This window comes from Ambystoma mexicanum, chromosome 14 (assembly GCF_040938575.1).
Source record: "Ambystoma mexicanum isolate Mex_15411 chromosome 14, UKY_AmexF1_1, whole genome shotgun sequence".
NCBI lineage: Eukaryota > Metazoa > Chordata > Amphibia > Caudata > Ambystomatidae > Ambystoma > Ambystoma mexicanum.
In genome coordinates, this window is record NC_090940.1 from 537,579,270 (window position 1) to 537,723,448 (window position 144,179).

General features: G+C 44.1%; 1 long non-coding RNA gene across 1 annotated transcript; it reads right to left on the reverse strand.

Moving 5' to 3' along the window:
• Positions 1-19,545: 19,545 nt before the first annotated feature.
• On the reverse strand, positions 19,546-95,761 carry LOC138527322 (uncharacterized). The gene is made up of 3 exons (XR_011283893.1): positions 95,610-95,761; positions 38,558-38,605; positions 19,546-19,598 (listed from the first exon to the last, which is right to left on the reverse strand). It is a non-coding gene; the product is annotated as an uncharacterized lncRNA (long non-coding RNA).
• Between the last annotated feature and the right edge of the window lie 48,418 nt (positions 95,762-144,179).

Here is a 144,179-nt window from a genome sequence, read left to right on the forward strand (position 1 = left end):
TTACATTACCCTATAAGTGGAGAGCAACATTGCAATATCATTTACTTTGCCTACAAGGGATAATGGTTATGGACTATGCCTGGGATTACTCATCCATAGTATCAGGGCACCGGATATTCAGATAGGAGAATGCTTTTCACACAGTCTGCCTCATTTCCAAGTGTTCAGAGTTCCTTTGGGCATAGATCTTCACACATTATATGGTAACTCGCTGATATGCAAAAACAGTTTCACTGAGCACTGTGTAATCCTACACAATGATATAAGGGTGTGGTATGTTGCAAACATTCTTGTATGCACTGCAAAAGAATGGCATACATGCAGAGTCATGACATTCTTAAAATGCTCATATGTTGAGGCATTAAAAATGCATTGCTTGCAAAGTATTGTGGGTCTGCAAATATCACAGTGAGTGTTTACTGCTAAAATCCCTCACTTTTTACAGTGCTCTATCAATTAGTATTGATGGCTAGCGTAGGGGCTGGGGAAGGGTATGGGCGGAAGAGCACAGGTCATGAACAAAGCAGCAAATTTCAAAAACCAAGTAAGACATTTCGACAGTACATTGAAGGAAATGTGTTGCTCTTTTGCTAAAGGATAGGAAATTCTAGTACCCATCTAGACAACACCACCTTCTTTTTCTTTCTATGCTCAACTGCTGAGGGCTTTTCAATATAATCATGTGCTCTGTATCGTCTCTTGCATCTCCTTAACTCATAACAAAGAATTACAGAGAGGGATCCATAGTTACAGAAGAAGGGACTCAATCTGTTGTATCTCTTGAGATTTCATGCCATTAAATTAAAAGGCATATATATGTGATTGTCTTACCCAGGGATCCATAATAAACATCAATAAAGCTCTTGTTTAATTTGTCTAGGCTCTGGCGTGGAAGAGTGGGCAAAACTATAGACTACATTATGTTCCCTGTCATTTCACTTTCTATGTCAGGGTTACAAACAAGGCTCTAATCAGATTGTGCTGCCTACTTGGAGTCAAATGATTTTTCAGGGAGTAAAAAAGTACTTAGCTTTGCCAATAGGGATACTTTCTGCTTATTAGAAGATGTTCTTCCCCTTAGAATTCCTGTTGAGATCAGGCATTAATATTATTAGAGTTCCTTCCGATGCCACTGCTCTGAACAGGTCACTAATTCAAAGAAATATCAGTGGAGCTTTGTGGGTTAAACAACAAAATGGTGTTTCTTGTTTTTGGGCACATTTTCATTTTTTAGGGAGTAAAGATTGATCGTGTATATGTCTTTCAGCTGTAAGGCTGGTGTTATCACTACACAAAGGACAACGTAATGTGGATAGTAAGCAGAGGCACAGGAATATTTGATCATAATATACTAAGGTGCAGTTATTCTGATGCAATTATCATCCTTACACAAAGTATTAGAAGCATGTTCTCCTGGCCCTAGAAATGACTAAATAAATAAATAAAAGTGGCACTTGAACTCCTATCAGCATGTTCTTTGACACATTGCTTTTAATTGCCATTAATCTATCAGCAAATGTTGTATTCTGTCTGAATTTCTTGACAGCCACATCAGTTTATGACAAGAGAGATTTGTATGTTGTAGTACACAAGTGATTTTCCAGTGGCGTAAAACGTTTGCAAGGTACTATGGCAGATGTTGAAGCCTTGGACTGGTTGATGAGTTTTCTGCATAATCACATATGGCATATTCTATTTTAGCCTATGTGTTTGATAAAGTCTTGTAAGATTTGTCAAGAATTGAAGTGGCTGGGAAGAGGAAATTCCTTTCCAAACTCTCTTCTGTGATGATAGTTCATTAAATATGCATGCTCACAAAGTGCCTTACCTCATTAGTCAGTTGTGCACATGGAAAATATTGTGCGCACAACAGCAAACCATTTCCGCACATAGAGAACAATAATTCGAGGGAACATTGCTTGTTTGTAGTGGGTATTGTGGTTTGGGTCATCACTCCCAGACCTATTTTTCTACTGTCGTCCGGTTTCAGCGGTTATCGCTATTTTTCCGCTTTCTTCAGGACATCACATACATTACATGTGTCTTGTAACATTATCAGACAAATTAATCATTAATGTCTCATTGCCCAACTATTGGACTAGGGGGGGGGGTTCCGGGTTGTTGTCGGCATTGGAGGTAGGATTTTGTGTGCCCTGTCTTCCACTGGCAGTGAGGTCCACTTCTTTCCATGGCCAATTGCACCAAATGTCACCTGTTTAACACATGACACACCCTAAAGACTCTGAAAGCGACACTGCCCCGCCCCTCAGGGTGCTTCAGGGAGTACCACATTGATTTTGACAACATGATTAACAGGTGTTTTACCGTTCGTTATTTTATTGTTGTGGTTTTCCCATTTTCTCAATGGGTTGAGGCTGACCCATGTATCCATTCTGACAGGTACGAGAAGCATTTCCCATATGGGGCTTCTGTGATGTGCTGGGGTTTGACAACAACCTGAATTTTGCTAATGAACATATTAGAGAAACTACTACTTACTGGACATAACGCACTAGCTCTGCTCAGCTTACCGCCCAAAAGTCAACGGAATAGTGGAAAGGTTCAACGAACTGCGTAGCATATGACATTGTTCATCTTATGCAACCAGCCCAGCAAGGACCACCGCTTGACAGCGCACAATGTGGTTGCAGGTCAGCGGATGCATACATCAGCGGTCCCTGCTCAAACCATCTCAGTTGCTTATAAAAGTGCAGAGGTTTTGGTGGAGGAGTTTCAGGGGTACCTTAGGGATTTAACTACATGTGCAAACATTATTTCCACTAAATCGCTCCTAATCTGGATCATTCGGCTGCACCACACCCAAGCAACCCTACATTTCTTCAAAAGCCACAACTGTATTCGGGGGACAGGATATTTATATGAATGTTCAACATGAAATGGTATAACAGAAATTTTGTGGTCCCCATGAAGTAGTGTACCTAACCCCCACCACAGTGAAGGTAAAATGCTGTAGAAGCTGGATCTACCTCACTGACGTCCATAGAAACACCAGCAGCAACCCCTCCCACCAACAACTGGAGCACACTGGGGACATCACGCAAGCATAAAAAGATGAGTAACAAAGGAACTACATTGACTTTCCTGAAATCCCTCCGCCCCTTTGGGTGGCATCATGTTACATTTTTTTCACAACTTGCAGGAGTAGCATTGGAGTATCGCACAAGAATACAGAAAATACTGTTGTTTATATTTTGTCTATTTTTCTCTCTCTTTCCCACTTGTTCTCTTTACTGAATATTATGGGGACTTTGGATTAGTGTTTTAGGAATAATGGGACTAATGTAGCTACTAGCTTAGCAACTGACGTTGAGGCAGTGACCAGCGTAAGAAGGGATACTTTTGGCCAGGAAGACATATATTACAGTCTTATAAAGAGCATTTTTCTGAAGCTAATGACCTGTGGTATGAAAGCATGAGGTAGGTGGGTAGAGACAAATATAATAGCTTGTGCTATGTATGTTCTATCATACTGCATGCTGTTGGCACCCCCGATTATTCTTTCCTATGGAAGTGTCACCCTCAGTGGCAGTCTTTAGCACATCTAGTTCTTTGCAAGGCATGAGGGCAGTTCCAGTGACACACAGTTCAAGCAGTATTAGAAGAGATTGATAGAAATATGTGTGCAGGGAAGAGTCTGAATGAATATACACGGTGCACTCTCCGACTGCAGTTACACATTATGAGAAACCTGAAGTTGTCTCACCCGCTATTCCTTGGGGATCTGTCATCCAGGTGGCCAGGGCACAGCCATCGCTTTTGGATCCAGCTCCTGGGGGTTGACCAGGGCAGGAGGATCACCTGGGTGGGGGGGGTCTTTGGGGAGTGGGAGTGGGACAGCGGAGGGCAAGACATGGTATCCCCTTCCCTGTCACACCTCTACCTCCTCTTACCCTGTGGGATACTTGGGAACTCCCCCCTTTCATGCATGAACACTTTCTCACAGACAGTTCAACATGAGCAAAAACGGACTAGCACCAGAGCTGTATACCTGACATGTACCATTACAATGGCTAGGCAACATCAGGCAATTATGGATCATTAGACACACCTAACTTCTATCACACTTCCCCACACGGATAAAAGGCAGACACTCTGAGCAAGGCACAGCACACGAGGAAGCAGCAGTTCCAAGATGGCAGTTTAATACAAGGTGTAAGACAACAAGACCAAAGAGGATTGCAAGGAGGGAAATACCCTAGACCTTTTCACCAGCAAAGTGCATCTTCCATGAGCCTTCAAAAGTAGAAAGCGTAAGAACCGGAATAGAAGCTAAATAATCCTGCATTGTGTGTTGGAGGTACCCAGGGTTCTCCGACATGGTTAGTCAAGGCCAGGAGAGGCGATTGCCGCCATGGGACTGTCCTGGGCTCCTAAAACAAAGCAGCACAGCCGGTGAGTTGGGGAGACGGATACCAGACCGGCCTGTGTGGAAATCAAGGTTGCAAACTGCAACATTGAATGAAGAAGATTATTAAGACAACAGACGAGTGAATGAATTTTGAAGCTAACATATGATACCGTAGACAGAGTGGTCCGGCATCACATGGGTGCTCAATAGAAGGTCTCTGTTGGGTATCCATCCGGAAGGGTGCAAACGTTAAAAGAAAGTGAATTGTGAAATCGAAGTGGTCCCATTAGAAGTCTCTGTTGGGTATCCATCCGGAAGGGTGCAAACGTTAAAACAAAGTGAATTGTGAAATCGAAGTGGTCCTGTAACTGGTCAAGACAAACCCTGTGCACATTCAAAAGTCTTTGATATTTGATGTAAAATAGACATTGGTCCAACCCCGGCTGAGGTAGACTAATGGTGTAGAAGGGATCTGAGTCCAGCAGAGGGGGATCTGGGGTGAACCATGAGTCACCTGAAAAACGGAAGAACCTACGAACATTGTGAGCAAAGTGAAAAGTGAAAGGCAGGCTCGAGCCCGGCAGAGGGAAGCCTGTGCAGAACGTTGTGCAAAAAAAAGGATCTGAGGCCACTTGAGGGGGGTCTGGGATGGATATTGAATCACCCGATGTGAATACTTGTGAAAATCTGAAAGAGGGAAAGAAACTGGTTGTATATCTGATTGCATAAGGTCCTTTGAGTGAAGAGACTTTGAGAAGCAAGGAGACTTACGCTCAGGAGGCCCTGATGCTGCTGAGTGAACTGTAACTTCATGCTAAAGAAGCCAGAGACTGTTCTATGCTCGAGTGAACCGCCTTATCCCATGCTAAAAACATGGGAAAGGGAGGCCCATGGCCTGAAAACCTGACATATAATTTTTGAACACTTCTTTCTTTTTCATAAAATTATTTCCCACCCTATTTTGTATTTAGAGGTAAGGATTGGTAATAGGTGTTTTTATTATAGGACCTATTATTTCACAAGACACCACTATGACTGCTTTATTATTATTTGATGGTCGTAGCTTGCTCCCATCTGTAGATTTAGGGTTAGATAGGTGTTTCTCATACCCTGTTTGAAGTTCAATAAATACCATTGAACTGTGGTCACGTGTGTCTGTCTTACTGTTGATGCCTTCCTTACAACATCCAAGGAGCACACTTTTGGCATAATAAGTGGGCGAAAGGGCGAGCTGAGTTCAGATCTGAGGATCTGGTGGGCTTTACAGAAGACGTAATGAATGGTGGCTAAAAATGAAAGTTGCAAACCTGTGAGGAGCACTTATGTTAGCCGACTAACATGCCTACAACAACATGATCAACCTGTTAAAGCACATAAACGTACACAATCTTCTTTATGTTTCAGGGGTGAAGGGATTGTGCCCGTTGTAAGGAATTTGAACTGCTCAAATACATTTTATATGCCAGCCCTCCGTGATGGAACTCTGAAACTTAATGGATATTTTTTGGCTGTGCTTTCATCTCCGGTCACATTGGGATGGGGTCTGCTCTCTGGTTACCTTGCACACACCTGTGATGCTGATACCCAAACATCACCTCTCGGTAGCCACTCCACCTCCCCATTACATTCCTGCACCTCCCACCCACTGACACAACTGATGGTCATTAACGTTGCCCTGCAGGAAGAAATCTAATTATTTTTCACATGAATTCACTGATATGTTGGATAAAATACTTGCCTGGTAGACGCTTTTCTCTGAACTGAATTTGTTTTGCCTCATTGTTAGGCCCTGGGCAGCAAAAATCCTCAAATGCCAAGTGGCTGCAAATTGTAAGATGGGACGTGGTGCCGCTCACCAACCAGACCGAGCACAGCCTCAATGCCATGAAGGAGGGGCTTAGGGCATCTAGAGTGATGGCACTCCAGAACAGGTTCATCCTGGACCTCCTCCCTGCTATAGAGGGTGGGGTCTGTAAGGAAATTGGCCCACGTTTTGCATCTACATGCCATCTCACGATCTTCATAATGGTTCCCTAATTATTGCAATAAAAGCATTCCATAACCTGCAAACTAGCATGGAGAAGGAGGGGGGGTTGCTGAGGAACCAGACTGGCTAAAAGAGATATTGGGCCTCATTACAAGTTTGGCAGCCTGGAAACCAGGGTGCTGGTAAGCTCACTGGCACCCTTGTTTGCGGACCGGCAAACAACGTGTCTGCCTGCCGGAGCCGCTGTGCCTGACAAGTCTGACCCTGATGGGTGCAGCAGCCACAGTAGGCAGACCGGTCCCAGAAGCACTGGCACCATTAGCAACAGTGCCAGTGCTTCCGTGTCCCCACTCGCATAGAGTACATTCTGACTCTATTGGAATGGGGTCTTACATTTTACCGGTGCCTGACTTCCCAGGCTGCCGCAGTTGTAATCTCCCTATGGCACTGGGAAGTCAGGCGGTGGTAAAATATTATGGGTCTAGCGTCAACCCGCCGGTAGCACCGGCAGGGTTACTGCCAGAACCGTGATGAGGCCCATTGTCATGGATTCCTAATTGGTTGACGGTTTACTGCAAAATTACTATTCCTGTACTTGTTCTTCTACTTATAATATGTTGTTCTGACAGCTAATAGTCTCCTGATGCATAAAATGAGTGTCCCATGGAATAATGACCCTTGTGGTAAGGACAGGAAATGCCACTCTCCTTTACAAACATGTGCAAACACAGACCGACCCTTGGGATAGTAAGGTTGAGCATAGGATGGTGCAGGTTGAGCATCCCACTGGTCCCCCAGGAACCCTTTAGTCCCTCCCTCCAGACCCTAATAATTATCGAGAGTGTTATGTTGATCTGAAAGTAGTGAGTGAGTGTAGCTTATTTGGGATGTACTCCCTGGGAATATGCAAGATATGGAGACTTACGCAAGGTGTGCAAAATATGGGTGCCAAAGGACGAATATGATTTTGCGAGAGAACAGGAACAGGCAGAGAAGAAAGCAGGTAGGAGATTGGTTAGTGAACTAACAAAAGGGGGAATGTTGGGATTCAAGCCCAACACCCCAAACCGGAGGCAAAGTACAGGCTGGGGATGTTCCTATAGTATGAGGAATTGGTCCTTCTAGTGCCAGAACCTTTGTAATTTCTTGCGACATACTGTGCCACATGTAAGCTGCATTCAGCTCAGGCACACACTGGAAAGTATTCTATGAAGGACAGCAACACATAACATGTATCACGTTTAGAGGATAGGCCCATGTGGTGTTAGTGGCCATTTTGTTAGTGAGCAGTATTTGTGGTAAGGTAGTGTCACATCAACAGGTAGGGTAGGGAAAACTATAGGGAACACTTTAGGCATTTGAAAAGCTTTTCATTTAGTTCATAAGGCTGTGGTTGAAGGCTATTTAGTATATGTGGTAGGGAACATACAGGCATGTTTTATTAGAAGGTAGTTAGAACAGGCCAGAGGTTGTGTTAGCTGGAGATTTGCCATTTTGAATTAGGCTATAGTGCTCCTGACGTGATCCAGGATTTTAGTGATTTAATCTCTACTTTTTTTATCTCTACCTTTAGAAGGAGAGCTTCCAGGAATAAGAGACTTACTGCTTTTCCGCGTATACACCAACATTTCTACAATGGTATTGTAGTCTCTAGGAGGAGGGGTTTGCGCAGGGATTACACACTATAGTGGACATGCAACTTGTACCTAGCGTACGTGCACTGCGCCTTATCAAAGTCAAACTTCTATATCGGAAATGGCTAAAACAGCACTGGTATGTTCTGGAGTGCTCTTGCTGGCGTTGTCTGGTGGCTGCAGCTCTCTCTAAGGATTCACATAAATTCTGGAAGTTGGCTACTGTTGACCATCCCGAGCATGATCTCTTGGGTGCCCCTGAATCTTCTTGGGTTGAAAATGTGGCAACAATGTTGGGAGGAGTGGATGAAACAACTAATGCGGGTGGCCTTCTGTTGGACAGATGGTATTACAATCATTCCCCAGTAGACATGAGGAACCAGCCCCCAGTCCAGATGGCATTTGCAGTGATTTAGTCGAAAAAGATACTGACAGGTTGGCCTCTGAACTAGACTGTTTATTCTGGTGGATTGGTGATTCCCAATGTATTCCCTCCTCGTGGAGAGACAGCATCATTGTACCCATTTGAAATAGGGGTGACCGTTCTGTTCCTGGTAACTATCGCCTCCTTGCAATGCTCAACGTCTCTTATAAAATATTTGCCTGCATGCTTCTTGATGATCTATGGAGGGGGGCCATTGAGGCTAAACTTATTCCACTTAGTCACACTCTGGTGGATTGGTGATTCCCAATGTATTCCCTCCTCGTGGAGAGACAGCATCATTGTACCCATTTGAAAGAGGGGTGACCGTTCTGTTCCTGGTAACTATCGCCTCCTTGCAATGCTCAACGTCTCTTATAAAATATTTGCCTGCATGCTTCTTGATGATCTATGGAGGGGGGCCATTGAGGCTAAACTTATTCCACTTAGTCACACTCTGGTGGATTGGTGATTCCCAATGTATTCCCTCCTCGTGGAGAGACAGCATCATTGTACCCATTTGAAAGAGGGGTGACCGTTCTGTTCCTGGTAACTATCGCCTCCTTGCAATGCTCAACGTCTCTTATAAAATATTTGCCTGCATGCTTCTTGATGATCTATGGAGGGGGGCCATTGAGGCTAAACTTATTCCACTTAGTCACACTGTTTTCCAACGTGGTCTAAGTACGACCACTAATTGCCTTGAACTCCATAAGGTCATCCAGCAGGCGTGGCTGATTTGCAAGTGTCCTGTATTCACTGCCTTTATAGATTACAGTGCAGTATTCAATACTGTCAACCGTAATAAGCTTTGGCAGAAACTATCTGTTTGGAATGTCCCTGCTGAACTTTTGTCCATGATTATCCTTTCACACTCTGTGACCAGGGTCAAGGTCAGATTGGACCAATCTGGATCGACCTCCACTTGGATCCCGATCATACAGGGCCTAAAACAGGGTTGGATTCTTGCTCCCCTTCTGTTTATTTTATATCTTGCGCATTTGGATCCCGCCCTGGTAAACCCTACCTCGATTCCCCCTAAATTGGGTGATTTCCCCCTTCAATGGCTGGGATGATATCTTCCTGCTTGATCTCACTCCTGCAGGTTTACAAGCATCCCTTGGCTCCCTGAAAAGATTCTCTGACTCTTTGGATCTCGTAGTTAACATCCAGAAAACTAAGGTTATGGTATTCCATCCACCCGGATGCTGCAGGATTACAGTGCCTTGGCATTTGGAGGGGGTTTACCTTGAGGTTGTTAGGGAATATAAATACTTGGGGATCCATTTTGATGAAGGCCTGCGTGGCATTTCTCACCATGCTTATGTCAAGCTTAGAAGTTCACAGGTCATGGGGTCTGTTGGAAAATTGGCTTGCACTGGAGTAGGCTATTCCAGCGGAATCTTGGTTCAGCTATTTCTGGCTAAGATTAGCCCCATTCTCATGCATGGGGCTGAAGGCTGGCACTTTGGCAAGGAGTCGTGAGTGGCAGAACATGAATCCTTCCTGCTATTTTTCTTGATTTTGGCATTTTGTCTTGCAAGGCAATGTTAATGTTAAAGGACATTTGTACTGCGCACTATCACCACCAAAGTGTTCCCCAGGCGCTCTGGCGGCTCTGAAAAGGGAGGAGAGGGGGGGTGGGTTAGTGGGAATAAGCTGGAAAAATGCAAGAGAGCGGTGATGTGCTGTTGGCAGCCTCAGCCCGGTGGGTCCGTTGGCTGGGCTTGGGGTGTTTTACGGTCCGTAGTCGGCGTGTGCTGTTGTGCAAGTCTGTGTGTGGTTTGTTTTGTTGTTGCGTTGTTGTGAAGTTTGTGCGGATTGCTGCGTTTTAGGCTTGTGGTTGTGTTTGATTAGAGTTTGAGAGGTGTATGCAGAGGGATGGAATTGTTAGTTGGTTGGTTAGTTGGCGTTGCTGTCCTTGCAATTGTGGGATTCCATCTGGGTGTGATACATGCTGACATTCACATTTCTATCTGGATGCGATGCAAGCTAAAGTCAAGAACTCCATACGAGTGTGGCACATTCTAACCATTATATTTGTATCTAGATGCGGCGGAAGCCAGAGTTCAGAATTCTAAGTGTGGTGCATGTTAAGAATAACATATCTATCTAGATGCGATGCAAGCTAAAGTTAAGAATCCTGAGTGAGGCACATGCTAACAATCACATTTCTATCTAGATGCGATGAAACTGATCAGCAGATCCCTTTCAGAGATGCAATAACTTGCATAATGTTTAATCCAGGGCTTTCACACCCACACTAGATGGCAATTCCCCAAATCTAGTAACTTCAGGGCGAAGTGAGATATAATAGACAAGCCAGCCTGCTGCAGTCTTTCGGCTCACCAGCAACCGCCAATGAAGCTCAGGGGTTGGTGGTCCTTTCAACCTCCCGCCTCACCAGTTTCCTTGTGCCTCCCGAGCCACCCTGTACATGAGGCTCTGGGAGTGACACTCCACACCACTGATGATGTGCAGCTAGATGGAAAATACTGGACGCTCCCAGTAGGACTGGTCCCTGCACTCTCACATACTTCCCACCGGTTTCTCTGTTAAACCTCATTTAAAATGCATTCAGCACAACAGACAAATGGTGCGACAAAATAATTGCAGTGGACGAGTTCCAAGCAAGATACCCTTAGAGACCACAATATTAAATGGATCAAATGAGCGTGTAATCACCTCCCCCATCTCACCGACTGGTGGGTGAGGATGACGGGGATTTGGTGGCAGCCAGGGCATTGCCAACCACCCCATTTTGCACCCATGGAGCCCACCTCACGCATAAGGGCAAGGGTGCTGCTGTCTTCCGATGGGTGGGAGTGTGGACAAGAAACAGGGTGTTACTGAAGGGGTAAAGAGATGCTTGCAATTTGTGGCAAAGTGCCCACCGACAGCATCCCTATCCAAATATCCCCATGTAAGTCATTGTGAGGCACCACAACCAGCAAAAAGAAAAAAGAAATGGACCCGTCAGAATCACGCCCCAGTCATGTGAGCTACAAGGGTGCCAAGAACGCGAACAGCTGACCCGTGCGCAAAATGAAAGCAGCGAACAGAGGAGAGGACAATGCGGCCCTGAACATCACTAAGATGGAGAGGTAAAACCGAAGAGGCCTGAGAATACAGTAGGGACAGGTGCTGGCAGAAGTGAGAACAAGGAGAAAGCTTGGCACGCAAGCACAGTAGTTGGGAAGCAGAATTGGTGAGACGCACAGGGAAAAGAAGCAGGTACCCAAGATGAAACTAGGCAAAGACACATCCAGATGGGGTGATGGGAATCTAAGAATGCAAACTATTGTTCGTTGTCAATAACAATACACACTGTGTGTAGGTCCTTGGCACCTTCTCAATAACTCCACACCGGCTGAGCTATTCACAAGGCATAAGCAGGGTTGCGTAGCAATTTGCTATGCCATTCAATAGGTTTGTTTTTCAATTGGGAACGTGTGTAGCAAAGTTAGCTATTTAAGTTGCCCTCTTCAATTAAAGCACAGCTCACCCTACATTCCTCTCCACCCTCTTTTCTCTGTTCACTTCAAGTGATAATGGAGAGAAAGTGCAGCAGTAATCACCCCTCCACTCTTAGTGCCAAAGGCATGCTTGGGAGTGCAAGTCAAGAATTTATTTTGCAAATAATTGCAACCAGAAGTAACCCAGAGTAGATTTTATGAAGGGCAAGTGGCATTTGCAAGAGAGGGTTGAAACTTTTAATTTAAAATTTACTTTGCATTAAATGTCAAATACAAGTTTTACTGTGCATGGCTGGCCTCTCGGTGGCAGCAGAGTTGCAAACAAAGTGGGTTGGTAGTGACATGCACCATTTTACAGAAATCACCTTTTAAAGTTGTGGTCCATTTCTCCAAGGTTGAATATGTAAACTAAGCTACCCGACCTGCAGGTTTAGCTGAAGTTTAAAGAATTTGCAAGGGCTGACTCATCTCGCCAATGTCTTATTTCAGCAGTATGCAAAACTGCTTTATTGTTCATTTCATGCATTGGGTACACATGGTGACTAACAATATTAGCACAAAATTCCTAATCAAATGGGTCTGTTTGCTAATCAAAAAAGAATGAAACTCTGCTAATCAATTTGTGAAAACTAATTTATGCCTTGTATTCACATCAGACACCTACAGTCAAAATAAATTCTTTATTTTACACATTGCCTGTGCTCCTCTGGTAGAAGCGGTGTCCCTTCAAATGAGTGCCCAAAACATGCAGAGGGGAGTGCAGGCATGTTCTTGAGGGGCAGAGGGCAGACAATCAACCTAAACACGGGCCACTGCAAAGGCGTCGCCAGCCCGCCTCACTATGAACATGACCCCTACAGCTGAAAAGTCCTCACTTTTAGCCGCACATTCCCCATGAACACGTGACAACTAACTTGGCTTCATTGGCTTAACCCACTGGCTTCATTTTGTACCCACTTAACCATGCGGTGCAGAACAGTTGTCTTTGTTGAATACCTTTTGGCACCTGGCCAATGCAGAGCTTGGCACTTTCAATTGGATCACTTACAGGGCAGAACGCTTCACTGCATCGTCCTTATGGCATATCGATGGCTGGCGATGGCTCCTGGAGCGTCTTTCCATTGGTGCTATTCTCGGTTTAAGGGAGCCCTGCGAGAGGCGGTTTATGCGCACTTTCATGAGCAGTATATTGTGCATCTGTCAACCAAGACGAATAGTAGACTATTCACTGAGTATATTCCTATTTGGGATTGTCTCCTGAAGTACATCGGACAATTGTTTGGTAATTCCCTGGTATGGGATTACCTCAAATTAAAAAACAACTCTGTTAAAACTCTGGAGGTGACGGGTGCGTTGGTGAACATTCCTAGACCCTATCGTCTGTGTCGGCTGTGTGGCTCCGGCTCACTTGAGACTGTGAAGCACTTGTTGACTCTTTGTGAGTCATTGAATGCCCAATAGGGCATGACTCTACTTGATGCTGGTTTAAGTTACCTGTATTCAGATGAGGTACTATGGGAGCTAATTATGGGGGAAGCATGAACCATGTATTATATTTTTTACTTTATTTTGGAAAAAGATTGTTTGTTTGTTGGGAACTCTTACTCATTCTGCTGGACATTTCTAGTGATTTCTCATTTTGCTTGGTGCTATTGGATGATGTTCTTTTTTGTATGTTGTTCTCTGTTTCTGTGTGTTAAAAAGCTGTTATTTACACTGCTACGTAACACAGGTAAAATAAAGAAATAAACATTAGACTGCAGTAGCAGTTGCAGCATTTGCTAGTTAGATGACTAGGATACAGTTGGTACTTTGGATTCCTTGAGCGAGTCACACTTCATATCTGCTACCCTCAACCAGTTCACAGATTTTTCCAACGTCCTTGGCGGTAGCGTAAAATGCTGTGCAGTGATTGGTTCATGTTGCAGGACATGGCAGTATACCAGGCCTCAAACAAAGGACATTATAACAAGTTGTGTTCCAGACATTAGCTCAGCCCCTTCATGGAGAAGGACATATTTTTGCGAGAACACAATAGTGTTGAGCTGTAGCCAGGAGGATTTGATCAGGTTGTGGGTCAAAGGTATGGCACTAGTGGAGGAGTGGAGTGAAATGTGAGGCGGACAACTTTGTTTAGGTTTTTCATAATATGCCATTTTATTAACTCAACATGTGGTTTGATAAATGCCTCAAAATCTCTTCCCTGACAAGGATTTCCCTCCCTATCAAAATAAACTGAAGGAAAAACTCTAACAAAAGGAATCTGTCCCTCACACTCATACAACAACGTAACAAGGTAATATATGAAATATTGCAATTAAAATAAACAGAAATAACAGCTATGTTCAAAACCTGATAACTGTTTCTCCTTGTAACCTGGATGAATTCCCCTTCCCCAGATTTCAACCAAATATTCAATCAACAGTTCAAAATATGAAGATACATCTTGCAATAATATTCTAGTAAAGTTCTTCTTGCTCCAACAAGTCTCTCAATTGGACTTGACCTACAGTTCAAAATGTTCAACACGTCTTTATCCCTCCACTTGTGGTAGGTAAAGAGTTCCACACAACTTCTTCTTGAAAACCAATACATTTCCACAGTCTGTATCAACAAAAGGGCTCTTGTCAGGATGATTCCACAACAGTTCACCAAATACTTGCGCCAGCAATAATGATTTGTCAGGATGATTCCACAACAGTTCACAATATACTTAGTGGTCTTGGCACGTCTTCTTCACAGTCTTTACCACAGCACCGTACTTCAATAATGTCTACCTGGTCCACTTCCCTGCCAGGTCTATTACTACAAAGTATCTTTCCCTGGTATACTCACCTGCCAGGACTCAGTGAAACTGCTAAATACTGCAAGTACTTCTGTAGTAATGTTTTACTTCAAACACCATAGCAAAGTCTCTTGACTTTCCACAACATCAGTTTTGACTACTTCTTCTGAGAAGATGTGAAACACATTGGTGCTGTTGGTTCCACACTTTTGATTGCCTCATGCAATGCAGGATATGCTCCTCTCCTCCTGAACACTTTCTTTCAGGAGGGCAGCTTTCCAGCCACTCTTATCTCCCCCTCTTAATTTACCCAAATGCTGATAATGTCTGCTTCTCACATTTGCTCTTCCTTGGTTTAGACAAAGCGTGTTTAGGTCAGTTAACATGATGGTTTCTTTAACACTGTGGCAACAAGGTTTATACACAACCTTTCTCTTAATGGCCTTCTCTTGGCTTTGGCAATGTTGGTTCTTATGGACCTGTTTTAATATTACCCTCTCTTGACATTGGCAATTATTCTGACCTTGAAAGTACAATGATAACTTTCTTGCCTGTTCCAAAGGGTCTTATTATTCTGCCACCTTAGCTTCCTAGTACTAGTTTGATATTAAAAGTGATTATACTTCTCCCTCTTAACTTGCTTTCAATCGGGTCAGTATTCAAAAGGCTTAAACCAGGTCAGCGGGCAATCACGGAGCGTTCCGGGGTCACATAACACTAGTGAACTCAACAGGTACGGCAAATGCCTTTGCTCGGTCCACTGCCTCTTAGTCTTCTGCTTCCTCTGCTTCGCTCAATCAGGTAAACTACTTTCTGCGGCTCATGCCGGTCACAAAAGGAGCATTCCTCACTCCCAGGACACTCTGATGCTCGTCTGCCACCAGAGTTCCACTTGAAATGGGGAAAACTTTGCAACTTAACGCTCCCTGCTACGCAACCTCTGCATTCACAGTCGTCAAGGAGAAAGCTTGTAAACACACTGCTTCCCACTGCGCAACCTCTGTATCAAAGTCTTTCAAAGAAGAGACCGTCTCAGAGCCGGCATCCGCTTGACAAACACCAGTGGCTCTGGCGTCTCTGCTCTCCTTCACCTACTTCTGCAACTGCAATGTGGAGTGCCTGCAATCGCTCCACCTCCCACTACTGCTCTCCATGGCCTGCACCCGAGGTGGCTTTTTATACCTCCCAGTCTCCCTCGGGTGTGGGCCATAAGCACTATTAGGCTGCAACTTGCAGTCCAGTGCCTCGGCGTCCCTCTTCTTCGTCCCAGTACTTTGGGCATTGTGGGACTTAAAGACCCCTTCTTTCAAATTACTCCTTTCAATGGGAAATTAATTTCTTAACTGAACAACTTCATCTCTATACTTCATTATATCTTCTAAAGGAGGATTATAAGGATTTAATGAGTGGTTCTGATTTAAATTAGAATTTTCAGCATCTAAGATGTTAATGTTCTGATTTTCATATTTCACAATCCCCTGTAAATCAAAAGAGCCTTTATCATCATAAATGTGGGTGACTTTGTTGGGGGTTAACTCACAATAAATGATAGATTATGTCAGCTTTCACCACCGTCAGCATAATTAGCTTTGTAACGAAAACCTCCCCCTGACAGCAAGCAATTACATATTTTGGCATCATTGACATTTCTACTTCTGAGGAAGACAAATACGCTGTCCCTCCCAATGAAGTACTCCTGCCCCCCTTGGGCCCTTGTCCTCCCAGGTGCTCCTCTCGCATGGTACCATCCCCAGGGTCAGGATCAGGTAGAGGCTGCCTCCCCATGGCCACCTTTGCAGAGACTTTAGGAAGGGTCTTTGTGAGGACTCCACAGGATTAATCGCAGTGGTCACTCAATTGGAACTAGAGCTGACAGGGTAAATGGAGCTCATTAATTCCAGAAATTAGTCTTTTTTTAATGAGGACAACTGTTCTCATTGGAGGTAGGGAAGGATGTGTTCCAGAGAGGCACCATGTTTCCAAAGAAGAGTCTCAGTAAGAGCTGCCACTTGTACAGCCACAAAGGTGGGAACCATCAGGGGGTGCCACACTTTATGGGTGCATGGGAATATGATGAGGTATCAATTTTTTGTTGCCACACTGTCTACACCTCACAGGCATTTGGTCAATTCCGAAGGGTGAACACACCATGAGACATTCGAAGGCGGTCTTACCAATGAGGAGAGGGCTTCACTGCAACAAATGTACGAAAAGCAACCAGCCAATGGCAGTGGAGAATTCTTGCTGGCTAAGACATTGGGGCAGTGATACAGGGGTGGTACTTATTTGGTCACGGGGGTGGGTTTTGGCCAATTAGGCCAACTAATGTATGGGCTTCTTCAGGGTACTAATGTCATTAGCCAATGGGGTTGTAGGGATTTACACGGCTAAAATTGCATGTAATAAACCTTGTTTTTCTTGCAAGTTGTGCACTCTTTATTGCACCTTGGATTGTTTTTGCTTGTTTGGGTTTTGGGTTTGCCTTACAATGGTCAACCCAACAACTTTAGTCCGTCACTCCTTCTTAATTCAGCACTTTCTCCACCATTCCATTCATGTTATTCTGTCCTGTCCTCAACACTGGTTTATGCTTCTACCTTCGCCTGCAACATCTGGTCTTCAAGTCACATTCTCTCATCCCATTGTCAAGGGCCCATGTCCTCCGCTCTGTTATCAATGGTAAATTCTGTAAGCGTTTTTGTGCCAGAAAGGCATTGCTTTCTCTGTGACTTTTATAAATGAAGATATTATGCAGGTCACAATGCGCTCCCTATCTACTAAACACCCTCACATCAAAGGTTTAAATAAGGAAAGGTCTAGCAATCATTGTTATGAGTGCTATGTGTGACCCTCCCGAGTGTATTGCCCTTTTAAGGAGACGTGTTATGTGTGACCCTTCCCAGTGCATTGCCCTTTTAAGATGAGCCATAACTGCGTCATGGGCCAACCTAATAAAAGGAGCACCTGCATGCACGTGCTTCCGAACGGCTGCAGACTCCAACAATGGATCTGCTGACACTGTCTCTCATTTCGGACCTGCAGGCCCACACTGTGTTACGACAGTCCTGCAGCGCTGGCCTGCAGGCCCACACTGTGTGATCACGGTCCTGCAAGTCCCTGCTGGTCTAGCCCCCCTAGATCAGTCTGGTGCCCTGGGTCCATCCCAGGCACCCTCCATCTAGGATGCTCCTGGCACCCAGGCCTTGTCCCATGGCCTAACCGGGTCCTGTCCTGCAATCACCAAGTCTGGGTGATCCCGACAAACCCACAAAGGTAGTGCCACCCCTAGCTCCTGTGAGGCCGGCTGTGTGCCCACCGCAGGCCCCACAATAATCATGATATCGGGGTACAGAAGCAAATCTCTGCTAGATGTCCATTCAGATGAAGCTATCGAATGGGAAAGCATTTGCTGCTTTTAAGAAGCATCAGTCTTGTTGTATTTGCTGGAAACAAAACACACCCTTGTGGCATCCAAGGGAAAATGTGACATTAGCCTTTGAACACACAGAAAACATGTGTACAAAACCCCTACTTTCAGCTCACATGCCTGGCAAGTCATCACTGCCCCATGCTAGACATTGAAACAAACTTTCTGATCTGGCTGAAATACCCACTTGTCAAAAGCCCAGGTATGCACCCGTTGACTCTATGATTCTTCTGTTACTTTATTTTTCTGTGTCAAGAGATTTCAGTGCCCATTAATACCACACTCCACTTTACTGACCAAACCATTAATGAGGTTTACACACAATTCTTACTATAAAGCTTAATTAACTCATTAGAAACCCATTCTAACCTGCTTACTTGGTTAAATGATGTGCAACTTAAGGAAAAACACATGAACATTTTGTTTTTGCACCCTTCAATATTTAAAAATATAGTTCATAAATGGGTAATTAAATGTGTATTTTAACTAACAGTTTTATATCACTTATTTTTAAAGTGGCCATTTTCAGAAAACATATTTCACATGCAGAATAAAACTGTGTTCAGCATATGTTTGCTACTTCTCACATTAATGGCAATGTCCTACCATATGAGAGTCAGACTTAACTCATTTTCAATTCTCCACCTCCCTCATTTCCACTTCCCACCACCTCCAAAGCATAAGCTACTGCAATGGTGAACGCTGGTTACCAGGTTAGATTCTGGTGACTATGGTGGATGCTGGTTACTATAGTGGTTGCTGGTTGCTATGCTGAATGCAAGTTACCATGGTACATTATGGTTGCCCTAGCGAATGCTGGAATCCATTACAGTAGAAACGTAGTACAAAATATATCAATCTAGGAAAGTAGCATCAAGTGGAATATCAGCCCTTTCACTGATTGAATTGTTTAGCAAATTATAGAAACAGATGTAAGCAATTAATGACATGCAGGGAGAAGGTTTAAAAGTCCATAGAAGAAACTCTGAGGAACAAATACAAAATGCAGGTGCCACAAGATGTGCGTTTTTAGTACAAGGTGTCTGAACTCTGCGATATTCAATAAGGCATGTTATAAACTTGATTACATGGAGAATTGATTGCATAGTGTCAAGGACATTTGTATGATCAGTGGGGGTTTCTAGTACGTGCCAATAGGTTTGGAGACTTCAGCAAATGCATGGGCAGAAAGGCTGGGAGCAGCTAAACAGACTGTACAAGCAGAACACGCGTTGCCCCTATTCATGTGGTAGACATTTTGGAGACCATGAGCCCTGCTGAGCACAGAGAGCCATCAGATGCCAGACTCTGCTTTATATGGAGGCACCTTGGAATTATAACTAATGCCTATCTTTAAAAGGAATTGTAGAGGAAACGCAATGGAATCTGGGAAACATGTAACAAGTAAACATTTGTAAAGAAAAAGTCTTCTGTAGACCGTGTTTACTTACGACTCTATCAGCGCGCTCATCCGGTGGCGGGGCAGCGTGCGATCCTTCCTAGAAGAAAACAGAAACGTAAGAAACGTTTTCTAGACTCCAATGATTGAGACAGAAGGATCTTTTCATCACTATCTCCTTACAGTTCATAAACACTTTTTCATTCAGTGTAGCTCCCTCATGACAATAAGGGTATGTTTAACTTAGGACCTGTCTGAAAAGTGGAGTGTTGCAGTGCCATCCTGAGTGCATTAACTGAGCTCGCTTCCATAGATGCCACGAAAATGCTGCAGGTCTGCAGCCAGCTGTGAGAAGTGATCTAAAGTGCAAAGCATGTCTGGAACGTGCTTCAACCTATTGCTTATTCTATGTAAGGGCCTGGTAGGTGCTCTGCAATTCCATCAAGATAGAGTGATATTAAAGCGATTAAGATGAACACCACCGGGTTTCAACACTTCAAGTCATTAATTTAAGAACAGCACAACTCAGGGGTGTATAACAAATGTAAGTACACCTTCTTAAATATATAAATAAATATTGAAAATGCAAGAAATGTGGATGATAAAGGGAGTAGTGATGGATATTGCAATGGCTGTCTAAGGTCTTTAAAGCCCACTTTACTAATATATCTCGATGACAATAATTTCATCTGCTCTTGCAATATCAGAAGGTTTGGACATTTGTCTGCTAATGATGGCTTGTTAGCAAATATAAATTTGTTTAGTTTGGTGGCACTCCAGGAAACTTGGATGACTGATAAATATGTGAGATTAACGGAAGAAGTACATCACAGGTCTCAGCTCAGAATGGGCCCATTGGTACTCTAAGGGTGGACTCTTAGTCTCTGTGGTGCACCCATGGCAAATTATTGAACCTTGTAGGCTTTCCGCGATCGTCCAAATGGTTAGGATTAGATGTGACATCTCGAGAATCACAGAGATGGCTATCATTAATGTATTTGACCCACCGAAGGCAGTGACAAATAAGAATAACATAGCAGTGGTAAAATGAACATTGGGCACTCCGCACAATTCCTTACCGGATTGGGTGGTTAAGGACTTCAATGCTAAGATTGGAACAGAATTAGAGGCGTTCCCTGATCCAAGAGAGTCTGCTTCGTATGATGCCACAGCTTTCAACATTCAGGGAAAAGCCTGGGGAGAGATGCTATACACACATAAACTTGGAATGTTGAATGGACATTGCACAGGAGATGCCCATAAGTCATACACTTGCATAAGCGGAAAGAGTGCATCCACCCTTGATTATGTTTTTGTCAATCAGGTGGCATTGGGTCTTAGCTAGAATATGGCCATATTAATAAGAGAGGAAAGCGATCACATGCCGATCAGCGTGATGTTAACCACCAGAGAAAATGGTGCACGCTATGATTTAAATGTCGACATCTTTCTGAACCATGGGGCAAACTGCGTGCAGTGGCATAAAACTAACTTAAATAAGGGCAAGCTGGTGGCTAAAAGGGTATTGCCATAGTATATAGAGAGATGGATGCGGAACCATGATTCCATTGGCCCACATCCAATACAAAACTTCTCAGCCCTAATCTTGAAGATTAAGGAGGTTACGATCAATAAAAGGAAGACCAAGAGTCCCAGTGAAAGGTGGAATAGAGGAGACCATGATCTGGGAAGATAGGATCTTAAGATACATATGACTAAAAGGAAACTTTGTCATGACATTGCCCTTGTATACTCTACAACCGTGACGGAAAGGACAGTCCCTGAGATAGCTAACCAAATAGAAATGTTAAAAACTGTTTACCGGGGCTGGTTGAGGGTGCATCACACAAGTTGTGAAAGAGAGGTGTGGATGCAGTTGGCCAGCCTTGCCAGAAATAATAACAACATGGGAATCTGGTTAATGCTTAGGGTTTCTAATCACGGACCCGGGGCTTGAACCTCTGTGTCGCTCCGTGTCGTCTTGCTTTCAAGGGGAGCACGTTGCCCCTGAGCTATCCTCCTGGGCTGCTTAGGGTCTGCTGACCCAAAAGACTGTGATGTTTAATTATTAGAGAACCTTGGATCTGTAAATCCTCAGTAGCAGTTATCACGAAGATCATTGTTAAGCTGAACACATCTCGGGCTGCTGGGCCAGATGGGACACGTAATGGTCTAATTAAATTTCCCCCGGGTATCTGGGACTAAGCTCTGCATGTCTTATTTGTAAATATTGGCAAATATTCGGAGGTCCCAAGCTCATGGAAGGAAAGTAATATTCTACCTGTCCACAAGAAAGGCAGCTGGAAAAACCAATGTAACTATCAAATTCTCGCAATATTGGATATTCCAGCCAATATATTTGCTAGAGTCTTGTTAAATGAGGTTAACCAATGGATTGCAGTTGCAAAAATACTGCCAGCTAACCAGATTGGCTTCAGATGTCAATAGAGTACCATACCTACACAGGCACCAATATGAGCGAGTACCATACCTATCTGGATCATATTGGTGCCTGCGTTGGAATATGCACAGGACAGACGTCAATTGCTGTGAATGAGGTCTATATCAATTTCATGGCAGCCTTTGATATGGTGATGAGGAACCGTTTATGGACTAAATTGGTGGTGTGGTACATACCCCAAGGCTTCTTAACGATGATCATGCAGCTGCATTGTGACACCAGTGTTAGAGTGCGCCTAAATGGGGCGTGCCGAGTTTCTCAGGTCTTCCCCACATCCAGGGGGGTTAAGCAGGGTTGTATTCTGGCCTCAACACTGTTTAATCTCTATCTGTCTGATTTGGTTGAGCACTTAAACCAATCTGCACTGAGTCCAGCGAAAGTAGGAATGTTAAAAATAGGATGACTCGGCTACGCTGATGATCTGCTATTACTGGACCACACACCATGTGGGCTACAAAGAATGCTCAATGCCCCGAGTGAATATGCAAGGCTTAATGGCCTTCCAATTAATATTGGTAAAACGAAGATTATGGCTTTTGAAGGTAAAAGAAAATCCAAGCCTAAATATATGTGGAAAATTGACCAAAAGCCTGTTGAGATATTTAGTAAATACAAATATCTGGGTGTGGTGGTGGATAAGTTGGATTGGGTAACACATTGGAAGGAGACCAAGGCTAACTGCATGAGAACTACACGTGTGATGAGCAAATTCATTGGTAGACATGGTGGTTGCTCACTTAAACCCATCCTACTTCTTTACTCCCCCAAATTGTTGCATGCATGTTGAGTGGAGTGGAAGTGTGGGGTTATAAATACCAAGTGGAGACCAACAAACTTGAAGGAAAAATCGTACGATTGCTGTTGAGAATGCTGCTGTCACTCCCTGTAGAATACATCCATCTGGAGTTTGATCTAATAAGTGCGTCTGTGGAGTCTTATAAGAAATTGACCATGTGTTACGTAAAGCTGTTGCTGTTAGATAATGGGACGATAATGGTTGATTATTTCTGTGCCCTCAGGAAGCTGGAAAGTTATGAAAAGTCTGGGATTTCCGGGAAGCTCTGGGTAAAGTATACATGTTGGTTGACAGGGTACGAAAGAAACCCTCAAAGATCTATCTTGTTAGACCAGAAGAAATGGGTAAAAGTTATGTTAATTTAAATGTTGCAGTATTGCTTGATTCAAACGCAGGTGCCACAATATATTTAATCCTTTCCCAGCAGTAACATAACAAGACAATGGGGGTCATTCCGACCCTGGCGGTAGGGGGTTAACGGCACCGGTAAGGATGCCGGTGCCGTTAACCCCCTACGACCCTATTCCGAGGTCCCTTAGCAGGTCCCACCAGGAACGGCTGGTCTGACCAGCCGTTCTTAGCGGGACCCGTTAAGGGACCTTGGAGCTTTTGCAGGCCCGTTATTAGCTCTTTCCCCATTCCCATTGAGCCCTATGGAGCTCAATGGGAATGGGGAATCGTTTTCTGAATGGGGACTTACCGGGACCTCCGAGGTTGGAATGACCCGGTGAGTCCCCATTCAGAGATACCGGACCCGGGTTCGGAGGCACCCATGGTGCTGCTAGCACCATGGCTGACTCCAAACTCGGAATGACCCCCAATATCTGTTGTTCAAATATAACATCAGAAGAGTGTTAGAAATAGAAGGTGCAAAAAGTGGTCTAGCACGGTCGGAATGTTTATGCAGACTATGTGGGGAAATGGTAATAGAATCCTCTGAGCACATTATGTTGACCTGTGTGAGTTTGAATGACCTGAGACAGAAACATATGAAATCATTTAAATATACAATCAATAATGAATATGTGTGCCCACTATGGAATATTTTAATGGATAATAATGATGTAAATTGTATATATCATTTGATTTGTTGTTATCAGAAGTATATTGTGATTTTTAGACAAGTTGACAGAGAATATTGTTTAACTGGACGGTCGCTTGATGATATGAGATAGATCCTGAATGTAAACTTGTTATATAAATGTGTCTGTGTTTGCTGTATATACAAAGTCATTTTGGCTATATGTATATTAATACATTGAAATATATTTACATGTTTCTGAAGGATTTTGCCCTATATAATAAATATATGAGTATCCCCCTAAATATCTCCACTGCGCCTTCTCCCTCAAACCATTCTACTGTCGCTTCTTCATCACGCTCTCTATCTAGTACAACTATTACTAAGCACATGCTTCCCTCCTCCAAATTCCCTGACTACCACACTACTTGCCCTCTACGCCAAACTCTCCTTTCTATCCATTCAAGAAGCCTTCACTAACTTTAACACTGCTCTCTGGGCTCCCTTTTCCTCTCACTACCCTCTTGCTACACTTACTCCTAAATCTTTGTATTTGGCACAGCTCGAGATACTCCTCATATCTTCATCTCTATCTCAACGCTCTTCAAAACTATCCCTCTACTCTTGACTCTGCCAAACGTAACTTTTATCTTTCTCTCATTTCGTGTCAATCCTCCAATCTAGTTTGCAAAGGTAGCGGGCGCCCCTCTCTCGATAGAACAAGGCTTGATAACCTGTTCAGTGGTTATTAACCACTTGAGAGTTCGCAGCCACTGCTTTTTCTCACTGTGCCTTTCACAGATGGGAAATATCCATTTGCATATCAGTCTTTGTCCTGCCCAGGGGCAGTCCAGCACCGACATGCAATGGCAATTCCAACCTGAACGAGAGAACCACCAGCAACCCCATACACGTGTTTCACCCTTCTTGGGGATCATCAGTGAGATGAAGCTGATGCCTCTCTAAGCACAGTGAGAGGGAGACCACGTCTGGTTGCCCCCAGGATACCTAGAGTTACAAATCCCAGGTTCCTTGAAATTTGGTTTGCAAAGGTAGCGGGCACCCCTCTCTCGATAGAACAAGGCTTGATAACCTGTTCAGTGGTTATTAACCACTTGAGAGCTCGCAGCCACTGCTTTTTCTCACTGTGCCTTTCACAGATGGGAAATATCCATTTGCATATCAGTCTTTGTCCTGCACAGGGGCAGTCCAGCACCAAAATACTGATGAGGCCCAACAAGGCTGAAACACGTGTATGGGGTTGCTTTTGGTACTCTTGTTCAGAGAGGAATTGCCATAGCATTTCGGTGCTGGACTGCCCATGTGGGCGGGGCAAAGACTGATATGCAAATGGGTATTTCCCATCTGTGAAAGGCACAGTGAGCAAAAAGCGTGTGCTGCAAACTCTCACCTCAGAACAGGTTATCATGCCTTGTTGTTTCTGGAGAGGAGCGCCAGCTACCTTTTTTGAAATATTTGAAAGGAACTTGGGGTTGGTCACCCTGAGTTACCTGGGGGCAACCAGACGTGGACTTCCTGCTCACTGTGCTCAGAGAGGCAAAGCTTCACCTCACTGATGAGGCTCAACAAGGCTGAAACACGTGTATGGGGTTGCTTTTGGTACTCTTGTTCAGAGAGGAATTGCCATAGCATTTCGGTGCTGGACTGCCCATGTGGGCGGGACAAAGACTGATATGCAAATGGTTATTTCCCATCTGTGAAAGGCACAGTGAGCAAAAAGCGTGTGCTGCAAACTCTCACCTCAGAGCAGGTTATCATGCCTTGTTGTTTCTGGAGAGGAGCGCCAGCTACCTTTTTTGAAATATTTGAAAGGAACTTGGGGTTGGTCACCCTGAGTTACCTGGGGGCAACCAGACGTGGACTCCCTGCTCACTATGCTCAGTGAGGCAAAGCTTCACCTCACTGATGAGGCCCAACAAGGCTGAAACACGTGTATGGGGTTGCTTTTGGTACTCTTGTTCAGAGAGGAATTGCCATAGCATTTCGGTGATGGACTGCCCATGTGGGCGGGACAAAGACTGATATGCAAATGGTTATTTCCCATCTGTGAAAGGCACAGTGAGCAAAAAGCGTGTGCTGCAAACTCTCACCTCAGAGCAGGTTATCATGCCTTGTTGTTTCTGGAGAGGAGCGCCAGCTACCTTTTTTGAAATATTTGAAAGGAACTTGGGGTTGGTCACCCTGAGTTACCTGGGGGCAACCAGACGTGGACTCCCTGCTCACTATGCTCAGTGAGGCAAAGCTTCACCTCACTGATGAGGCCCAACAAGGCTGAAACACGTGTATGGGGTTGCTTTTGGTACTCTTGTTCAGAGAGGAATTGCCATAGCATTTCGGTGCTGGACTGACCATGTGGGCGGGACAAAGACTGATATGCAAATGGATATTTCCCATCTGTGAAAGGCACAGTGAGCAAAAAGCGTGTGCTGCAAACTCTCACCTCAGAACAGGTTATCATGCCTTGTTGTTTCTGGAGAGGAGCGCGAGCTACCTTTGGACTCCCTGCTCACTGTGCTCAGAGAGGCTTCACCTCACTGATGAGGCCAACACGGCTGAAACACGTGTATGGGGTTGCTTTTGGTACTCTTGCTGGACTGCCCATGTGGGCGGGACAAAGACTGATATGCAAATGGATATTTCCCATCTGTGAAAGGCACAGTGAGCAAAAAGCGTGTGCTGCAAACTCTGACCTCAGAACAGGTTATCATGCCTTGTTGCTTATGGAGAGGAGCGCCAGCTACCTTTTTTGCAATCCTTCAATCTAGACGCCTCCAAAAATCTCTCAACTCAATTCTCTTATGTCCTAAACTCACCTCCATCTCCTCTACTCTTTCAACTAAAGATGTTGCTCTCTAGATTGTGTCTAAAATGTCGACCATTCACAATACTCTTGCTGATTACCTTCTATACCCTAATCCTGCTCATGTTTCTCTATCCCGCTACTATGTCTTCCTTTGCCCCCACCAACAGTGATGAGATTATTGCCCTACTTCTCAAGTATAACCTTTCCTGCACCCACACTCACCCAGTGTCCCTGCACATTGTAAAGCACATATCTGCCAGAATTGCTCCACATATCACTTCCCTCTTCTATGCCTCTCTTGACAATGCCACCTTTCCCTCATCCTACAAGACAGGTAATGTCATCCCTCTCTTTAAGAAACCTGCTCTAGATCCTAACCGTCCAGCCAACTTTCACCCTGCCTCTCTTTTGCCAAACAATTCCAAAATCCTAGCAGGGATGTTATTTCACCAAAATGCAAGGGGTAGTGGAAGTGATGCAACATGACCCTTGACCCCTGTTGACATCACAGGAGGTGATGTAATTTGCCCCCACCCCAAAGTGACATCACAGGAAGCGATGCTGCACGACCTTTCACCCCGTGGCAAAACAGGAAGTGGCATAACACAGCATTGTTCCTAAGTACAATACGAAAAATAGGGTTACGATATAACTACAATGTGATATACATTTCATACAAGAATGGATCACCATATGTATCATTAAAATCAGTGTTTATAGGCCCATATTACCAAATATTGTAAATGCAAGCAGATGTCGATGGCCAAATGATAATGATATGTCATTATATAGCACTTAAGCTTAAGCACTTTATATTGAACAGATATACATACAATATCACCCAACCTGTGCTGGCACTCTTTTATCGATCTCAGAAGAATGAAAGGCTGCGTTCAATTGTTTAAGAACAGACTAAATTGGTAATTAACCCCCTGAAGTGTGCCTGAAATAAAGCTTTACTGAATCTAGCAATTATTGTATAGCATTCCACACAGGGCCATCTTAAGCACTTTTGGGGCCCGGGGCACGGACACCTTTGGAGCCCCCCTCCCTGAACTCAAGATCGCATTCACAACACATAGGCTGATATGCTGCCTCACAGCAATCAAAATAGGCAAGGGTACCCTTTCAGTCCTCTTACCCTCTTCATGCTTGCTGTAATCCGAATGATAAACATGTAGCATTTCAAGGCCAACATTAGCAGTCCATTATGAGGGTACTTATGGTCTACCATAAGTACAGGTCACTTTTCATTAATAGCTGCCACGAGGAAGATATACCCGTCATAGTATGAATGCGGGACAGATCTTATGAAAAAGGTGCACATAATCCAGAATAGGCAGACAACTCAGATTAGCTGCCTCACAGAATGCAAAAGTGCTCAGGCATGGCTACAGGAGACAAATTGTATGCATGGAGGAAGCTACACATACCATATAGTAGATAGTGGATGGAGATTAGAAGCTACCAGGAAGCAACACTATAGCCAGTGAAACCATGAGAATGAAATCACTCTAAATGCCAACAATTTTGAAAGCTTCCGAGAATGGCAATTTTGATAGGTTAGGCAATACAAGATTGAACGGGATGCCTAGGATCACACATTGGTTAAGATATGAAGCTGGGATTTTCCCCCACTCTGCAATTTCTGCACTTCACCACTTTCTTTTCTAGCACTTACAATGAACTAAAATAATTACATTGTATAAAACTGAATTGCAAAGTAGACAAATTGCATAACCCAACATGACAATTTTGAAAAACAATATGATATAGAAGCGTATTATGAATGGTAATGATTATAGCTTCATTGTCTCCACCAACAAGGGAAGTAATTGATATGATCTTAAAATAATGATTCTGAGTTTCTCCTTTCTATTTTAAAACTTTAAATTCATCCAAAACACATGCCTGTGAAATTGTTATTCATAAATGACAGACACACATTTGAGTTGTACAAAAAAGCCAACCGTTTTTATGTCAAAGAAGCAGACCTTAAAATATGCTTGCCAGAAGCCTTCAATATCTGGTTGTCTCTCTTCTGTCTAGAAGCCCTTCCACACAAGTGGCCTACATAAAAGAATGTTGATCGGGGAATGGGCTACACAATGCCACCGGCATTTAAAAAGGCAATCCTTTTCACAGCAGACACCAAAGTAATGTCAGTGATATAAGATGATTTGTCCAGGATCACTGTAACGCTGCTGGCATAGCCAGGTTACAAGCATAAACATTTTGGTTCCACATTTTTGAATATGGATAGTTTATCACCTCTCAATCTAACACTTTATGTTCATCATTTGGGGTGGCTGCCTAGGTTTTACAAAACCCCATCGGAACAAACCAATTTCTAGACCTTCAACATATTGATGTTTGTTTGTTTTTACAACAACCACTATGTGGTGCCGGTACATTGCTAATAATAGCATCTGTTGTGTTACAAAACAAACTACATATACACAGATGTTATACGATTCAGACATAGGAAATGCTGAGTTGACCTTTCTGGGATTTGTTACTGTAATCTTGCATATGAACACAAGCCTCTGCAATGAGTGCTTAACACATTGAGCTATATTCTGAACTATTGAAGCACTCACATTGATCAATAAGCATTTGAACTTTGGGTATTGCACATGATCAATATAATCACAACAGAAAGGTGAGAATGGTACAAGAATTGTGTCTTAGTGAACACACAAACTATGACTATCACAGTGAACACAAAGCATTACATGATTAATGGATCAAAGCAGCATTTTCTTTTCAACAGAAAGGCAACAGGATTGGAGTCACAGCAGCAAGCCTTTAAATATCCTGAAATGTGCTATTTAAGTCGAATAAACAATGTGAACTGATTTATTTAGAGTAGGCAGCCTTGTGGGGCCCCCCTCGAAGGTGGGGGCCCGGGACAAGTGCCCCTTTTGCCCTCCCATAAAGACGTCTCTGATTCCACAAAGACAAAGGGCCTCATTCCGAGTATGGAGGCAGACAAGGTGCTATTAGCACCATGGCTGTCTCCAAACTCGGGTCCGGGTCCGTGGTGTCAGAATGGGGACTTACCGGGACATTCCGACCTATGCGGACCCGGTAAGTCCCCATTTCGGAAACCATTCCCATTGAGCACCCATAGGGCTCAATGGGAATGGGGAAGGAGCTAATAACGTTCCCAAAAATTGCAGCCTGTTATTAGCTCAAGGTCCCTTAACGGTCCCGCTAAGACAGGCTGGTAAAACCAGCCAGTCCTGGTGGGACCTCCTAAGGGACCTCGTAATAGGGCGGTAGGGGGTTAACGGCACCGGCATCCTTACAGTGCCATTAACCCCCTACCACCAGGGTCGGAATGACCCCCAAATTATTTGTTATTCCTATTCTTTCCTATTTACGGTCACCGCTCAAAGTGTTACACGTGTGGAACCCCCTGTTTTTTTAAAAGGCCTGAACAAGAAAGCCAGCCACTACAGAAACAATGAGCCATATTTAAAACATTTTTTTAAAAAAGATTGATTTAAAAGTGTTTTAGGGGTAGCAAGGAAGACCACAGGGGTAGCAAGGGAGACCTCAGGGGTCGCAATTTCTGCAATCCCCAAATTACATACCTGGTGAGTAGTATTCAATCAACTCACTGAGTTTGTTGATACTTACAACTTCCAGGACTCTCTTGAATCTGGCTTCCAACCTCTGCATTCTACCGACACAGCTCAATATCAGCAACTTCAGCTCTTCTGCTCGGTATGCAAACCTTTCACCTATTCTCATTCTTCTTAACCTCTATGCTGCCTTCAATTTCTATTACACGTGAACTCTTTTGGGCTCCACAATTTCAGTGTGGAGGCTGATCCTTATTTTGGTACCATTTAATGGGTGACCTCAGAGGACAAATTTCACTGGAGATTCCTCATAGCATATGGGGGCTTCTGTCCTTAGGCACAAATCACGGTCCTGAAGAAGATGATCAATGTTTTTCATCGAAACCGGTCGACCATTTTATAACTAAGGATATCCCAGAAACCAACCCGGGATACCCCGTGAACTAAACCATACAAACTCTCTACTATGGATGAAGTTCAGTGTTTTTAAATCTCTTCTATGAATATTCTATCGTTCTTAAAGAATCATCAAGTGATCTACAACTCGGGGACCACACACTTCTTATGAAGGTCAATAAAAGAAAAAATAGTTCCTCTCTGAAATGTGGCCCCAAGTTACTTTGAAACAACAAAATCATCTCTGAAACGGGCAGCAGTCCCATACACCCCATGCCTAAGGACAGAAGCCCCCATATGCTATGAGGAATCTCCTGAGAAATTTGTCCTCTAAGGTCACCCATTAAATGGTACCAAAATAAGGATCAGCCTCCACACTGAAATTGTGGAGCCCAAAAAGTGTTCATGTGTGTCAAAACATTGTTTCGAATAACACTTCGGGAAAAACTTTGAAGTTCATTCATCGCCTCCCTGAATGTGATCCAGTTCAATTTCTATTAACCATTCTGCATTCTGACCTTCCCTCTACTTAATCTTTCCTTGGCATGAGAGATAAGGCTCTAGCTTAGTTTTATTCATACCTTGCCCACACACACTTTCAGATGTCCCAGAACACCCATACCTCCCCACTCATCCCCCTTACTAATGGAGTTCCCCAGGGGTCTGTCCTTGGTCCACTTCTCTTCACTCTCTATACTTCAGCTCTTGTGCCCTGATATCCTCTTATGGATTCTCCAATCAATTTTTCCCTGACGACACTCAGATCTTCTCCTTTCACTCCTTATCCTCTCTGCCATCACATATTGGATGCCCTCTAGATTACTCATGCTGAACTCCACTAAGACTCAAGTTCTCTACTTCCCAGCCAAACAGGCTATGTCTTCCTCTCCTCCTCTTCTTCTCTTCTCTCCTTACTCTGCTTCTGTTCATAACCTTGGTGTGATCTTTGACCCATCGTACATCTACCCGCTCTTCATCACCAAATCTGCCACTGAAGTCTGGTTCAACCACCTCAGTATTAGAGAAATCTCATCCTTAGTCCTCTCTAGATCTGACAACTGTTCCAGTCTCCTCTATGGCCTTCCCAAATATGCTTTTTCACCTCCGGACAAACTTCGCAGTCCGCACACTGTTCAACCTTTCTCGCTTTACCTCTACCTCTTCTGCCAGTCGCCGGATTGGCTGGCTATATATGAAACAAAAGGCAAAGTATAAACTTCTCATCATCTTCACAACTATCCATGGACACCCCCACCCTACCTCATGTGCTCATCTCACTCCCTACTCTCCTCCTCGCTCGCAAAGATCATACTCATCTCACCTCCTTGCCATCACTCAAGCCTCAGAAACTCCATTTCATTTCTGCTCTCTCTCTCTATGCTCTCCCTCTCCATAATACCTCTCACTCTATCATCAAAAAATGTCTGAAAAACCTGTTTTCTAGCGCTATACACTACTGCAATATCCTGTTTACATCTCTCCCTACCCATCATGGTGTTGGGATGCAAGTCCAATGCCCCAAACCTGAGTGAAAGTACAGACTGAGGAGATTCCTATAGTATGGGGAATTGGTCCTTCCTAGCGTCAGCACCTTTGTCATCACGGATGACAGCCGGCGCCACATATAAGCTGCAATCAGCTCAGGCACATGAAGAGCAGCAACACACAGCATTTATCACACTTAGAGGGTTGGCCCATGTGGTGTTAGTGGACATTTTGTTACTGAGCATTATTCGGGGTAAGGTAGTGTCACATCTGCAGATAGGAAAAAACTGTAGGAAAAGCTTTCAGCGTTTGGACAGCTTTTTATTTTGTACATAAGGCTTTGTTTGAAGGTTATTTAGTATGTGTAGTAGGGAACATATAGGCATGTTTATTAGCTGGTGGTTGCAGCAGGCCAGTGGTCGTGTTAGGTAGAATTTTGCCATTATGAATTAGACTACAGTAGGAGTTTCAGCATTTTTTATTTAGATTTCTAGGCTGCAGTTGGTACTTTGTTTTCCTTGAGTGAGTCACACTTCATTTCTGCTCCCCCCAGCCAGTGCACAGACATTTCCAACGTCCTTGGAGATGGTGTGAAAATTTGCACAGTTATTGCTTCATGTTGCAGGACATGGAAGTTTACCAGGCCTCAAAGAAAGGACATTATAACAAGTTGTGTTCCAGACATTAGCTCAGCCCCTTAGTAGAGACGTACATATTTTGGTGAGAACACAAATAGTGTTGAGCTACAGCATGGAGGATTTGATCAGGTTGTCAGGATACTGCTCAGAGTGGAGGGGTGGCCACTCAATTGGAATTACAGCTGAAAATGTAAACAAAGCTCATCAATTGCAGAATTTAGTCTGCAAAGAGTGGTGTCCTTGTCGTGCTTTTTATGAGGACAACTGTTCTCATAGGAGCTAAGGAAGGATTTGTCACAGAAAGGCAACAGGTTTCTAAATGAGAGTCACTGTAAGAGCTGCCACTTGTACAGCCACAAAGGTGGGAAGCTTCAGGGGGTGCCACACTTCATGGTTACATGGGAATATGATGAAGTATCCATTTTTGTTGCCACACTGTTTACACCTCAAAGGGGATTGGTCAATTCAGAGGGGCGAGCACACCATGAGAAATTCAAAGGTGGTCTTGACAATGAGGAGAGGGATTCGCTGCAACAAATGTACCCAAATCAACTAGCCAATGGGAGTGGAATTCTTGCTGACTAAGAAATTGGGGGAGTGATAGAGGGATGGTACTTGTTGGTCATGGGGGTAGGTGTGGGCCAATAGGGCCAACTAATGTATGGGTTTCTTTAGGGGACTAATGTTATTAATCAATGGGGTCATGGGATTTACATATGTCTTGCAACTGTTTCAACTTCATGCATGTGGTTTTCCCTGTTATACAGCGCCATGAAATGTAGGCGTGTTAAATTAAGCTTGCTTTTTTACCGGCTGAAATTGCATGCAATAAACTTTGTTTTTCTTGCAATTTCTGCACTCTTTATTGCTCCTTGGATCGTTTTTGCTCTTTCGGGTTTTGGGTTTGCCGTACAATGGTCAACCCAACAGCACTTTTCCATCACCCCTTCATCCTTAACTCAGCACTTTCTCCACCATCCCATTCATCTGTTATTCTGTCCTGTCCTCATGCCTGGTTTATGTTTCCACCTTTCCTGCAACATCTGGTCCTCAAGTCACATTCTCTCACCCCATGGTCAGGGGCCCATGTCCTCTGCGCTGTTATCACTGGTAAATTCTGTAAGCATTTTTGTGCTTTATAATGCATTGCTTTCTCTGTGACTTTAATGAATAAATAAATGAGATATCAGGCAGGTCACATTACACCGGCGGAATAGCAAGTGGTAGGAAGTGATCTTGCGTGGTTTTTAACAAGTATTTTTACTATTGCTGTGCTGGGAGGAGGAGCCTGCCACCAGGAACCTGCTACGGAGAATGCTCCATTGCCAGTGTGGAGCGCTGCATGGGAGAGCAAGTGGGAGGAAGTGGTCTTGCTGTTAGGGACTGGAAGAGGTGTATTAATCCCTGGCTGACACTTCTGCTTCTGAATGCACCTCGCCCTCAGTTCTTTCCCAGCCTGCTACGAACCATTGCTCATTCGGTAAGTGAGACAAACTGCTAAAATGACTCAAATCTGCGGTGGGTGGGTGGAGTCAACCTTTGAGCCTCTCTTCATTTTTGGAGTTTGTGTTGTGACATATTGCTAAAACGCCGAAAGCAACGTGCCTCGGTAGTTGGCGCAGTGCGAGCTTCAAAGCATATTGCGGCTGCTAAACGCAGAGTCATGGAAGCCTGGCCCTGGACACCGCCTTCTGCCTCTCCTTGTGCAAATGAAGAATGTTCCGATGTTCCAGCTAACCCTGTTGGTGCTGTGCGAGAAGATGGGGGGCTAGCTACCGTGGAACTAAGCAGCGATGCTAACATTTGCTTGCAACGTCTATCTCGAACATACCCCCAGAAGACCTTTGACCTTGGAGATACCAGTAAGGGATGTTAGTCTGACACTGAAATTACAGATTTATTTATGCCCGGGACATGTTATCAAAAACAGTGTTGCCTTTGTCTCTGAATTCTGCTTGGACCTAGCTATCTTGGCACCAAAACTATAAAGTCAGCCGTAAAGGCACTGGTTATAAACTGCCCGAGCAAAACCGGAAGCCTTTTCTGGTGTCTGTTAGCACACCATTGCCGGTCATGCCGAAAACCCATTAATTTACTAGTCTGGTGGCAAATGCATTGGAAACTGCGGCCGCTTTGGTACCGATTTCTCTGGTTACATATACTATCACACACAAGGATAAGCACTGAAATCCTCACAATACGTTGGAGACCCATGAGGACATTCAATCTAATGGCCAAACTGTTGTGTTTGAATATTCCTGTCACAGCCTGACTCAGAACCTGGATATAACATTTATTGTCCAGCGGGAGAGACTGAAGAAGAGCTTGATAACACACTGCAAACTTCCAATTATAGTGGATCTTCTAGGGCAATGTTCAACAATTTGGAAAACGTACTCTCTAGGTTAGCAGATGATATGGACAACACGTTACATAGACAAGAACATTCTCTATAACACATTGTGCGTACATTGAATACACTTTACTAATATTAATAATGTACATACAAGTAGTCTGGCCAAAATCATGCTAAAACAGTGACATTAATGAAATCTGATCCAGTACAATGGATGGAAAGTAAGACACTAATGAGCCTTAGTCCTGCCAGAGTGGACATTAACACAGTGGCATGGTACAAATGTAAAAAAAGAAAAGTTGTTAAACAAGCGATTAGTATAATGACCTTTCGGCCAAAGGATTAGAGCTGCACTTCGAACATTCTGTCAGACTAGGTCAGATGTTTCTGGGCCGCCAAGTCCTGTAATGTTTCTCAGAATGGCAATACCAACACTGCCATTGCTTGCAAGGGTCATCTTCTTCCCTCCTTCTCTGCCTTTCCCCTGTTATCCCCAGACAAGGTTTCTAGACAAGTCTGATCTATGAATGTCTTGTCAAATCTGGTTCTCCCCTATTCCTCTAAAACCGTTGAGGATCACATTGACACCGTGGCTCCTGCTTTGGCCGACTTCTGCAAATACTACTTTGGCACTGGAGTCTTCCCTTCCCCCCTGAAGAACTCCCTTGTGCACCCTCTTCTTAAGAAACCCTCAGCCGACCGCTCCTGCCCTGCCAACTACTGCCCAATCTCCATCACTCCTTTCCTGGGCAAACTACTGGAAAAGCTGGCCATCTCCCAGCTTAATCTTCACACTGAATCGGTTGGTTGTCTCCATGACCGTCAGTTTGGCTTCAGAGCTGCCAGAAGCACGGAAACTGCTCTCCTGAACATCCATCAAGACCTGCTCTCAAACCTTGCCTCTAATACCCCCTGTGTCCTTATCTTACATGATCTCTCTTCTGCCTTTGACACAGTCAACCATGCCATCCTGCTCAACCGTCTCCATGATAACCTGGGTATCACCGATCAGGCCCTGGCTTGGCTGCCCTCCTTGCTCTCTGATGGACCCTCCCAGATCCAACTTGGGTCCTTCCTTTCTATCTCTATCTCTACCTATGGTGTTCCCCAGGGGTCTAACCCCTCTCCCTGGCTGTTCAACCAATACCTGGCACTTCTTGCCCACTGCATTACTGCTCTCTGCGCCAACTTTCAGTGCTATGCGGACGACACTCAGCTCATTTTCAGACTCCCTTCCACCACCTCTTCTCCTTCTCTCAACTCTGACTGTCTATCCGCTATCCAGGAGTGGTGTGCCGCCAATGATCTATGCCTTAATGCCAGTAAGACTGAGATTCTCCTCATCAGCACAACTGCTCCCTCCTTTCCTATCGCTCTCTGGCCAGCCTCTCTTGGCCCTCTTCCTTCTCCCACCTCTGAGGCTAAAAACCTCAGGGTCATCTTTGACTCCACGCTCTCCTCTCCTCACATCTCTGATTTCTCTAAGAAGTCACACTACCAGCTGCACCTCCTCAGAGGTGTTCTTCCTTTCCTCTCCTTCCCCCAGAAGCTCACCGTCTCCAGAGCTCTGGTTCTCTCTAGGCTGGAGTACCACAACAGCCTCTTTCTAAATCTGCCTGCTTCTACTCTCCGCCCTCTGCAACTCATCCACAACAGGACTGCGAGACTTGTCCTTGGCCTCCAGCCCAGGGATCGTATCTCTCCAGGACTGACATCTCTGCAATGGCTCCCAGTCGCTGCGAGGATTATGTTCAAAACCCTCTGCGTTGTCCACAAGGCCTTCTGGGGCGTGGGGCCTCAATACCTTCAACTCTCTCTTCGTAAATATCTTCCTTCTCAAGCTCTTTGCTCATTTGCCTCCAACTCGCTCAGGGTCAGTCACTTCTCCAAGCAACAAATTGGTGGTAAATCTCTTCGGCTGGGCCTCCCTCTGGACCATCCTCCCTGCCTCTCTGAAACTCGAGGAGAATAATTTCCGGTTCCGGAAGCACCTCAAGACCTTCCTCTTTGCTTCTGCCTCTCTCTTCCTCCCCCGTGCTGATTTCTTGTCTGATACTGCACTGGCCACCCTGCAGTCCCCCCCCCCCCACCTGCACTTTTGGACACCTGCTGATGTGATGTAGTTAATAATGTAGTTAATAATATAGTTCCCAAGATTGTTCCATTAAACATGCAAATTTGTAATTAGAAATATATATAGGAGGGTTCAGGGCATGCCCAACTGGCTAAAGAGGCTGCCAGAGTCTGTCTCCTCCCCCCGAACACTCTCCTTCTAGCACCCCTTTAAAGAAAACCAAGAATAAAAAAGAAAAAGAAAGTACACAGGGGCACTAGACTTCATAAATTAGCTCAACGTCGCTAATAGAAACTATGTTGCCTTCTTAATAGTCTCTTAATAATATCTTTTTCATTATAAAATAAAATCGTGCTTGCACCAGGCACTCGCTGAACTCACAGCGCGGTCGCCTGGGGCGGAGCTTAAACCCTGCCACCTCATTGGTTAGGGCCATAAAGGACCAAAGTGAGGTGGAGGGACTACACAATTGAATGGCGCATAGGCCATAATGGGCAATTTACATTGGCCCTCATTACGACCCTGGCGGAAAGGGGTTTACGCCAGCGTAAACATCGCCGACCCTTTCCGCCTGAGTACGAGGTCCCTTAGCGCCATGGTGAGTTTAACGCCTGCTTTTTGCAGGCGTTAAAATCCATGGCGCTAAGGGACCTTGATGTTAATTACGCCACCGTAATTTACGGTGGCGTAATTAACGCCTTCCCCACTCCCATTATGCCCTATGGGGCAAGAATGGGAATGGGGAAGGGCAAAATGGGGATTGGGGACTTACCGCCCCGCCAAGGTCGGAATGGGGCGGTAAGCCCGCCAACCACCATGGCGGAATTGCACCCTTAGCGCCATGGACCATGGTGCTAATTGCACCATGGTCCTCCGCCAAGGTCGTAATGAGGGCCATTGTGTTCCTATGGAAATAATGTATTTATATTTAATTTTTAAATAATTATTTGAATCACAGAGGATTCCTAGTCTGATGACAGGGAATATTCAAGCATGTGAATCTATGAAAGATACCAATGCTGGAGAAATACAGTTACAGGTAACTAACTAAAACTTATATGCAGAGTTGATTACAGTCAAGGACATTTGGCTGATCAGTGGGGGTTTCTAATATGTGCCTATAGGTTTGGCGACTTGAGCAAATGCATGGGCAGAAAGGCTTAGAGCAGCTAAAGAGACTGTACGAGCAGAACCCACGCTGCCTTTATTTATGTGGTAGACATTTTGGAGGCCATGAGCCGTGCTGAGCACAGAGAGCCATCAGATGCCAGGCTCTGCATTATATGGAGGCACCTTGGAATTATAGTCAATGCCTATCTTTGAAAGGAATTCTAGAGGAAACACAATGGAATCTGAGAAAATATGATAAAAGTAAACATTTTTAAATAAAAAGACTTCTGTAGACCATGTTCACTTACGGGTCTATCGGGGCGCTCATCCGGCGGCGGGGGAGCCCGCGATCCTCCCTAGAAGAAAACAGAAATGTAAGAAAAATGTGCTAGACTACAATTTATTGAGACACAAGGATCTTTTCATCACTATCTCCTTACAGTTCGTCAACACTTTTTCATTCAGGTTAGTTCCCTCGTGACAATAAGGACATGTTTAACTTAAGACCTGTCTGAAAAGTGGAGTGTTGCAGGGTCACCCTGAGTGCATTAACTGAGCTCGCTTCCTTAGATGCTATGAAAAATGCTGCAGGTCTGCAGCCAGCCGTGAGAAGTGATCTAAAATGCAGAGCATCTCTGGAACGTGCCTCAACCTATCACTTATTTTATGTACAGGCCTGGTAGGTGCTCCGCAATTCCAGCAAGATAGAGTGATATTAAGCAAATCACAATCTAACCATAACAGCGATTAAGATGAACACCACCAGGTTTCAACACTTCAAGTCATTAATTTAAGAAAAGCCCAACTCAGGGGTGTATAACAAATGGAAGTACACCTTCTTAAATCTAGAAATATATTTGCATGTCTCTGGAGGATTTTGCCCTATAAAGATATCCCCTAAATACATAACCTGCAGGGGCTCTGAACTAAGAGGGAGGTTTTGCCAACCCAGCCCAGCTGTTCTCTTCTCTTAATGAACTGCAGCTGAATAAACGAGTGCAGACAGAAAACCTGTGCCAGCCACTGATAGAAGCACCTGCATAGCACTCAACATGCACTCAACATTCCCTAAGAGGGCCTGCATGTGAGCCAATGGAAAGCTTTAGAACATTGCCTAAACAGCCAGTTAGGTTAGTCCAATTCTAAAAGCCTGGTCCCTCACCAACCCCTATTAAAAAGATGATAGAGATCTATGGAAAAGCACTCCCTACCCTACGATGAGAACCTGAAGGTCTCCCGAAGCAGACCCAAAGACGCAAATTGCCTCTTCCTGTATCTGGAGTCAGTTGCATTCACCTGGAGCTAGTAGTGAGGGTTCTAATACTGTTACAAGTAACCCTGCATCACCAGAAGGCATTTCATAGCTTCAAAGGGATGTACAGTGAACCAGGGAGTCCCACAGATACAAAAATATAAAGAGTGTATACCTTATCCTCTGTTTCCCCATCTTTCCAACAGCGGATTGTGTCATGTGGTTAAAATCATTCATATTCAATGTTTCCATTAAAGCATACATAGATACATGAATTCATAAACCATGATCCCAAAAATAAAAACCTTAATATGTTGTCTCCCAACAGAGCATCCTCTGACTGAGTATACAATGTTGTTTTTTCATGACACACACACAATTCTTCACAGAAAAAGTGTTTGCACACATTGCCAAACATTTTCCCAGAATATATTCCTAATGCATGAGGAACAGAAAACTGAGACCCATCACAGACTGGACCAGAGAGGGTCAGGTTGGCGAGGGTAAATTCCCAAGATTATTGACAGGCCAGTCATATGATTCCCTAAATCCAAAGGGTGTGTTTTTACCGGATAATCTCTGACCACAGAATTTGTTGTCGCTATTTGTTTCCATTCTTGTTCCTGAAAAATTCAGCGGGAGACCTTCTGCAATGCCAAGGGTGCTACGCCCCCCACCATCCACTCGTCTACTATCACTTCACCCAGATGTACCAAATACCTTTTGCCGGAAAAATGTGCAGCAAACAATGCTCAGTGAATGTTGTTCGATAAAAAGACTGACTACTAGTCCAAAGCAGCCACAAGTTTAATTGTGAACAGAAAGTAATCACAGCCCCATCCCAATTACAAACTTTAGGTGAAAACCCTTGCACAGAGCCCCATCCAGGAGCAGAGGAAATGGAGTAAAGGATCAAACCCAGAAACACGATTTACCAAGTCTGTGTTGGGGGAGTGGGAAGTTGGAGTTTGGTGTTGGCTGAGTTTGGAGAGAGCTGGAGAAAGCAGCGGCTGGAGATTGGAGAGAGTTGGAGAAAACAGAGGTTCGAAGGTTAGAGGAGGTAAGAGAGGTGGCAAAAGAGGAGGGCAGAATGAGGTGCTGAGAGCTAAGAGATTGAAGGAGGTGGGGGTAACATCTAGAGGAGAAGCAGGAAGGGACAAGGAGGAACTGACAGCAGAAGAGTCTGGACGGTATAACCAAGTGATAACATCAGGAGGAGAGGCTTGAAGTCAGAAGGAGGTATGAGGTTGTGGGTGAATGAGGAGGCGGAAGGAACAGAAGATGTGGCTGGAAGTTAGGACGAGGTGGTGATAAGATCAAAGGCACTGGAGCAGTTGGTGTGACTCAAGAACTAGGAGGAGGTGGTAGCACCATGAGTCGGAAGTGATATGGAGGAGGCAACATCTGGTGGCAAGAGTAGTATTAATGAAGTGCTAGTGAAACATAAACAGGTGAAGGTGACAGGGAAGGTTAAAGAGAGTAGAAAGATGTTACATCGCCATTTGAGAAGACAGTGGCCCAGAGTTAATGATGCCAAGAGGAGAAGGTAGTTAAGAGATGGGAACAGCAGGTGTGGTTTTCTTGAGATAAGACAGGAAGAGGAAGAAGAAGTGGGTGGAAGCACAGGTAAGGCAGGACCCCAGGGCTCCTTTGGCACTCTGCCTGCCATTTGCTTTGACTGTACCACCTGATAATAATACTGTGTGCCCAAGTGAGGTTTGGTGTATGTTGACCCAGAAAGCTTGCAACTAGATCAAAAACCGATGAGGGTTCATATCAGATGGTGAAACCCCCTTGGGTCTGTAATGGCTGGGATGGGGAATCCAGAGGCTTCAAAGGCTTGGCCATCCAGGGATACCAGAGAGGACATTGTGGGAGGGTGTCGCATGAGAATGGGCCCAGCTACAGCATTCAGAAGAACAATCTAGACCATATTTTGTTTCTTTGGGAAGATCATGCTTGTATTTCAGCTGTCCCTTCCTGTAACAAGTCCTAAACAAAATATGTCGAACTCCAACAATTTTTTTTGCCATGTTTCTTGGTCCCAGACAACACTGTGACAACTGCCATAGGTTTCCTACACGTTTCACCATCATTCAAGCAGTCTGAAGAACTGGCAATTCTCTGTCCTCTACAGAGTCAACAGTAAGGCAATGTCCCATATTAATTTACCTTTTGAAGGCTTTTCTGTCCAGCGGAAAGCCATACATGTAATCACAGCTTGAGGCAACTTGTATTAGTCTGTTAGTGGGGTTCACTCCCCATCTTGGTGGAGGGGGGGCCCAAAACATTTGAAAGAAAAAAACGCATGTTACTTGGACATCATTTTAGTTTCTTTTCTGGAAGTCCGAGCTGTCAAAATATGTAAAAACACCCATCAGTAGTTGTCATTCTACAATGTCATTCACAGGTGGATTCCTCTAGCATCTCACTTCCCCCTGTAGGGTATAATGTGCCACTGTATTACTGACAGGCTGGCCAGTGGAAGGTAATGATGTCACTGCTGAAACAAGGAAAGAGAAAACATATCAGTCTAATGTCCAACAGCAGCTGTCAGTTGTAAATGTATTGCAAACACAAATACGCAGACTCCTATTAACTCCAATTTTGAGAAATCGTTTATATTCAATTTCCCTCGAATGAGTAAATGGTTCCTAAACTGCCTTGCTTTCCATTTTGGTGGTAACGTTTATTTCTTCAACTAAATTTGAATCGTCATGTTGATCCAGGAAGAAAATACTCCTTTTGAATACTCCTTTTGAATGTCACAATACCTCTTAATAAGTGTACACAGGAGATGTTGTTCCATATATATGTATATGCTTTCAGAACTCAGAGGTATATGTTATTGAACAAGATTTATTTTGAAAGAGTTAAGACTTTTTCTAACAACTAATGTCTATAACAATTCTAAGGTCAACAAAATCCCCCAGTCTAAACAAAGTCCATGAAGCTGTATTACGGGTTGCCTTCGAACTCACTGATAAAAAATTACAGAAGTAATCCAAAAAGGAGTGTACATCAGACAAGAAGTAACGCAATTTATTCAGGGGCCAGTCGCAGCTGGGAAATCAAATTCACACAGAATGCGGAACAGAACTGCATGAAAAGCTCTATCAAACAAACACCCCTAAATCAAAAGCTTTTATAATCGACTAAACTAATTAACATCAAAACACATTGACACATTTGACCCATCCTTTGAATGAAAATCATTGGAGCAAATATGTCATTCTCCTATATCGGGACATAAATTAGCCTGCAATGATAGGGTCTTGAAACTCTTACCACAAAACCTTAGACCCCACCGTGACGTCACAGTCCAATCCACAATTCCCACATCATGAAGCCAAGGCATTGAAACATTTGTGATAATCAGCAGATCTTTATTCGTCTGCCGCCGATCATCCCCATCCTACTTGCCCCATCTTCTGCTGATCATGATACTGACAGAGCCTTGAACCAAAGACAAGCTACTGCCTAAATGTTGCATCTTAAGAACGCTTTGAACTGCTTCCCAGGCTGAGTTGAGCTAAAGGGCAATTTGAAATCGCCATGGGTACTTTGCAACTGCCAGAAGACCAGTTTCATAACTAATATGCCGAAGTTGTTGATTTATTGCTCTTTGTAAGGTTCTGGGAACATGTACTATTGCAATGAGCTTTCAGCCCCTGTAGCTGCTAAGCAGATTAAAACGTTTGAGTTCATGTTTACTAAAGCGGCATGCTCTGAGGCCTTTTCCGCAATATCTAGGTTTACTTCCAAATCCTGCATTCTTACCTGTAACCTATCTATATTATATCGTTTACATATTATCTACTTATAATTCAATTATTTAGGGCATTCTCGAGTTTAAATTCTAAAATTATTTAACTGTCAATGAATCCCTCTCCCCTTTCAATGTGCTATTCCCGCAGCTGATATGTGTGTGCCTCTTTCCTGCAATGAGTTTGCATTTCCACCACATTATTCCACCTTTTATTGATCTATCAAAAACTAACTCTTTTTCCACCCTCAGTCTCCACTCTGCCACAGTCTTTTAGGGATCCATACCTTTCTTAGTATAGTCATGTCACCCCCATCTTCCTCCCAGTCCTCCAAGGATCCCGCTATCAGTGTACACTCCTGCCCATCCTTTTCGCAGGAGACCCAATATTCTTCATAATTCTCTGTATCCTCAAGGTTGAGTAGTAACCCAATCATCAAAATCATCAACCACATTACCCTTGGTTAGTTTGTTAGTACTCTTCTTTTTATCATTTTCCCCATCAATATTCATGGGTAGCATAAATTGTCTTCTCTGTTAGTATAAAGTCTTAAAATAATTTTGCCAATGCAGAAAGTGATGAGCAGGAAGACCAACATGCGGACAGTGCCTTTGAATACTCCTGAGAGCCAACCCAGCACCCAGGCACATAGGGTGTCCATCCAGGTGTTTCATTGCACTCTATATGCTTTATTTGACCTCTTCTCATGGAGTGGTCAGTATTTCATTAATAGCTGCTCGCAAAGTTCCATTTGGTGCATCTCCATCAGTTACTACCATGCAGAAACTGCTGCCAATCTTAGCACAGACCCTCCCTCCATGGCATTAAGTAAGTCTAGCACATAACGATTTTGAAGTGCCAAAAGGCGCAGTGCTCTTAGGTCTTCCTTTACACCCTTCAGCTCTTTTGCTGTTGAATTCACCAACCGCTGTAACTCGTACCGCGTTAGCTGCAACCACTTAGCATTGGCTGCAGCCTGCACTCGAAGTAGCAATAAGGAAACAAAGAAAGTGGTTTCGAAAATAGCCGATACTCCGCTGGAATCAGTGCCAAGCTTTCTGCACTCTTCTCTAACCAGTAGTTATTGCTCCATTTACTTCTACTATGCACTCCTCGCATTGCTTGTTCCTTATCATGCTGTAACACTTTCTTCTTTAATTCGATCAATTATTTTCTCAGCAACAGCTCCATATTGTTATTTTGACCTCAGGGCAAGACTGTGCAGTGTGACGAGTGAACAAAGGCCGCCCCAATCAGGAGGCAGCTGGGAATAGGCCTTCGATCCACAGGCCCACCAGACGTCCATCTGCGCCAGTGCTGCACTCCTCATCCAGTTAGCACAGCGATCGTTAGTTCCGATGGACCGACTGGACCTCAAACACAAAGTAAATTGTGTAAAACTTTATATGTACTGGGTGATGTGTTTTACTTAACCAGGTCAATGCATGCACATATTTTCAACAAATTGTTTTGCAGCTTTCATTCACCTTGGACGCCACATTTTGTTCAAACCCTACTAATCCCTCAGCACAACATTGCATTATTCCCCCTCCCATTGGCCGTCATACCACACCGCCCCTTTAATTTTCATTAAAGGTCTTGTGACATGCCAGGGAATACTACATACCTCTTCTGCAATGCACTGTAGTCATTTGTGTTCATGAATCATTTGTTAGCCCTTTATAGAGCCTTCTATTATATATTCAATTATCATCTTTTTTGTTTCTCTTTTTTGAGCCATGTGATCAAGTTGCACATAATTGTCAGCGTAATCCTCCTTCTCTTCATCCACCCACTAGACCGAGACACTTGTTCCTTGAAATAGACCCCTAGTTTTGCAGAGGGATAGGTGCATTAGACGTCCTGCTTCCTCATATGATCCAGCCTGCAGTAGGAAAAGCTTGGGTGCTTCTATTACGTGTGGGATGAGTGAGCAGACATAACATGTGCTGTTTGCTCATTCTCTTCCCAACTGCAACATTTCATAGTACCAAACATTTTCGGATATTAGCACCTGCCCTTCCTCAGTGTCATGATGGAACTCCTCATTATTCAAAACACGTCTTTTATTTCTCATTTCACTCTTTAAACAAAAAGATGAATAACCGTATTTGTCACGTACTAATGCACAATATTATTATTACAATGTAGCAATCTTTTCTTCTTTTTCATGAAAACACTGTCCTTAAAAGTACCCCCTCCTTCACCACTTGCTGGTCTCCTGTAAAGTCCTATTGCTGAGAAAAAAGTTAATGAAAGTTGTGTTATACTTCCCATCACGTTGTGCTCTCCCCCTCTTCTCCGGGGGAGCTGGTGCTCTTGTCCCTGCACACGTCGCTGATGTGGACCCATCCTCTACATCCGACGACCTTCACTGCTGTTGGTGTGGCCTATATCACAGTGTGTGGTCCAGTAAATCTTTCCTCTTTCCACTTCCTGATATGATTCTTTATCAACACTCTGTCACCAGGGTAGAGAGGTGCTGCTTGCGGGAAATCTCTTGTTTATTCATGACCCTCCTCCCTTTGTGCCCTTATCTGTCGGACAGACGCGCAAGGGGTTGTGTAAGCTCTGTGAGGTACGTGTTAAATTCCCCCCCAAAACATTAGCAGAATTATTAGCATCTGAAATTGTACATTACGGAGATATAGGTACATGCATCCTCCGACCAGTATTAATTTTGTGTGGAGTGGAATGGTGCTCACCTCCAGGTGAATTCTGTAAAGTGAAGAGTGCAAGAGGCAAGCAATAAAACTAATATTTGCCAAGTAGTGTTTAAATAAGCCATTAATTATCTCAGCCACACCAATGGCTTGCTGGCGAGAAATGGTACATAGCATGTGCCTTATCCCCAGAAGGGTAGTCATTTCCCCAATCAAATCATTGGCAAAGTGTTGCCCATTGTCAGAACAAATTTTATCTTGGATCATCCACCTTGGAAATACTTCCCTCATGAGAAACTTAGCAGCTGAACACAAATCATTACGGGCACAGGGACCAGCCTCAAGCCAACGTGAAAATGGGCACACAACAACCAGCAGGTATCTATAAGAGATATCTTGCATATCGACATAGTCAATATGCAAGAACCGGAAGGGCCCCTTCCAGTCGTAGCAAAGTTCCCTGCATCACCTTTAAAGTGTGACCACTTGTGAATTTCTGACATATCATACAATTATTTACAAATACTGACAAACATTCAGACACATTTGGCACAAACCAATCTTCACTTATCCCTGCTGCCACATTCTCTTTAGATGTATGCGCAGGGTAGTGGAGTTGTTCCATTGCCACATTTAGTAACTTTTTTGGCATTACCACCTTGCCAGTGCTGTCTTGAAGCCTCTTCTCTCCATCTCGCTAATCCTGAGTGAAATGTTGATGTCACATAAGCAGAATCGGGAAATATATTTACTGCACTTCCTTCTGACATATTTAGTGCTTCAATTATTGCCACCAATTCTGCTGCTTGTGCGAAGTAGTGTGATGGTGGTCATGTTTGGAGAACAAACACAAACTCCCCTTCATGGTGGATTCCACTCTTGTGTCCCACCACTGCTGAAACTGTATGTCTCTGCCGTGAATTTTGGTCAATACTTGAAGAACCGTCAATGAAGATCATACACCCCCTCATCACTTCTTCTTTTACCAAGGAGTTCCCTTCATTCCTTTCTATGCATGCAACACAATCATGTATGTAATATCTCTCCTCCACTGGCTCTGCAATGAACTGCTCTGCTGGTTTAACAGTTCGACATCTGACAATTTCTATTGCTGAATTGGTCAATATTATCTCATAGTCTGATGCTCTCTGAGGCATCACCGATGATTTAGATCTTTCCGGTATTGCAAATAGTGCATGCTCCACGTCCAAAATTACTGGACATTCAATTATTATTGTTGCTGCTTTCTCAATGGTGAATGCAACAGCAGCAGCAGCAAGTGCTTGTTTGCACGGAAAGTGCCCTTGCATTACAGCGCCTAGTCACTTCGCTGTAGTATGTCAATGGCTTGTGTCCCTGTCCTTTCTTCTGTGTCAGTACGGCAGTCATTACTTTACCGTCTGAGTGTGAAAACAAATTGAACTTTTCTTTGTAGTTGAGTGTTGCAAACACAGGTGCGTGTGCCAGCTTACTCTTGAGCTCATCAAAATGTTCATTCATATCAGCTGTCCATTTTATATTGCTCTTATTTTTCTGTGCTTTTTTCAATGCCAGAAGTAGTGGTCTGGTGTTTGGGGAGTAAACAAAAACCCATGCTCTACAGTAGTTACAGAGATCCAGAAACTGCTACATTTCCGTCACTGTTTTTGGCTGGGGCGTTTTATATATTACCTCAACTCTTTCTCATGTTATTCTTCTCTGCTGATACAATCTGCCCCAAGTAAACAACTTCTGTTTAGTAATACTGCAATTATTATGTATCCTTTGTCAGCCAATAACGTAGGTAATGTCACTGAATCTTTTCTGCACTCATCTTCTGTCATGCTACACACTAAAGGATCATCCACATATTGTATTATTGTTCTTGCTACTTGCAGGTTGCTCAAGTCCATTTGAATTACTGTGTTTAGTATACTGGGCCCCTCACAGTACCCCTAAGGCATTCTCGTGTGTTCGAATTGGGTCCCGCAGTACGCAAACACTGTGAGATATCTGGAATCTGGATGCAGGGCAATGGAGAAAAAAGTGTTTTAAAAGCTACTACTGTGAAGTAGCGTATCGCTGTGGGAATGCTGCAAAAAATTGTTGCTGGATTTGGAACCAGCAGAAACTCTGCTTCACATGCTCTCCCTTTCATTTTTGAATCGTATATATAGCCGTGTTGCATGGTGATGTGAATTCCTGTATTAACCCTTACTGCCATAGGGCATGTAGTGTCTCATATACACCCTTATATGCTTCTCGTGAAAGAGGGTATTGCTTTACTTGTGTCAGCAAAACTCCTTTTAGCGTAATGTGAACTGTCCCGCCCCTTTTAGTATTCTCACATCATGGGGCCCGTTGTCCACAAATTCTTTGGCAGCTTCTCCAAATTCTCCTGCATTTATTTTCTCTCTTTTTCACTAGCTGTGTCATTTGTGATATTGCTCTTTCTCCAAATTCTCCTGCATTTATTTTCTCTCTTTTTCACTAGCTGTGTCATTTGTGATATTGCTCTTTCTTTTATTTGAACTGGGCATGGTATATGTAATTCAAAAACCACCTCTCCCTCCTCATCTTTTGAAGCGAACAATTCTTCATCTGTAACTCCTGTCAGCGTCACTGTGAGATCAATGCACAATATTGATCTCCACTCCATGTTTTAATTATCTGTGGGTACCAATATAATCATATCTTTTCTCACTACTACTTCCTCTAAGTATAGCAGTGTGTATGTGTTTGGTGTGGTAGTCAAGGGGCATCGTGGTCTGAATATGAATTCATTTGACAATCAGAAGACCTTTCACTGTATCCCTGGGACCCATCCTAGCAGTACCTGGACCCCATATAGGAACACCTGTGTGTGTGGGCACTCCTCTCAGTGTGCCGTGTGCTTAATATGGCTGTATTAGAACTGCCACCCTAGTTGGATACATTCCAGGAGTGCTGCACACCATCCATTTTTCAGAAAATGAAATTGTGGTGTGTATTTTGCTTAGCAAGTCTCTTCCCAGGATGTCAATATGTGTGTCTTTTAAGTATAACAATGTGCTGCAATGTGCTGCATCCCTATTGTCAATGGGAGATCTTTTGTCAGAGGAACTGCTTTAATACTCCCCGAAAAGCCTCATATGTCCAGTTTCTTGTTGGATAATGGCAACCTTCCTTTTATACAGGATCAAGTTGCTCCAGAATCTATTAGAAAGGAAAAACGCCCCTGCCCTATTTGAACTGGTACCTCGGGTTCCTCTTCTGGGTCTTCCTATGGGCACCCCTATTTAGGAAAAGTGTTATTTCCGGATGCAAAAGGGTTTCTACCCACCATTCTGACCCCGGTGTATTAGGGCACCTCATTCTGCCCTAATATTGTCACTCCCTCTGGTGTGTGTGTTAGCGCTGGTGCCTGCAATATACTTACAGTACCCTGCGATCCAGCTACCAATCCCCCTTGGGCTGGTGCTTGTCCCTGTGTTCGCACTATTTGTGTCAAGACTGGCTGCACTTGCTGTTGTGGCACCATTTGTGCCTGGGGTTGTGTGAATGTATGTACATAGTGCTGTGTGGCTATACCCCTGCTTGCTGTCCTATTTTATGAATAAGTGGGCACGTTCGGGGCATAGTGACCAATGTTCCCACAAACAAAACATTGTCCTCCAAACTAAGGCCCCATTCCCCGGTATCCAAACCCTCTTCCTCCTGAATATTGTTGTCCCATATATGGATTTGCTGCTTGCATGATCCCAGGCTGCTTGGTGTTTATGAAACTGGGCTTTTGCATTTGTTCCATTTTCCATTGTGCGTTGTATGGTGCTTGTGTGTATCCTCCTTGCTGCACTACTGTACTCAGTGGAAGCCCCCCCCTGTTGGGTGGGTGGAATGTTTACCAGTCCTTTAAGCACTGCCCTGTCCATGCTAATTTTTGCTAGTTTCTTCTGCACTAGTTTATTTTCGGCTTCAACTGCGTTGTCTATTACTTTGTTTTCTTTGTCCTCGTTTACAATAATGTACAATGGTTGCTTGTATTTCAGGCCATCCTTTTGCTTTGATCCCTTCTTACCTGCACATCTGTAGGATGCCCCCTTACCAGAATGCGATGAAATCGGAGTATCTGATCATCCCAGTACTGTTTATTCTTTTGTCCCATATCTCTTGAATCAATCGTATGTATTATTTGGGGTCTTCATCTGCCTTAATTTTACATGCTAATATTGATCCCTTGTCTGAAATGTCTGGACAGAGCTGCCTCAGCGCTTTCCATACATTTGCTGGAAAGTTGTTAAAGGGTGCCCCATCATGTCTGTTAGGGCTTAATTTCTCCCCTGCATATTTATTTATATTTATTTGCATTTTTAAAGCGCTCACAAAGCCCGGGTCATCGAGGCGCTGTTACAAAATTTGTTTTTGTTGTCTTAGATGCATATTTATAACGCCCTTAAATACACAGAGGTTTCTAAGTGCGGACCCGGGGATTGAACCTGTGTTGCTTTGTATCATCTTGCTTCCAAGGCGAGCACGTTGCCACTGAGCTATCCTCCCGGCATATCCCGCTTGCTGCCAAATCTTATCACTTCGCTCCCTGACCAATACTGCCAACATGCTCTTAATATCTCCTATTGCTAGTGGTATGCCTGCCGTCTCTTTTTCAAATACATATATACACTTGCTGGCCCCTGCCATTAAAGAGGGAAAACTGTAGATCAAATTATCTCTGTTCATTGTTTGCCAGAGTAAATATTGTAATTCCTTTGCTTTCTACAGAAGGGGCAACAGAGTTTTTGGTCTGCGCTCCCCCCTCTGCCGTCATGGTCTCTTTGCTAATGCCATTCTCGTTTTCCTGCTTCAAAGTCTATTCCCCAGTTCCTTGTTTGTTTTTCTACCCCTTTGTATCTACCTTCTTCCCTCCTCCTTTCTCACCCTACTCGAGCTGAATCGCAAGGATTGAATTCATCACCCCTACTGTCCACTCAATCTGATGCAGTATTTTCACCTTTGTTGTCTCTTGCTCGTCTTCTTCTATGTCCTGTCCCCATCTGTCAATTTTAAATTGTATGCGTCCTGCTGTCCATCCCTCCTGTTCTTCCCCTTTTCCGTGTTCCTCTTCTTTCTTCTTTATTTCCCTCACCATTACTTTTTCTGCTTCTGAAAACGTTGTGTCTAGCTGCTTTTGTTTGTGTTCTTTCTTTGATATCTGCTAAATATTTTGTATTCTCTTATTCTTGTATGTTCTTTAAACCTGATTCTTGCTTGGTTTAGTTTTTCTTTGTTTTCTTCCTGTCCAGAGATGCCTGCCGCAGATTTGTATATCCTGTGGTTGGCTTTAGCATAGGGTAAAGTCTATATGGAGGGGTGGGTCATCACCCTTCCCCTACTTATCTTTCTCCATTGTTTTCTGTCCCTTTGTATCCTCATAATATTTCCTGAGTCTTAAGGTTTCTTGCCTCTTTTTAAGCTTTGCACCCTTATATGAAGCTAACAAATATGAGTACATACTGTCAATTACATCCTTTTGAAAAGTTACCTCCCCTGGCCATTCCTGGTAACACTTCCCTTCTGTATCGTTTACCCACTGAAAATATTTTAATATTTGATTGCGATATTGGCGCAATTTTGTATACATATAATAAAGGGCCGCATCCAACAATTGGGATGACATTTTTGTTCTCTTTTTCTGATTGTTAGAGTACTCTTTCCTCCCCCTTTTATTCTCAGCCCTTCTTATTTAAATCCCAAAACTCTTTCACCTTATTCACTCACACCCACTCAGTCAATCTTATACTTATTGTGTAACTCGTTCACCCTATTTGATCTGCACTGGCCTTCTCCTCAGGCCCGCCCTCTCACACCTTGCATACAATCCTTACACACAAGGGGCCCCTCCACAGGCCTGTCTTACTAGTTTTTATTAATACACAAATGGCCCTCTCCTCAGGCCCACCATCTTAACAATAATGCCCTATGTTAGTATGCCGCAAGTTGGGTTTCCCCTTCCTTCGTTAAACCGCTTCTTGTGCATGCGTTACACGGCTCTTCCGATATTTACACGTTAGTTGGCTCTGGTCTTTCCGTAGTTTCCACAGCCACAATAAACAAAAAAACACAACGTTCACAGTACTGCCACTTAAACACACCAGTGCATATGCTCCTTCCCCCTTCTCTTGACTTCAACACTCCTAAATTGAAAAAGAAAAAAAAATGACGCAACTATACCAATTGCCTGCACTACGCACAACTCTTGTCTGACAAGGTCTGCCTCTTATTGCGTGTCCCCTCTCCTCTAATGCAGATGCGCCACTAACCACTTACTCCCTAAAGTGGACCTGAAATCAAAGACTACTATGGCCAATTGCCCTCCACCCCTTGAGAGTGCATCCTATACACCTGAAAAATAATCCCTCCCCCAGCGCGTTCATGCACGGGTACATTCACATATCCTTCTTCAGAAATTCTCAAGTCCGCTCGACCTCATAGTCTTCCTTTAAAGGCCAGCACCCCCTTCTGAGCGCAGGAGGCATTTAGACCAGTGCAGACCTTTGCAAACTCTGCATCTGCGATACCTCTTTGATGTTGAGCTCTGAGTACTGGTCTGGAAATGCCGACCTGCACCCCTTCGAGGGCATGGCTGGAATCGCCACCTCTGGTTGGGAAGCTGGAGCCTTTTACTGAATGGACCACGAAAATCTATTGCAGGTTGCCTTCGAACTCACTGATAAAAAATTACAAACGTAATCCAAAAAGGAGTGTACACAAGGCAAGAAGTAACTCAATTTATTCAGGGCCCAGTCGCAGCTGCGAAAGCAAGATTCACACAGAACGTGGAACAGAACTGCATGAAAAGAGCTGTCAAAGAAATGCCCCTAAACCAAAAACTTTTATAATCGTCTAAAATAATTCACATCAAAACACATTGACACATTTGACCCATCCTTGGAAGGTAAATCATTGGAGCAAATACGTCATTCCCCTATATCAGGACTTACATTAGCCTGCAATGATTGGGTCTCGAAAATCTTACCACAAAACCCTAGACCCCCACCGTTACGTCACAATCCAACCCACAATTCCCACATCATAAAGCCAAGGCATTGAAACATTTGGGATGATCAGCAGATCTTTATTCGTCTGTCACCGATTATTCCCATCCTGCGTCCCATGTAAACACTGCGGATAATGATATTTACGGAGCCTTGAACCAAAGACAAGTTACTGCTTAAATGTTATATCTTAAGGACGCTTCAAACTGCTTCCCAGGCTGAGTTGAGATAAAAAGGAAATTTAAATCGCCATGGGTACTTTGAAACTGCCAGAAGACCAGTTTCATAACTAATATGCCAAATTATTCACTGATTGTGTTTGCTGTCTTTCCCGTGCACCCATGAGCTTGGCTCTGTGACCTGGAAAGTATCCTAAGTTGTTCGTTCATTCCTCTTCATAAAATTCTGGGAACATGCTCTCTTGAAATGAGCTTTCAGCCCCTGTGGCTGCTTAGCAGATTAAAACGTGCGAGTTCATTTTTACTAAAGCAGCATGCTCTGAGGCCTTTTCTGCAATATCTCGGTTTACTGCCAAATCCTGCATTCTTATCTGTAACCTATCTATATCGTTTATATATATTATCTACTTGTAATTCAACTGTGTAGGGCATTCTCGAGTTTAACACCTGAAATTATTTAACCTTCAATTAAGCCCCTCCCCTTTTAATGTGCAATGCCTGCAGCTGATATGAGAGTGGCTCTTTCCCACGCTTAGTTTGCATTTCAACCACAACACTACAAATTAAACTTTAACTCACACTCCACCATTTCTGCACAAAACTCATTGGGCCTCATTACGAGCATGGCGGTAGCCGTGCCTGTATGGGTGGCGGTATTTGCGGGCTCCCGATCCCCATTCTGCCGGAAAGGGCAGAATGGGGGTGGGGAGCATGGGTGCGCGAGCACCGTTAATAACGGTGCCGACGGCATTACGAGTTCTGCTCGCGGGTGCCGCACAGCCCGACCCGCAAGCAGAACACGTAATGCGGCGGTTCCAGTATGAACGGTGCAGTGCCTTACTGGCACCGTTCAAACCGTGACCGCCACATTTATAATGAGGCCCATTGTACCTTTAGAAGTGATGTTTGCTCCATAGCACTTAAGACATATGTTGTGAAAGAGTGGTGTACTGCTCTGTTTGTTTTTTGTGATGTAGGTGTTGGTGGAGGTTTGTGAAACAATACTCTGCAAAATAAGGATGGTTGGGGAATTCTGAATACATTGCTTTTAACAGTACATTCCAGAGAGTGCATAACATTTGTAAGTGATATCACAGGTTTGGCTTATTCAGTTTTGAAATGTTTGTGGTCTGCTCTAGGTCCAGGTGGCGGCTATGGCCCTCATTACAGGTTTGCTGGTATCCCACTGGAATTACGAGTGATATACCGGCAAACCTGCCTTACTGTTTTGCCACCTGATGTCCCAGTATTACCGGGATACTTTTTTTTAAAAAAAATTTTTTATTTGTATATGGTTCAATTACAAATGTAGAACCTTTACAAAAAATAAAATAGTCTATATAAAAAAAAAAATACGTACATTTACAATTATTTCATCGTACCATATAAATACAATTTCTTGTTGAATTTAACATCTATATGTCATAGTTAAGAAGTTCCTTTTCAATATGCCTACATAAACTGACCAATTCAAAGACAAGAGGTTTGTGCGTACTCTGCATCATACGTGCCCAAAGAGATTGCAAACAGTCCTCAAAGTCGATGTTAACAAATTTCATCAAGCGATTAGTACGCATATCTTTAAAATGGGGACACTCGAGAATTAGATGCTTTAAAGTTTCCTGAGGCTCATTGCATTCAGGAAAGCGGCAGTTCATTTGTATGGCACTATTATTACTCTAATTCGCAATTCTTTCCTTGGTATGGTACAGGTTCATTCTTATCCGTATGTATGCATTTCTGGTATTATTGCATGGGAATAATACAACAAGTTCAAATCTCGGCAATCGTAGTTTAGTGAATGTGCCATAATTCCTGTACATTTTATAAGTCAATATCCTTTCTATCGTCAACCGCCAATCTTCTTCAAACAGTTTTTTTTTAGCATAAGCCGGTCGTCGATGTACATCTTCGATAGATATATTCAATGAGTTCAATAGCTGATCCATATTTGATTGATATTGACAAAAAGAGACCAAGGTAGAGGAATCCTTCATTTCACCCAAATCTTCATACAAAGAATTCTTTGGAGGGAAACATATTTTTTCATATCTACATAATTGGTGCCATTTCCAGCGTCCGGATAAAGCCACAAGCCCAAACTCATGTCTAATCACTGCATTTGGAACTGACAGGTAATTTCATAGTATTTTTAATCATTGTCCCTTGAATACTATCCAGAATAACACCCATGTCACATAAACAGATGTCAAGAAGGTAAAGGATAACATTTTCTATTTTCAACATTAGAAAGTCTAACATTGGCATGAGAGAAAATGTGCAAAATTTTCGATAGATCATTTTTAGTTGACCGGGATATTACGGTCGGAATTACCTGTGCCGGTGATTCTGGCATTTATTTTCCGGTAGGGCCGTCAGGTTCGGCCTGCCGGTCGATCAAAGCGCTCCAGAAAAAATGCTGGTGCCGGAATTATCAGCATTTTTGATGGACCGGCACACTTGTAATGAGGCCCAAAGTATGTAGCTTGAAAATCAAAATGGTAAATGTTGTGATATGCATCCTGAAAGCATAGTATGTTTTTGACTCATGGAAAACCCATTGCAAAAGCAGCCTTAATTTTGCGGAATTGTTTTTTAACGTGACAATGTCCATGAAAGGTCACCAAACTAGTCTTTGGGCCTCATCACGAGTTGGGCGCAAACCCGGTAATACCGCCGGGGCTATTAGCCCTAGCGCCAAACCCCCGGCACTATTAGCAGAATGGTTAGTCCTCATTCCCCATTGGGCCCATTCGGGAATTTCCCATTCGAATGTGTGGCGCTATTACCGCCGGCGGTATTAGCGGAGGTGGTAATAGCGCAAAAAAAATGGCAGAATTGCGGGGATTTGACCCCAGCTCTAAGCTGGGGGCAAATCCACCGAACCCGTGATCTGGCAGACCCTTCAATGCGGCTGTAATAGCGTTACTGCCACATTTAAGGGTTACCGCCAAACTCGTGTTAAATTGAGTCGCTGTCAGATGTTACATATCAAAGTGAAAACTCTGCAGGACACATGGATACAATGTTTCACCAATTGTTTCTGAATATTCTTTACCAAATTTACCACCGCCATTAAAACAATCTCAGGCCCCCTGCTGGAAAGAAAGTGGGAGGAGTGAAGGTGGAAAAGTGAGGATACATGCAGCACCCAGCAGGGGTTCCACTTGTAATGACCCCCGCAGTTCACTCATCAGTGAAACCCCAAACATCACATGCGGCTTGAAAAATAGTGTACATTGAAACAGACCACATACATCGTACAGCCCATCTCAGCAGCAATGTGCTAATCAAGTGCTAATCAAGTGCTAATCAAGTGCAGCATGCTAAAATCCTTACCAAGGTGTCAAGCAATCAGATGTGACATTCGCAAATTGTGTTTCATCAAATTAGGACCGTTTTTTATCCGGTGAAAGTTCATTTATTTATTTATTTCATTTATAGAGCATGCAGGCTGTAGGCATGGAGGCGCTGTTATATTGACAACCAGTTACTTTGACAACCAGTTTACTTGCAGGTGATACACAGAAGTGCATAGACAACAAACCAATGGTGAGGTTGAGGCCATTTCTGGGCTGCAAAGTGAGTGTCTGAGATGGTTAGGCAAACAACCAGGTTTTCAGTAGGAGGGCTCTGCTCTCAGGGCAGGCGGGAGAGAGTTCCACGGTTTGGCTGCGATGGATACTAGAATCATTTGAAACCTCTAGCGCTGCTCTGAATCTGTGCTTTAAGGTTGGGGATGTCAATGCTCAAAAGTAGCTGGAAAGAAGTGAAAACATACACACTGGTAGGTGCAATAGAACGGGTGTGTGTGTTATTTCATAGAAGTGAATTACTTTGTTGTCATTCACTTTGAGTCAAGTATTTTGTAGCTTTTTTTGTTTTTCTAAATTAATGGGTGGTTCCCATGCACCCCCTACCCACCTCTCAGCCCCTACCCTTTCCACCCCAATACCTCTTTACCCCCAAACATACCTATATAATTTACTTCACTACAAAGTAATTGCAGCAAAGTGAATTTCAACAAAGTAATTCACTTCGATGAAACAACGGCATATGAATGGAAGATATTTTAGAGAGGGCAGAAATACAATAGACGTCAGGTAAGGCTTGCCAGATACCACCCTGACCACTCTGAAAGCCATGCATGACATTGGAGCATGCACCAACACGTGACTTAGAAAATCCACATCACCTCCATCCTCAAGGTGTTGTACTGGCTACCCCTCAGACATGGATCACGTGTAAGTCAGCCGGCATCACCTGCAAAGCAGTCAAAGCCAAGTCATCATTCTTCCCTGTGGCAAAAAGAATATCACCAGACTGGAAACAAAGAACATCAAGAGGAGCATTAGGATGGCGCAGCAGGTTAAGAGCTTTTTGTTGCGATCTGTGTTTCATCTGCAGGTCGCAGGTTCAAATCCCGGCACAGTCGACTCAGCCTTTCATCTTTCCGAGGTTGGTAAAGTGAGGACCAATTTTGTTTGGATAATAGTAATAATGTTTGTAAATATGTACTGTGTAAAGTGCTTTGGAACAAAGCGCTATAGAGGTTGACAAAGTGACTACCAATTTTCATTGGATAATAATGTTTCTAAATATGTGCTATGTAAAGTGCTTTCGATCAAAGCGCTATATACAAATATTAAATTATTATAAATAGGAATCAGGCCTTTTCCTGCAATGCACACAATCTCTAGATAAAGTTGCCTACACAGAGCAGACTTGCCCTTTCCATCATACACCTCAGGAAGGACCCAAAGGCCCTTCAAAGATCACCTCACCAATCACAGATCTGTCATGATGCCTACCCCCGGGCATCCGGATCAAGCCCTTCAGCCCCGGGAGCAGGCATCCAGACATTTACAAAAACCCCAGCAGCCCCAGCTAGGGGCTGTCTGGGTTCGGTCCTGGCGCCGCAGGCACCAGGCTCATAATACAAATCAGTCCTGGTGCCATAGGCGCCAGGCTCATAGACATTACTTACCTCATGCAGACCATGCTGCAAATAAATCCAAGCCAACGTGAGGCCTGGATGGGACTATTTTACTACAGGGACTATTTTTTACTCGGGTATGGTCCTGGGGAACTTCTTTCCTGGGACTACTTTGGAGGCTATTTAAACCACGCCCGAACAGTAGCACAAGCTTCGTGTTATTCTGCATCCAGCAGCGTGACTCTCACCGTGCCTGCAGCCAGCATCCAGTCTTCTGCCACGCCCGCGTGCCTACGGCCAGCATCCAGTCTTCTGCCACGCCCGCCTCGAATCCGGAGCACCTAGGATAAAGAGGAAGAAAAGGACAAGGTTAGAAAACGAACTTATTTCAAATTCCTCACCTGATTCTGGATCCATTTCATCTCCCGACCTGGAAAGTACATCAGTCCTGCACGCGTCGCTTCGCTAGCTCCAGCACGGTGCCATACTCACCAGTTCTCACAGCATCTTTCGATCCGGCACTGTCTCCATCATTTCTTCGCCGTACTCCGGCACCTAGGGGCACAAGAATAACAAGGTGAGCCAAGGGAATCAACAAATACCTCTTACCACCATAGACTTACCTGATTTACCACCGGCGGTATTATTCTCCATATCTTCATATGCCGCATCTGTAAAGAGGGAGAAAAACAACACGTTAACGCATGCAATAGTTACCGGACAGCGTTGGGTAACACAGACTCTTACCTGTACGCCAGCAGCAGCTACGAGAGCTTCTTCTCACAAACTCAGTTGCAACTTAAGGAAGGAAGGGGACAAGAGTGAACATCGGGCACATTGAACTCTTTGAACTTGATACTTACCAATCCCTCCTGGGACTTCAGAGTCAATGCTTACCGGAACTCTCCCAACGCCTTCAAACCAGTGAAGTAACTGGTATCTACGCGCCCCTGCAAGACACGCAGGATGGAGAGCTCATCTTTTACAAACATAAGGTGAGGTTACTAAGGGGATATCGGAGGTGATTAGTGGGGAGAGCGAGAACAGTTGGGAGGCCATCACTAAAACCCACAGGTGGCTAATCCCTGTCTCCACTTGCAGGAAAATACTTCTTCGGGTCCAGCAGACAAGACTAGGCGGGCCAGTCCAGACAGTCATCTCTGCACTACGCATCACGTTGACGGAGACCGCAGCTGTCCGGGTCCGATCGACACCCCTGTGGGGTCCAGGTGAGCGTAACAAGATTGCTCTGGTCAACTCTATTAGTTTCCCCTGTGGTGCTCCCCTGCCCCCAATACCCTGCTCCCTCCACCCTAATGAGCAACATCTGCTGGCCCACAGTTACCTGTAGACCCCTGTGTGCATTCCATGTGTACAGAACATGTTCTTCACTCAATTCCTTCCCAGCTAGGTGTGCTATTTAGATAGCCCATGCCCATGTGGGGCACAGATAACTGTTTTAAAGATTTGCTCAAATGTACTTTTGTGGTTCATGGGGGCTATGGTTGCACTCAGTCCCCTCACTTTTCCATTCCTTATCATTTCTACTCCAGGAAGCGTAACTCCACAAAACCTCAGCATCAATTTAAATGTGGGAAGATATCAGTATCACTAATATTGACATCCATGAGTTGAAAGGGTATATAAATCAAGATACTGCCCAATGAGCAGGGGAGGTGGCACACCCGGAGCGTAGACCCTTGTCTTACTATCTGGATGGATCATCAAATGATCCTCCCTTTCAAGATGTCCCTTCTGACCTTCTGTAACCTTCACTGTGCTTCATCTTTAAAAACGTTTCCACTGTCATGTTCCTTTTACTCTATTCTGCGGAGCATGTAGTATTGACAACGTCATCAAGATGGCCGCCGACAAAGTACACAACAACCTTGAATATCTCGGAAATATATATTTGGATTTTAGTTTCTAAGAACTCATTTAAAATATGTGTGTATTCCTAAAAATAGTCTCCACTATTTACTCTGAACTCAATGGTGCCTGGCAAATTTCTAGATTTACAATATAGATATGCAATTACAGCACTCACGTTATACGTTCACTTTCAATTATTTCTTCAATAATTATGTCAATTGACTGTTTCAGGTACAACCATTTGACTGGACGTGAAAGGCAGATAGATCAAACATTGCTGTATAGATCCAAGCACTCCTGTGGTGCAGACTTTCATTTGTGTTAATTGTGCCAAAGAAGGAAGTATTGTTAAAAACTTAAAATCTCCTGAAAGATGACTTGATGCTGTAAGAATGTAAAATGAGCGTGAATGCTCTCACATAATCTCTGTGTAGTACAACTCGATAATACAACTTGAGTAGAAATAAAACAATGGGCCTCATTACGGCCATGGCGCTCCCTACGGCCATGGCGCTCCCGTAATGAAGGGTGCCGGTACGGGACCGGCACCCTTCATTACAGGATGCCCTATTACGAGGTTCCCTTGCGGGACCCGGTAAGGACGCCTGGTAAAGGACGCGAGGGGACCAAGGAGCAAATAACGGGCCCAGTCCCTGGAATGGCCCTCCTCACCCCCATAAACATAACAGCCCAAAGAGTCAAGCAAACAAGAGCCTGACTATTTGGACAGCCCCCAAGAGGGCCAGTGACATCCACATATGCAAACAGATATTCACTCAGACAACCATTCAAACCTTATCTAGTAAACGTCTTCATGGATACAGGTGCCACGATTGTGGATCCAAACACCTCACTGCATCAGATTGACTAAATACCGAACATCCACTGTGATGACATCATTAGTGACACCACGACATAGCACCGTTAATCAAGAAGCAAACTCGCATCCATGCACAAAGTTACACGGACACACATGTGCACACACGAAGAATATGCTTACACGGTTCTGTAGATAGAGGACAGATACATAGACATACTGTTGAAAGCCTTTATTATTTTTTCTCATTTGCCAAACGTAGAAAAGCAAAAGCGCAAGGCTAAGAAGAGATGCAAAGCAAGCTTGAAGACGCGTATTGCAACAAACCATATGGAACCACAGGATTGTATAAGGAACCTGGAAGAGCTAAATACTACTAACCTATAAGAAACGTAGCACAGTGTAGATATATAGAAATCATAGTATAACTGTAGTGAGGTTACATCAGCCCACGGGACTGGGGATGGGAGGCAAAGAAATGCAAATTAGGATGCACGAAGCAGCAGGCCAGGGCTCGCAGACAAGGTCAGCGATAAGCAGAACATTCCTGAGCCTCGGAGACAATGAGCCATCTGCAAAATACTAGCATAAATCCTTACAAATTGAGACCAGAGAGCCTGATATTGCGGTCCTCGACCACGTGATGCGGCCGAGCTAGACAATGGTCATTCACCCGTGGTGGAAAGATGAGCAGTTCCCAGCGACACAGACATGAAGTGAAACATGTATTCTTTAACAACATTGCATTCCTGCAGGCACTCTCAAAGGCAAAGTGGTAATGCTGACGTATACACTGGGAACACATAGTCTTTCTCACTGCCTTGAGAAGGTGCACTGAGCGCTGAGAACAAAGCTGGGTCCCAGGCCTGGGCAGATCAGCTCCAGCCAATCAGGGAACACAAATCCAGGGGTGGATGGCAGAGGGCAAGGGCCAATGCTAATCCTGCGACCCTGCAACAATGTAATAAATAGTTTTTGGAGAAGGGTCAGACAAGCCACCTGACATGTGAGGGCCAATAGAGTAACCTCTATAGTTGCGGTGTATAGGCACTATCACCCCAACTATCCAATCATGTACCCTCATAGGTCTTTGGGGACGAGCCCCATGTTGTGACACAGTATCCGAACAGAATTTCCCGGTACGGGCTCAGGAGCTGTGATTTCGGGAGATTCTCAATGTCCTGTATGATCCCTGTCTGTTTTTGTAATAAACAACAGTTCCTACTTTCCCTTGGCTGAGTTCTCTGTCTGTGTACTGGGGAAGCGTTAGTTGGGCCCTAGCTGATTGAACAGTGAGCTCGTAGTGTGAACCCCAGTCCCTCTGGTATACCTAAGCCAGCAAGTTGGCAGCAGAGGATGGTTCACTACGCCCATTCGGCATAAAGCCCCCTCATCCGTCGCAGTGCCGGAGGGCTGTGAGGTGCCTCACAGAGCGTGAGTTCTACATGAGGTGCATCCCCGTGCAGAGGCCAACAGGAGCCAGTTTGGAGAATATCCTGCCCATGGTCAGTGAGAAGCCCAGCAGACCAGAAGTGTGATGTGGCAGCTTTGGGGGAGCCGGTAGCTGAGCAGCATCAGCCACACTGCAACTGAGGGGGTGGTAAAGAAATGTTGGGTGTGGGGTGGTGATGAGTGTTGTTGAGTATCTTTGAAGTACCGTTATTTCTGGACCGGCACAATACAACTCTGCAGGCCGTCCTGCCTGCCAGGGTGAGACCAGCCGGGTGGGACCGCACCCGCTTGCAGAGTTCTCACGGGAGCCTGTGTCCTCATTTCCATGGAGTCCTATCGGAATCCATGGGAATGGGGACTAACAAAATTGCTGGTGCCTGACTTCCCGGCCACAGGACTTGGACTAGCCCGGTGGCACCGGCAAGTCAGGCGCTGGTAATTCATTACGGGTCCGGCAGCTGCCTGCCAGTTTTACCAGCACGGTTACAGCCGGACCCGTAATGAGGCCCAGTGTCTCCGACAGACACCTTATGGTGGCAAAATAACACAGGGAAAGTGATAACGCCATTGTCATTATTGCACATTGCACTGACACATTACACCATCTGACCCATGTAGGGAAGGAGGTGCTTGCTGATCATATTAGAGAAACATGTTTCTGTCCTAACTTGGCAGAACACGTGGCTGAATGCATGACTAATTGTCTAGTGTAAACAATTTACTACAGGTCACACATTGAGGTTAGTGAGAGGAGCCATACTTCGCCCAGTGGGTGCTTTCTAACACCTGCACATCGAATATGTCCAAGTATGCCAAGGTTACTGCTACATGATAGTGGTTGTATGCCCATTTAGCCGTTGGATCAAAGCTGTTCCTTGTCCCCATCCTGACGTCCCATAGAGCGGCAAAATTCCTGGTTCGGGTGATATTCCCATGATGGAGCGTGTGTGACATCCTGTGGTCTGACAATGGCCCTCACTTCGCCAATTAGATGTTCCAACACATCACAAACTTGATAGGAATCTAACACAGATTCTCTTGTGCCTATCACCTGCCAGCAAACAGTGTGTGAGCACCTCAACGGCTTGCTCAAGGAAAGTATAGAAAAAACTAAAAAGACTCTTAACAAAAGTTGGCTCTATTGTCTTCCCTTAGCATTGTTCGCATTGCGTAATAAACCAGGGTCCGACCACTATTTAACCCCACATGAGGTCATGACAGGACAGAGTATGTGACTTCCCCTGGCTCCTCCCACTAGGGCAAACAAAGACGCTGAAAAAGTATCTGATGTATTGGGTCAGGAAATGTATGAGTACACTGCTTCCTTGATGGCTAGTGCCTCTTTTATTTCTCGTCAACTGCAAAGACAGCGGGAGAGGCTTGAAACAGGAGAAGAGAGCGGCAACACCGAAACCAACAAGGATTTACTAAAGCAACCAAAGCTGTATCCAGAGGACCAGATACTCTTAAGGAACTTTTCCAGGAATTGTGATAAACCCCAGTTTACCGGTGCCTACACGGTCGAGAAAGTGACTTGAGTAAGCGGTCAAGTTGTAGCAGAAGAAAACTTGGTATTACTTTGGAGACATCAAGCCCTACAAAGCGGTGGCCTCTCCTAGCACCAATATCGAAAGGGCCAACGATCCACAACCAGAAGAGCAAAACAATAGAACTTAGAATCAGCACAGCCCAGCAGAGGACATCCAATGGTTACTCGCTCATATGCAAGAGAGATAGGGCAAGGACTTCCTACACATCCAGAGTGAGGGCACACTGTTATTTTTCTTCCGCACACATTCATCGTTAAAGTGTGACTGTTTTTATTGCATTTATTTCATGATTCCCCATGATCCCCATCCTGAAACTTTCCAAGGCCAATTTGTCCAATTTGTTAGGAGATCCAACAGTACCAGAAGACGACACCCTAATGTGCATTTTTGCATTTTCATAGCTTATTTGTCCCACGTATATCCACACATGGAAAGGGGAAATCCATCTGTACTCTCAGTACTCCATGACCCAGAATAAAAGCGGTGTGGGAACAGCTATTCCTTCTTGCAATGGCAGACTATTTTGTTCGCAGGTCTTCAATGAATACCATATTAACACAATAATGCTTGTTTTGCACCTTACAGGCAGACAACTGATATCTTCAAACTACAGAGTGATCCAAAAGGGTGTAAGTTATGGAAAGCATTCTTAAAAGAATTATTACTGTTTTTTGTGTCTTATTCTCATGTAGTATATTCACCCTCATCTTTTGGCGAGTATCTCGTGTTGCTAGAAATACTGCTGTATCCTCTCCTAATACAACCCCAACTCTAGCAGTTGAAACTACCATGTCAGGTGGACAGGTAAGAACTGTAAGTACACTAAAGAGAGGTGGATGCAGTGCAGATGCAGAAATGGGGGTGGAACTCTCACAGATACTGCTTGAGTATCTAACAACCTGTGGTACAAGCACATGAACAAAGTAGGTAAAGAAACCATTGGGGAGAGCTGCTATGTCTGCTCACTACTCCCCTATGCCATGAGTGCCTCTAGAACGTTTATAGCAACTGAAATACCAGCAGTAAGAGAACAATGCCTTATGTACCTGTTCAGGAAGAATCCAAGGGAGAACAGCAACATTAAGATGGATGTCCAAGGTACCAATTACCTATGAAGATAGCTATATAAAGACACTTGACATGATGGACGATTACTGGAAGAAAGACCAGGTTATACAATACATAACTGACAGCCCACAGAAAGGAGAGACAAAAACAACAACACTAAAAGAATTACCATGTCCTAAGTAAGGACCCAAGGACATAGAAGGGGTACCGGGATGTTAGAAAAGACCACACATGCTTGTGTGTGGCCTTGTATACAGAGCTGAAGGAAGGAGGAAGTGGTAGGGAGCAAGGCACACACACTGGTACAAGCACCAGTAAACACAGTAAAAGGAGAAAATGACAAGTGCCTGAAAGAATGGGATGCGAGCACTAAGTTACTGACCTGGATGGACAGTGAAGCTGGACCAACGCCCATAATATCACTGAAGAAACCAGCATTGTGTTTCCAGAATGATGGAGCAGTAAAGGTTGCAAAAAACAAAGAGTGCAGGTACACAGTGTAAGGTTGACACATTCTTACTTACATTGGGTCAGGTGTTACATTGGGTCAGGTGTTACATACATTGACATGTTCTTAGGTCAGGGGTTACATACATTGACTTATTTTTACATACATTGGGTCAGGTGTGGCACATATGTAGTGAGGAAGGGTTTTGGTGTGTTATGATTGGTTTTATTTGTGATACAGACAATTTAGCCTTAACCTTAATTGCAGTCTTTGGAAAAGGCCCCAAGCCAAGATGGAAGTGCTCAGCCTAAGTTTTGATTGGCTGGTGATTGTTTATAGGAAGGACAGTGAACATTCTAAACTGCCTTTCATCGTCGAAGCCGAGCTGAGATGTCGTGTGAAAAGCTGCTCCTGCTTAACTTGATCAGGGGTTTCAAGTTTCAAGCGGTCGAACGGCTTCTTTGAGTAATAAACTGGAAAAGAGTTTGGATTTCGTTTTGGACACAGGACAGGAGTGAGAAGATTCCATTATCAGTGAGAAGAACTTTTCTAAGACTCATTCATGAGATAAGTGCTTTCTAGTAATTTTTAAGTGGAAGGAAACTTGAATACAGAACTATCTTAGTCTTATGTAATATTTGTAAAAGGTTAATTTAATTGAAAAGGTTCATGAGCGCGAGCAAGTTCATCTTATCCACGCAAAACTGTAATGCGCGCATGCTTTCATAAGCTACGTGACTTTTCAGAGCTAGCGCGTGTTTGAGCCGTTAAATAAAGCAACCGCGCGTGCGTGAGAGTCCTGCTATGTGAATCAACAGCACGTGTGCGCGTGTTTGCTACGGGAATTGATCGTGCGTGTGCGAGAACATTGCTACTGGAACTAAAGCATGTGTGCGTGTTTTCTGCTACGTGGAGTTTAAGCACGTGTATGTGTTTTCTGCTATGTGGATCTATAGCGCATGTACGTGTTTAATGCTACTGGAACAAAGGCGCGTGTGCGTGTTTTCTGCTACATGGAATTTAAGCGCGTGTACGTGTTTTCTGCTATGTGGATCTATAGCACGTGTACATTTTTACTGCTACTGGAACTAAAGCGCATGTACATCTTTTCTGCTACGTGGAACTAAAGCACGTGTACGTGTTTTCTGCTATGTGGAACAATCGCGCATGTGCGTGTTTTCTGCTACGTGGACTTAAAGCGCGTGTGCGTGTTTTTTGCTACGTGGAATTTTAGCGCGCAAGCGTGAATGTTACTACGTGAATTCCCTTCGCAAGTTTCAAGCTCTTCATCATTAAGAGACTAATCTTAGCATACAAAAAAAGTACCGTTTTGGACACAGGACAGGAGTGAGAAGATTCCATTATCAGTGAGAAGAACTTTTCTGAGACTCATTCATGAGATAAGTGCTTTCTAGTAATTTTTAAGTGGAAGGAAACTTGAATACAGAACTATCTTAGTCTTATGTAATATTTGTAAAAGGTTAATTTAATTGAAAAGGTTCATGAGCGCGAGCAAGTTCATCTTATCCACGCAAAACTGTAATGCGCGCGCATGCTTTCATAAGCTACGTGACTTTTCAGAGCTAGCGCGTGTTTGAGCCGTTAAATAAAGCAACCGCGCGTGCGTGAGAGTCCTGCTATGTGAATCAACAGCACGTGTGCGCGTGTTTGCTACGGGAATTAATCGTGCGTGTGCGAGAACATTGCTACTGGAACTAAAGCATGTGTGCGTGTTTTCTGCTACGTGGAGTTTAAGCGCGTGTATGTGTTTTCTGCTATGTGGATTTATAGCGCATGTACGTGTTTAATGCTACTGGAACAAAGGCGCGTGTGCGTGTTTTCTGCTACATGGAATTTAAGCGCGTGTACGTGTTTTCTGCTATGTGGATCTATAGCACGTGTACATTTTTACTGCTACTGGAACTAAAGCGCATGTACATCTTTTCTGCTACGTGGAACTAAAGCACGTGTACGTGTTTTCTGCTATGTGGAACAATCGCGCATGTGCGTGTTTTCTGCTACGTGGACTTAAAGCGCGTGTGCGTGTTTTTTGCTATGTGGAATTTTAGCGCGCAAGCGTGAATTTTACTACGTGAATTCCCTTCGCAAGTTTCAAGCTCTTCATCATTAAGAGACTAATCTTAGCATACAAAAAAATTTACCAGATTGGATTTCGTTGGAACTTCCCTACTTCATCTTGAACTTAAAAAGTTTGTAAAAGTTAAAAGAAGATTAAGAAGTTACAGGAAAAGACTGTTAATGCATTCAAGGACCTATTTAAGAAGGCTGAATGATCCTTAAGTTTTCCTGGCAACTAGTAAGGAAGTCTTATCTACTAAATCACTTCTCAGGGCATTTTCAGGAAAGGTATCAGGTATGGTCTTTTAAACTATTTAGTAAAGGATATAGTTTATAAGGTCAGTGACTCAATGAGTAATTGTGGTGTTGTATATGCTTTTGTCTTAACTACAGGTGAGGAACCAGCTAGTCAATAGCATCCAGCCTGGTGTTAGTTATTTTATTCTTTTTTCCCCCTTTCCCCTAGAAGTATGGAAAACTGAGCTGAAAAACAATTTGGAGCTCTGAGTGCTACATTTTAGGTGGATTGTCTGGGGGTTCAGCAGCTTCCGCAGACGCAAGATCAGAATCTCAGCCTGACACACAGAAAGGCATCCAGCAATAAAGATTGGGATGGCAGTATTAATGGATCAATATTGGGTGTGCAGATCTAAGGCGTACGAGAAGCTGCCACCCAAAAAGGAAGGAGTATGTTCGTTGATACACATCAACATGCCAGTACTAGTAGTACCACAGAAGGACATCAAGATAGATGACTTACCTAAAATGGACAGTACTAAAAGAAAGAAGAGGTCAGTAGAAGTGAGTAGAATGAATAGAGATAACTATTTCTCATAAGCATCAGAAGCATCACTGGATGATGTGTAACCTGAGCAACGGCTGTTCAGTAGGACAGAAATGTTTTTTGCGTCAGTAGTTCCAACTGTACAGACATATACAAATGCAAAATGGCTGCAGATAACCATCAAGTGCTTGTTAGCGAAGGTTTTGTGGGTAAATAGTATAGAATAAAATAGTGTGACGTTGCCCATGTTTTCGTCAGATACGTCTGATACCAGAATACTGTTGGGTAAAAGTACACAGGTGGGTTGTGAGGTGCGGACGCTTATGGTTATCCCATACGCAACAAAAGAAAACTTCCTGACATTTGTGAATCCTTATCCCGAACCATCCCTCAAGCGGACCACCACAGGCAGCTGTTAGAGCGGTTTATTCTTGCAGCACAATAAGAACTTGAGCCTAAAGAAGGTAAGCGCTCTCTGCATGTGACCCTCAAGCCTCGCAGACAAGAGCTATTCCTAAATCCACGAGGCAGCAATTAAGTACAGACACAATTGTTTCTGAATCCAAACCTACGTGCTGGCAAACACTGCAATGTTTCAATTGTAAACCGGCATGCATTTGTTCGCTTCTATAACCAAATAGGTAAACCCTTTTAAATGTTCTTAACCTGCAGTTTAAAGTCACCTTTTCATAAACGAAGTCCTCACCTTTGTGGAATACTGAACAGGTATTCAGATTGTATAATAATATTCACTGACCAGTTTCCAGTATGCACAGTGCCCAGCCAAGGTTTTATAAGGTCTAACAACGGCCATTTAGCAAATAGTAGTTTGTTTACAGGCCTAACAGTTTCAAAACTAACAGGAAGTCTAAAGCTTTTTTCCTTGCTGTATGTCTGCATGTTCTAAATTTAGAACATTTACAGTCACCAAACATAACTGACTCCTAGGAACTGTGTCAGTTATTTCGTAATCTGCACAGCTTAAGCACTTAGACAAACAGGTTAGTTACCAACAGCACAACCAATTCCCAATACCCATTTCTAGCAAACGGCATGACAGTTTAACCATGCAATGACAGCATACATGAAACAGCTTTCTCAAAATTTAAATATGTCTAATCCAATGTTATCTTTTCCTCTCTCCTCTGCCCCTCTCCCACCCCTCCCACCCCCACTTTTCCCTTTGTCCTCTCTCTTTTCTTTTAATCCTGTTTCAGGTTTTATTTCTTTGTTGTACTTACTCCTATTTGCATCCTATGTGACTTTAATGTTACTGAAATACAAAGAGATGATGGTTATAAATGTGCAGCCCTGATGACGACCTTAGCCGGTCGAAACATGTGTCGGCAGGCAGATACCAGTGTTTCATAATTTGTGCAAGCAGGCAGGCAGATACCTGTGTTTCATAATTTTGTGCAAGCAAACAGATATCTGTGTTTCATAATTTGTGCAATTCCATCTTCCATTCTTTCGAGCCAAAACAGCAGGCAGATACCCGTGCTTTACAATTCTGTGCAATTCTACTTTCCCTTCTTTTGAGCAAACACATTATTTTGCCAACCTTTACTTTCCTCTTTTGAGGAAATTCCTCTCATTGTTACTCTTACAAACAATATCTTTGGGTTTTTAACTGAGAGAGTTATTAGTGTCACCAAACATTTCTGACTTAGCTTTTTCCAATGTTCGATACACTGAGGAAGTTTGTCCAATTGAGATTTCATTGTGATTATCAGCAAGTTTGGTTTAACATTTTCATGTAGATTTTGTTTCAAGTTCTTTACAAATTAAATACAGCCACACAGGCAGAAAATTGCAACTATATTGTTTCTTTCCAGGTAACCAATATTACTCAGTCAGAGAGCGCAGCAAGCAGAGGTCATTCCGTCTCTATTTACAATAGAATAGAAAATAGAATCACGTTGTAAACATGACATATATGAGGAAATCAAAAATACATTTGAGGATTTTTTACACACTTTTTAGGGAGCTTTTGCTGGTTTGGCAAATTCGGATTTCTGACATTTAGCCCCTCACAAATGTTGTTGGGGGTTTAGGGAAGAAAGTACAAGGGCTTTGACATCAGTGTTTACTAGACCATGGCTTCAATAAACCCATGCTCACCATGTGGTGAGTAAAATCCACGTATACAAACACCAAGAGACTACCAGGGAATATTCAAAAAAATGTCACTCCTGAACACACTTCATACAAAACAAAAGGACCTCTTTGATTAGTTATTGTAGGGATTCAGTATCAGTAACTACACACACAGTGCAAAAGTACACAAAATACCAAAAATATACAATACCTTATTTAGTTCAAACAAATAAAAATATATATATATATGTATTTATAATGTCAATAAAATGATCAGCATCACCCAAAGTACAAAATTGCATTACACCATCACCACAAAACAGCGTCCATATAGCGTGTTTAATGCCAGATTCACAACGCTGTTTATGACCCAAATACCCAGTTTGTCAGTTAATTTCCAGTACATGTATAAATATAGTATAATGTCAAAAATGTCCAACTTGGTGCATCCCACAGTTAGTAAAGATGCAGTCATTGGACTTCTTCAGGGGAAGAACAGTGCGTGGAGTGCGGTTCTTCAAACACTTTTTTCAGAAATGTAGATCTATTAAAAACCAGTTAATCTGATACGGCAAACCCTTTATTTCTGTGTTTCAGGCATAGACAGCAACCATCAATTTGAAATGTTAATCTTCAACTGGCACCTCAGCAGATGTTTATTTACATATGTCAGAAATATTGAGGGCTTGCAACTTTGCCAAACGACATTATTATTTCAAACTTTAAACAAGCTGTGATGTTTCCACTGCCCAATATAACGTGATTAAGCCGTACTATGTACACCTCTTCTAGTGGCGCATCTAGTGGCGCTGCTATTTCACAAACAAGAGTAGTAGAACACGAAAAAGTAAGAAGTCGGATGACACACCAGTAGAAGCAGTAGTTGGTTCATAAACAGCGTTGTGAATCTTACCCTTCATCTGCATCCTCCTCGATCAGTTGGGCTGGTCAGTGATTTCCACCAAACTCGATTTGCGTGGTGCCTACAATTTAGTCCACATCAGACCGGGGGATGAATGGAAGTCAGCCTTCAAGATGTGGTATGGACTTTACCAACATATAGTGATGCTGCCCTGTTCTTTGTTGAGGCCGATGCATCGGGTGTTGCAGTTGGAGCCATTCTCTCTCAGAGGTGTGCTGACACAGGGGAGATTCACCCGGTAGCCTTTTTCTACCGCAAATTGTCACCATATGAACGGAACTACACTGTCACCGAGCACAAGCTACTGGCCATCAAGGACGCATTCACAGAATGGCGGCATCATCGTTTGGGGGCTCATCACCCGGTTACTGTCTTCTCAGACCACCGTAACCTTCAAGCCTTCAAAACCATGAAGTGTGTGACAGCAAGGGAAGCCCACTGGCATGCCTTTTTCTCCCAATTTCGATTTCAACATAACATACCGTCCTGCTCAGTTACATGCCAAGGCTGATACACTCTCCCGCCGGGATTTGGACTTCACTCCTGCCTCCCCTGCCCATCTTCCCGTCCTTTCGGAGCATGTTATATGCAGTTGTTCCGCACAGCCTTCGCTCAAGGACCTCCTCCAGGAATGGACTGCCTGAGAACCGGGTGAACTCCAGGACCTTAACCTGGACATTGTCAATGATTTCAATGATTTGCAATTCATCCAAGGGAAACTGTATATACCGTCAGGGGAAGCCCGCTCCAGAGCCTTACAGTGCGACCTTTTCTTAAAACAAGTATTCTGCTTCTTTGGACTGCCTTCCATCCTTGTCCTTGTCACTGATAGAGGAGCTCAGTTTACCTCTCACCTCTCACTTCTGGAGGGCTCTTTGTGCCTCCTTTCAGATCAAGGACAGGTTATCAAGCGCCTATCACCCACAAACCGATGGCCAAATAGAGCGCACCAATAGTACCTTGGAACAATACCTTTGTTGCCCTTGCCTGCAATTCCAACACACCTGGGCTAGCTGTGTTACACTATGCTGAGTTTGCCTACAATAATTCCTTACACTCCTCCACTGGTTTTTTACCCTTCTTGCTTTATATGGCCAGCACCCTAGATCCCTGCCCTTAGATCCATCCACCAACCTGGTTAGTCCTGCTGCCCATGACTCTGCCCGTGATTCGGTCACGGTTCATAAAGACATACGCTCCAATCTGGTGTGTGCGCAAGACCAAGCAAAGCAGTTCACTGATGCCCATCGTTCATCGGCCCCTGCCTATCAAGTGGGCATGCATGCCTGGTTATCCACCAGAAACCTCAGGATTCCTGGCAAAAGATCTCTACTGTCAGGTTTCCTTCCCCTATTCAGGCTATTTTCCCTTATTCAAGTTTCTTTCCCATTATATCTCTTTTATTATCCTTTTTTAGATTAGCCTTGTGTGGGTGGGAAGTTTTCTATTGTAGTTGGTTTGGCCTTAACTTCCTGATTTAGAATCCTGGTTCTGACCCAAGGCAAAATGGAGTTTCACAGTGACAGCTCTGATTGGTTAGAAAACACTGCTGAACAACAATGAACATTCTAAACTGTCACTCTTTGCCTTTCATCATCTAAACCCCAGCTGAGAGGACGTGTGTAGTGGCTGCTCCTGCTTTAGACTTGGGCCTGGTGGATTATATCCTTCAGGCGCTAGCAGTTGAGCGGCTACTTTCTTGGGGGTTTCAGGAGAAGTTATCAGCTGTCAGGAATGCGTTTTGAAGACGGGAAACTCTGAAGATCTTTAAGAAATCGTTCTGGAGATAAGTGACTTTGTTTAACTGCTGCTCTGTTTATCTTAAAGACATTTAAGTGAGAACTCGTAAAATGTTACCTTTGAATTTATATTGTGAACTTTTTGAGTGCGCTTGAAGTTTTGCGCGAGGTTAATGGGTGAACGCTATTTGTTAAACACGTACTACGTGTAATCTGAAACTAACCGTTGAACCTTTGCGCGTGCGAGGGAAATTTGCGCGTGTGTTTTCAAGCGCATTGTTTCGGAGTGAGAACTCTATTGCGCGTGTGTTTTCCAGCGCGTGTACTTCCAGGCGAGAGAATTCAACTGCGTGTTTGTTTTCCACCGCGTGTGCTTTCTAGCGCGAGAATCTGTTCGCCGCGTGAGAACTCTATTGCACGTGTGTTTTCCAGCACGTGTGCTTCCTAGCGCGAGAATCTGTTAGCCGCGTGAGAACTCAATAGCGCGTGTTTTCCAGCACGTGAGAATATGTTCGCCGCGTGAGAACTCTATTGCGTGTGTGTTTTCAAGCGCATGTGCTTCTGCGCGAGAACTCAATTGCGCGTGTGATTACCAGCGGGTGTGCTTTTTAACGCGTGAATTCGACCGCGTGTGAGCTCTTTTGCGCGTGGGTTAAGGCGCGTGTGAATAGGCGTGGGAATTCTTCAGCGCGGGAGTTTACAAGCGCGTGTGTTATCTGCGCGAGATTCTGTTTGCGCGTAAATTCTGCTTCGCGTGTCTTTACAAGTGCGTATGTTTTCTGCACATGGTCTTTTCTTACAGTGCGCGTGGTTCTTCAACGCAGGAAGTTTTCAACGTGCAAATCTTCAGTATTGAGATTATCTGCGTGTGTGTTTAGCACGTGTTTCTTCAAGAATTCACAAACTCTTTAGAATTGTAAAAAGTTTGAAAACTAAAGAAAAGTTTGAAAGAAAAAGAAAGAAAAAATTAAAGACAATTTAACTGGACAATTAGTGAATTTTGGAAAAAAGGCAAAGAGCAAAACTTTCCAGGTTTGCCCAAAATAAGAAGTTGCTGTGAATTTCAAGAGTCTCAAGTAAGAGAGATTTTCAGCTTCTTTACAAGCTTCTCTAAGAAATTTCAAGAGAAGAACCAGGTATGATTCTTAATTATTAGTTAAGGATTTAAAGTCTTTCCAACTCTAAAGGTTAAGTAAGTAATAAAAGGATTTGTATCTGCTTTTCTTATATCCTCTGCAGGTTCAGCTTTGGTTAGCCTTGACACAGTCAGCCTGGCGTTGTTTTGTTATCCACTTCCCCCTTTCCCTTTGGGGTGTAGTTTGCAGAGCTGAATTAATATCTACTTCTGGGAATTACATTTCAGGGGGATTGTCGGGGGTTCTGCAGCTTCCGCGGACACAGGACCTCTCAGCCTGACAGAATGAAAGGCCAATAATTTAGTCCGCCCGAGCTGTCATGAACCCCGACGAATCCATGGAGGCGTTAGGATCTTTGATCAGGGAGTTACGGGAGGAGTTGAAAATATCTCGGGATGAAAATGCTTTACTTAGTCAAAAGGTGGATGACTTGAGTGTTAAAGTAACACAAATTCAACAGAGGGGAGAAAGCAGAGAGGATGAGGTTTCAGGGGGTGCTGGTTCTCCACCTGAGTTAGAAAGGGAAGGTGGAGATCAATTACCACAAATACAACGGGCCCCTCCATTGGCAGAAGGAGTAAGGAGTTTAATTATGCCAGTTCCTTTGGCGCCTCCAGAACGTTATCATGGGGACCCCAAGAGGTTTAGGGTGTTTTTGACGTAATGTGAATTACATTTTATGAGTAGACTAGAACTCTTTCCCACGGATGCATCTAAGATAACGTTTATGTTGTCCTATCTTTCTGGGGAGGCATCTGCTTGGGCTGGGTTGTTGGTGAGTCAAAAGAGTATGGTTTTAGGAAATTACACCAGTTTTTTAGAGATATTCCGAAAGATGTTTGATAGAAGACAGTTATCTCTGGAAGTGGATGGTGAACTTTTAGAACTCAAACAAGGTAATAGAGACTTGATCGCTTATATAACACAATTTAAGTCCCTTGTGTTAGAAAGCAAGTTGGCCCGAGGATAAACAGGCCTCGTTGTTTTATCGGGGCCTTAGAGATGAGTTAAAGGATGCATTGTCAGGAGTGGTTGAGCGCCCTTCTACTTGTGAAGGTATGATTGATTTGGTTATTCAATTAGACTTTCGTTTGAGTGAAAGGGAGGCAGAGAGGCGTCATTGTCAGAGTGATGTAAAGTCTCTAGTTAGAGTGGATAGATCTAAAGTAGAGAGTAGATCCAAAGGGAATAATCCACCTCCCAGGGTCCGAGGTCCTTTAACTGTGGAAGAAAAGGCTAGGAGGAGAGATAACAATCTGTGTTTATATTGTGGAAGAGGTGGGCACTTTTTAGGGAATTGTCCTTACACTCCCAAGAAGACTTCTACTTCAGCGGCCAAGGTACAACAGATCGCCAATACTGTGCAGACAGCGGTTCCCCATATAACCGTAAATGTATCCTTGTTCTTTGAGTTGGAGTGTAAGGGAAATGGTCCCGTTATGCTTGACTCAGGTGCCACCGGGAATTTCATGGATTGGGGTCTGGCAAAATCTTTGGGAATTCCAATTCTTCAGAAAGAGGTTGTAGAGCAAGTTAGGGCTGTTGATGGTACGTCTCTATCTTCTGGTCCCATTACTCACAGAACTGGTTCTTTAATTTTGGAGTTAACAGGAGGTCACAGAGAGATAATTTTGTTCGAGTTAATTGATGCTCCTTTGTTAAAGATTATTTTGGGTATGCCTTGGCTTACTCTCCATAATCCTCTGATTGATTAGAGTGCTAGGACAATTGACATGCAGTCAGATTTCTGTAAAGAGAATTGCTTTTCAGGAAGTCTCTTTGAGGAAGATGTCAAACAAAGTAATTCAGTGTCTAGCTTTCTGGCTGAGACTGGAATTGGATGTCATGATGTGGGAGCTGTAGTGGGTCAACTTCCCCAGTGTTACAAAGATTTTTGGGACGTATTTGATGAGAAAGTGGCAGGAGAATTACCACCCCATAGGCCCTTTGATTGTAAAATTGAGCTGGAGCCAGGAACAATTTTGCCTAGTAGTAGAGTATATGCTCTTACAGAGAAAGAGAATGATTATTTAAAAGAATATTTGACGGAAAACTTGGCCAAAGGGTTTATTCGTCACTCTAAGTCGCCGGCGGCCTCTCCTTTATTTTTTGTACCTAAACCGGATGGAACGCTTCGAACTTGCATAGATTATCGAGCAGTTAACAGAGTCACTGTTAAGAACCGGTATCCTCTTCCTCTCATCTCAGAAATTCTTAATCAAATACAAGGAGCAAATATTTTCTCTAAATTAAATTTGAGAGGAGCTTACCATCTTGTGCGTGTGCAGGAAGGGGACGAATGGAAGACAGCGTTTAAGACCAGGTTTGGGCTGTATGAATGTCAGGTACTGTCAGGTTGGAGCGACATATTCTTTTACATACAGTATCATATACTCATTTACATTGGGTCGGGGAGACACATATTTAGTATAGAAAGGTTTTGGGAAGTTATTATGGGTTATATTTTTAAACAGCCAATTTTGCCCTTAACCTTCTTTGCAGTCTATGGAAAATGCCCCAAGCCAAGATGGAGGCTCTCAGTCTAAATTCTAATTGGCTGGAGATTGTTTATAGGGAGGACAGTGAACATTCTAAACTGCCTTTCATCGTCTTTGCCCAGCTGAGAGGTCGTGTGCTATGCTGCTCCTGCTTAACTTGTTCAAGGGTGTCAAGTTTCAAGCAGTCGAGCGGCATCTTTGAAAATATAACAGGAGTCGTGTATGGAGTTTGGTGGAGACACAGGACAGGAGTGAGAAATTTCCAATTTTCTGAGAAAAGAAGTTTTCAAGACTCAATCACAAGATAAGTGACTTTCCATGTTTTGATGAACTTTGTAAAAAGGTTATATTAATTTAAAAGGATTGAAATTGCAAACCTGTATCTAAAAACTGAAGCGCGTACGTTTGTTTCCTTTCCTACGTATCTTTTCAAACCAGCGTGTGATTTTTTTTCTGTTACCTTGAGCCTGCGCGTGTGACTGCGCGTGAGAGTGAAGCGCGTGCGTGAACTTTGGACTCGCGTTTACTGTTCATATACGCAAGGGTTTTGCTACGTGAGTTCGCGTGTGTATTTTATTACGCGTTTCTTATCTGCGCATGCGCAAGAACAAATCTATGTGGAGCTTCCGCGCAAGCTCTCAGAAGTGTCACGTGATAAAATAAAAGCGCGTGTGCTTTTCTCCCGTGATTTGGTTTTTGCGCGTATGCGTATTTTTTCGTGGGTTGGACTTTAGCGCGAGTGTGTTTAACTCGCGTCTTGGACTTTAGCGCTTGTGCGTCTTACCCGCTATTTGGATTTTCAGTGCGTGTGCGTATTTCCCGCGACTTGGAGTAAAGCGCGTGTGTTTTTTCCCGCAGTTTGGATTTTCAGCGCGTGTGCGTATTTCCCGCGACTTGGAGTAAAGCGCGTGTTTTTTTTCCCGCGGTTTGGATTTTCAGCGCGTGTGCGTATTTCCCGCGACTTGGATTAAAGCGCGTGTGTTTTATCCCGCGGTTTGGATTTTCAGCACATATGCGTTTTACCCGCGGTTTGGATTTTAGCTCGTGTGCTGGATTTTTCCACGTGAAGATTTCATCGCAAGTTTTAAATTCTTTCCAGAGTAAAAGACACTCTAAAAAGAAAATATAAAAATAAATACAAGAACTTAAAAGAACTTCCTTAAAACTTATTTAAAGAACTTTAGACCTTGTTCAAGAATCTTGAGGTTGAGAAGACGAACTACAAAGTTAAATATTACATTCATGGACCTGCTGAGAAGGCTGAATAATCTTTAAGATTCTGGTCAACAAGTAAGGAAGTCTTGTCTGCTTATCACTTCTCTGGGCATACTGAAGAGAAGTACCAGGTATGGTTTTTTGACTATTTTGGTAAAGGATATAGAGTTTTAAGGTTAGTATAGTAATCCATTGAGTAATGAGGTGTATAACATGTTTATGTTTTCACTACAGGTGAAAAACCAGCGAGTTGATAGCTTCCAGCCTGGTGTTTGTTTATTTGCCCCTTCCCCCTTTCCCCTGGCAGTGAGGTAAACTGAGCGGTTATATATATTATCAGCTCAGAGTGCCACATTTTGGGTGGATTGTCGGGGGTTCAGCAGCTTCCGCAGACACCAGGATCTCAGCCTGACAGAATGAAAGGCCAATAAAAAAAGTGTCTAGCCAAGCTGTTAATGACCCCGACAAGACAGCCATGGAGGTATTGGGAGTAATGGTTAGGGAAATGAGAGAAGAGTTACGGGTGGCTCATCAGGAATATTCAAGTCTTTTTCATAGAATGGATGAGTTAAATTTAAAGGTAACTCAAATACAAGAAAGAGAAGTTGAAGTTTCGGAAAGGTGCAGGAAACCCACCTGAGTTGGTGAGAGTAGGAGAAGAACAAGAACCTAGACTTCCCAGAGGGGCAGTGGGAGGTTTAGGAACTTTAGTTATGCCTGTTCCTTTGGCCGCTCCCGAACATTTTTTAGGAGATTCAAGAAAGTTTCAAATTTTTCAGACTCAGTGTGAATTGCATTTTTTAAGTCGTCCAGAGTTGTTTTCCACAGATGCTTCAAAGGTAACATTCACCTTATCATATTTATCTGGAGAAGCTTCTGCGTGGGGAAGTCTTTTGGTGAGTCAAAAGAGTTTGACTTTGAATAATTATTCCCTTTTCCAGACCGAATTTAAGAAAATGTTTGATAAGAGACAGTTATCTTTAGAGGTTGATGGAGAATTACTGGAACTGCGCCAGGGAGGAAAGGAGTTGATTTCTTATATCACTCAATTTAGAACTTTAATTTTAGAAAGTAAATGGACAGAGGAGAAGAGGGCTTCCTTATTTTATAGGGGCTTAAAGGATGAGTTAAAAGATGCTCTGGCAGGAGTTTTGGAGTGACCAAATACTTTAGATGCCTTAATTGATTTGGTAGTTCAGTTGGATTTTCGTTTAACAGAAAGACGTTTAGAGCGTAGACGTTCTCAGGGAGAGGTTAGGTTTCCAGGAAGAATGGAGAGGCCTAAAGTTGAGGTGGTGAACAGAGAAGTGAAGGCAAAGATAATTGACCAGCAGAGTCGGGTGAGAGGTCCGTTGTCCAAGGAAGAGAAGGCAAGAAGAAGGGAGAATAATTTGTGTTTATACTGTGGTAAGAGTGGCCATTTTCTTGAAAACTGTCCTTTTACCCCCAAGAAAATCTCCAAATCTTCAGGCAGAGTACAACAAGTGGCTAACACAATACAGACAGCGGTTCCTCACATAACTGTGAATGTATCCTTGATGTTTGAAAAAGTAATTTTAGGTTCTGGGGCAATTATTATTGATTCAGGTGCTACAGGTAATTTCATGGATAGGGGATTGGCAAAAACTCTAGGTGTTCCTTTAGTTGCAAAGAAAGAAGTGGAGCAGGTCAGGGCAGTTGATGGGACATCTCTTTCTTCATGTCCAATCACTCATAATAAAGAGTTACTTCAGATGGAGATGACTGGAGGTCATAAAGAAAATATCTCTTTTGAGTTAATTGATGCGCCAATCTTGAAAATTATTTTGGGTATGCCCTGGCTTACTCTTCATAATTCAGAATTGATTGGAGTGCAAGAATTGTATCCTTAGAATCAACCTTTTGTCTGGAACATTGTTTTTCAGGAAAATCTTTTGAAGAGAAAGAAAAAGTAGTGAATTCCGTTTCATTTTCGCTTGCAGAAAGAGGGGCAATAGGTTTTGACATTGGAGCAGTTGTGGGTGAACTTCCTACTTGTTATCAGGATTTTTGGGATGTTTTTGATGAAAAGGAAGCTGGAATGTTGCCTCCTCATAGACCTTTTGACTGCAAGATAGAGTTGGAGCCTGGAGCTATTTTACCTAGCAGTAGGGTTTATGCCTTGACAGAAAAAGAGAATGATTATTTGAAAGAATATTTAAAGGAAAATTTGGCTAAGGGATTTATTCGGCACTCTCAATCGCCGGCAGCTTCACCATTGTTCTTTGTGCCAAAAGCTGATGGTTCTCTCAGAACTTGTATAGATTACAGGGTGGTAAATAGAATGACAGTGAAAAATCGGTATCCTCTCCCTCTCATTTCAGAAATGTTAAATCAAATCCAAGGTGCTACCATATTTTCTAAGTTGGATTTACGTGGAGCTTATCATCTTGTAAGGGTCCAAGAGGGGGATGAGTGGAAGACGGCATTTAAGGCCAGATTTGGCCTGTACGAGTACCAAGTGATGCCTTTCGGTCTTTGCAATGTCCCAGCGGCTTTTCAATTTTTTATCAATGAGGTTCTTCAGGAATTTCTTGATGTTTTTGTTATCATTTATATTGACGACATTTTGATTTTTTCCCAGAATTTGGAGAAACACAAAATTCACGTTCGACAGGTCTTAAGAAAATTGAGAGAGAATAATCTTTACGCTAAATTGGAGAAGAGTCAGTTCCATACGGATTCGGTAGAATTTTTAGGATTTGTGATCACTCCTTGTGGCCTGGAAATGAATCCAAAAAAGGTGGAAGCGGTTTGTGATTGGCCTACTCCAACTAAGGTGAAGGAGATCCAGAGCTTTTGGGATTTGCCAATTTTTACCGAAGATTCATTGAAGGCTTCTCCAGTTTAGTAGCTCCAATTACTTGACTTTTGAAAAAAGGAGTTCCATTTGATTGGGAAGCTAAGGCTGATGAGGCTTTTAAAATTTTGAAGGAGAAATTCATTACCTCTCCTATCTTGATTCATCCTGATACTTCCAAACCATTTTTTGTAGAGGCTGATGCTTCCAATGTGGCAATGGGAGCAGTGTTGTCTCAGAGGCATAATGTTACAGGACAATTGCATCCAGTGGCCTACTTTTCTAAGAGATTTTCACCTGCAGAAGAAAATGACACCATTTCAGACCGAGAGCTTCTTGCTATCAAAGCAGCATTTGAAGAATGGTGACATTTTTTAAAAGTAGCACGTCACACTGTGACAGTATTAACTGACCACCGAAATTTACTTTTTTTGAAGACAGCAAAAACTCTGACACCTCGACAACTTAGGTGGTCCTTATTTTTTGCGGATTATGACTTTATAGTTACTTTTAAGCCAGGTAATCAAAATAAAAAAGCAGATGCTCTGTCACAGCAGTTTCCAGAACGTGAGGTTAAGTCGGTCTGTGAGCCACTTACATTGATCGCTCCAGAACGTTTTGTTCTTGCTGGGATTGAAAAGGAGAACGAAATCTTCAAGAAAGTACGGGAATCCATTTCTGAGACACAACTTGAAGATTGGGTTCATTTGGATCCAGCTTGCAAAATTAAAGATGATTTACCTTATCTAGATGACAGACTCTATTTACCATCAATTGAACTTAGAGAAAAAATGTTGAAGGAGTGTCACGAATCAGTTTTGGCAGGACATCCAGGGTATCGGAAGACTCTTGAGTTGGTCAGAAGAAATTTATGGTGGGAAAAAATTCGACAAGATACCCTTAATTTTGTTAAGACCTGTGAAGTTTGTGCTGGATCTAAGAATCTCATCGGAAAGCCTTCTGGGTTATTGAAGCCGTTACCAGTTCCACCGCGGCCTTGGTACTCAGTGTCCTTAGACAAGAAAGTACGGGAATCCATTTCTGAGACACAACTTGAAGATTGGGTTCGTTTGGATCCAGCTCGCAAAATTAAAGATGGTTTACCTTATCTAGATGACAGACTCTATTTACCATCAATTGAACTTAGAGAAAAAATGTTGAAGGAGTGTCACAAATTAGTTTTTTGCAGGACATCCAGGGTATCAGAAGACTCTTGAGTTGGTCAGAAGAAATTTTTGGTGGGAAAAAATTTGACAAGATACCCTTAATTTTGTTAAGACCTGTGAAGATTGTGCTGGATCTAAGAATCTCATCGGAAAGCCTTCTGGGTTATTGGAGCCGTTACCAGTTCCACCGCGGCCTTGGTACTCAGTGTCCTTAGATTTCATCACAGATCTTCCACAAGATAAAGGGTGTACATCGGTATTGGTTGTAGTTGATTTACTCACTAAAGAAGCACATTTCATTCCAATGAAGGGAGAGGTTACCGCTGATAGTTTAGCTCACAGTTTCTTGCAAGAAGTGGTAAGATTACATGGAATTCCCAGTCAGGTCATCTCAGATAGAGGGTCTCAATTTATTTCTAAGTTTTGGAGAGATTTTTTTAAGAGATTGGGAGTTGAGGTATGTCTATCATCAGGTTACCATCCCGAAACCAATGGGCAGGTAGAAAGGATAAATCAGGAGTTGGAAAAATATTTGAGGTGTTATCTGCAGACAGGTGAAGAGTGGGTAGATTTGTTGTGGGTTGCAGAATTCGCATATAACTGTAGTAAGGATGCCACCTCTATGTCTCCGTTTTATTTGGGACGAGGTTTTCATCCTCGTTTTCTTAGTATTGAGATCAATAATGATTCAGGAAACCCAGAAGTAGAAAGGAGACTAGAAGTCATGAAAAGAAACTTGGAAAAGGCAAAAGGGGTGTTGGTGGAGAGTAAACAAAAATACAAAGAGTTTGCTGACCTTAAAAGAAAGATAAGTCCTCAATATAGTGAGGGAGATTTGGTGTGGTTATCAACCAAGTTTTTGAGAATTAAAGGAAGAAATAAGTTTAGTCCTCGTTTCGTAGGACCGTTTGTTGTCGAAAAGGTGATTAATCCTGTGGCTGTTCGTCTTAGATTACCCAGACATATGAAAACTCATCCAACTTTTCATGTTAGTTTATTAAAACCTGTGGTTAAAGGAACTAGATTGACACCTACTCCTTCAGCAGTTGTGATTGAGGAAGATGCTTCCGAAGAATTTCTGGTTAAGAGAATTCTGGACTCTAGAAGAGTAAGAGGAAAGCTACAGTATCTCATTGATTGGGAGGGTTTTGGTCCTGAAGAGCGCACTTGGGAGAAAGCAAGTGATGTGCATGCTCCTCGTTTGGTTGAAAGATTCCATAAAAAATTTCCATTGAAAAGTGGCCCAGGGACTGGGCGTTAGGATGGGGGTACTGTCAGGTAGTGTCAGGTTGGAGCAACATATTCTTTTACATACAATATCATATACTCATTTACATTGGGTCAGGGGAGACACATATTTAGTATAGAAAGGTTTTGGGAAGTTATTATGGGTTATATTTTTAAACAGCCAATTTTGCCCTTAACCTTCTTTGCAGTCTATGGAAAATGCCCCAAGCCAAGATGGAGGTTCTCAGTCTAAATTCTAATTGGCTGGAGATTGTTTATAGGGAGGACAGTGAACATTCTAAACTGCCTTTCACCGTCTTTGCCCAGCTGAGAGGTCGTGTGCTATGCTGCTCCTGCTTAACTTGTTCAAGGGTGTCAAGTTTCAAGCAGTCGAGCGGCATATTTGAAAATATAACAGGAGTCGTGCATGGAGTTTGGTGGAGACACAGGACAGGAGTGAGAAATTTCCAATTTTCTGAGAAAAGAAGTTTTCAAGACTCAATCACAAGATAAGTGACTTTTCATGTTTTGATGAACTTTGTAAAAAGGTTATATTAATTTAAAAGGATTGAAACCGCGAAATCTAAAAACTGAAGCGCGTACGTTTGTTTTCTTTCCTACGTATCTTTTCAAACTAGCGCGTGATTTTTTTCCGTTACCTTGAGCCTGCGCGTGTGACTCTGCGCGTGAGAGTGAAGCGCATGCGTGAACTTTGGACTCGCGTTTACTGTTCATATACGCGAGGGTTTTGCTACGTGAGTTCGCGTGTGTATTTTATAACGCGTTTCTTATCTGCGCGTGCGCAAGAACAAATCTATGTGGAGCTTCCGCGCGAGCTCTCAGAAGTGTCACGTGATAAAATAAAAGCGTGTGTGCTTTTTTCGCGCGATTTGGTTTATGCGCGTATGCGTATTTTTTCGTGGGTTGGACTTTAGCGCGAGTGTGTTTAACTCGCGTCTTGGACTTTAGCGCTTGTGCGTCTTCCCTGCTATTTGGATTTTCAGCGCGTGTGCGTATTTCCCGTGACTTGGAGTAAAGCGCGTGTGTTTTTCCCGCTTTGGATTTTCAGCGCGTGTGCGTATTTCCCGCGATTTGGAGTAAAGCGCGTGTGTTTTTTTTCCCGTGGTTTGGATTTTCAGCGTGTGTGCGTATTTCCCACGACTTGGATTAAAGCGCGTGTGTTTTATCCCGCGGTTTGGATTTTCAGCGCGTATGCGTTTTACCCGCGGTTTGGATTTTAGCACGTGTGCTGGATTTTTCCACGTGAAGATTTCATCGCAAGTTTTAAATTCGTTCCAGAGTAAAAGACACTCTAAAAAGAAAATATAAAAATAAATACAAGAACTTAAAAGAACTTCCTTAAAACTTATTTAAAGAACTTTAGACCTTGTTCAAGAATCTTGAGGTTGAGAAGACGAACTACAAAGTTAAATATTACATTCCTGGACCTGCTGAGAAGGCTGAATAATCTTTAAGATTCTGGTCAACAAGTAAGGAAGTCTTGTCTGCTTATCACTTCTCTGGGCATACTGAAGAGAAGTACCAGGTATGGTTTTTTGACTATTTTGGTAAAGGATATAGAGTTTTAAGGCTAGTATAGTAACCCATTGAGTAATGAGTTGTATTACATGTTTATGTTTTCACTACAGGTGAAGAACCAGCGAGTTGATAGCTTCCAGCCTGTGTTTGTTTATTTGTCCCTTCCCCCTTTCCCCTGGAAGTGAGGTAAACTGAGCGGTTATATATATTATCAGCTCAGAGTGCCACATTTTGGGTGGATTGTCGGGGGATCAGCAGCTTCCGCAGACACCAGGATCTCAGCCTGACAATGAATACCAAGTTATGCCATTCGGTTTATGTAATGCTCCAGCGGCTTTCCAATTTTTTATTGACGAGGTTTTTAGAGAATACCTGGATATTTTTGTTGTTGTGTATATCGATGATATTTTGATTTTCTCTTCTGACCTGGATCAACATCAGAAACATGTTTGCTTAGTCTTACAAAAGTTGCGAGAAAACCATTTGTTTGCCAAATTGGAAAAAAGTCAATTCCATACAGATTCTGTGGAGTTTTTAGGTTTTATAATTTCACCTAAGGGTTTAGAAATGAATCCTAAAAAGGTTCAAGCAGTTCTTGAATGGCCCACTCCTACTAAGGTTAAGGAAATACAAAGTTTTTTAGGGTTTGCCAATTTTTATAGGAGATTTATCGAAGTTTTTTCTCGGCTAGTTGCTCCTATAACGAGACTTTTTAAAAAAGGAGTGAAATTTGACTGGGACCTTGAAGCAGAAAAAGATTTTCAAGAGTTAAAACAAAAATGTACTTCTAGTCCGATTCTAATTCATCCTGATCTCTCTAAACCTTTTTTTGTGGAGGCGGACGCTTCAAATTTAGCGTTGGGGGTGGTGCTTTCTCAAAGAAATTAAACTACTGGTCAACTACATCCAGTTGCATTCTTTTCTAGGAAGTTTTCTGCTGCTGAAGTGAACTATACAATTGCAGATCGTGAACTATTAGCAATAAAGTCCGCTTTTGAAGAATGGAGGTATTTTCTGAAAGGGGCAAGATATACGGTAACGGTTCTTACTGATCATAGAAATTTATTGTTTTTAAAAACTGCAAGAACCTTGTCTCCACGACAACTTCGTTGGTCCTTATTCTTTGCCGATTATGATTTCGTTGTGACCTTTAAACCCAGAAGTCAGAGCAAAAAAGCTGATGCCTTATCCCGCCAATTTCCTGGTAGTGAGGAGAGAGAGATTCTGGAGCCAGAACCTCTAATTGCTCCAGAACGTTTTTTGTTAGCCGGAGCCATTAAAGAAATTGATTTTTTGAACGAAGTTCGCCAGAATATGTCCTTGCAGAAGATGGAGGAGTGGGTGAGACTGGATCCAGCCAGAAGTTTGAAAGACGGTCTTCCATTTTTTGATAACAAGCTTTATTTACCTACTGAAGAGTTAAGAGAAAAGGTTTTGAGAAATTGTCATGAATCCATTTAATCACAACATCCTGGTTTCAGAAAAACTCTGGAATTGGTTCGAAGGAACTTTTGTGGGAAAAAATTTGCCAAGACACATTGAACTTTGTTAAAACATGTGTAGTCTGTGCACAAGCAAAAAGTCAAGTTGGGAAGCCGCATGGTTTATTGGAGCCGTTACCTCTTCCTCCTCAATCTTGGCACACTATTTCTATGGATTTCATTGTTGATCTCCCTCAAGATAAGGGTTGTACTACCATTCTTGTTGTGGTGGATCTTCTTACTAAAGAAGCACATTTTTTACCGAGGGAGAGGTTACCACAGAAAAACTGGCTCATAGTTTTTTGCAAGGTGTGGTTAGACTACATGGACTCCCAAGTCAAGTTATCTCTGATAGGGGATCTCAATTTATTTCAGAATTTTGGAGGGCCTTCTGTGGGAAACTTGGGGTAGATGTTAGTTTGACTTCTGGGTACCATCCGGAGGCTAATGGACAAGTGGAGAGAGTAAATCAGGAATTGGAGAAGTTTTTAAGGTGTTACTTACAAGCTGGAGAGGAATGGGTGGATTTGGTATGGTTGGCAGAATTCTCTTACAACAATTGTGGTAAAGATACTACTTCTATGTCCCCTTTCTTTTTGGGTCGTGGGTTTCATCCTCGCTTTCTGAGTTTTGAGGTGTTGGAGGATTCCGAGAATCCTAGAGTGGAAGATCGTTTGCTGGTAATGAAGAACAACTTGGATAGAGCAAGAAAGGTGCTGGGAGAAAACAAGTTGAAATATAAAAGGTGTGCTGATTTGAGAAGGAAGGCTGGTCCTGAATATAAGGTGGGAGACTTAGTTTGGCTTTCTACCCGGTACCTAAAAATTAAGGGGAAGAATAAATTCAGTCCACAATTTGTAGGCCCATTCGAGGTAGAGAGAATCATCAACCCTGTGGCAGTACGATTGAAATTACCCAAGCATTTGAAGGTACATCCTACTTTCCATGTTAGCCTTTTAAAACGAGTTTGTTCAGGAACTAGATTTAGAACACCACCTTCCCCTGTGATTTTGGAGGATTCATCTGAGGAATTTGTGGTTAAACAAATTTTGGATTCCAGGAGAGTGAGGGGAAGGTTGCAGTATTTAATTGATTGGGAGGGATATGGACCTGAAGAACGATCTTGGGAAGATTCAGTTGATGTACATGCTCCCCATTTAGTTGCTAAGTTTCATGCTAAAAATCCACATAAGGTAGGCCCAGGGACTGGGCATTAGGAGGGGGTAGTGTCAGGTTTCCTTCCCCTATTCAGGCTATTTTCCCTTATTCAAGTTTCTTTCCCATTATTTCTCTTTTTTTATCCTTTTTTAGATTAGCCTTGTGTGGGTGGGAAGTTTTCTATTGTAGTTGGTATGGCCTTAACTTCCTGATTCAGAATCCTGGTTCTGACCCAAGGCAAAATGGAGTTTCACAGTGACAGCTCTGATTGGTTAGAAAACACTGCTGAACAACAATGAACATTCTAAACTGTCACTCTTTGCCTTTCATCATCTAAACCCCAGCTGAGAGGACGTGTTTAGTGGCTGCTCCTGCTTTAGACTTGGGCCTGGTGGATTATATCCTTCAGGCGCTAGCAGTTGAGCGGCTACTTTCTTGGGGGTTTCAGGAGAAGTTATCAGCTGTCAGGAATGCGTTTTGAAGACAGGAAACTCTGAAGATATTTAAGAAATCGTTCTGGAGATAAGTGACTTTGTTTAACTGCTGCTCTGTTTATCTTAAAGACATTTAAGTGAGAACTCGTAAAATGTTACCTTTGAATTTATATTGTGAACTTTTTGAGTGCGCTTGAAGTTTTGCGCGAGGTTAACGGGTGAACGCTATTTGTTAAACACGTACTACGTGTAATCTGAAACTAACCGTTGAACCTTTGCGCGTGCGAGGGAAATTTGCGTGTGTGTTTTCAAGCGCGTTGTTTCGGAGTGAGAACTCTATTGCGCGTGTGTTTTCCAGCGCGTGTACTTCCAGGTGAGAGAATTGAACTGCGCGTTTGTTTTCCAGCGCGTGTGCTTTCTAGCGCGAGAATCTGTTCACTGCGTGAGAACTCTATTGCGCGTGTGTTTTCCAGCGCGTGTGCTTCCTAGCGCGAGAATCTGTTTGCCGCATAAGAACTCAATAGCGCGTGTGTTTTCCAGCGCGTGAGAATCTGTTCGCCGCGTGAGAACTCCATTGCGCGGGTGTTTTCCAGCGCGTGTGCTTCCTAGCGCGAGAATCTGTTCGCCGCGTGAGAACTCTATTGCGCGTGTGTTTTCAAGCGCGTGTGCTTCTGCGCAAGAACTCAATTACGCGTGTGATTACCAGCGCGTGTCTTTTTAACGCGTGAACTCGACCGCATGTGAACTCTTTTGCGCGTGGGTTAAGGCGCGTGTGAATAGGCGCGGGAATTCTTCAGCGCGGGAGTTTACAAGCACGTGTGCTATCTGCGCGAGATTCCATTTGCGCGTGAATTCTGCTTCGCGTGTGTTTACAAGCGTGTGTGTTTTCTGCACGTGGACTTTTCTTACAGTGCGCGTGTTCTTCAACGCAGGAAGTTTTCAACGTGCGAATCTTCAGTATTGAGATTATCTGCGTGTGTGTTTAGCACGTGTTTCTTCAAGAATTCACAAACTCTTTAGAATTGTAAAAAGTTTGAAAACTAAAGAAAAGTTTGAAAGAAAAAGAAAGAAAAAATTAAAGACAATTTAACTGGACAATTAGTGAATTTTGGAAAAAAGGCAAAGAGCAAAACTTTCCAGGTTTGCCCAAAATAAGAAGTTGCTGTGAATTTCAAGAGTCTCAAGTAAGAGAGATTTTCAGCTTCTTTACAAGCTTCTCTAAGAAATTTCAAGAGAAGAACCAGGTATGATTCTTAATTATTAGTTAAGGATTTAAAGTCTTTCCAACTCTAAAGGTTAAGTAAGTAATAAAAGGATTTGTATCTGCTTTTCTTATATCCTCTGCAGGTTCAGTTTGGTTAGCCTTGACGCAGTCAGCCTGGTGTTGTTTTGTTATCCACTTCCCCTTTTCCCTTTGGGGTGTAGTTTGCAGAGCTGAATTAATATCTAGTTCTGGGAATTACATTTCAGAGGGATTGTCGGGGGATCAGCAGCTTCCGCGGACACAGGACCTCTCAGCCTGACATCTACTCCCTCGCTATGTGGGTCCCTTTGCGGTGTCTGCCCTGATCAACTCTGTGGGTGGCGGTGGGTCTGGCCCTTCCGTCGCATTGGCGGGTACACCCGGTCATTCATGTCTCCCTTGTCCACCTAGTACGTGCCCACCTGCCCGTCCAGCTCTTGTTCTTGTCCGTCCATGCCTCGGAGGAGTACGAGGTCTCTGCTATCTTGGAAATGCAATCACGGGTGGGGGTTCCTTACTATTTGGTGGACTGGAATGGCTATGGCCCTGAGGATCAGACCTGGGAGCCTCTCAAGAACATTCACGCCCTGCAGCTGTTACAGCATTTCTATGCCTCCTGTGGTGTGGGGGTGCCCTTGTGGGATGGTACTGTTATGGATCCCTGTTTGCCTGCCCCCTCTAGGACACAGTTCCCACCTCCTTCTCAGCGTGGCCTCATACAACCTGGTCCAGGCATGGGGCACATGCCTTCTTTGAACATTCAAAGCTTCTCTGGAGGTTGCCATGGTCATGGTGTGCTCTACCCGGACGTGGCTTGACATAACTCTGAATTGCGGCGTAAGTGCTGCACTCATTGAACGTATAAAGAAGGAAGCAATGTTCTGATCGGCGCTTCTGATTGTATGTTCCTGAAACCAAAGCTCCCTTGGTTCAGTTCCTGAATGTTCTTTGCTACGCCGTAAGGCTGACCTTGTTATTGTTATTGGAATACCCTGTTGCTGACCTTGACTGATTCACAGACTCCTAAAGCCTTCTGTTTTGTACTTGAGAACTTGCTATCCTTGCTCTGACATGGCCTGCCTGTCAGATATTGTTTATTGCCTCCCTATTCTGCAACTGGCTCTGGCCCGCCTGTCGGATATTGTTTATTGCCTCCTGATTCTGCATCTGACCGTGTCAGTACGGTAACAAATACGGCTCTGCTGTTTGGATTTGCTTCCGTCTTCTGATTTGGTCTTTTCCATCTGCCTGCATCGTTTCTGACCTGGATCGTTCTTGGACTGCATACGCTGGTCTTTCATACTGGTAAGTGTGGGTTATTACGTCAGTGCCTCACACTCGTTGTAGCAGATCTTTTCACCAAATACTGCGGACTGTGTACCTTGGCTGTGTACCTTACTGTCATGGTCATGAAGTCAGGGGCACAGGCATGCAGGGGTCACATGCACAGGAGACCTGGCTGGACACTGTCCTGGCGCCTTTGGCACCAGGCTCACAAACAAAATTAAACAAGAACATCCATTTAACACCAAAAAGCTTTTATTATGGACATAGCATTTCAGATGCATGAACCTTGAACATTCCATCCATTAAGCCGGATGCATTAACCTTGAACATTCCATCCATTAAGCAGCCCCAAGTGTATTCTTGGGTGTGGCTGCTAATGGATTGCCTTCACACGTGCTCACTCTCTAGGAGTGGCAGGGTGTGGCTGGTAAGCTGGCCCTAATTGGCATGCCCACGATCCCAGCTATGTAAGCTGCCCCGATCCTCAAGACAGACCTTTTGCGTTGTTCTGCACTTGCAAGCAGCGTAACGCTCACCGTCGCCTGAGGTCAGACTTACCTTTGAAGATCCTGCTTCTTGGACTTCATGGTTCCTGCCAGCAAACTTACCAACTGGAGGAAGCTGTTCTTACCTGTACATCTCTTCGGTGAACCAAGTATTCATCTTTACACTTTCCGGAACGCCGAAACCTTCATCTTGGCACCGAAGCACGACACCCTCCATCGTTGACAGCAGCGCCTGCAAGGAAAAACAGAAGACAAGGTTAAACATTGAAAAAACAGTCAGTTTAAGGTTGCACTTCGCCATACTTTGTGCTTTTCCTTAAACCATCATTTACCTGCTGTCGAACATTGCGGTAGCATCCATCTTCCATCCGGCCGCATCTCGCGTCTCACAGCTGCATTGAGGCCACATTTCCATCTAAGGGAAGAAAACAGAAGAGAGGCATTATTGCGAGCCTAAATAGGAGCAACATATAGAGACATTAAACAGAACGAACAGCTTCACAAGAGCTCAAGAAAGACTTACCAATCATAAGGAGAAGCATAGTCGCAGCTGGACTGGACTAATCCTTATCAGGAATCAGTGAAGGAAATAGATCACATTCGACGCGCCCCTGCCAGAAGTAGCAGGATGGAGAGCTTATCTTCAACAATTCACAGGTGAACTTTATGGGCCGGCATATGCTCACAGAAACCGTACTTTGGGATGAAGGGTTCGAGAGGTACAACAATCACAGATTGGCACACTCACGCACTCTTATCTCCACGCAGGAGCAGTATCACCACATACCACCGCTCACAGCATTTCTACTGAGGGAGAGGCCTGAAGGGGGAGATTCAAGTTCAGGGAGGGCTGCAACCGTGCTCCAATGCCTACGCAGAGACCAGGTGAGCGTGACAGAACGCAAAGCCTCTAATACTCTTTGCTTGGGTGCTATGGAAACTTCAGAAACAGATCGGTTAGCCCTCTTACTAGTGGAATTATGGGCTAAAGTACATGCTTAAACAAAAGAAACCAATGCATTACAGAGGGATCTTATTGTAACTCGGGAAAGAACTGACACATTGGCAAGACAAATGCTACAAGCACAAGCAGGACAGGTTTCACTGCCTGGAGTGACCCCTTCTTCTCATTCTTCCACACCACAACAATCAACACCGGTTCAGGTGGTTCTTCAAGGAGCAGTGCCTCTAGCCCCTCCCGAACGCTTCATCAGTGACCCAAACAAGTTCGCTGTATTTATGAACCAATGTCGCCTTCATTTCTTGTGCAGACCAGGAGCCTTTCCTAATGACCAAGCCAAAGTACTTTCGTATTTAGGAGGTAGTGCAGCGGACTGGTCTATACCTTTGGTAAATCAAGATGACCCTTTACTCCGGAACTTTGGGAATTTCCAACTTGAGATGGAGAAATTGTTTGTCCGTCATACGCAAGGACAAGCTCTGGACAACGAGTTGTTGTCACTCAGACAAGGGAGTCAAGATCTATTAACCTATTCAATCGTCTCAGAGCCCAGACCAACTGGCCAGAAGAGAAGAGGACTACACTCTTTTATAGAGGGTTACGTGGAGAACTTATGGATGTGTTGGCGCAAGTGGTGAATCCCCCTGAGAAGTGTGCGGACTACATAGCTCGATCATAGGTTGCAGAATCGGAAAATGGATTGAGCTAGATCAGAGGGGCGGTCAGTTTACGTACAACCGCGGGAGAATCAGACTAAACCACATGAACAGTCTGAGCCAATGCAAATTGGTGGATTACGAAGTCCCCTTACCAAAGCAGAAAGGGAAAAAAGAAGACAACAACAGCTTTGCTTATATTGTGGACAAGCAGGTCACTTCCTCTGTGACTGCCCGGTAAAACCACCTAAGAAAACGGTTGGGGCAACAGACAAAACTGATGAAGAAGAACTGAACTCGGAAAACACCAATGCCCGGCAAGTGTAGGGGTCGGCTTGTCGAGCATAAAAAAGGAATCCGTACAGACCTCACATCTAGTCCTTCCAGTGCTTTTGGTGAATCACAAGCAACCATCAAAAATACATGCCTTGGAGGCATATATTGATTGTGGAGCTGTGGGTAACTACATTGACCAAGATTTGGCTCTCCGAATAGGCCTTCCTCTCATACAGAAGCAGAAATCGGAAAACGTCACTGCTGTGGATGGTTCTCAGCTAGCATCCGGCCCGGTGACACAATACACAGAGAAAGTCAAGCTTCTGTGTCAGGACGGGCATCAAGAGGACATTACTTTCAGTCTCATCAGTGCTCCTCAGTTCCAGATGATATTGGGAATGGTCTGGCTGGAGACCCACAATCCTAGGATCGACTGGCGAAAACAAGTTCTGACATTTCCCCATGATTGTGCCGACACATGTTACATAAAAGTTGACACTAATCATAGGTTAATGGGGGTACTGCCTTTGCGTAGGGGGCTGAGGTGCAGGTTAGTGGGCTACAGGGATGAAGAATTCTCGGTCGCAGGAGAAGAGTGGAAGTAATGGCGATTCCTGATAAGCATTCCTTGTTTCATTGTTTTCCATGGACTGGCACAAATGTTGTTTGACAGTGCTATGTTCTGTTTGCCATGGAGGCGTGTTTTGCTTTTTTGGGGGGGGGGCTACTCGCGTTTCTTTGCACTGCATGTTTCTGCACAAATTCAGTCCCATGAATCAACTACCCACGCTGTACATTTAGTGTGTTCTTGCTCACGCTAACTACTTAGAGCGGACTTAGCACTCTTTTTGCAAATTAGGCCCATAACATCTCAACACTGTCTTTGTGACACATTTGTCTATGGGCCGTTTTACTGCACACATGTATATCGTTATTTTGTACTATTTATTTATTTAATTTCTTTACTTATTTACATGTATAAAGCGCTCAAACAGCCCAGAGGCATCGTAACGCTGTTACATGGAATCAGCTTAGTTATAGGTGGCTGCACATACTAGGGTACGTGATGTGTTACATGCACAGCTAAATGGTTACATAGGGTTACATAGTGTGAAGCATCTTGTGACGTTACACATTAGAAATAGCTATTTTGGCATGAGTGCACATCTTGACCTGGCATGGAGACGCTGCTGGCTTTGCTGGGGGTGGTGGTAAAAAAACAGCCTTGTTTTGATAGCTTTGCGAAAGGCGAGTTGTGAGGGTTCAGATCCGAGCGAGAGCGTCAGGGGGTTCCATTGCCTAGCAGCAATGAAGGGGACGCGTACACCTCCCCCTAAGGCACACTTCACTTTAGGTACAAGCAGCAGGTTGGCGTATGGGATGTCTGGCACAGAAAGAGCATTTTACAACAAGTGAGCACAGGCAAATATATTCATGCAAAAGAAGCCCAAAAACATACACATGTTGGACTGTAGACCTGCTACCTGGAAGCATTCTCTTAGAAGCATGGATGGATCATGGAGGAAGGAGAGAAAGCTCCCATTTACTGGGAAATGCGATGATTTAGAGTCCAGTCTGAATTCTTTACAATGTTTGTGTGAAGAAAAGGTGCAGGCCACCACGTAAATATATAGCAAACAACTTCCCTTGTAAAGACATGTGAGTGTATGGGAAGCGATGATCTATATCAGTTGTCCGTAACCTTTTTGTCTCTCCAGATGTTTTGGACTACAACTCCCATCAGCCCTAGCCAGCATACTCAATGGGCGGGGATCATGGGGTTTGTAGTTCAAAACAGCTGGAGAGCCAAAGATTGCAGACCTATGATCTATATGATAATGAGCGACACGCTGTACCAACCTCTGATCCTGATGATGGCTACAGCAAATATGATGTTTATTAAAATTTGTGAACCACTAGGGGGCGGTATATCATTGTTAGCTCAAGTTTGGAAATGTCAACAATTCATAGAGAATCCTATTTCACAAGTTAAAATTAAGTAGCAATTGCTTACATTTCATATTGATAGGCTGTGTTTCCTTTGAAATATCCAATGAAAAGGGCAAACAAGATTTCACAATATGGCTACGGAAAGGTTTCACAATATGGCTATGGAGAGGTTTCACAATATGGAAAGGTTTCACAATACGGCTATGGAGAGGTTTCGCAATATGGTTACGGAAACCTTTGACTGAAGAGTAAATATTGCCAGAATTACTTTTTTTTAGGCCTGCTGCATCTTTCAAGTCGTGATTTAAAAATTGAAACCAGTCCATAAATAACAGAGATGTTGACGAGTTCATGAACGTTGTTGGTGGCCATCTTGATGACATCATGATCGCTACATGCCATGTGCCACAAAGGGACACCAAGCAAAAGATTCATCTATTGGTACTTTTTGATGACAAAAGACCAGTCACACCTTTTCTGCACAAAAAAAAGGCCACGTCCTTACAAATGCTCCACCCTCTGTGATGCTAACAGGCTCTGGGCAGGGACCTCGCATGTCTATTTACACTCCAATACCAGCTTAGATAACATAGAAAAGACAAACAGGTAAAAACACAAGTAACACTGTCCAACACTTGAAGCCCTACTGTCTGGCTCACCCATTTCCATCACGCAATCATTTCATATGCACACGGGCCAGGTGTGAGATTATCATCTCCCTGTTTGGAGTCTGACAGCGAGAAGACACATCAATGTACCGGACATGTGTCATTATCATGCCTTTTAGGGTTTGCATTTTCCATGATAATATGCTGTGGCGTGTTTTCACACTGTGCACTGTCGTGTACATTTCATTTTACAGAGCCAATCTTGTAAAAATGCACTATCAGACAGACTCTCAGGCAAAGCCGAATACATACATAAATAAATACATCGCGCGTATGACACCGGAAATACATTTCTAATTAACAAAACAAATAAGACTTATGGGAAAGTGTCTCCTTTTTGCCGGTTGTCATCACGAAGTCTCACTTGCCGGTAACTTGAGCTCACGTTTTTATCTTAAACATCATTGACTCCGACAATTAATGGACATTTGGAATGAATATTGGCAAATACTGAAGTACATCCCACAGCTGAATAAATTACCATACATACAATCGCGTCCACTTACCTGATCAGCGTCCATGTTAAGTCAGCCAAGGTCGGCTAAAAATGTCTGTTGGCAAGATTGTCGAAACGAAAAACTCGCAACAGGCGGTCAAAAGGTTTCCTGTCCAACTGTTCAGAAATGAGTACCAAGCGGCACCATCCAACACGATCAGAAGCCAGAGACCAAAGACGAGGCAAAACTCCAGCGCTGAGCAGATATTACCCGGAGCTCGTCATCAAGTGATGACGTCACAATCCTACTGCATTGTAAATACGCCAGCAAAGCCGGGCCATTGCCTTTGCAGGAAACATCCTCACGCTATATTATGTAGATACATTAAAGGCTTGATTTGAATAGAAAAGTACATTTTTCCATTGAAAATGTACATTCGCTCCATGTGCAATAATTATGTAGAAATAGTATGTTATGCGCTTTACGTACTGCTTCTCTTGTCGCTGGGTTGTCCAGCATGCTTAACTTCTTTTCCTAGTGCCTCAGAGCGGTTTGGGCATTAACTACCCCCAGGGACTTCTTAGGACTCACACACGTGGCTGCCTACCCTCAGGTCCTACCCATACCCTTCACGGCCTATGCTCACTCTTTACAATCAACAGCTGTTATCTTGTTCCCTTTAGTGTGACCGTCCCATATGGAACAAGGTCCCTCATTCCAGAAAGACAACTCTCGACAAACCACTCTGAATCTACTTAATATGTCTTTTAGGCTCAAAGAGCACTGCAACTTTTACAGGCAAAAACACCAATATCTTTACTTATAATTGGCTATTTGTAACCCAGAGGTTTCTAAGCGCAGAGCTGGTGAATCGAACCTGTGATATTGCACCTCGTCTTGTTTCCAAGGCGAGCGCTTTGCTTCTGAGCTATCCTCCCAATCGGTGAGCTAAACCTACCATGGCCAGAGATCGAAGTGAGTGGGAACGGTCTGTGTTTTCTGTTTACCATTTCTCTACTTTTTATGACCATTTTCACCAATCTATACAGAGGATTTATCCATTCATGTCCTCGTGCAAGTGTAAAGTTGTAATAGGTGTTAAGTATTTCAATCAGGCAATGTACCCTGGTCTCAGCCTAGTATGCAACGCACAATCAAAACGCTTATTTTATTATGTCTACAGGTTCAATATTCTGAGTGATATACCACTCATTTCACACCCCTTCTCAAATACCCCAGGTCACAATGGACCAGGAATCAGGCTGGTTGGTAAAGGTAATATTTATTTATTTATTTGAAATTCTATCAAACATATACATATACTTTTTAATAGGGAGAAGCAATCACCAATGTGGTGACAATAACAGGTAAAATGGTATGTAATGCACTTAAATTCACTCTTTAGCAACACAGAAGGAAAACACCAGAGAAAAGAACACTTTTGGCTTGTTTAGAAATATGGCATTTAGGTTAAGATTTCCCCCTGCAAAATGCCTCAACCCACAAATAAACAATTCTACCTAGATATAAGGAATCAGCAGGTGATCGGGAATAAGGAATAGAACTAGAATTCAAATCCAGCCTTCCCTCCCCAAACAAGAGAAAAAAATGGATTTGAAATCTTACACTTTAAAATTACATTCGGAAATGGCTGTGTAAAACAATGAATGGGTGCAAAAATCCTTAAATCAATACAAATTTCTATGGGAGCACCATTGGAAAGATGCTAACAACCATGAGCTATGGTTTGAGCAAATGTAAACACTTTGAATCTGAATGGAAGGTTGAAAATAATTTAGAACAAAAATCACACGTGTAAAACTTTGCAAAAACGCAGATTCATGCATAAAATTTACTAAATGGTTTTTAAGAAAAACGGATGAAATACACTGATTTTGAGTGCGGTTTTTGGTCTTAGGTATAATCCAGCGTTGAAATAAGGTCTCTATCTATTAAACGGAGGAAGGTAGGTAAGTTGAATAAGAGGTGTTTTTAGAAAAATTGGGCAGTGAAAACAGAAAAGAAACTCAGGTTTGACAAGAAAAGATGTACTATAGTTTTACTCTATGCTAGAGCATTCCGTGCAGAATACCGAGGAGGGAAAAAGTAAGCTGTAGAGTTCATTCATGACTTCAACCAGATCCCAAGTGTCCTCCCCGGCGGAACCAGTCGGATCACTCGAAGTGGAATGGATAGTTTTCAGATTTACACAAGAGAAAAATTACTAAAGAAATGGTGCTTAACAAGGTAAATCAAGAACAGGATTGCAAGAAGGGTTTTGACAATGTTACAGGTTCTTAAGGTCAGGATAGGATGGTTTAGAGATTAGAATAGGACAAGACAAGGCAAGGTATGCTATGGTTTACTATGACTCCTATTCATACTTACAGTCCACTTTAATTTAGGATTTTGGAACATCAAGGGTTCTGGTAATCACATAGATCGAGTCTAACCAAGGAAAGCTGGGCAACTCGGGCAGGACAGGATCATCAAGGCCATTCTGGTCACCTGACTGCACTGGAGTGCACTGAACTGCACTGGAGACAGGAGATCAGTGGGATGGTGAGTTTGCAGGCATGCATCTAGCAGTAGTAAGCCAGATTGGATCAGAATGCTTCCCTTGGGTTTTTGGGATTTTTAGAGTTGAGGCCTAGCTGAAAAGGGTTCAGCAATGCATAGGCTTTGGCTTTGCAATGAAATCTGGAATCAGGATCAAGTAGGATGAAGAAATCAGGAACAGGACGCCACGCAGGAATTCCGAAAGAAAGTCAGGAATCCGTGTTTGTGTGTTGTCAGGTGCCCTTATTTATCATGCCAAATGACATCACTAAATTATATGATAGGGGCCGGCTTACTACCCACACCCATAATGCTATGATTGGGCAAGAGCATACTTTCCGTCTTGCTTTTCGCTGATTGGATCACAGAAAAGGATGTCATGTTTATGGGATGATTTTTACAATGACTAGAAACCTCCCCTAATCACTGGAACCAAAAATCTAACTTTGACATAAATACATATTTATACAGTTATAACCTCTAGGAAAACCAGATGCACAGGTTACATATTTTGCGGGTCACATTTCAATCTAAACCCCCAGTCTGTGGGACTTGGTTTAGGCTTTCGGCTACATTTTTGCAATTTTAACCATGAAAGATTTAGCCTAAAATGTCCCAACTTCGTACACAGAGGCGCATTCACCCCCGGGAAATGTGTACAAAATGTCAAGTGCGCAACATCAATACTTTCCCCACAATCTGTTATTCTTTACAACTTCTGTTCCTTACGCAGTACTGAGTTCTACCTTATCTTCAAAGAAAGAGCATAACATTTGATTTAAAACTACAACCTTTCATACTTTTACTCATTGTCGCTGCAAAGTTAAATGTCTTTAAAGTTCAGTTACAAAATAAGCCTTTAAACCCAAATGTCACTTAGTCATTTTTTTTTCTTTTCTTCCAACTGCAAGCACCTGTCCATTCCTTTGAAGCAGGATGAGGGACCTCTTTCCTTTGATTGAAGTTTCCTGCCCTTTACACTTGACAGGTGAGAGTTTCAGCCTGCCTCATCCTTAAGCAAAGCCGAATGTCTGATGCACTGGGTGAAACCCCATTGTCCTGGGTATTCAAAGCCTCCATGCTAGCAATTAGCCTTTCCTGTTCCAGAAGTTTATGAGGTGTCACCCTTTCTCAGGGCTAGCACTGGTAGAGCAAGTTTTCCTTTTTTTTAAATATAGTTTGCCAACTCAGCCTGGGTTTTAGCTTTGATCTATACTTTTAAATCTTAACTTTAAACATATAGAATTAAAACAGTTTATACATGTATCTTTACCATTAACAAAACCTTTTACATTTCTTAAGTAATTAAGCCTCGACACAACAATGTATTTTTAGAATAGGCGATTTTCTCCCTTCAGTCAGGAAAAAGGCCATTTTACTCTTCCTTTAAATTTGGTTTTCATGTCAGCAAATATACACTTTGTGCAGCTTATAGTTCTTGTCTTGAGTGATAGAATTGTTTTTCAGCATGCATACAGTTACAGGCATCTATTTAGAGTCTTTCTCTGGACAGCTGATCCTTGATACTGTTGCAAAGAAATAGCTGTGTTTCTTGTGAATATTAACACAAAGCCTCGGGTTGATTTTTCAAAGATACTTTGGACTGGAGCTGTCACTCAAATGAGGCTGGTTCCTCTGAGCCACAATGAATGATCCTAGGCATTGCAGGTCCTTTATAATCACAGTGGTGTATGAGAAAGTGATGCATTTAGCACCAAGCAGCACTTTTTAAGGTTGAGAAAGTGTCATTTTAAAAATACATTTTTGGGTTTTCAGCAAACTGATGCTGCTTTTACTTCTCTCCAGGTTAAATGTTGCAGAGCACACTGGCACATTCCTGCAGTGAGTACTCTGTTTTACCCCACCTGAACTGTGTGTGGCAGGGGGTGTGCAGCCATTTTCTGGTTGTGACAAAAATGCAGTTTAAAGATCTTTTCCCCGCACAGGAGTTAGCACAGCCATTTTGGGCTGTTTCTTGCACCATTGCAGTAAAGTGATGTAGTGAGGCACCTCTGAGTGGGCCAAAATATCCCATAGATTCCCCCTGACTTCATCTGTAGTTCCAGTCATGGGGGAGTCGGGCAAGTGGGATTTTTTTCTTTTCGTGAAAAAGCAGGTTCAGTCAGGTATAAGTCCTTCTTCCATCACCAAATGATGTGACACGCTCTCCCCGCTGCCTCTGGTTGGAATGTGGAACGATACACCCAGCCTTCTCTCAGGTTTCTTTTCTGGTGTGGAGCGACACTCCGGATTTCCTTGGGTTTCTCCTTCCGGGTCCCCGAGGTGGTCCTCCTTGTTTATGGTATAATCAGTGCAAATCTATAAAATAGAACACAAACCGGTTATGACAATTTTCCCACTAACTACCCTCCAATCGGGATGACAGAAGTGGGATACGCATGCATTCAGTGACAATTTGAAACATTCCTATGCTTCAGAAGTATCTCCCACTGACGTTTCTAAGGACTCCTCTATTTGCTGCAAAGTCTGCCTGGGGTGGCAAGTCTTTAGCTGATTGATGTGGACCCACTTCTCTTCTGTCAAGTCGCCCATGGGAATGTGGATTCTGTAGGCGACTGATTAGATTTTGTCCACAATTTCAAAAGGTCCCTGCCAGCTAGGCAAGAATTTTCGCTCTTTGGATTGGTTCCTTTGGAAATTGTACAAGTAAACCCTGTCTCCTACTTGGTATTCCTTTTTGGTTGTCTTTAGATCATAGTGGGTCTTCATGCTGTCTGCAGATCTTTCTAGATTCCACTGAGCATACGCAAAAGCATGTTGAAGGTGTTTTCTCAGATTCGTAACATACTCATGAGTTGTGGAGGCATTTACCAATGTCTGCTCTTGTGTTCTATAGAGCAGATGCTGGGGTAGCACCATCCTTTGTCCAGTCATCATCTCAAAGGGAGACATTTTAGTTGCAGAAGAAGGGGTAGATCTGATGGCCATCAGGACAAGTGGTAATCGAATGTCCCAACTTGGCCCAGAGTCTGCCACAAACTTTTTTAGTATGCTCACAATGGTTTTATTGTACCTCTCAACTCCACCACTAGAGGACAGCGGTATGCAATGTGTAGTTTCCTTTTTACCCCAAGTATCTCCCATATCGTTGTCATCACTTCGCTGGTGAAGTGACTACCTCAGTCTGACTCAATCCTTTGGGGTAGTCCAAACGCAAGAAGATGTGATTGATCATCAGGGCATCTGCTGTTTCTGCCTTGCAATATGGGTCCGGGAGATATTCCATCCATTTAGTAAACAAGCATGTTACGGTTAACATGTACTTGTTCCCCCTAGAGGAGCGAATCACGGGCCCGATGAAATCTACTTGTAAATCTGACCAAGGCAGTGTCATACCCCTCTTTTGGAGGGGAGCTCGGTGTGTTAGTGATGTTGGCTGAAATTGTGCACACATAAGACACCCCTTAAAGTATTAGTCAAATTCCTGCCCCAAGTGTGGCCAGTATGCAACCTCTTGCAAGATTTCTAATGTAGTATGAAACCCCCGATGACCGGCTGTGGCCGCATCATGGGCGTGACTTAGCATCAGGCTTCGGAATGAGGTAGGGATCACCCACTGTTCACAGCCAGATATGGATCTCCTCACCAACAAACCGTCTTGAATTAGGAACATTTTTGGACATTTCATCAACACTCTGAGGTCCTCTTTCCCAATGTAATCAGTATCCATCAGGGGAAAGTTCCCAGGTCGTCAATGTGTTGATAAAATGTTCCAATGATTGAATCCCCTTTTTGAGCCGTGATTAAATCAGCATCTGGGGTCTCCTTACTCCACTGGGCAGTTGAGAGTTCACTTTGAGCATTTGTCTGGAGCCTAGTGATAGCAGTGACCTGGATTTGTCCCAACACGGACTTGATCTCGAGGAGATCCCCTTGGGTTACTCCGGTTTTGGCCAGCTGATCAGCGGGGTCATTTCCAGTTTTGTCTGGTCCCTCTATTCTGGAATGACCCTTGATCTTTTTCCCGTAGATGGTATCCCACTGGAGGTGACCAGATCATCAATATTTTGTATTGGCTTGCCATGTTTGAGTGGTTTGTGGTTACCACAAAGCATGCCTCTGGTTTTCCAATTAATCAGGTGCTCCACGAACCTGTTCCATGCATAATCTGAATCAGTGATTATGACCAGTTCATGGAGTTGGTGTTGGACAGCAGTGAGGATGGCTTGATGAACTGCCATCAGCTTTGCCACCTGACTACTACAGGGACCGATTTTGTACCCAGCTGAGGGTTCCGGGGCATCATTCACCCAGGCATTCCCAACGCCAGCCACCAGTTCCTTTTCCCCGTTGTTGTCAACATGGTAGGAGCACCCATCCACATAAACAGTGGGCATTCCCTGGCACTTGTCTTCTTCATAGACTTTGTGTGGGGAATTCAGGTACGCCTCCATGTTGTCCTGGGTTTTACGACTTTCATCCTCGAGACAGTTTTCTCTGGCACAATCATGCAAGTCAGCCAGCCCTTGCGCGAGGGGACTCTTCTTGTTTTAGCCATATCTGACCTCCACAGGAGCGCCTTGCATTGACAGAATCCAGGACATAATCTGGAATTACTCACATTTCCGGCCCGGATTCTGTCACTTTGAAGATATTGCAGTGGCTTGTGTGGAGTCTCCACTATGATGTGTTCCCCCTGGATGAACAGGCAGTAATTCTTCAATGCCCTCACTGTTGCCAGGAGTGCCTTCTCACAAGCGTTGAATTTTTCCTCCACAGAGGATAAAGTCTTGCTTGCCTAGGAGATGACTTTATTGTCCTTGTCATGCTTTCGGTATAATACTGCGGTCAAGCATGTATTTGAGAACCCTGTCTCCAAGAAGAACTCCTTGTTTTTGACAGGGTAAGCTAGAAAAGGCGCTTGTGAGAGGCTTCTTTTGAGTTGCTTTACTGCCTCGGTTTGTTCTGGACCCCACTCCCACTTGACCCCCCTTCAACAGATGGATCAGGGGTCTTGTGATCTCTGCGTAATCCTCAATGAACTTTCTACTGTAATTAGTCAGTCCAAGGAGGCTCCTTAGCTCACACAGAGTTGTGGGGTCTTTTAGTTTCAGGGATGCTTCCACTTTCTTTTCCTGGGGACAGAGACCCTCAGGAGTTATCTCTTGCCCCAAGAAATTAACACGGGTCCTGCACCACTGTGCCTTTTGGAAGGATTGTTTTGCTCCGGCTTTCCGCTATGTGTTCCTCCACAGTTGAACTTTTGATCAGAACATCATCTACATAGGACAGGTTACCCCTTTCACCCAAGTCGGGCACGGTCTTGTTTAAGAATGTGTTAAATTCATTGTCGGAGTTGATGTATCCGAAGGGAGTCCTGGTTCATGTGTACTGCTGCTCCCCGAAGGTAAAGCCCAGCTTGTATTGGTCCTCCTTACTTGCAGGTATGTTCCAGTACCCATTGGTTAGGTCAATGGCAGTGTATACCTTTGACCCCTGGATCTGGGCCAGCCCCTGGTCAATGTAGGGGAGAGGCTATCGGGACACGTGGACCAGTTCGTTCAGCTCCCTTAGGTCAGCACAGAGTCTCTACTGGCCGTTTGGTTTTAAAATCCGCAGCACTGGATTCTTAAAGGTGCTGTGGACTGGACGAATTATCCCCCGGGACTCAAGGTTTTTAATTATTTCTATGAGGGACTCCATGGATGCGAAAGGCAAGTGATATTGCTTCACAAACACTGGAGTCATGCCAGGGTCCGTGGGAATTGTTGTTGTATGGATTTCAGTGGGACCACAGTCATATGAGTCCCCCGCAAAGAGATCCTGAAAATCTAAGAAAACTTGTTTCAACTTTTGTTTTTGCTCCAGAGTCTCACAGGCATCAGCTAGGTTGACTCTCTCCTCAACCATTTGCCTGAAGCCCAGAAAGACTTCTGGTTTGGCTATTTCAGCGGCCTCCTCCATCTGGGTGGAGACGTCCCTGGTTAAAGTATTGACCTTGACAGAGGGTTCCAGGCAGGGGAGGCAGTCCTTGTGGACCTGGAAGATCACCTCATCCCTCTTGAAGTCACAGGTCACCTCTTCCTTACCATAAGGGCAGGAAGAGGTCACCAGGAAATTACCCCATGCCGGGTGAAGATCCTGTCTGGTGTTATGTCGTTGTCGATGTTAAGAAGGATTTCAGGACTGTGTTCTGGAGGAGCAGAGGTTCAGAAGGCCAGCCTAGTTTCTTGGAACAGGGTAACCTCTGGACAAGCCAGTCCAATCAGGGTAGCTATGGCAGGTGTCCAAGACTAAGTCTCAGGAGGGATGAGGATGACTAAAGGACCTCAATGAGCATACAAGGGAAGGACACTTAAAATTACTCCAGACAGGTGTTATATTAAAAATATAGACACATTTATTACAAGGCCTTTGTAACATAGACCATAGCAGAGAATCACAGTTACACTAAATAAACCAACACATCACAATCAGTACAATATATATACAAGACCAATGGGGTCTAAAGGGTTAACCGCATGAAATATGTTGAAAACCTAGAGGGGAGGAAAACAGGCAGTACAGGTAATCTTTAGACCCAATTCCACATCAATAACACACCTAACTGAGAGGCAGTCCAAGCCCTATGAAGAGAGGTGCTTTGTGCTCAATAGTACATGCACGCGCTTGTGCCAATGGGCAGGATAGGGTCTCTTCAAGGGTCTCTAGCAGCTCTGGAAGATGGATGAGGCGATGCAGAACAAGTTCCCACTATTCAAGAAGAACCTCCACTTGAGGGCAGAGGCAGTTTGAGAGTGCAGGATGGAATCGCTATTTTGCAATAGCTGTGGAAAGGACAGGGGCCCTCAGGGGCCACTCATGCGTAAAAATTGGCTCCTACGCTAGGGGCCACTGGTTGAGGTAAGGACTACTCACCGGTCCCCTACACAGGCAGACCCAAACTTCGCCAGTACAGTCCACTTCGCTGGAAGGTTCGAAAGTGCCAAAAAGGACGTCTCGGCACCTTGTAGTTTCCAAGATGATTTACAAACGGGACAGTGGCGATTTCTCCGCTCCAGGAGGAGGAATCGACCCAGGTTCACTGCAGCAGGCTTCTGGGGCAAGAGGGTCACAAATGCAGCAAACCTGCACAGGTCGTTGCCGTGGCAGGGCAACACAGTAACCGCTTTTACTCCGGTCCTGGCACACCCGTCTCAGTACAGACCTGGGAATGCCAAGTGTATGAAATTCAGTGTGAGGGTGCCGGGGACACAGAGCTAGCAGTATACCAAGTTTCGAGGGCCTCCTCGAAATGGCGACGGTGACAGAGCAAAGGTCCTGCGTAAGCTGGTTCGCCCACTGGTTGGCCCAGGGACACTTGTGAGAAGGCTTAGTTGCAGAGTTTGATGAAGGTGCTGAGAATAAATGGTCCCACAATTCCAATGGGTCGAGGCGTCTTCGCAAACCTTCTAGGACGATTAGATACAGAGGGGTCCCACGGGACGACAGCAGGCTCAGGGTCCCAAACCTTCCAGCGGGTCACCAGAGGTTCCTGGACTCAGCTTCTTGTTGCAGGATACTTGGCTCCTATCCTTTGTTCAGTGTGAACTCAGGAGATTGACATGGTAGTGGTGTTTTCAGCCTCCTCTTACGCAAAGTTCCCTTTGTGCCAAAACAGACAGGACCCAATGGGAGATCTGCTCACAAAGACACACTCCATATGTGGACCAATCACAGACCACTGTGATCCTAGGCATTCAGGGCATTCCAAACTCTCTGGCACCCAGGATGTCTATTGGGATCAGACATCCCAGCCCACATCCTGGAAGCATGCACACAAGGCATGCAGAAGTCCGCGAAAGCATTGGGATTCTTGGGAAAGTGCATGACCATATAAGGACTGACCCGGGTCGACTCGACCTGGGGAAGGTGAAGGGGCAAGATGGCCAAAGCACAGGACAAAGAACCTCGTGGCATGGCCATTTTGGAGCCAGGCCACCTATATGTGCCAAACGCGGTTAACATGGCAGGAAATGGTTACAAATAATATGAAAAGATAGCTGCCACTGCTCCTGTCCATGACACATCTGCACAGTTCATAAAAAGTCCAGCAAGAGTTTCTATGGCCTTTGGGAATGACTAGAGACCAAAGTGTGTTGTAGGGTAAGATACATTGCACACTTGTTACATGTTGCACTAAAGCTGCAACATGAGGAAAGGAATAAGGGAAACAAAGTCTCCCAGTACTGACTGTCTTAAGGGCATGTCAGTTTCCCCATAAAAAGTGAGCGAAAGCCCAGAGGAGTGCAGCTGAAGGCTGTGCTTCTCTGGCAAAGTCAGTCAATGGTGTCTAAACAGCAGCAAAAAGTTTGGGGGTTAACACATTGAGGGAAAATTACACACAATTAGGAAATCTTTCCTAACACTCGCCACTCCCCGACCAAGGACAGGGGAACTAATCCACCCCTGGATGAGTTTCTTGTTCAGATCGGTTAAACATTCTTGACAACCCATCAGCATTGCTATGTTGGACACCTGCCTGTGCTCAATAGTGAAGTCAAAGCCTTGCAGACTTATGGACCATGTAAGCAACTTTGGATTCTCTCCCTTCACGTTCATTAGCCACTTTAAGGGCTCATGGTCAGTTTGCACAGTGAAGTGAGTCTCATAGAGGTACGGCCTCAGCTTCCCTAGGGCCCACACAACAGAGAAACATTATTTCTCTACTGTGGACCATCTGAGCTCTCTGTCTTTAAGCTGGCGACTAATGAAGCCAATAGGGTGTTCCTTACCCTTCTCATCTACTTGTGATAGTACAGCTCTGATCCCAGTGTCAAAGGCATCTGGCTGCACAATAAAAGGTCTTTGGTAGTCAGGGGCCGTGAGAACAGGGACCTGGCACAAGGAGTCCTTTAAGCCATTGAAGGCCTTTGCACACTCTTCAGTCCAAGTTACCTTCTTGGATTTCTTTGGAGTAGTGAGAGCAGTCAGAGGGGCAGCTATGGTGCCATAGTCTGCCATGACATTTCTGTAGTACCCAGTGAGTCATAAAAAGGCTCTCACTTGGGTCTGTGTAGTGGGGATAGGTCGGTCTTGTAACACTTGTACTTTCTGGGTAGAGGCTGTATCCTCCCTCCACCTACTTCATGTCCAAGGTAGACCACTGATCCTTGTCCAATCTGGCACTTACAGGCTTTTATGGTCAAGTGGGCCTTCCAAAGAGCCTGTAACACAATCACAAGGTGTTTCACATGGTCTTCTCAGGTGGCACTGAAAACTGCTATATCATCCCGATATGAAGGAGAGGAATGGAAGGTGCACACTCATAGATTTATAAAGATCAAATTCACAATCGATAGTAATAATGGTTAGGGAGTTTTTAGGGCGCAGGGGAGGAAAAGTAGCCCTGGCACAGGGTCACCTAAATGCACAAATAGAGAGAAAAAGAGGATCCAAAATGGAACCCTCCCGTCCCCCGCACACCTTACAAATGCGTCAAAATGACACCTTAAAATTTGTTCAATGAAATTGTAGTGTAGAGGTACATTTCATCAAAAGATAAGCAAAACAGTTTTAGAAAAATACAATAATGAGTTCCAATATGAAAAACATATTCTTTATTCCAAACGCAGGAGTCAGAGGAAGTTCAGTTCAATGATGACGGCTGATGCGTTTCGAGAAATAAATTCTCTTCTTCAAGACCCAAAATTCATGAACCATCACTATGTATAAAGAGTGTAGAGAAGAGAGAGAAAAAAAAGGAAAGAAAAAAAGGAATAATCAGGGCATTGTCGTTCTTGAACTGGTTATATAGTCACTCTGGTATTGGTCATTAGGTCATACAATGTTGCCTGTAAAACGACATTGGCAGTATATCCATAGTTGTTTTGAAATAAGAGACCCACCAATGTAGGTCCAATAAACAAATAATCGATTTAAATTATATCCAAAGCCACTAACAGCTAAAATGAAGGATGGCTAGACGTTCAATGTAGGGAGCAGGAAGTGGGAAATCCCCACTTCGAGACGTTAAAATCACACTAATCAGCCAAAACTGCTTACCAGAGTTGGGAAAATCCTATGTGTAAAAGTGCCTTTTATTTGTAGCAAAACCGCTCCACATGGGGTAGAAACATTCCCTTGGACGATGCTGCTGACGGGTAATCCAGTGTTAAAGAAACCTGGTAGACTGTGAGGTAAAAACGAAAGAACCAACACTCACCAATGTGAGGTGCAACTGTACCCCAAAATGTCCAACTATTTTACTGAAGGTGCATCGGGCGGCTTGCGCCCAGTATTCAAGTATCCTCAAGAGTCTGTTGACTGTATCTGCAGAGAGTCCCAGAACACTATGTGTCAATATGCTTGCTTTTCTAAGTATCATTGCAATGTAGAGCGAATCCAGAGAGGCTAGTTTTTCAATTGGAGAAACTTATTCAACGTGAGATTTCACAAAAATTATACACAACAACCTTAGTAGAGTACTATAAATCGCAGAAAATGCCCAGAGGACTAAAGGTTTATTTACGCCCAACCCTGTGCAGTGAAAGTAAATCATTTGTCGAAAAATGGGACCAAATTCTCAATAAGTGCTTGGACCTCATACTCCTGACTATCGAAGAACTGTCGAAATCTCTCACATCTATCGACACAGAAATCACCACCCTCAAAACCCAGCTCAGTGAATTCAAAAAATCTGAAGAACTCGCAGCACTCCTCATTGATATCAACTCGAAACTAACAAACAAGACATTGAACAACGGAAACTGAGGAAATTTAAAAGAGATACCTTCGACTACCTTAATGATATTGTTTACACTTAGCAAGAGTTTTACCACCATCGTGACCAACAACGAAAATCTCGCTTTCATAACAAATCTAACTCCGGTAGCGACAGTAGCAGCAGTAACATCGGTGACCCTATCCAACACGAGGAGAGGAGACGTCCCACTAACAAGGAAACTGCGAATACCGACACAGACTCCACGGATCGATCCACCGCCGGTCTAACAACCCCTGCGACATCACCAAGCCCTGGGACATCTGAGGGTGTTTTTTTAGGGTTAAGAGACAAGTCAAAAGAAAAACGAGGAGAGGCAAAGGGTCAAAGCAAAAGAAAAAAACAAATGATTGAAAACCTGGTGGTGAATCTATCCAACAAAAATCTCATGAGTGGTCAATTGGATATGCTTAACCGGGGACTATCCTTCGTACCGACCAGTAACACCACACTCTTTGTAGAAAAGGTTTGCTTCCATAGATTAATGAGAAATTTAAGACTTAAACTCTTCTTTAACTCAGATATGGAGAAGGATCAACCTTTGCCAGTAACTAACACCATTGAATTTCGTCCAAAGAGTAGTCTTGACCCTTATACACAAAACTCTTTGCTCAATTTATTTGAGAAGATGGTAATGAAAGACCTAGAAAAGATTAACTATCAAAAGACAACACCGAGCAATACGAAAAGATGCCAACTTGATCACATCGAAGCATTACCCAAAGATGAAGAGTTAACCATCAAACCGGCCAACACAGGGGGTGCTATTGTAATTTTGGATACAAAGGATTACACAAACAAATGCCTCACACTCTTAGATGATGACAATACCTACTCGAAATTAGACGGTGATCCTATTAACCAAATCAAGGTACTCATTAAAAACACCATTGATGAAGCTCTGGATCTCAATCTAATTGACGTCAAGACAGGAGAATTCCTACTGAATCAACATCCTATCACCCCGGTTTTCTACGGTCTCCCTAAGATCCACAAAAACCCTACCAACCCTCCACTAAGACCCATAGTGGCTGGATCAGGTAGTATCTTCGAACCCCTTGCCATCTACATCAACAAATAACTTCAAAAACTGGTACAAGAAACTCTTACCTACCTGAGAGACACAACTGATTTCCTTAACTGTATTAATGACATCACAGCCTTGAGTGCCGACTGTATAATTTTCAGTATGGATGTGTGTAGCTTATACACATCCGTTCCCCACGATGAAGGTTTACTTGAAGTCCAATGGCTCATGTCCAACAGCTCTAACAGTATGGCAAACAACAACCTGGTTCTGATATTTCTGGACATCATACTCTTCAACAGTTACTTTAGGTTCAAAGGGACATTCTACCTGCAGACCACTGGCACCTCTATGGGCTCTTCCATGGCCCCTGTCTATGCAAACACATTTATGTACAGACTGGAACATCAACATGTACTGGACCATCCGGAATGGTCATACAAGATTCTGATGTGGAAACGCTACATCGACGACATTTTTGGTATCTGGTGCAGTACACGCGACAAACTGGATTCCTTCTTTAACTAAATGAACACAATCCACAACAGCATCAAATTCACTATGGAGATAGGTACACCTGGCCTACATTTTCTGAATGTGGATATGGAAATTAAAGACAACCGGATCTGGACCACTGTCTTCCACAAACCAACTGATGCAAACAATCTGTTATATTTCACAAGCCATCATCCAAAATCTATGCTAAAAAGTTTGCCTTATAGTCAAATCTTGAGACTGAAACGTATAGTTTCTGATCCTGCTGGTCTAGATACTTAAAGTAACAAACTCTTTGAGTAATTTGAAGCTAGGGGATACCCGGACACAATCCTTGAGGAAGCTAGAGAAAGATCTGAACTCATTAGCAAAGAACACCTCCTTGCACCTAAAATCAAATCAAAGGAGACACCATTACTCCATATCACCAAATATTCAAGACAAAGCTTTCAAATAGGTAAATCAATCAGGAAACACTGGAACATTTTACATAATGACCAGACACTTAAGGAACTGTTCCCTAAAACACCTATGATTGCTTTCAGACGTGGTAGGAATCTTAGGGACACTTTCGTAAGAGCAGAAATGCCACCTAAGGACAAGCAAATGGTCTTACAACCCAGAAAATGGGAACCTTCCCTTGTCTCTGCTGTTCACACTGCAATAATGTCACCAAAGGCAATAACATTGTTCACCCATATAATGGGAAGAAGATCAAATTACGCCATTTTGCTACATGTATGTCTTCTTGTGTAATCTATGCGATCAAATGCCCTTGTGGCAAACTTTATGTGGGTCAAATATCAAGACCAGTTAAAGAACGTCTCACAGAGCACAAATCCAACATCAGGTGCAAAAATGTAAAATCACCTCTATCGAGACACTTTATGGAAAACAATCACACGATTGCACAACTTAAATTTCAAGTTCTTGAAGTAGTCAAAAAACCCTATAGGGGTGGCGACTATTTATCTGTACTCTCTCGTAGAGAGAAGTACTGGATTCATACACTTTCCACATTATTCCCTAAGGGTCTTAATGATGAATTCTCGTTGAAGTGTTTCATCTGAATATTGTACTCTTGCCTCTGTGAATAATCAAGTTCTTAATGTACTCTTCTTAACCTGGTCCTTTGTGCAATATGCTTCTACACTCCAATACGGGCGTCAAATCGCCCTGTATCTCCACTAAATTATACATTGAAAATGCCACTGTTGCTAGACCTGCTTACGACATTCATGTGTTATTCCTCTTGTCATATAGACATTGTAAATCCAAAGCCACAACACTCAAACCCAGATGGCCAGATCACGTTGACTTTCATTCTATGTTTGACCTTAAATTATTCCAATCCCGCTATACATCTCACTTCTAAAGACCTTATGGGTCATCAGCATCATTTCCACTGCATTGACATTGGGACATCTTAAAATGGCCGCCTCCTTATACTTCCCCTCTATCAGAGTCTACGTACAGCATTTTTCCTGCTAGTCCATCTTCTATGTCGACGCCCACGGGCCGCGATAGACGAGCTATGACTTTCCAGAGGGTCTTTCGCTTTCAGCGTAGCATCCCTCACTTAGCAACAATCTCTAGCCACGAGCGCAGTTCCTAGACGGGGCTTCGCGAGCAACAGCTGCTGACATCCTGATATCAAGTGCAGACGAGACGGATGTTACCCCGCACGAGCTGCACTGTAAGTTTCTACGCGTATATTTTACTAATACTCCATGTTCTAGATGTACGATGGCGTTCTTCTTAGAAACGCAAGAATATTGACACATAGTGTTCTGGGACTCTCTGCAGATACAGTCAGCAGACTCTTGAGGATACTTGAATACTGGGCGCAAGCCGCCCTATGCACCTTCAGTAAAGTAGTTGGACATTTTGGGATGCAGTTGCACCTCACATTGGTGAGTGTTGGTTCTTTCGTTTGTAACTCAGCGGTACGCCGCTCTTTGGAATTTCGGCTAATTTAGTTTTTTTTTTTTATTTGTGTTCATCTCTCACAGTCTACCAGATTTCTTTAACACTGGATTACCCGTTAGCAGCATCATCCACGAGAATTTTTCTACCCCATGCTGAGCGGTTTTGCTCCTCGCATCAGCGCTTTTACACATAGGATTTTCCCAACTCTGGTAAGCAGTTTTGGCTGATTAGTGTGATTTTAACGTCTCGAAGTGGGACTTTCCCACTTCCTGCTCCCTACATTGAACGTCTAGCCATCCTTAATTTTAGCTGTTAGTGGCTTTGGATATAATTGAAATCGATTATTTGTTTATTGGACCTACATTGATTGGTGGGTCTCTTATTTCAAAACAACTATGGATACACTGCCAATGTCGTTTTACTGGCAACATTGTATGACCTAATGACCAATACCAGAGTGACTATATAACCAGTTGAAGAACGACAATGCCCTGATTATTCCTTTTTTTCTTTCCTTTTTTTCTCTCTCTTCTCTACACTCTTTATACATAGTGATGGTTCATGAATTTTGGTTCGTAAAGAAGAGAATCTAATTCTCGAAACGCGTCAGCCGTCATCATTGAACTGAACTTGCTCTGATTCCTGCGTTTGGAATAAAGAATATGTTTTTCATATTGGAACTCATTATTGTATTTTTCTAAAACTGTTTTGCCTATCTTTTGATGAAATGTACCTCTATACTAGAATTTCATTGAACAAATGTTAAGGCGTCATTTTGACGCATTTGTAAGGTGTGCAGGGGACGGGAGGGTTCCATTTTGGATCCTCTTTTCTCTCTATATCATCCAGATATGCGAGACAGAATTCATCCAACCCATTCAACACATGATTCACAAGCCTCTGGAAAGTGGCAGGTGCATTCTTCAACCCAAAAGGCATTACCCTGAATTGATAAAGACCCTCTGGAGTTGAGAAAGCTGTCTTCTCCTTGGCATGTTCTGCAAGGGCTATTTGCCAATAGCCTGCAGTGAGGTCAAACGTGCTGAGGTACTTGGAGGCACCCAAAGTATCCACCAGCTCATCTGTTCTAGGCAAGGGGTGGGCATCTGTCTTGGTGACAGCATTCAGAGCCCTGTAATCCACATAGAACCTCAATTCAGAAGTACCTGCCTTTGGAACCAAAACCACTGGGCTAGACCAAGGACTACTGGAGGGTTCAATCAGCCCAAGATCCAACATTTTGTTGACCTCTGTCTTAATGTAAGACCTTACTTTGTCTGACATTCTGTATCCCCTACTTTTGGTAGGTACACGGTCTCCTGTGCCTATGTTATATTTGCACCAAGGTGTCAAACCAGGAGACTGTGAAAACAAGGAGGAAAATTGCCCAAGCAAACTTTTCACCTCAGCCTGTTGATCAGAAATCAGGTGAGGAGCAACTCGGACACCCTCATTGGAGCTGTCTGAAGGGCTGCTTTGGAACAGGTCAGGGAGAGGTTCTGACTCCTCCTCCTCAACATCCGAAGCCTGCAGCAGTGCAGTGATTCAACTCTTGGGATGAAAGCCTTCAGTCTATTTATATGGAACACTTTTGGAGCCTGTCCAGGACTTCCAAGGTCCACGAAATAGTTGACCTCACCCAGTGACTTCATCACTGTGTAAGGACCTGACCATTTGTCCTGTAAAACTCTAGGCCTTATAGGATTCATGATCAGGACTCGCTGACCAGGTGTGAAATTGATGAGGGAAGATTTCTGGTCATACCAATGTTTCACCAGAGCTTGCCCTGCCTTCAACTTTTCACTAGCCAGACCCAACAGGAGTACCATTCTTTTTCTGAGCCCTAGCACATAGTCTACTACGTTGGCAGTAATGGGGGGAGTGGGCATCTCCCATCCATCCTTGACTATGGCTAAGGGTCCCCTTACAGGGTGACCAAACAGAAGTTCATTGGGGCTGAAGCCAACACCCTGTTGTGGTACTTCTCTGTAGGCAAACAGTAAGCATGGTAATAGAAGATCCAATTTTCTTCTTTGAGGTTCTTCCACAGCCCCAATCATGCTTTTCAAGGTCCTGTTAAACCTTTCAACCAGACCATTGGTCTGTGCGTGGTATGCGGATAAAAACGTAGAGGTGACACCACATTCCTTCCACATGGCCTGCATATACTTTGACATAAAGTTGCTGCCTCTGTCAGACACAACTTCTTTAGGGAACCCAACCCTAGTAAATATGCCAAGCAAAGCTTTTGCAAGTGACTTGGCAGTCACAGTTTTCAATGGGATGGCCTCAAGATACCTGGTGGCATGGTCGACCAGCACCAGGATAAACCTATTGCCTGAGGATATTTGGGGGTCAAGGGGAACAACAATGTCGATCCCTATCCTCTCAAATGGTACCCCCACAACTGGGAGTGGTACCAATGGAACTTGGATTGTTAAGCCACTCTTACCAGATAACTGGCAGGAAGCACATCTCCTGCAGTGACTTTCGACTTGTACCCCCATCATGGGCCAGTAGAGGTGCATGGATAACCTTTGCTTGTTTCTCTTGATTCCAAGGTGACCAGCAAGGGGCACTTCATGCGTCAGCTGCAGGAGGAAGGGTCTTACAGCAAGGGGATCCACCAACCTCCTATGGTCTCCTTCTGCAGACTCTGTAAGCTCACTATACAGGAGCCCACCCTCCCAATAAATCCTGTTCTTCCCAGGAGGTTCACCCTCAAGCTGGGAGCAGGCCTGCCTCCTTAGGCCTTCCAGAGATGGGCACTCATGTTGGCCCTTACTAAATTCTTCCCTATCCAGACCACCTTCTACTAACAAATCCTTTAGTTCAGGATGGTTTTGGTTGTTTACTATTAATAATGCGCACAGAACCCAGAAGTATCATTGAGGTCAAATGCTTCAGGTATCACACCTCCTCGTCAGGTCCTGGTGATTGACCAACTACCTCCACCGCAGTGGTAGGTGAGTTAGGGGGAATATTCTCTTTCCCTCTTTTTGATTTCCTTGCTCCTTTAGCATTGGGTTTCCCCTTTGGCTGGGGCATAGCATTGGTCTTGGCCAGTGCTGCCCTGGTTTGAGACCTTGTGCGGGGTCTGTCAGCTGTATCTCACACAAGCCCTAGAACTCTGAGATCATTTCCCAGCAAGGCCTTTCCTGGGGCACTCCTCTGTATGCTCACTGGAATCCTGACTGCTGTACCATTTATAGTAAGATTTACAGGTATTACAGGGAACACGAGAGGTGTGCCATCAGCCAACTTAGTGGACAACAGAGGAGTTCTGGCAACTTCCTCTGGGTCTACCAAGGTGGAATCCACTACAGTTCGACTACACCCACTATCCCTAAGAGCTGGGGTATCTACTGCATTGATCAGCACACTGTCTTTAAAGTAGTGTGTGGTATTATCTGGAATCCTAGCATACGCCTCTGAGACTTTAGGCTCCCAGGAACCCAGGGAAACTAAATCTACATCAGCTTCTATTCCACTGGGGAAGTAGCCTGAGCAGAAGGATGCGCCTGTAGTCCCTTCTTCCTCATTGGAGGAGAAGGCCAAATTAGCAGAGTGGACCCCCAAGATTTTGACCTTTCACCTGGGTTCCCCCTTCACATGTTCTGTTGCTCCACAAGCAAAACAAGATCCACTGGTTCTGTTTACATAGGGAGGCTTACTATAACCAGAGTTCTGTTTTGGAGGCTGACCTCCACTACCCTGTGAGTTCTCCTGTGTCTTACCCTTATTTTTCTTTTTGTGGCCCTTATGGGAGGAAGATTTATCAGATTCCCCACCCTCCTTGTCTTTGGACTTTTTCCCTTGCTCCTGCTTACCAGGATGAGTCTTGTCCTTATGGGACACTCTATGTGACACCCACAAATCTGCTGCTATGGCCAGCTTCTTAGGATCTATCTCCTTTGAATCTGCCAAATGCTGCTTAAGCTCAGGGGAAGAAGATGCAAAAATATGTTCCAGCATGACAAGACATATCGGGCCTCATTATGAGGTTGGCGGAATGGGTTTACCGGCACCGGTAATGGTGCCGGTGCTGATGAACCCATTCCACCCTATTACGAGGTTCCCTTGCGGGACCTGCACAGAATGTCTGGTCAGACCAGACGTCCTTAGCGGGTCCCTCAAGGGGACCAAGGAGCTAATAGCGGGTCCATTATTAACGGGTCCGTTACTAGCTCCATCCCCATTCCCATTGAGCCCTATGAGGGATCAAATGGGAATGGGGATTGGTTTTGTGAATGAGGAACTACCGGGTCCTCCAAGGTTGGAGTGACCTGGTTTTTCCTCATTCACAGAACCCGGAGCTGGAACCCGGTATGGAGGCAGCCATGCCCTTATTAAGGGAATGGCTGCTTCCATACTCGTAATGAGGCCCATCATACCTTCAAAGGTGTAGACCTTGTAACCTTCAACCAGCCAGTCAAGTTCTTTATGGATTCAGTTACATAAGATACCCAAGTACCACCTTCTTTTTTTTCGTACTCTCTGAATCTTTTTAAGTATTGGGCAGGAGTCTTTCCAAACTTTAAGATGAGAGTTTGCTTCAACATTGCAAAATCTGCTCTCTCAGCTTTTGACATGGGGCAGTCTGCTAAGTAACCAGGCAATTTTATCTGCATTGTCAACTTATTGAACTTCACAAGCATACTCAAATGTATTCAGCCAGTCCATAATGTCATTCTTTAACTCATACACACTGAGCAGATCCTTAGGAAACCTTGGATGAGAGGAGGCCCCAGACCCAAGTCCAGGACCCTTGGATCCATTGGCAACTTGAAGCTTGACCAGTTCCAACTGGTGATCCCTGTCATTCTGTTTTTTCTGCCTGCTCTATCTTCAGTTTGGTCATGTTAAATTCAAGCTCCTTCTGCCTAAACAGCAGCTCTTGTTTCTTGAATTCAAGCATGGCCTCACCGTTAGCACTGGCAGAGGAAACATTAGACATTACATCTTCTAAATCCTCATGGTCCCTGGAGACCAGTGCAGCGACAGAACTACTGGTTCTGCCAGTGGGAGCAGCCCCACCTCCTTATGCACTGTCATCAGAAGCTATGGCACTAAGCTGAGCTTCTTGCCAGTTCATGATTCTTTGGATCATTTCCATTTTTGTGCCTTAAGCAGAGACACCTCTCTCAGCACACATCGTTCTCAATGTTTCAGATTTAGAAGCATTTAAAATTAACAAGGCACTTTTTTCCATATTGTTGGATAGGACTATGGCTTTTTTCAGTTATACTACAACAATTCACTATGTGTCCTGGTAGGAATAACTTGAAATGCCTTCACCAGTATGCAACACTGGATACCTTCAGTCCTATCACACCGCTATACAGCAATTTGTTAAGATGGATTTCTGGGCTCTGTTTTGGAGGAGCAGAGGTTCGGAAGGCCAGCCTAGTTTCTTGGAACAGGGTAACCTCTGGACAAGCAAGACCCATCAGGGTAGCTATGGCAGGCGGTCAAGACTAAGTCTCAAGAGGGTTGAGGGTGACTGAAGGACCTCAATGAGCATACAGGGCAAAGACACTTAAAATTACTCCAGACAGGTGTTATATTAAAAATATAGACACATTTATTACAAGGCCTTTGTAACATAGACCATAGCAGAGAATCACATTAACACTAAATAAACCAACACATCACAATCAATACAATATATATACAAGACCAATGGGGTCTAAAGGGTTAACCACACGAAATATGTTGACAACCTGGAGGGGAAGAAAACAGGCAGTGTAGGTAATCTTTAGACCCAGTTCCACATCAATAACACACCTGAGAGGCAGTCCAAGCCCCACAAGGAGAGGAGCCTTGTACTCAATAGCACATGCACGCGCTTGTGCCAATGGGCAGGATAGGGTCTCTTCAAGGGTCTCTAGCAGCTCAGGAAGGTGGATGAGGAGATACAGAACAAGTTCCCACTATTCAAGAAGAACCTCCACTTGAGGGCAGAGGCAGTTTGAGAGTGCGGGATGGAGTCGCTATTTTGCAATAGCTGTGTAAAGGACAGGGGCCCTCAGGGGACACTCATGCACAAAAATGGGCTCCTGCGCTAGGGGCCACTAGTTGGGTTAAGGACTACTCACTGGTCCCCAATGCAGGCAGACCCAAACTTCTCCAGTACAGTCCACTTCGCTGGCAGGTTCGAAAGCGGCAAAAAGGACGTCTCGGCACCTTGTAGTTCCCAAGATACAGCGATGATTCCCAAAAGGGACAGTGGCGATTACTCCGCTCCCGGAAGAGGAATCGACCCAGGTTCACTGCAGCAGGCTTCAGAGGCAAGAGGGTCACAAATGCAGTGAACTTGCACAGGTCGTTGCCGTGGCAGGGCAACACAGTAACCGCGTTTACTCCAGCCCTGGCACACTCACTTCAGACCTGGGAATGCCAAGTGTACGAAATTCAGTGTGAGGGTGCCGAGGACAGAGAGCTAGCAGTATACCAAGTTCCAAGGACCTCCTTAAAACGGCAGCGGTGACAGACCAAAGGTCCTGCATAAGCTGGTCAGTCCACTGGTTGGCCCAGGGACACTTCCGAGAAGGCTTACTTGCAGGGTTTGAAGAAGGTGCCGAGAATAGTTGGTCCCACTATTCCAATGGGTCGAAGCGTCTTTGCACCCCTTCTAGGACGATCAGATGCAGAGGGGTCCCACAGGACGACAGTGGGCTCAGGGTGCCAAACCTTCCAGCGGGTCACCAGCGGTTCCTCGACTCTGCTTCTTGTTGCAAGATACTTGGCTCCTATCCTTTGTTTGGGGTGAACTCAGGAGATCGACATGGTAGTGGTGTTTTCAGCCTCCTCTTATCCAAAGTTCCCTTTGCGCCAAAACAGAGAGGACCCAATGGGAGATCTGCTCACAAACACATACTCCATACGTGGACCAATCACGGACCATGGTGGTGCCAGGCATTCAGGGCATTCCAGACTCTCTGGCACCCAGGATGTGTATTGGGATCAGACATCCCAGCCCACATCCTGGAGACACACACACAAGGCATGCAGAAGCCCACGAAAGCATTGGGATTCGTGGGAAAGTGCATGACCAAATAAGGACTGACCTGGGTCGACTCGACCTGGGGAAGCTGAAGGGGCAAGATGGCCAAAGGACACAACAAAGAATCTTGTGGCATGGCCATTTTGGAGTCAGGCCACCTATTTGTGCCAAACGCGGTTAACGTGGTTAACATAGCAGGAAAGGGTTAAAAATAATTCAAAAAGATAGCTGCCACCACTCCTGTCCATGACACATCTGCACAGTTCATAAAAAGTCTAGCAAGAGTTTCTATGGCCTTTGGGAATGACTAGAGACCCAAGTGTGCTGTATGGTAAAATACATTGCACACTTGTTACATGTTGCACAAAAGCTGCTACATGAGGAAAGGACTAAGGGAAACAAAGTCTCCCAGTACTGACTGTCCTAAGGGCATGTCAGTTTCGCCATAAGAAGTGACCGAAAGCCCAGAGGAGTGCAGCTGAAGGCTGTGCTTCTCTGGAAAAGTCAGTCAACGGTGTCTAAACAGCAGCAAAAAGGTTTGGGAATTCACACATGGAGGGAAAATTACATGCCATTATGAAATCTTTTCTAACACTCGCCTCTCCCAGACCAAGGACAGGGGGAACTAATCCACCCCTGGATGAGTTTCTTGTTCAGGTCGGTTAAACATTCTGGACAACCTATCAGCATTGCTATGTTGGACACCTGCCTATGCTCAATAGTGAAGTCAAAGCCTTGCAGACTTATGGACCACGTAAGCAACTTTGGATTCTCTCCCTTCATGTTCATTAGCCACGTTAAGTGCTTATGGTCAGTTTGCACAGTGAAGTGAGTCCCATAGAGGTAGGGCCTCAGCTTCCTTAGGGCCCACACAACAGAGAAACATTCTTTCTCTACTGTGGACCATCTGAGCTCTATGTCCTTAAGCTGGCGACTAATGAAGCCAATAGGGTGTTCCTTACCCTTCTCATCTACTTGTGATAGTACAGCTCCGATCCCCGTGTCAGAGGCATCTGTCTGCACAATAAGAGGTCTTTGGTAGTGAGGGGCCCTGAGAACAGGGGCCTGGCACAAGGAGTCCTTTAAGCCATTGAAGGCCTTCTCACACTCTTCAATCCAAGTTACCTTCTTGGGTTTCTTTGGAGTAGTGAGAGAAATTTCTGTAGTACCCAGTGAGGCCTAAAAAGGCTCTCACTTGGGTCTGTGTAGTGGGGATAGGCCGGTCTTATAACACTTGTACTTTACTGGGTAGAGGCTGTATCCTCCCTCCACCTACTTCATGTCCAAGGTAGACCACTGATCCTTGTACAATCTGGCACTTACAGGCTTTTATGGTCAAGTGGGTCTTCTGAAGAGCCTGTAACACAATCCCAAGGTGATTCACATGGTCTTTTCAGGTGGCACTGAAAACTGCTATATCATCCAGATATGCAAGACAGAATTCATCCAACCCATTCAACACATGATTCACAAGCCTCTGGAAAGTGGCAGGTGCATTCTTCAACCCAAAAGGCATTACCCTGAACTGGTAAAGACCCTCTGGAGTTGAGAAAGCTGTCTTCTCCTTGGCATGTTCTGCAACGGCTATTTGCCAATAGCCTGCAGTGAGGTCAAACGTGCTGAGGTACTTGCAGGCACCCAAAGTATCCACCAGCTCATCTGTTCTAGGCAAGGGGTGGGCAACTGTCTTGGTGACAGCATTCAGAGCCCTGTACTCCACATAGAACCTCAATTCAGAAGTACCTGCCTTTGGAACCAAAACCACTGGGCTGGACCAAGGACTACTGGAGGTTTCAATCAGCCCAAGATCCAACATTTTGTTGACCTCTGTCTTAATGTAAGACCTTACTTTGTCTGACATTCTGTATCCCCTACTTTTGGTAGGCACACTGTCTCCTGTGTCTATGTTACGTTTGCACCAAGGTGTCAAACCAGGAGACTGTGAAAACAAGGAGGAAAATTGCCCAAGCAACCTTTTCACCTCAGCCTGTTGATCAGAAATCAGATGAGGAGCCACCCGGACATCCTCATTGGAACTGTCTGAAGGACTGCTTTGGAACAGGTCAGGGAGAGGTTCAGGCTCCTCCTCCTCAACATCCGAAGCCAGCAGCAGTGCAGCGATTTCAACTCTTGGGATGGAAGCCTTCAGTCTGTTTACATGGAACACCTTTGGAGCCTGTCCAGGCTTTCCAAGGTCCACCAAATAGTTGACCTGACCCAGTGACTCCGCCACTGTGTAAGGACCTGACCATTTGTCCTGTAAAACTGTAGGCCTTATAGGATTCATGATCAGGACTTGCTGACCAGGTGTGAAATTGATGAGGGAAGCTTTCTGGTCATACCAATGTTTCACCAGAGCTTGCCCTGCCTTCAACTTTTCACTTGCCAGACCCATCGGGAGTAACATCCTTTTTCTGAGCCCTAGCACATAGTCTACTACGTTGGTAGTAATGGGGGGAGTGGGCATCTCCCATCCCTCCTTGACTATGGCTCAGGGTCCCCTTACAGGGTGACCAAACAGAAGTTCAAAGGGGCTGAAGCCAACACCCTCTTGTGGTATTTCTCTGTAGGCAAACAGTAAGCATGGTAATAGAAGATCCAATTTTCTTCTTTGAGGTTCTTCCACAGCCCCAATCATGCTTTTCAAGGTCCTGTTAAACCTTTCAACCAGACCATTGGTCTGTGCGTGGTATGCGCATAAAAACTTATAGATGACACCACATTCCTTCCACATGGCCTGCATATACTTTGACATAAAGTTACTGCCTCTGTCAGACACAACTTCTTTAGGGAAGCCAACCCTAGTAAATATGCCAATCAAAGCTTTTGCAAGTGACTTGGCAGTCACAGTTTCAAATGGGATGGCCTCAAGATACCTGGTGGCATGGTCGACCAGCACCAGGATAAACCTATTGCCTGAGGATATTTGGGGGTCAAGGGGAACAACAATGTCGATCCCTACCCTCTGAAATGGTACCCCCACAACTGGGAGTGGTACCAATGGAACTTGGATTGTTAAGCCACTCTTACCAGATAACTGGCAGGAAGCACATCTCCTGCAGTGACTTTCGACTTGTACCCCCATCTTGGGCCAGTAGAGGTGCATGGATAACCTTTGCTTGGTTCTCTTGATTCCAAGGTGACCAGCAAGGGGCACTTCATGCGCCAGCTGCAGGAGGAAGGGTCTTACAGCAAGGGGAACCACCAACCTCCTATGGACGCCTTCTGTAGACTCTGTAGGCTCACTATACAGGAGCCCACCTTCGCAATAAATCCTGTGCTTCCCAGGAGGTTCACCCTCAAGCTGGGAGCAGGCCTGTCTCCTTAGGCCTTCCAGAGATGGGCACTCATGTTGGCCCTTACTAAATTCTTCCCTATTCAGACCACCTTCTACTAACAAATCCTTTAGTTCAGGATGGTTTTGTTTGTTTACTAATAATAATGTGCACAGGACCCAGAGGTATCATTGGGGTCAAATGTTTCAGGTATCACACCTCCTTGTCAGGTCCTGGTGATTGACCAACTACCTCCACCGCGGTGGTAGGTGAGTTAGGGGAAATATTCTCTTTCCCTCTTTTTGATTTCCTTGCTCCTTTAGGCTTGGGTTTCCCCTTTGGCTGGGGAATAGCATTGGTCTTGGCCAGTGCTGCCCTGGTTTGAGACCTTGTGCAGGGTCTGTCAGCTGTATCTCCCACAAGCACTAGCATTTCCCAGCAAGACCTTACCTGGGGCACTCCTCTTTATGCTCACTGGAATCCTGACTGCTGTACCATTTATAGTAAGATTTACAGGTATTACAGGGAACATGAGAGTTGGGCCATCAGCCAACTTTATGGTTAACAGAGGAGCTCTGGCAACTTCCTCTGGGTCTACGAAGGTGGAATCCACTACAGTTCGACTACACCCACTATCCCTAAGAACTGGAGTATCTACTCCATTGATCAGCACACTGTCTTTAAAGTAGTGCGTGGTATTATCTGGAATCCTAGCATACGCCTTTGAGACTTTAGGCTCCCACGAACCCAGGGAAACTAAATCTACCTCAGCTTCTATCCCACTGGGGAAGTAGCCTAAGCAGAAGGATGCTCCTGTAGTCCCTTCTTGCTCATAGGAAGAGAAGGCCAGATTAGCAGAGTGGACCCCCAAGATTTTGACCTTACACCTGAGTTACCCCTTCACATGGTCTGTTGCTCCACAAGCAAAACAAGATCTGTCAGTCTAGAAATACGGATACCTCTACTTTGAGACTGCAAACGCATTTTGGTGGCCGTGGACCAACCGTCTCATGCACGATACGACAGAATATAGGTTTTCGAGTTTGCCAATGAACAGCCATTTTGATGTAGCAAGAATCGCCATTTTGTTTTCTAACCATTGCTCATTGCTTTCTGTTCCTATTGCTTTGCAGTATATTTTCCGCTTACACTGCTCGACTGTGGAACATTGTTGACTGTATGTGAAAAGGACAAGGCCGCAGGCCGTGAGGATAACAAGAGTTCGCTGAAACACAAACGTAGGCAGCGCCAGGAAGCATGCCCGGCTCCCTCCCGAATGTAGCCTTGAAGCAGAGCTGCAGTGCATTTAATCATTTCACAGCTACCAGCCAGTCTCGTTATATGGTAGAATATGTTAGAATAATACCGCCAAAGGCTTAGATTATGCTGTTCTAACGGCCCCCTTTGCTGAGCCCGCTAGAGCATGTCGGTTCCCAGGACGCGAATAGCACCTGATAGATAGCAAGGTTCGGAATGCAACTCCCCCCCCGTATGTAGTTCGCATCCAAGAATAGAAGCGTTGTGTTCTATTCAATAACCAAAAGATGCCTTCGCACTCACAAATTGCAAATTGTTACTAGAATAGATGTTTGAAGGTGTCATAGTGGTCGGAGATGTCCATCATCACACCAAGTTCAAAGAAACCCAAAAAAGGGGGGGGGGTGTTAAACATGTCATAGCTGATTGTTTGATATGCATTTTGTATATATGTAACTGATGTACGTAATTCACTCTCTTGCGTCCCTCGAGGTCTAGAGATACACGTTGTGGGGCATGAGACCGAGTTGGCCAACTGAGACTTTTGCTTTGCAATAAAACCCTAGCTTTGGGAATACAACCTTGTGTCTGGCGTCTCTATCGTGTGTGGTGACCCGCCTTGTTTCCATAGACATCAGGGTCCCCTAGGGGCCCCTTTCAAGATGACGCCCGAATAGGGACCCTCCCCCACTTGTTCCTTCGCGTAACGTTGTAATTGAGAAAGGCCGAGACCGGCGAGGACGGGACGATCGAGCCGGGATTAAGAGGTGTTCGGGGCACCCTGTAAAAGTGATGAGAGACTCCTTTGCAGATCTGCACACATCTAATCCCTGATCGACGTGCCTGGCTAGAGAACAAGGAGGCGAGGGTCCCGAAACGAGGCGGAAGCCAAGAAACGCAGACATGACGTCCTTTGGTGCGTCAGTATACAGACGACTTGATTTATCAGGTGAGTCATTCTCCGATTCAAAGCATCCTGATATTGGTTGAGAGTTGACTTTGCAAAATCAAACGCCCTAGGTAAGGTTGATTAACCAGGGGGAAGGTTGAAACATGCCTGGGGTATTGTCCACCCTAGCGGGGTTTTTCCGCTGTGGTAGATAATCTTTGGAAGATGGCCAAATTGTACCACCTGGGGGAACGCCGGCGTATGAGATGTATGTGAAGTATGGAGTGGGTGCGATAATATTCTGTGAGACTTGGCACATGCAAACCAGAAAGCAACAAGACCATCAGTGGCCGATTAATGGTAGTTTTGAGATGGCGAGCATAGATAACTTGGAAAGGGTGTTGATAAGAAAGAAAGCGCATCCTGCAGCATTTGAGACTATTAAAGACTGGAGAAAGGAAGCAATGCTCCGATTTAAAAGCAGAGCAAAGCATGCGCGCAGGCATAAATCAAAAGGTGAGGTAGCGGAAGAAAAAGAAGAATAGGAGTGGACTGAGAGTCTAAGAATGGCAGGCATGCGTGACCAGTTGAATATAGAAAAGATATTGTCATGCCCCCCGGATTCCTACGGCATTCTCATACCCATGGGGGAAGCCTGTGGCGCTTGTCCTGGCGATTACAGCAACGCCGGCGTTATCGCCGGTAAAAACTACATCTCCCAATGGGACTTGCGCTTGGCAGGAACCCTTGGAATGCTTTTTCCTTTGCTTGCGTTCCACGTCTCCTTCGAATCCACTTCCTATATCTAGTCACGCCCCCAGAAAGCCGGTGTTCCTAAACCGTTGTGTTACGCAAGCAGCGCTTCTCGGAAAAAGTTTTCCTATTTGTTGTGTACCTGGTTGCTGACTTCTGCTTACCCTTTGGACCCCGTTGCCTGGTTTCTGATTCTCTTTCGGCGCTCGTCTGATCTGCCTTCCCCTGCTCGACCACGGAACTCGTACCGGACTGTCTTTGGGATTCCGCTACTCATGTCTGGCTCCCGGCTCCCTTTCTGATTCCTAACCCCGTATCCCTTACCCGCTCCTGGCTACCAGCTCTTCGAAAGAAGAAGGAAATACCCTGCATTCAGGTGTTTGAGAAAGTAAACACCACGTCTTTTCTTCCTGAAACCTGTTTTTCTGCACTTGGAAAAACAGTGCTGACTGCTTACACCTGGTGACATTTTGGCTTGGTTTATTTTTGGCTTTTGGGACGCTCTGCTGTTTGCATCACTCCTTGGATTTTGGAACACTCTGCTCTTTGCATCACTTATTGGATTTTGGGACGCTCTGCTGTTTGCATCACTTATTGGATTTTGGGACGCTCTGCTGTTTGCATCACTCCTTGGATTTTGGGACGCTCTGCTGTTTGCATCACTTATTGGGTTTTGGGACATCAGTGACACTATCCTTGGCACTCTCTTAAAGTCGCCATCTGACCTTCGCCCACATCCGGTCTAGTGTTCTATCACAAGTAGGTATTCCACAGGAAAAAGGAATACACAGGTAAGCTTGTGGGTCTCGGAGGGTGTAGAGGGGTTGTTTTTTTGCCATCAACAAACGGTATGTAATATTTGCCTTGTTTGTTTCTTCCCTCTAGCTCCGCTGTGCGTTCTGCCTTTTTGCCTGAGCCCTTGGCCTGACAGGTTTTATTACCCTGCAAGCTGTGCTCTCAGGAAGGAAGTTTGAATTACTTCATTGGCATCTAGTCCAAGTGGTCTTCCAGATTTACGGTGGAACATACAGAGTACGACAGATATACCCACAGCGAGAGTTACACATGGCAGATGAATTGATAGAAACTATATTGACCCATACAAAACAAGGCCCAAGATCAGAAGTAAGACCAGACACATCAGTAGCTATTGCCCAGACCCCGCCCGTAGCCCAAGCTCCACCTCCGGTAGCTCAAGCCAACCCACAGCCACAGACCGCACACGTAACACTTCCTATTAGCCAACCAGGCCCACAACAGACACTCGCTGTTCCCATTGTCCCATCCGCACCTCCCGCCTTAGACACAGACTTACTACCGTCCGTTTCTCCCGGGGTTGAAGTTGAAACCGCGGGGGCAAGAGGCGGGACTGACCAAAGGGAGTGCACGAGGGTAACCCGCAGCGCAATCAGCAAAGAAAGGAAGGTGGAATTGCAGCAACAGGCAGAGATGTATATAGACGGGAATGATGGGACGGCAACATTGGCTTCGATATATGACTTTCGTAGAAGCAACGAAAGACAGGTAGTGTTGGAATGCATGGGTGAATATCTGGTGGAGAAATGGAAACAGCTAATTGGGAAATTACCACCGCAGCGATTGGTAGATTTGAATGCATTAGCACGCTGTAGGGAGAGGGATGAAGAAGTGAGCGAACATGTGTATAGACTTTTTGAGCTTAAAGATGAATTAGATAATTACTATGCCGAAATGTTTACTACACCTGGGTACAGAAGTAGGGAAGTCGGGAGACCTGGGAAGGGGGAAAAGGGGTCGCATAATAAACGGCAGCAGTTACCATCGCCGGGGCAGAAGGAGATGGTGAACGAATTATCATTGTTAAAACAGGTGGGGGCAGACTTGAAGGAATGTCTAATTAGAACACAGGTATTAATGCAGCAAGTAGTAGGACATAATAGAGGGTTAGGGAACACACAAGGAAGGAGTAGTTTGAATATGCATGGGGGAACAGTGGGGCCGAATCAGTGTGCATATTGTAAAGAGGAAGGACATTGGCGAGCGCAATGCCTGCATCTACAGACTAGAAATGGGTCTGGTCAGAGGATACAGCATAGAGGACACCCAGGAGCGAATGGACCAAAGAGGAATAGTATGCAGCAGTATCATAATAACGGAGGTAATCAAAACCAAGGCCAAAACCAAAATGCCCCAAATCAGAATCAGGGACAGCAAAATCAACAGTATGGAAATCAGAGTGGGGGAAATAGAGGGAAGAGTAGAAATGTTTTCGATACACAGCCAAACATGTATTACTGTAATAGTAATGATTACACATCGGACTATGTGTTATTTCCCCAATAGGACAGACCAGGACAGGGGTCGGAACCAGTGTCTATTCCCGTGAATCAGAGAGGACCCTATGTAGAAATAAGAGTCAGGAATCAGGAGCACCGCTTTCTTGTAGATACAGGAGCACAGAAGTGTTCAATAGACCATCACTTGGTTCCGAATATACCACTGTCAGGGCAAAAGAATATTTCCGTAGGGTTCGCAGGTACACCAGTCATAAACCCAGTGTCCAAACCAGTCCCAGTTACCATAGGACCATTTACCGAACATTGTCCTTTCGTTATAACAGAAAATTGTGGAGAAAATTTGTTGGGATTAAATTTGTTGAAAAAACTAGGTTCTGTTATACATTGCACGGCAGACGGAGTGTTTCTAACGATATGGCCACACGATGCCCCTGTGTCAGAATTCATGTCCGAAGCGTTACCAGGGGAACTAAGTAAAGTACCAACCTGTATATGGGCAATGCATGACAACGATGTGGGATGTTTAAAGATAGAGCCAGTAAAGATTATTTTAAAAGAAGGTGTTACCCTACCGCGAATACCCCAATACAAAATTTCGGTTGAAGTTGAGAAAGGATTGAAGAGTATTGTTACCGATTTGGTGAAATTAGGGGTAATAGAGGAAATCACAGGCAGTACATGCAACAGCCCGATTCTTCAGGTTTATAAAAAAGGAGGTAATGAGGTACCATACCGTTTCATAATTGATCTACGCGCATTGAATAAGGTAGTAGATCCGCAATTTCCTCTAGTGCCAGACGTCACTACAATATTGACAATGATACCTGTTTCAGCAGAATATTTTAGTGTAATAGATTTGAAAAACGCATTCTTTAGTATTCCAGTGGACAAGGACAGTAGATATTTGTTCGCGTTCACATTAGGAGGACGATCATTTACATTTACGCGGATTCCGCAAGGTTATACGGAAAGTCCAAGTATTTACAGTGGAGCATTAAAAGAACAGCTAGATATGCTGGAATTACCCGTGGGTTGTGTACTTTTGCAGTACATAGAAGATTTATTGCTAGCTGCAGACACAGAGGAGATTTGTAAAGAAAGCACTGTATTACTACTGTCACACCTAGCGACACACGGCCATAAAGCTAGTTTGAAGAAATTTCAGTATAATCGAAAGGAGGTGGCTTATTTGGGCTACCTACTTTCGAAAGGAGGGCGAAGACTAACGGCAGAACGCATAGAAAGTATTTCTTGTATGCCTATTACAAACAGACAAAAAGGAGTCAGAGCCATAATAGGCATGGCTTCATATTACCGACAATGGATTGGTAATTTTGCGTTAATTATGAAACCATTAGTGAATTTAACTAGAAAAGATGCGGTTATGCCTTTACAGTGGGATGAGGAATGTCAGAGAGCATTTGATGGATTGAAAACTGCATTATGCTCGGCTCCAGTTTTAAGTACGCCGAACTATGAGAAAATGTTTAGACTATTTGTGTGTGAAAGTGAAGGATGTGCATTGGCGGTTTTGACACAGGAACAAGGTGGAAGGAATAGGCCGTGCGGCTATTTTTCTTCTGCGCTGGACCCTGTAGCGCGCGCACTACCACGATGTTTGCGATCTGTCGCGGCGGCTGCTGCGTCAGTGAAACAAACGGAAGGGATGGTATTGGGGCACACTTTAATTCTGATGGTGCCACATGCCATAGACGTTCTATTAAATAGGACACAGATGCAACACCTCACCTCTGCTAGATTGACAAGATATAAGATTATCTTGTTCGCGCCTCATATCCAAATTATGAGGTGTAGCACTTTGAATCCTGCAGAATTAATGCCACTAACCATAAAAGAAATTGGGAAGAATGAATCACCCCCCCACGATTGCTTAATGGTCACTGAGGAAAAAACCAAGGGAAGAGTTCATTTAAGTGTTATTCCACAGAAAGAGCCGGATGAGAGTTGTTTTGTGATGGCTCATGTTTTAAATTACCAGATGGCACGACAACTGCCGCATACGCTATCACTACCCTAGAGAGTGTTGTAGAAAGTAAAAGAATCCCCTATAATTCAGCACAAGCCGCGGAAATAATGGCATTAACCAGAGCCTGCGAGCTGTCTGAAAATTTGAATGTGAATATATATACTGATAGTCAGTATGCTTTTGGAGTGGTTCATAACTTTGGTCGACTCTGGGCTGAGAGAGGGTTTCTGACATCACATGGTGCCAGAATTCAACATGGCCCTTTGATTGTACAATTGCTGTCTGCACTCACGTTTCCAAAGCGCCTAGCAATAGTGAAATGCGAGGCACATAAAAAAGTAACATGCAAAATAGGAGAGGGAAACACGTTTGCAGACAGAATTGCGAAACAAACTGCCACTGATTTGAATACCAGGATGATGACGGTTCAGACAGAGAAAGTACCCTGTATGATAGAAGATGGAGTTGCGACTGTCAAAGAAATGCAGGCCGAGGCTACGGCCGATGAAATACAGGCATGGGCAGAGGGATCTGCTGAGTTGGATTTGGAGGGTTGTTGGGTGGACAAGGGAACTAGAAACTGGATGTTGCCAAATTTGTATGTGACTGCAATGGTCACAATGGCCCACAGCCCTACGCACATCTGTGCCAAGAAAATGATACAGCACTTTTCTACATTATGGAAGAATGTAAACATAAAAAAAGAATGCAGAGAGGTTGGTGCAGAACTGTATCACGTGTTTACAACACAATGTAGGAAAGGGAACAGTGACTCCAAGAGGCAGTTTTGGCCCACCCTCCATGCCGTTTGAGGTAGTTCATTTTGATTTCATAGAGCTGGAGAGGTGCCAAAACTTAAAATACGTCTTGGTGGTAATCTGTGCATTCAGTAAGTGGGTGGAGGCATAGCCTTTGAAATATTGCACAGCAATGAGTACGGCAAAAGTAATGTTGAAGGAGTATTTTTCCAGATTTGGCTTGCCCCGGGTCCTATGGTCTGATAATGGACCGCATTTTGTGGGTGCAGTGGTATTACAGATATGTGCTGGTCTCCAGATTGATAAGAGATTCCATAGTTCAAGGCATCCGAGTTCTGCCGGTCTTGTGGAGAGGCACAACGGGTTTCTTAAATCAAAGATTAGTAAGATTTGTGCGGGAAGCAAGTTGAGTTGGGTGGGTGCATTGCCAATAGCACTATTATGCATGCGTACGTCTGTACAGGCTAAAATTGGGCTCTCCCCGTACTAAATCGTAATGGGGAGGACGGCAAATGTTTGGTGCGCACCTCAGCCAAAACGACTTAGTGAGATAGAACATCCTGTGCTTAGTACTTATTGTGGCCTTTTAATGCAGAAATTGCGTTTGATTCATCAGCAGGTGCAGGAGGCATTACCAGTAAGGTACACCGGCACGGGGCACGTGCTGAAGCCAGGAGACTGGGTGCTGCTAAAAAACTTTGAAAGAAAGTCAACATTAGCACCCAGGTGGAGCGGGCCCCATCAAGTACTTTTGGCGACGCAGACGGCAATACGGGTGGATGGAAGGAAGTCGTGGATCCATGCCACCCATGCCAAAAAGATTCCAACTGCACTGAAACTCTTGCCTGACACTGATGACCGGAAAGAGACAGCGGTCCCAGAAAGGAGAGAAACTGTTGCCAGTGAGCAGCCACCGAATCTGCCAAACGAGAAGTGAAACTCGAAACAAAGCCTGAGACGATTGCCAAAAAGGGGGAAGGGCAAAGAGTGCCCCAACGTTGCCCAGCAGAATCAACATCACTGCTGACCAACGTGAAATCTACCTTGCAGATGCCAGCAAAACCAAATTGTGTACTCCTTTGGCGCCCACCAGCACTTGCCAGCACGCCAAAAATGGATCTGCATCATTGGCGCGGCACACACCAGCACCTGCAGTAGCGCCACAGGCTGACTTCAAGCCTAAATCTGAAAGTGCACTGGCACTGTTCACGGATCATACGATACCAGGAGCAAGGCGATACAACCTGCGGCCTAGGAAGACAAAGTGATCCGCATTATTTTTTTTTGGTGTTTATGTCAACCTCTGGTTCAGCTCATGGACGGAGAAGGAACCAGGGGTGTAGAGGAGAGAAGCGTGAGAATTGTGCAAATCGGACAATTCAAGACTCGCGTCTCCTCAGTGCGATCATAAAAAGTACATGTGTCCAGAACCAGAGCAGACAAGCTGGGCGCACATGGTACTATGGCAAGTGGGATAATTGATTAAAGGTACATGTGTCCGGAACCAGAGCGGACAAGCTGGGCGCACATGATACTGAGGCGATAACTGATCAAAGGTCCTCTGAGCAGTATAAGAAGGGACAAGTGATCTCGCCTAAAAACGAATAATCGAATCCAGGCTAAAAAGGACAGGCAAAACTGAACTGTGAAAATTCCATTGAACTTATAGACATCAGAGCAAGCGCGACGAAGAGAGATATCCACAACGAACTGTGATAAGGAAGAAGAAGGACGACGAGAAACATGCCGGGACCGGTTCCAGCCTCCTCCTCCACCACCACCGCTGAGAATGAGTCAGTTATAAAGACTATAAGTTTAAGAAAAACGCATGGTAAAACAAATTGTATGCTGGCACTAACGATAATAATGTGCTTTATGAGCGTGGTAGCACCAATATCGACAGCCCTAATATTATGGTGGGTAGAAACAATACACCCATTAGAAATGTTTTTACCAATAATTAATATATCCACTACTGAAAGCCCTGTTCAGGTGATCACTTATACCCTACCCCCAATGGAAGAAAAACACAGGGAAGGTTTTGGAAATAACACCTTACTGCTGATAATGAACATGACACATGCAATCCTGAAGAAAACAAACTGCTGGGTATGTGCCCATTTACCACAGCATGCGGGAAAAGGAATAGGGTGGTATGTGCAGCCATTACCATTAAGTTCTGCATGTAGTGCATCTTTAGGTGCAAATGTTCTATGGGAAGTGGAATGAGAGTAATACGGGTCAATTAGACAGAACCAACATGAATGAGTTTGAGGAGATAATAATGAAGCCTGTGGGTTGTTCCATTTTCCATAAAGCACAAGTAATAGCCCCAGAGCCCATGAGGAAAAGTACACGGAAGATAACACAACAAAATAGACGAGATAGATTGTCCCCGCCAGAAAACACATCTGTAATGACGTTTCGTGTAAGAACAGAAGGGGACAAAGATGCAATTCCCCCATCTTACACAGTGAATTATAGCCCAAGAACTGTCCCTTTTTGTCTAAAAAAGAAAGGCTCTTTTTCAGTCGGAACATATACTGGTAGTATGAATACAGTGGTATTAAAATGGGAAATAGAACCAGTATACGTAGGTGATCCAGTTTATTTTATATGTGGAGAGAAAGCATACCCTTGGTTGCCCAGAAACTGGGGAGGTACATGTTACCTAGGGCTACTGTTCCCAGGAGTATTCCTCTTAGAAATAGCAGCCATGGCCAGATTATCCAGAACTAAAGTCAAAAGGACTGACAAAGGTGTTTTAATAGCAACTGATGTAGCAAAATCATTAATTCAATTTTTAGGACAGATAGTGAACTCCTATAATATAAGGCAACTGTCCAGAATCCTAAAGAATACAATAAACACAACAACAGATATATTATTTAACATGACGTTGGAAGAAAGAGGAATAAGGTTAATGACGCTGCAAAATAGAATGGCTCTTGATGTAATCCTGGTTGTAATCGAATATGGTCACTCCTAAAAATAAACGCAATCATACATTTGATAATGAAGTAAAAATGAGAAAGACTCTCCTAAGAAAAGATTTGCGCCTTATAAAAAAGCAAAATTCAAATCTTATAGAAATGTGCGGTAAAATTAAGCAACGTAAACAAAAATTTAAGAATTGGTTAATATCACATAAAGCAATTATGGCTCAAAAAGATGGAGAAGCCATGATTTCTGCCTTACAAAAAGGTAATAACAAAAATAGATGGCTAATTATTAACGGCATTGAAGCGAACCAGCTCGGGATGATAATGAACCCTATTGCTGGGAATGTGTGGGTGGATTATTTTGAGAAGCTATATAAGTCCCCTGATACTCTTCCCAATGTTACACTCAATAGTAATAAGAAGTGGTCAATGAACATCTCAGTTAATAACATTTCCATTCACATAAAAAAGATGAGGCCTACAACTACTCCTTGCCCCAATAACCTGTCGTACACCACATTGAAACATAATGTAGATATGTGGGCTGGTGTATTCAAATGTTTGTTTAGTACTATATTATGTCAGAAGCAAATCCCCAACTCCTGGAAGATGTCCTATGTCATTCTAATATATAAGAAGGGAAATCGCCTAAGTCCACTGAATTATCGCCCAATTATGTTAACTGATGTGGAATCCAAGATTTGCAGCAATTGTCTTGGAAGAATTGAATATATGGATATTGGCCTCTCATATATTGGATATTAGACAAATAGGCTTCAGACAGGCAATGGGGACGGATTTGGGTGGATCAGTTGTAGCAAATTTTCTAAGTAAGGCTGAAGCCAAAGATAAGCAGCCTCTATACTTAGCCTCAATGGACTTGTCTATGGCTTTCGACATGGTCAATAGGAAACTTCTTTGGAGGACGCTTTATGACCTGAACATTGAGGAAAGTCTATTAGACCTGTTAATAGCCCTATATTCAAACACAGAGATGAGAGTGCGACTCAACACCAATGGTTTAATGTCTGACCGAATCAAGACCTACAATGGTTTAAGACAGGGTTGCAGGTTGGCAGCCATGCTATTCAATCTTTATGTATCTAAGGCTGGGTTGTTCCTGGATCCTAGTGGTCTGGCATCACCAAAATTGGGTAAATTAAGAATAAAATGGATTGCTTACGCGGACGATTTTCTTCTTTTTGATGGCACAAAAGTAGGCCTACAGAGAACGATTGTTGCATTCGAAGATTTTATACGTGATAGGAAACTTCTGATAAATCCTATTAAAACAGTGATATTCTATACAGGTATGAGATTTATAAAACAAGATTCCTTTTCTGTTGTCTGTGGTGGTGTAAAGCTAAAAAACAAATCAATATTGAAATATCTGGGCTATACTTATACCACCTCACAAGCAATTGGTTTCACTAAAAAAAATCTTAGTTTAAAAGCTTCAGTAATTGCTAATCAGCTGAACAGAGTGGAGAAAAGATTCGGAAGATTTACCCTAACTCCATGTATTCTATTCTATCGCACAAAGGCTATCCCACGCTTGTTATATGGTATAGAATTTTGCTCAGAGTATCTGGCTCCATTTTTGAAAATTATTGAAGCCCAAATATGGCGTAAGGTTTTAAGACACACACCGAAATGTATTCCTATGGAACTAATACGGTACGAGTTGGGTTTGCCATCATTAAGGAGCATTATGCATTGGAAGAAGTTACAATTACTACGCAAATGTCTTATCTCTGAGGCCAATACCTTGTATTATTTTTTGGGAACAGATGCTGAGGGTACATTTATGAGTGATCTCAAAAGAGACTGTACCAAAATACTAGCGGAATTGGGTCTTTCTATAGAGATTCTTATAAGGAATCCGGGAAAAGTGAAAGAGTTGGTAAAAGCTTTTGATTGGCTGAATAACAATGTGGTGATCCTGAACTCAAGGTTATACTCGCAAGCCATTTCTTTTTGGAAATGGAAAGCTGCTCCCGAGAAATACTTAGAAAAATATCCTTCTAGAGCCTTTAGAAATGCGACCATGAGATTTCGCTTTAATGTTTTAAACAACCTAGAAATTCAGAATATTAGGAATAGCAACGTTGCGAAATTCAAATTTTGCAGACACTGCAATGTATTTGGAGTTAGTGAATCACTGTTGCATTTATTTTTGGTATGTCCTGCCCTTGTAAAACATAGAATTGAATACTTCGCAATGTTTGTAAATGACACCTCTAATGTGAACAGAGCCAGGCTGTGGTAGGAAATGCTTCATGGAAACTCCACGGTTTTAAAAATACGTATTAATGAATTTTTGAGAATCATTTGTGACTTGATATGAAAATGGTCATATTATAAAGAGTTTTAGCATGTTCTTGATTTAAGATTTTTAATATCGACTTGTGCACCTTTGTATCAAATCTCCTTATGTTTAAGTATATTTTGTATTAACTTATGCTCTTTCGTCTTGCTTGTGAAATATGTTTTGTAAAGGTTTATACAAACCAAAACAATAAAGATAATAATAATAATAGTAATCCTGGTTGATCGTGGGGGAATTTGCAAAATAGTGGGATCAGCATATTGCGTTTATGTCGATGACTATTCCCCCCACGATCTTTGAAGCAATAAAGAAAATTCACGTTCTAAGCTCTGAACTCCCCTCGGGAGAAGGGAGCTGGGGAATAGGATCTTGGTTTTGGGGAATACTACGATCTTGGGGATGGATGTTGATCTCAATATTAGTAGTGGTGTTCGGAATATTCCTAACGTGCTGTTGTTGTATGCATTGTTTACCCATAGTTTGCGCAGAGGTAACTGAGGGATGTGCGGAAGGATGCATGCATATGATAATAAAGGAAAAACAACCTCATGATCGAACTAGCCCAGACCCAAATAAGATGAGAGCAGTGAAAGAGTTGATGGCAATAGATATTGATGAAGACAATGATGTCCACGATAGCATGCAAGACTCAGACACAAGTACTTCAGATTCATCATCACTAGAGGAGGTTTCAATAAATAGATGAGACGCTTGGCACACGGCCAAAGGAGGGTTTGTCAGTCTAGAAATATGGATACCTCTACTTTGAGACCGCAAACGCATTTTGGTGGCCGTGGACCAACCGTCTCATGCACGATACGACAGAATAAAGGTTTTCGAGTTTGCCAATGAACGGCCATTTTGATGTAGCAAGAATCGCCATTTTGTTTTCTAACCATTGCTCATTGCTTTCTGTTCCTATTGCTTCGCAGTATATTTTCCGCTTACACTGCTCGCCTGTGGAACATTGTTGTCTGTATGTGAAAAGGACAAGGCCGCAGGGCCGTGAGGATAACAAGAGTTCGCTGAAACACAAACGTAGGCAGCGCCAGGAAGAATGCCCGGCTCCCTCCCGAATGTAGCCTTGAAGCACAGCTGCAGGGAATTTAATCATTTCACAGCTGCCAGCCAGTCTCGTTATATGGTAGAATTTGTTAGAATAATACCGCTAAAGGCTTGAATTATGCTGTTCTAATGGCCCCCCTTTGCTGAGCCCGCTAGAGCATGTCGGCTCCCAGGACGCGAATAGCACCTGATAGATAGCAAGGTCCGGAATGCAACTCCCCCCCGTATGTAGTTCGCTTCCAAGAACAGAAGCATTGTTCTATTCAATAACCAAAAGATGCCTTCGCACTCACAAATTGCAAATTGTTACTAGAATAGATGTTTGAAGGTGTCATAGTGGTCGGAGATGTCCATCATCAAACCAAGTTCAAAGAAACCCAATAAAGGGGGGGGTTGTTAAACATATCATAGCTGATTGTTTGATATGCATTTTGTATATATTAACTGATGTATGTTATTCACTCTCTTGCGTCCCTCGAGGTCTAGAGATACACGTCGCGGGGCGTGAGACCGAGCTGGCCAACTGAGACTTTTGCTTTGCAATAAAACCCTAGCTTTGGGAATACAACCTCGTGCCTGGCGTCTCTATCGTGTGTGGTGACCCACCTTGTTTCCATAGATGTCAGGGTCCCCTAGGGGCCCCCTTTCAGATCCACTGGTTCTGTTTATATAGGGATGCTTACTATAACCAGAGTTCTGTTTTGAAGGCTGATCTCCACTACCCTGTGAGTTCTCTTGTGTCTTACCCTTATTTTTCTTTTTGTGGCCCTTATGGGAGGAAGATTTATCATATTCCCCACCCTCCTTATCTTTGGACTTTTTCCCTTGCTCCTGCTTACCAGGATGAGTCTTGTCCGTCTGGGACACTCTATGTGACCCCCACAAATCTGCTATGGGCAGCTTCTTAGGATCTATCTCCTTTGAATCTGCCAAATGCTGCTTAGGCTCAGGGGAAGAAGATGCAAAAATATGTTCCAGCATGACAAGACATATCGGGCCTCATTATGAGGTTGGCGGAATGGGTTTACCGGCACCGGAAATGGTGCCGGTGCTGATGAACCCATTCCGCCCTATTACGAGGTTCCCTTGCGGGACCCGCACAGAATGTCTGGCCAGACCAGACGTCCTTAGCGGGTCCCGCAAGGGGACCAAGGAGATAATAGCAGGTCTGTTATTAACGGGCCCGTTATTAGCTCCATCCCCATTCCCATTGAGCCCTATGGGGGCTCAAATGGGAATGGGGATTGGTTTTGTGAATGAGGAACTACCGGGTCCTCCAAGGTTGGAATGACCCGGTAATTCCTCATTCACAGAACCAGGAGCTGGAACCCGGTATGGAGGCCCATCATACCTTCAAAGGTAGAGACCTTATAACCTTCAACCCAGCCAGTCAAGTTCTTTATGGATTCAGTTACATAAGATACCCAAGTACCACCTTCTTTTTTTTCGTACTCTCTGAATCTTTTTAAGTATTGGGCAGGAGTCTTTCCAAACTTTAAGATGAGAGTTTGCTTCAACATTGCAAAATCTGCTCTCTCAGCTTTTGACATGGGGCAGTCTGCTAAGTAACCAGGCAATTTTATCTGCATTGTCAACTTATTGAACTTCACAAGCATACTCAAATGTATTCAGCCAGTCCATAATGTCATTCTTTAACTCATACACACTGAGCAGATCCTTAGGAAACCTTGGATGAGAGGAGGCCCCAGACCCAAGTCCAGGACCCTTGGATCCATTGGCAACTTGAAGCTTGACCAGTTCCAACTGGTGATCCCTGTCATTCTGTTTTTTCTGCCTGCTCTATCTTCAGTTTGGTCATGTTAAATTCAAGCTCCTTCTGCCTAAACAGCAGCTCTTGTTTCTTGAATTCAAGCATGGCCTCACCGTTAGCACTGGCAGAGGAAACATTAGACATTACATCTTCTAAATCCTCATGGTCCCTGGAGACCAGTGCAGCGACAGAACTACTGGTTCTGCCAGTGGGAGCAGCCCCACCTCCTTATGCACTGTCATCAGAAGCTATGGCACTAAGCTGAGCTTCTTGCCAGTTCATGATTCTTTGGATCATTTCCATTTTTGTGCCTTAAGCAGAGACACCTCTCTCAGCACACATCGTTCTCAATGTTTCAGATTTAGAAGCATTTAAAATTAACAAGGCACTTTTTTCCATATTGTTGGATAGGACTATGGCTTTTTTCAGTTATACTACAACAATTCACTATGTGTCCTGGTAGGAATAACTTGAAATGCCTTCACCAGTATGCAACACTGGATACCTTCAGTCCTATCACACCGCTATACAGCAATTTGTTAAGATGGATTTCTGGGCTCTGTTTTGGAGGAGCAGAGGTTCGGAAGGCCAGCCTAGTTTCTTGGAACAGGGTAACCTCTGGACAAGCAAGACCCATCAGGGTAGCTATGGCAGGCGGTCAAGACTAAGTCTCAAGAGGGTTGAGGGTGACTGAAGGACCTCAATGAGCATACAGGGCAAAGACACTTAAAATTACTCCAGACAGGTGTTATATTAAAAATATAGACACATTTATTACAAGGCCTTTGTAACATAGACCATAGCAGAGAATCACATTAACACTAAATAAACCAACACATCACAATCAATACAATATATATACAAGACCAATGGGGTCTAAAGGGTTAACCACACGAAATATGTTGACAACCTGGAGGGGAAGAAAACAGGCAGTGTAGGTAATCTTTAGACCCAGTTCCACATCAATAACACACCTGAGAGGTAGTCCAAGCCCCACAAGGAGAGGAGCCTTGTACTCAATAGCACATGCACGCGCTTGTGCCAATGGGCAGGATAGGGTCTCTTCAAGGGTCTCTAGCAGCTCAGGAAGGTGGATGAGGAGATACAGAACAAGTTCCCACTATTCAAGAAGAACCTCCACTTGAGGGCAGAGGCAGTTTGAGAGTGCGGGATGGAGTCGCTATTTTGCAATAGCCGTGGAAAGGACATGGGCCCTCAGGGGACACTCATGCGTAAGAATGGGCTCCTGCGCTAAGGGCCACTAGTTGGGGTAAGGACTACTCACCGGTCCCCGATGCAGGAAGACCCAAACTTCGCCAGTACAGTCCACTTCGCTGGCAGGTTTGAAAGCGGCAAAAAGGACGTCTCAGCACCTTGTAGTTCCCAAGATACAGCGATTATTCCCAAAAGAGACAGTGGCGATTTCTCCACTCCGGCAGGAGGAATCGACCCAGGTTCACTGCAGCAGGCTTCAGGGGCAAGAGGGTCACAAATGCAGCAAACTTGCACAGGTCGTTGCCGTGGCAGGGCAACACAGTAACCGCGTTTACTCCGGCCCTGGCACACTCACTTCAGACCTGGGAATGCCAAGTGTACGAAATTCAGTGTGAGGGTGCCAGGGACACAGAGCTAGCAGTATACCAAGTTCCGAGGGCCTCCTTAAAACGGCACCGGTGACAGAGCAAAGGTCCTGCGTAAGCTGGTCAGTCCACTGGTTGGCCCAGGGACACTTCCGAGAAGGCTTACTTGCAGGGTTTGATGAAGGTGCCGAGAATAGTTGGTCCCACTATTCCAATGGGTCGAAGCGTCTTCGCAGACCTTCTAGGACGATCAGATGCAGAGTGGTCCCACGGGATGACAACGGGCTCAGGGGGCCAAACGTTCCAGCGGGTCACCAGCGGTTCCTCGACTCAGCTTCTTGTTGCAGGATACTTGGCTCCTATCCTTTGTTCGGTGTGAACTCAGGAGATCGGCATGGTAGTGGTGTTTTCAGCCTCCTCTTATCCAAAGTTCCCTTTGCGCCAAAACGGAGAGGACCCAATGGGAGATCTGCTCACAAACACACACTCCATACGTGGACCAATCACGGACCACGGTGGTCCCAGGCATTCAGGGCATTCCAGACTCTCTGGCACCCAGGATGTGTATTGGGATCAGACATCCCAGCCCACATCCTGGAGGCACACAAGGCATGCAGAAGCCCACGAAAGCATTGGGATTTGTGGGAAAGTGCATGACCAAATAAGGACAGACCCGGGTCGACTCGACCTGGGGAAGGTGAAGGGGCAAGATGGCCAAAGGACAGGACAAAGAACCTTGTGGCATGGCCATTTTGGAGCCAGGCCACCTATTCGTTCCAAACGCGGTTAACGCAGTTAACATGGCAGGAAAGGGTTAATAATAATGCAAAAAGATAGCTGCCACCACTCCTGTCCATGACACATCTGCACAGTTCATAAAAAGTCCAGCAAGAGTTTCTATGGCCTTTGGGAATGACTAGAGGCCCAAGTGTGCTGTATGGTAAAATACATTGCAGACTTGTTACATGTTGCACAAAAGCTGCAACATGAGGAAAGGACTAAGGGAAACAAAGTCTCCCAGTACTGACTGTCTTAAGGGCATATCAGTTTCCCCATAAGAAGTGACCGAAAGCCAAGAGGAGTGCAGCTGAAGGCTGTGCTTCTCTGGCAAAGTCAGTCAACGGTGTCTAAACAGCAGCAAAAAGGTTTGGGGGCTGACACATGGAGGGAAAATTACATACAATTATGAAATCTTTCCTAACACTCGCCCCTCCCAGACCAAGGACAGGGGGAACTAATCCACCCCAGGATGAGTTTCTTGCTCAGGTCGGTTAGACATTCTGGACAACCCATCAGCATTGCTATGTTGGACACCTGCCTATGCTCAATAGTGAAGTCAAAGTCTTGCAGACCTATGGACAACTTAAGCAACTTTGTATTCTCTCCCTTCATGTTCATTAGCCACTTGAAGGGCTTATGGTCAGTTTGCACATTGAAGTGGGTCCCATAGAGGTAGGGCCTCAGCTTTCTCAGGGCCCACACAACAGAGAAACATTCTTTCTTTACTGTGGACCATCTGAGCTCCCTGTCCTTAAGCTGGCGACTAATGAAGCCAATAGGGTGTTCCTTACCCTTCTCATCTACTTGTGATAGTACAGCTCCTATCCCAGTGTCAGAGGCAACTGTCTGCACAATAAAATGTCTTTGGTATTCAGGCGCCCTGAGAACAGGGGCCTGGCACAAGGGGTCATTTAAGCCATTGAAGGCCTTCTCACACTCTTCAGTCCAAGTTACCTTCTTGGGTTTCTTTGGAGTAGTGAGAGAAATTTCTGTAGTACCCAGTGAGTCCTAAAAAGGCTCTCACTTGGGTCTCTGTAGAGGGGATAGGCCGGTCTTGTAACGCTTGTACTTTACTGGGTAGAGGCTGTATCCTCCCTCCACCTACATCTTTTCCAAGGTAGACCACTGATCCTTGTCCAATCTGGCACTTACAGGATTTTATGGTCAAATGGGCCTTCTGAAGAGCCTGTAACACAATCCCAAGGTGTTTCACATGGTCTTCCTAGGTGGAACTGAAAACTGCTATATCATCCAGATATACAAAACAAAATTCATCCAAACCATTCAACACATGATTCACAAGCCTCTGGAAAGTAGCAGGTGCATTCTTCAACCCAAAGGCATTACCCTGAACTGGTAAAGACCCTCTGGAGTTGAGAAAGCTGTCTTCTCCTTGGGATGTTCTACAAGGGCTATTTGCCAATAGCCTGCAGTGAGGTCAAACGTGCTGAGGTACTTGGAGGCACCCAAAGTATCCACCAGCTCTTCTGTTCTAGGCAAGGGGTGGGCATCTGTCTTGGTGACAGCATTCAGAGCCCTGTAATCCACACAGAACCTCAATTCTGAAGTACCTGCCTTTGGAACCAAAACCACTGGGCTGGATCAAGGACTACTGCAGGATTCAATCACCCCAAGATCCAACATTTTGTTGACCTCTGTCTTAATGTAAGACCTTGCTTTGTCTGAGATTCTGTATCCCCTACATTTGGTAGGTACATTGTCTCCTGTGTTTATGTTATGTTTGCACCAAGGTGTCAAACCAGGAGACTGTGAAAACAAGGTGGAAATTGCCTAAGCAAACTTTTCCCCTCAGCCTGTTGATCAGAAGTCAGGTGAGGGGCCACTCGGACACTCTCAATGGAGCTGTCTGAAGGACTGCTTTGGAACAGGTCAGGGAGAGGTTCCGACTCCTCCTCCTCAACATCTGAAGCCAGCAGCAGTGCAGCAATTTCAACTCTTGGGATGAAAGCCTTCAGTCTATTTACATGGAACACTTTTGGAGCCTGTTCACGCCTTCCAAGGTCCACCAAATAGTTGACCTCACCCAGTGACTCCACCACTGTGTAAGGGCCTGACCATTTGTCTCTTAAAGCCCTAGGCCTTATAGCATTCATGATCAGGACTTGGTGAACAGGTGTGAAATTGATGAGGGAAGCTTTCTGGTCATACCAATGTTTCACCAGAACTTGCACTGCCTTCAACTTTTCACTAGCCAGACCCATCAGGAGTACCATGCTTTTTCTGAGCCCTAGCACATAGTCTACTACGTTGGTAGTAATGGGGGAGTGGGCATCTCCCATCCCTCCTTGACTATGGCTAAGTGTCCCCTTACAGGGTGACCAGACAGAAGTTCATTGGGGCTGAAGCCAACACCCTCTTGTGGTACTTCTCTGTAGGCAAACAGTAAGCATGGTAATAGAAGATCCCATTTTTCTTCTTTGAGGTTCTTCCGGAGCCCCAATCATGCTTTTCAAGGTCCTGTTAAACCTTTCAACCAGACCATTGGTCTGTGGGTGGTATGCGGATGAAAATGTGTAGGTGACACCACATTCCTTCCACATGGCCTGCATATACTTTGACATAAAGTTGCTGCCTCTATCAGACAGAACTTCTTCAGGAAAGCCAACCCTAGAAAATATGCCAAGCAAAGCTTTTGCAACTGACTTGGCAGTCACAGATATCAATGGGATGGCCTCAGGATACCTGGTGGCATGGTCGACCAGCAAAAGGATAAACCTATTGCCTGAGGATGTTTGTCGGTCAAGGGGACCAACAATGTCGATCCCAACACTCTCAAATGGTACCCCCACAACTGGAAGTGGTACCAATGGAGCTTGGATTGTTGAGCCACAACTCCTGCAGTGACTTTCTACTTGCACCCCCATCTTGGGCCAGTAGAAGTGCATGGATAACCTTTGCTTGCTTCTCTTGATTCCAAGGTGACCAGCAAGGGGCACTTCATGCGCCAGCTTCAGGAGGAAGGGTCTTACAGCAAGGGGAACCGCCAACCTCCTATGGTCTCCTTCTCTAGACTCTGTAGGCTCACTATCCAGGAGCCCGCCTTCCCAATAAATCCTCTCCTTCCCAGGAGGTTCACCCTCAAACTGGGAGTAGGCCTGTCTCCTTAGGCCTTCCACAGATAGGCACTCATGTTGGCCCTTACTAATTTCTTCCCTATCCAGACCACCTTCTACTAACAAATCCTTTAGTTCAGGATGGTCATTGGGGTCAAATATTT